Source organism: Microtus pennsylvanicus, chromosome 20 (genome assembly GCF_037038515.1).
Source record: "Microtus pennsylvanicus isolate mMicPen1 chromosome 20, mMicPen1.hap1, whole genome shotgun sequence".
Classification (NCBI taxonomy): Eukaryota; Metazoa; Chordata; class Mammalia; order Rodentia; family Cricetidae; genus Microtus; species Microtus pennsylvanicus.
In genome coordinates this window covers 31,926,785-32,070,963 of record NC_134598.1, presented here as the reverse complement: position 1 = coordinate 32,070,963, position 144,179 = coordinate 31,926,785, and positions in this window count along the sequence as shown.

Genomic DNA, 144,179 nt, shown 5'->3' with positions numbered 1-144,179 from the left:
GGGTTGGTGAAGATCGTCTCCCAATCCGTAGGTTGCCTTTTTGTCTTAATGAGAGTGTCCTTTTATTCCCCACATTATAACACATTATAAAATTTTGAAAGAGTATGGATGATAATAGATGTGCTGATTATGCATTTTATGTGTAAAAATTGCGAAAAGCATACACACTATCTATACACTATTCCTTCTGTAAATTTAGTCACAAAGCCACAACAATCAGAAAAAGTTTTTTGACAGAGCAAGTTTTTGGTCACCACTTCAGAGGACCAGACAATTTCTGCTTTTAGTATTCCTCAGTTCATCAAATCTAAAGTTTCAGAAAATTACTGAATGACACTCTAATCAATGATCAGATCAATTTAACCAGAGTAGTGTTTTCTCATTTTGCAATGAATATAAATTACAGAATACATATGCTAAATCTTTATGTAGACATAACCACGTGGAAAATAGTTAAAAAACACAATGAAAGAGGATGTTTAATCTATTCAAAGGAGTGTTTTATGGAAGTAAAATGCCACATTTAGATACAGAAACAAATATATTAAAGAGGCATTTTTTTTGAATTTTTTTTTAATTTATTTATTTATTAAAGATTTCTGTCTCTTCCCCGCCACCGCCTCCCATTTCCCTCCCCCTCCCCCAATTAAGTCTCCCCCCAGCCCGAAAAGCAATCAGGGTTCCCTGTCCTGTGGGAAGTCCAAGGAACCCCCACCTCCATCCAGGTCTAGTAAGTTGAGCATCCAAACTGCCTAGGCTCCCACAAAGCCAGTGTGTGCAGTAGGATCAGAAACCCATTGCCATTGTTCTTGAGTTCTCAGTAGTCCTCCTTGTCCTCTCTGTTCAGAGAGTCCGGTTTTCTCCCAGGCTTTTCCAGACCCAGGCCAGCTGGCCTTGGTGAGTTCCCAATAGAAAATCCCCATTGTCTCAGTGTGTGGGTGCACCCCTCGCGGTCCTGAGTTCCATGCTCGTGCTCTCTCTCCTTCTGCTCCTGATTTGGACCTTGAGATTTCAGTCCTGTGCTCCAATTTGGGTCTCTGTCTCTGTCTCCTTTCATCGCTTGCTGAAGGTTAATATTCAGGAGGATGCCTATATGTTTTTCTTTGGGTTCTCCTTATTTAGCTTGAAGTTCTAGCAATAGCAATAAGACAACATAAAGGGATCAAGGGGATTCGTATCGGAAAAGAAGAAGTTAAGCTCTCGTTATTTGCAGATGATATGATAGTATACATAAGCGACCCCAAAAACTCTACCAAAGAACTCCTACAGCTGATAAACACCTTTAGTAATGTGGCAGGATACAAGATCAACTTCAAAAAATCAGTGGCCTTCCTATACACTAAGGATAAGGAAACAGAGAGGGAAATTAGAGAAGCATCACCTTTCACGATAGCCACAAATAGCATAAAATATCTTGGGGTAACTCTGACCAAGGATGTGAAAGATCTATTTGACAAGAACTTTAAGTCTTTGAAGAAAGAAATTGAAGAGGACACCAGAAAATGGAAAGATCTTCCTTGCTCCTGGATTGGGAGGATCAACATAGTAAAAATGGCAATTCTACCAAAAGCAATCTATAGATTCAATGCAATCCCCATCAAAATCCCATCAAAATTCTTCACAGATCTGGAGAAGACAATAATCAACTTTATATGGAAAAACAAAAAACCCAGGATAGCCAAAACAATCTTATACAACAAAGGATCGTCTGGAGGCATTACCATCCCTGACTTCAAACTCTACTACAGAGCTACAGTATTGAAAACAGCTTGGTATTGGCACAAAAACAGAGAAGTCGACCAATGGAATCGAATAGAAGACCCTGACATTAACCCACAAACCTATGAACACCTGATTTTCGATAAAGGAGCTAAAAGTATACAATGGAAAAAAGAGAGCATCTTTAACAAATTGTGCTGGCAAAACTGGATGTCAACCTGTAGAAGAATGAAAATAGATCCATATCTATCACCATGCACAAAACTCAAGTCCAAATGGATTAAAGACCTCAATATCAGTTTGAACACAGTGAACCTGATAGAAGAGAAAGTGGGAAGTACTCTACAACACATGGGCACAGGAGACCACTTCTTACGTATAACCCCAGCAGCACAGACATTAAGGACCTCATTGAATAAATGGTACCTCCTGAGACTGAGAAGCTTCTGTAAAGCAAAGGACACTGTCACTAAGACACAAAGGCAACCCACCAACTGGGAGAAGATCTTCACCAACCCCGCAACTGACAAAGGTCTGATCTCCAAAATATATAAAGAACTCAAGAAACTAGACCGTAAAAGGCTAATCAACCCAGTTATAAAATGGGGCATTGAGCTGAACAGAGAATTCTCAACAGAAGAACTTCAAATGGCCAAAAGACACTTAAGGTCATGCTCAACTTCCTTAGCGATCAGGGAAATGCAAATCAAGACAACTTTAAGATACCATCTTACACCTGTCAGAATGGCTAAAATCAAAAATACCAATGATAGCCTTTGTTGGAGAGGTTGTGGAGAAAGGGGTACACTCATCCATTGCTGGTGGGAATGCAAACTTGTGCAACCACTTTGGAAGGCAGTATGGCGGTTTCTCAGGAAATTCGGGATCAACTTACCCCTGGACCCAGCAATACCACTCTTGGGAATATACCCAAGAGAGGCCTTATCATACAACAAAAGTATATGCTCTACAATGTTCATAGCAGCATTGTTTGTGATAGCCAGAACCTGGAAACAACCTAGATGCCCTTCAATGGAAGAATGGATGAAGAAAGTATGGAATTTATACATATTAGAGTACTACTCAGCAATAAAAAACAAGGACTTCATGAATTTTGCATACAAATGGATGGAAATAGAAAACACTATCCTGAGTGAGGTAAGCCAGACCCAAAAAGAGGAACATGGGATGTACTCACTCATATTTGGTTTCTAGTCATAAACCAAGGACATTGAGCTAAATTAAAGAGGCATTTTATGGACATTTATTGAACGTTATCAACATACAAAATTCATATATTTTTCCAGTTTTGAGTCTATCATTTGTAATTTATTTTGCACTATTTACAGCCATTAATTGGGGCTATATGGACATGAATGGTTAATGATGCTAATCATATTTTATTAGGTATTTCTGAGACTTGTAGTAGAGTATAAATTTAAATATTTTACATATTTATTTATTATGGAATTTAATCTGTAACTAGGAATTTGGGAAAATATTATTATGTGAACATTCCTTTTGTTATATAATTAATTTTGAAACATTTCCCAGTGTTTAAAGAAATGCTACCTTAGGAATCAAATCTGTAACTTTTGTTAATAACCAGTTAAACCATTTCCTTTTATGCATTATATTTTAGAGGACATACTTTGCAATTTTTTAGCTATTTTTCCTGATTCTAGAGCTTAAGCTTTAATACTTAAGTATATTGTCACTTTACTGTGCAATTACACATGTGTGTGGTCTTGTGCATTTATTTATCCTATTTTGTATTACCATCTGTTAAAAATTACTCCTTTAGTATGATACAGAAATGCAAAAATAAATATCGCATTAAATCTTAAAAAAAAACATATGGAAGCGTCCTCTCATTCTTTCCTTTCCAAATTCCTGAAACACAGCAGGTGCCATATGCACAAGGAAAGTCAATTTCTTTCCATCTTCTGCTTTTCAGAATCTCTGGGAACGTGGTCAGCTTCTCTTTCCCTCAGATATTCACTCTGTGTATCAACACTTCAGGTTCCGTTCTTAGTGGCACAGGGGGGCTTAGAGTTCAGAGTCCTGTTTAGAAGGGAGTGTTAGATGAGTGAGAAAAAAAATCATTACAAAAATATTATAGTAATTTTGAAATCCTCACAAATGTGCAAGTTATCTGGAAGTAAGAGTAAAAGTTTCTGTGCATACCCATGGCCTGCTAAGAGAGAGCCATATCTCTGGGATAAAAACCCCGAAGGGACGGACATACGCTGTGATCTGAGTATGCCTCAGCTATGGATTGATTTACTAAATATGTTGCAATTAATAATGGTTGAGGATGCTTCTCCACTGGCCCGCGAGTTGGTTTATTTGACTCAGAGCACCTGCCTTTTAGTGTACTTCATTAAGAAGCTTCCCTTACCTACTTAAAGGTTCTAGCTTTCAATATTCAAACAGATGTGTCTTAATTGGCGTCTGTGTCAGATGCATGGTTCCCGTGTGAAAATCTGTTAGGATCCTGGAGAGGGGTAGACTTTCCAGTTATACTTAGTGGAAGAATTTTCTCCATGTGACAGAAGGTGACCAATACCCCAGGCAGCAAGTTAGCAGTAAAGACAAATGAAGTAGAGTGTCAGTAAAATAAACGGATAGATAATGTGGAGTTAGGGCTTCATCCCAGTGATATGGGAGTCACTGAGCAAGTGACATGTCCTGAGTCATACTTTCCAATACTTCTGTCTTTCTCTTTCAGGGAAATGTTGATCCAAGACCCAGTTTTACAGGACCTAGGGGTCATACCAAGGAGGAAGAATGATCTGAGATAGATTCTCTGGGTCATCTTGCATGATACAGTATCTACAAGATGGTCATCAAATGTATTCACAGCATGTTGTGTGCTTGTTCTTGGGGGTGTCGGTGTACATTGGCCATTCTGAGAAATCCCTCAGTGTAGAAGTTTGGAGTCAGTAAGTAGTTTCCAATCTTATTTGACTTAACAGAATCCTTAAGTATCCCAGGGAATGAAACCCTGATATCTTTGACACTTGAGTGCCATTGGTATGTGGAGGAAGACACCTGACATTGAACTCTGCTCTCTATTTATGTCCACATATGAGCATACCACACATACCCACAGTTTTTTTTTAAAAAAAATCTTATAATTACGTCATATTTTCTTTTCTCCTTTCTCCCTCCAACCTTTCCCAGTAGAAGAAGAGTTAGCCAATAAGAAGCTAGAGCTAATGGGCCAAGCAGTGATTTAATTAATACAATTTCTGAGTGATTATTTCAGGTCTAAGCTACCTGGGCAGCCGAGAACCAACAAGAGGCCCTCCTCTAAGAGTTGCTTACCATCAATATATGTGTACCACTATTGTTTCCTTAGGGAGACCATACACCTGCAGGGATTTTACACTGTGATAATCATTGTTTTAGCTTGTAGGTATCCTAATGGAAGAAGACCGTGGGTTGTGTCCTTCCCTTGGAAGTTTTCATGGCATCTTTTGGCCCCATGAAGGCAAGTCAGCATGAGGAAGATTTCCATTTAGAGACAGCTGGGATCCTCTAGGTCCTGTGTCCAAAATATGCAGTGTCTCCAGCTATCATTCTTCTTCTTATACATTTGTACTGAGTTCAAAGTCTGTCCACTGAACATCTTTGCTGGATGAACCTTCTAGAAGTAGTTTTTATGATCCATGTTGGAAAACATTTCATAATGGACACCTTGCATTAGGTGTCCTCTGCTGCAAAGCCTAATTTGAAGATGGAGGTAAGAGTTGCATCCTTTACTACAGAGATTTCTGGGAATGTAAATTGGTGGTGACAGAAAACCAGTCTAGGAGTCTGCTAACATTAACTTGAGTCCCAGAGTCTTGTCTCTGACCTGCAGCCACAATCTCTATGTCACTCTTTTGTTGAGAGACTTGATCAAATGCTTTTGACCCTGACTTGTGGGATTCTGTGTGGGCAGACCTCTCTTACTGCTCTGTCCTCTCTTCCCCCACACCATGCAATATTTTCAGTTCTATAAATACCTTTTCCCTTTTCTCTCCAATGGACCACATTAGTTTTTCTCTAAACATTTTGTCTTTTGTCTTTCCTGTACTAAACTCCATTCTCCTAAGCATCTCAATTCTGCACTATCTCCTCCGGGAGGCCTTTCCTGTTTGTTGGAGTTTTTTAGTTGTAAATGGTAGAAACCGAATCTGGCTTATTAAGCTGCAAAGGATATTACATGCTTCATAAAATTTTGGAGGATGCTGGTTAATCAAGCTCAAGGCTCACTTCCAGGGATTGGGCCCCAAAGCCACTACTGAAGAACCCATCCAATGAGGGACCTGCAACAGCCGATGTCACCTAGCCTTGGGTTCTAGCTATGGACTACAGCCAGGAGGCTGATTGACTAGAGCTGAGGTTGCCACCAGTATTGACATACAGCCTGAGCCAAGAATAGGCTTTCCCATCCACTGCAGTGGCAGAAACTGGGTACAAAGAAGGCCAAATGGTTCCACGTGGAGCCTTTGAATTTAGCTCCCTTAGTTCTAAAGCAATGTATCTCATCTACAAGTCTGAATGGCATAGATTATGAAATAAGTCTATGTTCCAACTGCAAACAAGGCACATTTTCTGGCTCTACAGTGAAGAGATAGGATGTATAAGTCTGGACATTTCCTGTTGCTTCATAAGTGGGTTCAAAGATTATGGGATACTACATACTAGTCATCATTTGTTACCTCAGTCCACTGGAGTCCCCATCTTATCATTTTACCCATCCTCAAGGAAAAGTTGGCTCTTTGTGTTTTGTGATTCACCAGGACTGTTTGAAGAAACAATTATTATTTTTTTTGGTATTCAAAGAATTTTTTTAAAATTATTTATTAAAGATTTCTGCCTCCTCCCTATTAAGTAGCAATGAACACCTTTGTATTTACAATTGTATCCCTAGCCTCTAGCTCCATACACAGTATATCAAATAAAGTTATTTCTTGAGGGAATAAAATTGATTCAGTTAATCTAGATTTCATAAAGATGCCATGATATCCAAGGAAGTTCTGTCCCATGTCCTCTACTTTTTGTCTTAGATTCTGTCTCAATCCTAGACTTGCCTTAGTCTATCAACTTGCAATAAATTCTATCATTAAAGCTAGGAAACTATTTTGTGTTCTACCTCTTTTACTGGGCTCAGTCCTGCAACCTGACAAGTGTTTATGAACTCTGCATTCATTGGAAGCTCTAATGGATTAGAATCCATTCCCAATAGGAGAATGACTTGGGAAGGGTCAACACACCTTCCTCCACATGCCAAGCTTCATAGCATTTTTGCCTCCTGAGTGCTGCTTTTGTTGTTAGCTTTTCTTATAAGTGTCTTTCAAGTGCTGATGTGCCTCACACACATGAGCAGGCTTGATCATTTGCTCCTATAGCTCTAGGTCTTTGGGTTCTAATTTCTCCCTTTTCTTACTAGCCCAGCAAGGGGTGGGCTTAGCATTGTTCAAGATCAAATAAGTGTTGGGTGCATAGAAATGGACAAGGCTGTGGGACAATGCTCTTGTATACTGAAAAGATTTGTCACTTTTATTGGTTGAATGAAACACTGATTGGCCAGTAGCCAGGCAGAAATTATAGGTGGGGTGATCAGACTAGGAGAATTCTATGAAGAGGAAAAGAGAGACACAGTTGGAAGCCAGACACAGAGAGAGCAAGATGAAAATGCCTTACTGAGAAAGGCCACGCCACATGGCTAAACATAGTTAGTAATTATGGGTTAATTTCAGTCATAAGAGCTAGTTAGTGATAAGCCTGAGCAATAGGCCAAGCAGTTTATAATTAATATAAGCCTCTGTGTGTTTATTTGGGAATGAATGGCTGTAGGACCCAGTGGGACAGAAACTTCTCTCTGTAGGACAATGCTTCATTAAAGACTGTAGCAATTTGTTTCACTGAATTTGCATTATGGGTGGAATATGAAAAAATTTCAAGTTAGCAATAAAAAAGTCTGATCTTTAATTTACACATGAAATTATAGAGAGAGCTAGTACTGAGAGTGAGCAAAGTGGAGTAAAAGATAATCCCACAGAATTCACATGGACTGGGAAAGTCATGGGAAAATATCAGGCGATATGTAAACCAACAGGCTGAGCTATTTCACAGGAAGTAAAGTACATAAAATACAAAGGAAATAAATGATTGAGTGAAGTCATAGGGAGGTGAAGAGCATGAAATAAAGGCTAGAAAGGAAGTTTTGATTTAGAAAGAACAGGGAATAGAATCTACACAAGAGAGAGCATGAACAGGAAGAAAAGACCCAAGAGAGAATGAGGTTGGGCAGTGTTCTGTGGAACATCATGGCTGATATGTTCATGCATTTAGACGTTGTCCTGTTAGTTCTGAGGCTGAGATATATATGAGTCCTCAGAGAGAATGGGGAAGATGAGAATGAACATCTGTAAAGGATGAAGAAATGTTATTTAGGGATGAGGAGAGCATCAGGCTAACAGCAGAGACATTTAAATTTATATGGTGTCTGCTGTCGCTACCGTCATGTGAAAGAAGAGTGAATTATTTAGACTTCGAATTCTTCTGAAATTAAGTATTATTTGAGATGTGGTGGCAGTTTAAAAATAGAAAAACATGCCACGCTTAATAACATCTACCAGATTAATTTCCAATGACTCACATCCCAAACTTCCTCAGGAAAAGCTTAAGTGTGATATTTCTCAAAATAGCAGAGCTGAAAGAGCTGGTACTAATTGAGTGTCTATGGAACACTGGACACCCCAGGTGCTTCACACACGTCAGCCTGCTGAACCTCCACACAATTCCCAAGAGGCAGGGCCTAACACCACCAGTCACCAGGATAAAATTAAAGAAAATAAGGCTTAGATGCATATTTATTCAGTGTCAAGCATCTAGTCAGAGGAAAAGAAGAGATTTCAACTGAGGCTTGCCACTTCTCAGTGACTTTCAGGAAGCCCTGAAGATCATTTTATAGATTCCAATTTTCAATAATTGTTATTTCGGTCCTTATTTATTTATTTAGGTTTTTTATTGCTTAAAATGTTTGAAGATATAACCTTAGTCCTCTAGGACTCAGAATTTAGGGATAAGAGACAAATGAGGGAAAAGAAGAGAAAAGAGAATTTTGGAATAATTTAATGATAAGCCATTTGATAACTTTACTCGGCTCTAGAATATTCCAGAGGTTCTCAAGGATCAATGTGATTCATAATGGGAAATGAACACAGTAATACTAGAAACTGAAACCTCTGTTGGGTTTCTTTGGCCTGGTTTTATGTGTAGACCCCAAGAGACTCTCATTTAGTCTCATTTCACAATATTTCTCCTTGGCCCATCAAAAGTAGCAATATACTGGAGATCAACTCACAGAAGCCATGATCAAAAGCCCAAAGTCTGATGCCAACACTTCTGAAAGGGTATCAGTCACATTAATATACAAAATCAACTGCATTTTTCTTGGACAGCAATAAGCATATGTAAGAATCTAACAATTACCATCTCCATTAGCTTTCAAAAGCATAAATTTGTAAGAATTCTTTTATCAAAGACACAAAAGATATAAGATATACAGGGCATCTTTAAAAACTACTCCACAGCTGAAGTGTAAATTGTCTTCAAAAATTGACTTTCATTAATAACAATGTTGTCAGAGTGTTACCTACCTTCAAGTTGATTTATTGGATTCCCTGTTAAAGTCTAGCCATTTTAAAGGATAGAAACGAACATTCTTATCTCAATATTTATATAATAATGCAAAGAACCTAGTATAGTCAAGATCAAAGGCAGGACTGGATGTGGTAGTCCATGCCTATAATCTTAGCACTGGGAAAGCAGTGGCAAAAGGACCAAGAGTTCAAGGTCAGCCTAGGCTACATAGTGAGTTCTAGGTTAAACTGGGTGAGAAAGAGAGAGAGAAAGAGAGAGAGATTCCCTAAAGAAACCAAACCAGAATCAAATCAAATGAAGTCTAAGTAAAAAAAGTTGGAGTTTTATTCTACCAAACCCTAAAACATATAAAATACATTAATATTTTTGATTGATACAGTGTAGTTCAGTAGGAGTGTTGGAATTATTGGCTATTCTCAAGGGAAAAAAAATCTTGCCAAAGGATTACCACCTAAAATTTAATAGCAATATGCCCTAAACCTAAAAGGAGAAACAAGGTGCCTGTAATTATTTTTAGTTTTGAGTCACAATTATTTATTTGTGTGCTACCAGAGGTGGGTAGATATGCACCGAAGGCCACATGGCACACATGGAGGCCAGAGGACAATGTGTGGGCGTGGACCTGCTCCTTCCATCATATGGGTCCTGGAGATTAAACTTGGGTCCTAGGGTTTGGCATCAAGGGTCTCTATTGGCTGAGAGACCTCACAGCCGTGTGTATTTACAAAAGGATACTTGTAAGAATCTCTCTTGACTGTAGGGAAATATTTATGAAATAAGAGGCAAAAAAAAAAGCATTAGCAATAAATGAAACCTGTACTTTGCCAAGTTTGGCAAACTTCAGTTCAACCATTAAAAATATAAAAAAGCCTGCCAGACTGGGATTAAAGTGTTCACAGTGTTCTTTTTCTGATAAATCACTTATATCGAGAGCTAAGAACTTTATAAATCAAAATACAATCAAAATTGGGCAATCGTTTTCCAGCTTGATAAAAGAATCTCTTAGAGTTGAAATTTCCTGTTTAACATATGAAAAGGTGTTTAGTGTCATTGATCATCGGGGAGATGGCAGGTAATACCAACCATAGCGAGGCACCACTGTCTGGAATGGCTGCAAGGAAAACAAAATTGCCATCAGCAAACGCTAGTGAGCTCGTGGGGCAGAGTGTGCCACGCGTGGCGAAGAGCTGCGAAACTGTAGTAACACTGGGGTACTTGCCTGTTCTCGGGGATGGTAAACACGTGCCAGTTCAGGGCCCCCAAAACTGGTGGACATATCTACAAAAGCCTGGTCAGAGGATATTCTCAGCAGCTTCTTCATAGCTTTATTAATATAAATAAGACCTTATGCCACACAAAACATTAATTCAAACTGCACTAAAGACTTAAGAATGGCACCAAATGTATAACTTGAAGAATATCAGTTTAGGCAACGGTTGCCTCGATATGCCAAAGAAAATAATCACACAAAAGAAAAAAAAAGCAAATACAACTTAATAATCAAATCTTAAAGTCTTTTTGGCTTTGAAGGAGTTTACCAAGAAACAGAAAGAACTGTCTTTACAGAATAGAACATTAGCAAATCATGGATTGATCCGATAGGGACTGACTATCCATAATATGTCAAGAGCTCTTATAATTCAACAACAGAAAACAAAAGTTTAAAATGGACAAACAATTGGGCTAGGTATTCTCTACGGAAGATATAAAAGTGCTAGTGTGTACATAAATCGTGTTATCTTCAGTACTCATCACTGGAGAGAGAGAGACGTAGCAAACACGGGAAAGGGGCAGAAAAATTGGAACTCTCAGATGCCGGTAGCACGAATATAAAATAGTTCTGTCCCCTTGTGAAATAGAGGATCTCAGATGGGATGAGCCTGGATGGGCTAAGGAGTGAGAAAGAGGCCGGTGTAGCAAGAACCAAGTGGGTGGTTGGAATGTTAACACAGACAGATCAAAGAGAGCATTAGCTTTAGAGCAGCAAGGTTCTCATCTCAAGACTCACGGCTGCTCCGCTGATCCATCCCTAGTCCCCACCTACAGACTCCACCAGGCTGTGGAACCTCAGTCCCGGATCAATGCTTATACGAGTCAGGTGAGTCAGATTGCTTCTCATCACCTGCCCACATTGTGGAGGATTCCTGGGAAGAGAGCCAAGCTAAGTGCTTACTTACTTGGACAGAGTCCCATGACCACAGTGGTACCCCGCAAATGAGGTGGGCAGGGAGAGTCAGGAGAGCCTTCATCAGTGTGACGTAAGTACCTGAAATCTATCTTCCATTACGTCTCTTGGACTGCAAAGCTTAAAATATTTACTACCTTGCTGCACTAGTTAATATGGTCGACTTTACAGAAACTAGACTAGCCTAGGGCACAGATCTCCAGGCATAAATATGAGGAACTTTCTAGACAGGAAAACCGAGGTGGGAAGACTACCCTAAATGTGAGAGGCACCATTCCATGGGCATGGGTAAAAAGAAAGCCCACTGGGGACCAGCTTTCATCGCTTTTGGCTCCGTGCCTGAGAAGACAGGATGCCCAATCTCCTCGGGTTGCTGCCGCCAGAACTTCCCAGCCAAGGTGGGTTGTACTTTCAAACTGTCAGTCAAAATGAACTCTTTCCCCTCTTAGCTCACTTGTGTTGGGGATTTGGTCCCAGCAGTGAGATTATAACTGATGCATCTGCCAAATCTTGATCTAACGAAGTCACCAAGAATCACAATGAAGCTGTGTTTGAGTGAACGAGTAAGGTATGACAGAGCGCCTTCAATAATTAGTGAAAGCAGATTAAGAATAAACCCCAAATTATGAAAAAGAGCAGAGAGAGAAAAGCTCGGTGTCTGCCCATCCCCCTTCATGTCACAGTTTTCAATACTTTCAGAAATCTTGGAATGACCTAGGGGTGTCAGAGGTTATCGCCAAGAATAAAATAGGGTTTCAACATGCTTCTAAAAGTTATTGCCTTGCCATTATCATTATGGAGGTATAAATGGTTATTGTGCTGAAGGAGAATTTAATAGACACTTGAAAACTGTAAAAAGTTTAAGCACATAATCAATAGTGTGCCATCAACGTGGAGCTTTCGCAGGTTTAATACAGTTCTGAGACCAGCTTCTCCTACGAAGCTATTCTAAGTGTCCTTGGCTTCAACTCTAACGTCTTGTTCAGAAGTAAACTTTTCATGCAAATTATTCATTGCCTGAAGAAACTGGGTTCACAGGATGCTAAAATTAGAACCACCATCCACAGGATTGTTGTTGAATATTTCAAACAACTGATGCTCGCCTCCAACGCCGTCATGACAAGGGACAGGAGATGACCAAAAAATAATTTTTAATAGATGGCTATTTTTTTCTGAGCCACTTTTACTTTGAAAATGATCTCCAAGGGCAGAGACTTGTCAGGGTCAGGCTGCATGAACTGGCGAGGAACAGTGACATTCAGTCCGAAATACCAATTCATCCTTCTTTGACAATGTGACCTTAGATGAGTTACTATCCTCCTTTGAAGCGAAGTGTCCCAAAGCTTACAATGAAGATAATTTACTAATACATGCTGGGTCATTGGAGCGAGCAGGCATCATGTGTACCAAGGTTCTCAGCACTATGTCTGATTTGCTGAGGCTCGGACTCCATTCTTCTGGGGCTTTGCCTATTGTGGGTCCAATTGCAGATTCATGACAAAGAAATCTATTAAAATGTCTCAGATGGAAACTATGGATTGTCTAATCAATAAAGTAGCAATAGTAAACTATTCCTTATAAGAAGCATTCAAAACGGTGTAGAGAGAAACTTGACTCTTTGCCCTCATCTATTCTTTGTAATAGGTCAATGAAACAAAATTCCAAGAAAGAGCACCAGTATCTAATTTACGTTGCAGAGGTAACATTCTTCTTCAAAGTGTTGAAATGCTTTCAGAACAATGTTCTCATCTCTCCTCTAGATAAATAGATTGAACTAGAAGGCCAATAATTCGTGACTATGTGTAGAGAGATTGATCATATTTATTGAAACGTTCAGATCTCTGTAAGTATGTCTATAACACTCTTAAGATTCATGAGGTTCCAAGGGAGCTCTGTGCTGGCTTGAGTAAGGGTGGCCCCTATAGGCTCATGTATTTGAATATTTAGTCACTGGGGAGAGGCACTATTTGAAAGAATTAGAAGGATTAGTAGGTCTGGTCTTGTCGGACCTAGCGTAGCTTTGCTGGAGAAACTATGTCACCGGTGGTAGACATTGGGGTTTTAAAGCCCATGCCAGGCCCAATGCCTGTCTCTCCCCTTCTGCCTATGGATCAGGATGTAGCCCTCAGCTACTTTTCCAGTGCCATGTGTCATTGTATTACCATGCTCCCCACCATAGTGATGACAGACCAAGCCTCTGAAACTGTAAGCCAGCCCCCAATTTAATGCTTTCTTTGATCAGAGTTGCCTTGGTCATGGTGCCTCTTCACAGCAATAGAATAGTCACTAAGACAAGCTGTGCTTCTGTTTGCTACAGCATTGTTAACTTTCTCTAAAAGCTGGTCTTTCACTGAAGGGCCATTAGTCATGAAGTAAAGCTTTTATTATCTAAGATTTCTGCATACTTTGATAATGAGCTGAGAACGGCAAATGCCCATGGAAATATGATTTCTTATGGAGGCAGACTTCCTACCTGCTTTGTTCAGTCTCAGAGGTTAGCTTCACAATTCTTTTCACTCCATGTGTGGAACTTGGGAGTCCACACATTAACGATGGTGGCATTAAAAGATGGAAGAGCTAGATCTCTAAGGCATCACTGAGAGAACAGCCACCCAACAAGGACCAAATCATTTTCTATTTTGTTGAGACAAATATTGGGGATGGTTTGTCAAAGCATCTAGCAGTAATCACCATGATTAATATTCTTGCTATTTTTCTATCGTACAAATAAAAATTTACCTAGTTCTCATAGCTACGTTGTAACCTTTCTTTTACCATTTTATACAGATAAGGAAACTGAGGCATCGAGCCTCAGTTTGTAATTTCCCAAAGTTATACCACGGAAAATGGCAGAGCTGGGAGTTGAAGGCTGGCTGACTGGCTCCAAACTTTTGTCCTTGAGTCGATTAGATCTCTCCAAATTTCCACTGAGCACATGTCCTTGCACAAAGCCAGGCTGTAGGGATGCAGGGCAGATAAACACACATCAGTCTCAATTTTAAGACATTCACAGCACAACTGTGGAGATAATCTTATAACTGAACTTAGTGGCTCCATGTATGTATGATTGCAAATTATGTATCACGTATGTTTCCGTGGAAGATGGCCATTCATAAAAAAAAGGCAATAAAGGGTAAGTCAGGACAGAGACACCGGGAGGAAACTACTTGATTCAGGGAAAGCAGGGATGATTGTCATAGGAGAAAGTGGTCCATGGCTTCTGAGGGCCGCGTATGCTCTGTCAGCATCGGATCAATTCTGGGGACTCTTTAGGGATGCCCCGTTTTTCCTCAGGTATGCAAACTCAGGAGCCTTCGTCCCTCTGACTTGAGTCTCTTCTTTGTTCTGCTGAAGTGATAATCACGGTTTGGTTCTTTTAGGAGCAGGGAAGGACAACAATTAAAAACACATCAATTACTGTAAAATAAACTTGACAGTCAATATCCCTTATGATCCATAAATCCTCGAAACTATTGACTCGCTAACAAGTGAATAATTCTCAGGGATCAATGATGACAATAATGCGTTGCTATATTTAGAAGCATCAAAATAAACATGCAGGCACTAGGGTCAAATCCATTCCTCAAATTCACAGGGGAAATTCTCAGGAAGTCCTTGTACAAAGATAAAGAAAAAAAGTGGAAAAATAATCCAGCCTTACTTGAAATGAACTGTTTTTTTTTTTAAAAGAATTCTAGAATCGTGTCGTTGGTTTCAAGGCTTTATGGTATTTTGTGCAATCCTGATATTAGCTGAGGGAGAAAATGAGGATGAGTCAGTATGGCAACAGAGGCCGTCCTGTAAGTTGTTTGTGCAGGAGCTGTATAACCTTTCACAGCCCCTGACTTCCGCGTGGTTATTGCAGCAATTATTTTCATTTCTGGGTTTGGCTATTTTTCTTTTTGCTACATATTATGGTAGCATTTGGGATTTCTATCTCTGAAGAGGATAGCGCTTTAACATTCCTTTTGTAGTAGTGCTATGCTGAAATGTTGTCTGACTGTATGCAGCATGCATGCCTCCACTGTCACTCCGAAAGAGCAACAGGACTGGAAGCTACTGCAGGGGCATGGTTTCCTAGGCACCGGATCAGGGCATAAATACCCAGGTACAGCTTAGATGTGTGTTTGCTTCTTAATGGCACTGGGTTTCTTCAAGTCAGGCGTGAGTCAAGAAATGACTGCCGGGGGATATGTATGGGAGTGGCGGCGTTACAAAATTTAATTATGACAGAATGCATGACACCGAGATTAAAAATGCCGTGCCGTGTAGCATTACATCTTGGCAAGCAAGTGTGTATGTGTTGGGGGGTGTAGAGGATGGGCTTCAGAGCTCAGCATAGCAGGCTTTCCATTTGTGCAAAACCGGACTTAGTCCTAGGAATTGGTTCCCGTTGTGGGATTCCTCTCTGTATGCTGCGAATATCATTGGTTAATAAAGGAACTGTTTTGGGCCTCCAGCAGAGCTATAGGGGAACAGAGCTAGGAGGGGAAAACTGAATGGAATGCTGGGAGAAAGGAGGTGGAGTCAAGGAGAAGCCATGTAGCTCTGCCAAAGACGGATGCCGGAACTTTAGCTGGTAAACCACAGCCATGTGGCCATACACAGATTAATAAAGATGGATTAAATTAAGATGTAAGCGTTAGCCAATAAGAAGCTAGAGCTAATGGGCCAAGTAGTGATTTAAATAACACAGTTTCTATGTAATTATTTGGGGACTAAGGGGCCAGGAACTAACTAGCAGCCTTCCTTGCAACAGGTTCCCCCATAACCTAGGTTGCCTTAAAACTCCCGACCCTCCTGCTTCTACCTCCTAAATTCTGGAATAAAGGGTATGTGTCAGCAAGTCTGGTTCAAGCTTTCTGCCACGGGAACTCTTTGTTAAAGAACTCTAAGTTGAGCCAGCCATTTTTTCCTAACTCAGACACAGGAAACACAGTTTGCTAGGATCTTTTAGGAAAGCAAGCGTCTCCGCCATTCCAAACGACAGCTTCTCAATCCATTATCTTACCGCTGCTGGTCATACTGTTTAATAGCCGCCGACATCTGTACTTCAAGTCCTTTGCAACGTCCTTTTGGCTTAGTGCAAACCACCTATGAAATGTACTGGCCAGTGCTTAATGGGATAGTCAATTCACCTCCTCATTCTGACATCTAGAGGTTTCCGTTTTAGTGTTTATAAAAATGACGGTGATAAATCATGTCTAGTCTCAGGCCCATTTCACTTCCTATTAGAGGCTGGGCCAGGTCTTGTTGGACCCGCGTTCAATCTGCTACCACATAATAGAAACCTTGGGCATCTGAAGGAGCAAGGCAGCCTCTGTTTTTCTGGTGTTAATAAACGGAAAACGAGTGGATCCTCTTTGCACACACGTCAGGGTGGACGCTTCCCTTGCAGATCCTGTACGTGCCTGGAAAGAAGGTGGTTTATGTTTCCATTGAGAAGTGGCAAAGCTGACGTGATACCACAGCCGTGGCATTGGAAAGTTACTGGATGACAATCCTGAATGTCTATTTTTTTATGGAGCCATGAAATGCACATTTAAAAAAATGGTATATTAAAGAAATGCATCTTGCTTATTAAGTCCAGAGCAGGTGCGAATAATAGGCTCAGCACTTTCAAGGTTTCTCTAAGTTAATATTCCTTCCTTTATATGGAGGCATCATTAATATTAAGTAACTTCTCTAAAGGCACAGGTTTACTAAGTGGTGTATATGGCTTTGAGTTCAGGGGAGTAAGATTCCCTAGATCGAGTTATTTTTTTTACTTCTCCAAGGCACTTCAACCACAAAAACCTGTAGAACTGGCTTTGCATTGGAAACTTCTCTATCTGCCCCAAGTTTTTCTTTCCTGCATGGCTCTATTTTGTTTTTTTCATTGTTAAACAACTTGGTAATTTATGGTGCATGGGAGACAACGGCAGACAGATTTCTAAATTCAAGCTCAGCCACATGCTAAGTGTCTGACCTCAATCAAACATCTCAGAAACCTGATGCCTTGGTTTTCTTCTCTGTGAAGTAGGAATAATGATATCTATTTGACGGGGTGGAGGTGGCGAGTATTTAAATAGATGCAGTCCTTTCAGAATAGTGGTTGGTGGATTGTTGAACAAGGGGCAAATGTTCTCCTTGGCATATTAAGTAGATGTTTACCTGGTGACACCGCAGTTACTCCAATTGATGCTAATGAATCGAACCAGAAAATTAGAATGTCTCCTTCTTCAAGGATCGGGGGAAAGGAATGGCTGGGAAGGGCTTTCTTCCCACACATAACTACTAGCAATTTTAGTGGATGTTGCAGAGTTACTGAGGCAACATGCAAGGGAAATAGGTCTGTAAAAAGTTGAAAATATAAATGCATACCTTTCCTTTCTCCAGCTCAAAACACTTAGGCATTTTGAAAATAAAATTAGAGTGTTTCATAGAGACTTCTTTTCTTTCACTCTTTTTTCTAAAGTCATGTGATAAGTGGAATAAGCCCTAAACTCTAACATAGAATAACTTAAAATGTTAGCCCAAATGATATACATGCCATCGAGTAACATTTTTCTGAAAACGCTGATATTACTATATAATGCCAAAGTGGAGGAACTTCTGAAAACGCAAGAGATATATGGCAAGCATTTCGTGATCAAATATTACAGTCCTCTGGCTGAAACCTCTCAAGTTGGATTTTTATCTGGCTAATAAGAACAAATGGAATCAAACAGACATCAGCCTGCAGATAGCCTTGCTAATTTCTCTTACTCTGTAGCAACTGTAAAAATGCAGAAAATACTAAAAAAATTTAACCGCAGGTTTTTTTTTTTAAGTTTAAATCATGCAAGAGATTGTGCCCAATGGAAACCATTGCACCATCCATCAACAGCACCAAGCGGTCTGCCCTTGAATCTCAGAATCTCTATGACCCCCAGAAGAATACTTCTTTGCATTGTCCTGTAACAGCACAATGGGACAGTCTGGGAGGTGAGGAAAGGACAGCAATGGCTTCCAGGTATCCACGACTGTCGTTTCAAGTCCAGCACAATAGTCTAGAGTAGATACTGATGCTTTAGTCACCTTCCTTGTTAAGTGTTCATAGACAACATGCAAGCGGTGTCTTATTGGGTAGCAGGCTCTCATCCCAGTGACAATGTTTCTTAAAATACCTGAGTGGATTAAATTTTACGTATGCATTTGAACCTTTCATCAGTGACTTCTAAAGATCTTCAGCCTTGAAGACAGAACAGAGCAGGACTCAAATCAAGTTTGCTGACTCTCAGCTCACTGCTTTCCCGCCATGAGAACCTGAAATGAGAGCTCTTTAATAAGAGCATGCGTGCTGGGTCCCACGTGAGAAAACGACAGACAGACAGACAGACAGACAGAAACAGACAGAAGCTTAGCCTGAGTAGCTTAAGCTCTGGGCGGATGGGATTCAGCATCTGCTGTCTGAATAGATGAACCATACCGGGATGAATCAATGTCTACTTCTGTGTCTAGGAGAAGGTGAAAACACCCCTACAGGACACAGATGGCCCTCACGCTCTGCACCTGTGGTAACAGGACTCTGTCCCAAGACTCCATGACCCACATAAAGTGCCTATGACGGGTCCTGGCATGGTAACACGAATCAGGTACCACCATCCTTACTTTACATGTAGTGGATCTATTTATCTTTATTTTATGTGTGTGGGTGTTTTGCCTGTATGCCTGTCTGTGTACCGCATGCATGCAGTGCTCACAGAGATCACAAGAGGGCAGCAGAGCTCCTGGAACTGGAGTTACAGATGGTTGGGAGCCACCCTGTGGGTACTGGGAACTCAATCCAGGTCCTCTGTAAGAGCCGTTGGTTCTCTTAACCACGGAGCCATCTCTTCAGCCTGCATCCTGAAAAGTATTATTTAACAAACACCTATATAGTGCTTAATATGTGCTCCACAGATGGAAACTAATTTTGTTAAATTAGTTTATTAGTAAATTTGTTAAATTAGCTTAAATTAAGTTAAATTAATGTTAGCATCCATTTTTATAAAGGGGCAATAAAGTGTCCCCAGTCAGAATTGCTAAGAAGAATAATTCAATTCAATGTTAAGAAAACCCTTAAGCCATACTGCTTCCTCATGTCGCTTCTCCTATGGAAGAAGGAATTAAATATCCTTAAAATCTTACCACACAGAGGTTAGTGAGGCTTTTATATTCATTTACTTTCTCTCTTTGGTGATATCTTATTCCAAAGACAGTGATTTAATTAATTAGCTTACTTCTTCATTTTTGAAACAGGTTTCATGAATCCCAGGCCAGCCCTGACCTTCTTATGTAGCTGAGAATGAAACCTGAACTCTTGATCTTTCTGCCTCTACCTCCCAAGTCATCAGGACCAGTTTATGAAGGGCTAAGAACAAACCAGGGGCTTTGGGCTTGCAGGGCAAGCTCTCTACCAACTGAGCTACATCCCCGGCCCATGTATCATTTCTCCTTTGATTATTTTCATAGTGAGAACTCTATGGTGTGCTTTCTAGTAGGCAAAGCACAAGAAGTCCTGGCATTTGCTCCTCCTTGTCCAGATGTTTTTGCGATGTTCCACATGGACTTCTCAGTTTGATCTTCGTAGTAGCCCTAGCAAGTGGATGTTATTTCTCTCACCTCACAGTCGAAATGAAAATCTCTTCAAAAAGTACAATTCTTTTAGGCGTATCACTCAAAATTAACCACGTAGCAGAGATTAACAGCAATTTAGAAGCAATAAGAACCCTTAAATTGGCTTTGGGTAATTTTAAAGATTAAAAAAATAAACATATCTCAGGTTATAAACCTAAGGCTGGAGCTACAAGCCTCTTAATCCCGGTTCAGTGCTCTCGAGTTCACTCCATACTTCATTGTCCACCCGCTCCCCACATTTGCATAATATTTTAAATCAGCACTTGGTTTAATTGGTTCATTTCTGGCCATTCATCAGCCCTTTGTGGTAAAAATGACAGCGAGTCAATGTTTCTGAACAGATTTGCTGCTTAGCATCTTGCCTCGCAAGGCGCACAACTGTCTATTTGTCTGCAAGAGATTTCATAACCCTGCTGATCCTCATGGCTGCTTCCACCTCCGTGAAATCGCTCAAGACTTCGACACATTTCTCTGGTGGGACCCACTTCGTTAGGCAGAGGGAACTTAGCCTGGTGCTGAACGAATTGGATTTGGGAAGACATTCCCTAATACAGCGCGAGTTAATGGAGACTTAAACAAAATAAAGACAATACAACGTGCCTGAGCGCCGATAATGCGAAGAGAAAGAGTTAGAAATTTGCCAGATATAGTAGAGAGGCTACAGCAGGAAATCACACAGGGATATCTCACTGGGAAGGCTGAGGAGGCAGAAAAGGCATTTTAAAAATAATAACCATATGGTCATTGAAAACAGTCACCGAGAGAAAAAAATAACAGGAATAATAAATCTCACTTATATTGAGGGGCGGTGGTGTGTTAGGTAAACCTTTTACTGCTAAGCCTCCATCTGTCTTTCCTACTTTAACCTTGCTAATGACCTTACACATACAGCTCATGGAAGGACGCTGAACATTCATGTGACGGAGACCATATGTAATTTACAGACACAGTTTTTAAAGGACACTTTTTTTTTCACTTCTCTCCTCCAGAATCTATGCTATATGAGGGTAGAGTCCTTTTTTTTTTCTGATTTGCTCACAGTTGTGTTTTGAAGTGACTAGGGCCCAGCATAGTTTTCTAATTAAGACACTCTCAGAATATAAGTTGGTCACTTAAGGGGCTAAAGTGGGTCAAGCCATGTGGTTTTTATTTGCTTCCTAGAGTAAGATATGGTATGGTTATCAGGCTTTTGAATCAAAATTATCTATTTACTAAAAGCAACAATGAGGCTAGTAGAGAAGGGGGGGAAGCTTAACCAGGATGAGTTATCCAGACAGACCAAACCGTCAGAGCATCTATGAACCCCTACTGTGTAGGTCCTGTTAGTGAGGCAGACAGAGTGGGGTAGAGGGAGGTCAGTAACCGCGGGGGTCAGTGACCATTGCATCACAGAGGCACGGGGCAGTGACGCACTCACAATGTGCAGTCGTGTGAAATGACAGCCCTGCTTAAAATCACTTCTATGCAGATAATAAGGATAATGGGGGAAATCGCCCTCTTTCCTCTCGCTGTTTCCATAATTTAAGATAATAGTAATTGCGTGCAAAGCATTTCGGAAGGCTGCTTATTGCCCTTCTCCCAAATGGGATTCTTCTACTTTCTGACCTGTAGGGCTTATCTAAGTGGACACAGATGATGACCTGTGGTGGAAACCATGATGGAATGGTTCATGAATCAGCTCAGGCCCTTGGTCCTTGAACTTACATAAGTAGGAATCTGGAGATTTTTCTACTGAGGTATAAAGTCATGGTGAATACCGCGAGTCCACAGGAGACAGCTCACACTAAGAATTGGACAGGTATACCATGGTCTTTGACCAACGATCAAGGACAAAACTTGACTGTGACTATATGAAATTTCATCACCTTTTTTCCTTGACTATATAATTTAATGACCTTAACAGTGAAATAAATTTAAATTCATATGTAAATACCTACTTATAGTAGACTACAAGAGCAAACAAAACAGAATAAAGTAAATGTTAATCTCAATAGGTAAACAAATATGGTTGAAAAAATTCAGCAGCTACTCATGAACTTGGTTAAAGATGACAACAAACTAGAAATTATAAAAACCGTTATTGACCTTATAAAATATATATACCAAAAAAATCCTGCAAATAGCTTCATATTTGCTGATGGAAGACTCTCTGTAAGATGGAAGATTCCCTGTAAGATAGAGATTACAAAGAAAACTAATGTTGTATTCATATTGAGAAAAACCTTAGTCTACAGAATCTTAGCCAAATATCTTAGTGTGTTTCTCTAGTGGTGTAATAAACACGATGACCAAAAGTATGTTGGAGAACAAAAGATTCTTTTGGTTTATACTTCCAGACAACAAGCCATTACTGAGGGAATGAGGGCAGGAACTCAAGGCAGGAACCTGGAAGAAGGAACTGGAGCAGGGCCCATGGAGGAGTGCTGCTTGCTGGCTTGTTTACCATGGCTTAGTCAGCTCTCTTTCTTATAGAGCCCAGGGCCACCCTCCCAGAAGTAGCACTGCCTCATATGACAGTAAACAATCAAGAAAATGCTCCAGAGACATGACCACAGACAAGTTTCATGGAGGCAGTTCCTCAGTCAAGATTTGCTCTCCCACATGGGTGATGGAAACTATGACATAAAAACTTTGTGATTATAGGATACAAGGTCAATATAAAAAAAATAAGTTCTGTTTCAGCATGCTAGCAACATGGAACTAGAAATTAAAATGTGATGTGATTCATACTAACAGAACTAACACAAAGTGCTTCTTAGGTTTGGTAAAATATGTGTCAAATACGCACATTGAAAGTATAAAACTTTGTTAAAGGGATATAAAGATCTAAATAGACATTCTGTGGATGGGAAGAATGAGGAGCTCAAAATCAGTCCCTGATACCACCCGGTGTCAAGGTACCACATGAGGACTCGAGACAGAATAGATTCAGCGTAAGTCCCAAAACAGACCTGAAGGTATATTAGTCTCAAAAAATAGAAATAAGATAAACAATAAATTTGATAACCCTTATTTCATTAATATTATAAAATTTTTCCTTCAATAGACACTGTTAGAAAAATGAAGCACCAACCTGCAGAACAGGAGAGTTTGGGAAAAAATTTGTAATTTCTAAAATAGAAGGTACGTGAAGGAAGCTATAGAAGAAAATTGTGAGCCAAGCGATTAGATTCACTTGAAAATTGAATGATTCTACAAAATATAGTCACTAAAGCAGACCAGCAGTGCTGAGGGTCTGGCTGCAGAACACAGAACATTCCTGAGTGTGCTAGATAGGGCCAAGGTTTTCACTGCACGACTCTACGTATGTTGTCAAATTCTTAAAAGATACCAAGCAGAGGATTTATAATGGGGGATTTTAATTGGCTGTGCACCACATCTCCATAAAATGATTCAAGGAAGCAAATGAAAAACATTTCCATCCAGTGAAAGATGCATTGTTCTTTAAAGAAAAAAAATGAAACAAAAATCAAAAGCAGCTTTGTGGTTATCATTTTATTTAGTACTTACAATAGATCAATGATCGTCATAAAGTACATAAGTATGATAAGTGTTGTGTGATCCAGAGGTTATATCCATACTGGCTGATGAGGGATGCACTGGTGATGGCCATCTTTTATTGAGTGTGTGTGTGTGTGTAATTTAAAGACTTATGCACATGTATGCCTCTCGCGGTTAGGAAAAAAACAAGTCCTACCCAAATAAACATACTAAATTTTATCCCTCTAAGGTACTGAAATGAAGGGTAATGCACAGAGATGCTCCTTTCCTTTGCTAACGATAGCCACACAATACCTGCAAAATTATATATTTCCTCAATCTAAAAAAGAATCTATTAAAATTTAGGGAAGAAAAAATAAGCGCTAAATCTACCTTTATCTAAAGGGCTTCTCTTTCCAACGTTACCATGACAGGTCGTGATTTTGCATCTACAAGGTTCTTCGGATCCGTTCATATTAATTGCTGCTCTGCGTGGCTGCCTCTCACTGCCTGTAAGCCACTAGCTATTCATCTTTGACGATGGGACCATTCCTTTGTCTGGACTTTGTCAAGCACCCGTCACATATTACTCATTGGCCAAGCTGGGCAGCAGTTTTCAGTGTGTACCGAGCCTCGGTGTTTCTCAATTGCTGGATTACACTCAGGCACAGTATTCCACATGGGCAGAAGACGGGAGGAAGCGTGGAAGAGATATACCATTCTTTACCCTCTAACAGATCCCTAAAGAGTGTGCTATCTGTCCACTCATGATCCAGTTTAAAGTCGAATTTGGCTCTCAAATGTATGTGTGTGAAAAAAAAAAAGGATTTGAGAAATGAAAAATTACATAAAACGTTTAACTTAAATTGTTTTTAAAAGGAAGCCATGTGTTCTATAGCTGCTGCTCACTGCTGTTATTACACCACTAAGACTAAAATGTAAGTGCACAGAGACTCACAGTAGCCCCGGGTATGGAGTGGTGAAGAGGAGACTCCATTTAAAACCACATGGAAGGTGGGGGCTGTCCTCTGATTTCCGGTAACTTGTGCTTGAAAGCACACACACACACACACAAACACACACACACACACACACACACACAGAGAGAGAGAGAGAGAGAGAGAGAGAGAGAGAGAGAGAGAGAGAGAGTTAGTTTAAGTATAGGCTGGAAAACTCTCTTGCTTCTGTAGTGCATGCTCCTCTGTTGCTATCTTAGACTTTACTCTTCTCTCCATTAATCTCTATGTATCTAACTATCCATATCTGTAAATCGGCATCACCCAAAGTGTCTTCCTCATAGACGTCCATAAAAGGTTAGTGAATTAACACTTGTGAAGTCCCTCAAAGTGGTCTTGGCCCCCGAGAAGTACCTGATGGAGAGAACCTGTGCTCCGTGGGCTAGAAGGCCAGCTGTATGTGCTTTCTCCACTAGCAAGCCTCTTGGAAAGCCTGCCAAGCAGGAGGATCTTGCAGCCAAGTGCGCGTCTGCTAGGCTGCGCCTTGCGATTTTTACTCCCGTCCTTGTGATCAGAGGTGCCCATACCAGACACACAGAGCAGAGAAAAACTTCTAAATGAAAATGTTCAGAAGAAAATGTAAACGCGTCTGCCCCATGCCAAATTTCTTCATTCTAGGATTCCAGGGCTGGGACTTTGTCACAGATTTGAGCAATGGTGTTATAAAACAGAGTGACAGGGCTGTGAATTGCAACACTACATCAAGCTGGGGTCCTAATCTGTTAGACTTTTCTTTTCCTTTTTTGCTTTTGCTTTTTTTTTTTTTTGCCCCAGATGCCTAGTATTTCTGGAGACGTACTTACATTAAACTTGGGATGTCTGTTTCCCAGGGGAACTGAGTTCCTGGAGTTTAAATCAGTCAGGATGTTGCTGTGTTGGGGTAAGCGAATCCTGACATTTAAGAAGGAGTAGGGAGAGAGCCCAGGAAGGAACATGCGCATTTCTCTCTGCTCTGCTCCCTTCGGAATCTGCCTGCAGTGGCGTCACACAAGCCCGCCTCAGCTTTCCCAGTACATTGTGAGCATTCGGAGGAAAGAAACTTCCAGGCCTTGTGTGTTTTCTAGCAATAAATGGCAATGGTGGGCTTGTGTAGTCAACTAGTAAAGATGGATTTCATGATTGAAAGAAGAGTGTATTCTACACTTAAGAAATACCTAGGGGTGTAACATTGGGGGCCAGGCCTGCTTGTTGTTGGGGGTTTTTGTCCCGCCCCCACAAACTGTTTAGCCTCAAAGAAAATCACACATAGGTCTCCATAAATAATAAGCTAAGGCCAAAGGAGCTCCCTCAACATAGGGGCACGCATCTCTCTCCATCATCTTCCAAGGAGGGAGGACGCTTCACTGAGCACCATTTTGGGGGAATGTGTCTCCCCCGCACAAGTCTGCCATTCCTCTCACCTTCTGCATTTGGCTTACCAAGGATGAGAATCCACATTCATAATGCCTTAGAACCCAGAGACAACGGGAGAAGGGGTTTACTGTTAAATTTATCAGAATTCTGTTGAAAAATCATTGTTTGATAAGGGACTACGGAAACTTCATTGAAACATAACTGTAAATATCGTGAAGAAAAGAGCTGTAACGTGTTGGGCAGGACGTAGAGACCACATGGTATTCTGTGGTATAACTGTGATGTCTGTCTTAAAAGCCAGAAATCAGGGCCCAAGTGCCCAAGGGCCAGGGTTGAGCCTCCATGTGCTACTTAGGTTTTAATCCATTTTGTTACATACTTTATGACTCAATGGATTTGAGCTTGACTTCCTTAGCTCTAAAATGGAGCTAATAAAAACAGTTGCTTATAAAAGTCAGGACCAGGCTGAGGAGATGAGCTGTAAAAGCTTTGACCCCATCCTTAGAACCCACAGGGTGGAAAGGGAGAATTGATTCCTGTGAGTTCTCTATCATTTTTGCACACATGCAATGATGTATGTATGACATATGCACATACACACACTTAACACTGCCCTACAGAGAGAAAGAGACAGAGACAGAGAGATACAGAGAGAGAGACAGAGAGAAGACAGAGAATAAATATTCTTAAAAAGGTAAATATCACCCAGGTCATATGTAGGAAACCACTGTAAATCAGAAGGCTCTCATGTGGGCTTTCCCTCTGTGTGCTGGGAATATCATTGCTTAATAAAGGAACTGCTTTGGGCCTATAGCAGAGCTATAGGGGAACAGAGCTAGGCGGGGAAAACTAAACAAAATGTTGGGAGAAAGGAGGCAGAGTCTTGTCTCTTCCATTGTAGATATAACTCACTCTACATAGTTGCTAATGTTGGATGTTTTAGTAAGAAAGAGTTGTTTTAGACGCTAGATATGCTAAGTCTAAATACCCAGTCCCCTCCCAACCCTAACATGAGAGGATTTGCTGCCCACCCTCAGGGATTAGATGTTGAAGGAGTGACTTTTATTTTGAATCAAAATGGTGCTGAAAATAGAATCCATTTCTTCCTGGGAACTATTAATGCAAGTCTCTTTTCCTACCTTGAAAACACAGTGATCACTGAGTTTTGTGTTCTGGTGAACCTCACCCTCCTTAGCTTCAGAGGAATAAAGATGTGGGGAGTGGCTGGTAAGGTTGGGTGTTTGAGGCATCAACAATGATAGCTAGGAACAGGCTTTCATTGTGTGGAGATCATAAATGTGCTTCCGCTGTATCTTTCCTTCCATGAATTAAAAAAAAAAGTGACTGGATATCAGAATCTAAGGGGTGAGGAAAACAGAGCTTGGGTGGAAACATCTATCGCCACCATTGTGATAAGTTACTTCTGGCAGGTAGACATGGCTGATTGATCATGGCTTCAAAACGACCTCCTTCTTGCCTGAAAACTTAACCTTCAGAGTTTGGCAGCAACAAAGATGGACTTTGTGCTTCTCATAGTATAGTCAGAGTAATTCAGAGAGGAGAATTACAGATCTCACCCCTTTGTGCTGGTAACGCAACTGATTTAGAAACCTGTTTGCAGAAAACCATTTTAACCGCATTATGGTCCAAAATTGGACACCCGTTTGGAGACAGGAGGAAATTTGATCCCTTTGTCAATGACAGGAGAGGGTTCATTGCCCACACAATAGACGCTTGTACGAGGTAGGTGATTCCTCAAAATTTCTCAGAAGTTATAAAGCAAACAGAATCAACTCCCGGGTAATGTAATTGTGAGGAAACTCCAGGCCGTGTGCAGTGCAGACCTCTGCCTTCAGCAAAGGGACTGACTTGACCATCACAAAAATACACCTTTTCTCTGATAGTTCTAATTAGAGAGCTTCCAATAGTGTGCAGGTCAATTCCTCTCCTACCACGGGGCTACAGAAAGTCTTCAGAGGTTGACCATACCAACTCTCAGAGGGGATACCCACTTGTCTTCACACAGTTGAAGCCTGGTTTCTTTTCGTGTATCCTCAGTATGGAAAAGACAACTAATCTTTTTTATATTACAAATCCCTTTGACCAGAAGGCAATTCTGAAAGCGGCTTCATTATTTTATCTCTTTTTTTTTCATGTTGAGAAGTCTTAAATTCTGTAGGCTTTCTTCTCATGGGTCCTGCGCTCTTCCTCATAATTCACTGTTATTAGCTGGAGCTTCTCTACAGTCTTTGGTTGGGCCTAACCAAAGACAACCGTGATGAATGAGTCTCCACAATGAATATAAGCATGGCTAGCCCACAAGGCTCTCTGTCTAAGTAGATTGCGTAGGCCTGGAGCTCCCTACATCATTAAACTTGCTCATTATCCTTGTCTCCCAAAGCAACCTCTGTTGCAACGCATAAGGAAGCAAACTGGAAGGAAACATGCAGTTCCCAGGATCTGTGTTGAGTAACTGGCTAAGGAGAAAGGAATGGTTCCTTTCCAAAATTAGTAACACAAAGCTAGCATGTAAGAGGGAATTGTGTTTGCCAAAGTAGGATGCTGAGTAGGCTGGAGCAGAGAACTCTTCGTATTAGATTGTGGAATGAAGGCTTTCTAAGACTAGATGCTGGGGTGTGGTAAAAGTGGGTTCTCCTTTTTTAGGCTTTCAATCAGAGTTGACTATGATATCCAAGCCTTCTTATGCTTCCTTATATAAGCCCAGTGATGCTGAAGCAGATCTCAATGATACTGGGGACATTCAGTGTTTACCTAATATATACCTTTGAGGACAATCTTATTTGTCACAGGCAAAATCATCACCTTCTCTAGAGTTGCCAAGATGATAAATTTCCTGGCTGAGAGGCTGATGACTCTCTTGTCGAGGTCTCCAGTAAACCCAAGAGACAGCCAGAATTTATCTTTCCCTTGATTTCCAAACATCTCACTCCAAAGAGTTGACTTTGGTCTTTTAAGTCAGCAGTTTCAGGATGTGAAGGAGGACCTGCAAATGACATTGGCAAGTAGAGAGTGACCTTGAGCCTCAAGCCCACTGAGTTTGCATCTCTTTAATAGCCGATACTGCGTGAGGTTAGTAGTTAGTATTGGGGACTCCTCTGATTTTGTGTATGAGCCCAGATTCACCCATTCAGTAGGTGTTTGACCTTCAGCAAACAGAGGCATCCTAGTTTTTATTCTTCCTGTCTTCCAGGTGGAGGGTATAGGAAAATCTATTTTCTATGGTTGTGATAGGTTAGATAACAAGGGGCTTCAGTCTGATGCCTACTGCCATCTAAAGAAACAGCTCTTTCTTCAGAGGAATAGAAGACATAGCTTATTCTGAAGCCACTATAAGTGACCATGACCTGGAAGCATATATTCAGATTTCCCCAAGTACAATGTTCTAATAAAAGAGAAGACTCATGGAGTCTAAACTAACATAGCAAAGGGAGTTATAAATCAAGGCATTTTAAGAATACATTGGTGGAACAATCAGAGAGGCAAATTATAGCATGTTGGGGGACTGATGACAGTTTTTGGGTTGCTTGTAACTAGTGGTTAAGTTAATAAATTCTTAAGAGTTTTTTTTTCCTATTAATCAAAGGCTGTTCGACACAGAGGTGCAAAAGGAAGGGCAATTTAGGAGGCCAAAACTAGTCCAAGATTAATGCATAATTAGACTCTGGACCTGCAAGAGTCCAACCTTGCCCCATCCCTGCAGTTGTAATCAGTCAACTAGTCTTTCCTTACGAAGCTTCACTCTAGGAATTCTCATCCATACCAGAATATGGTAAGTGCCCTAAATAATGAAGTTTGTGACACTAACACATTCAAAAAAATGCCTCAAGGAAATGATGCAATCTTACAGCAATGCTTCTCATTCCTGACTGCTGGACATGGCTCTTAAAAGTAACCTAGAACGCAGCAATACAAATCTCACAGCAACAGACAGACAATGGCTCAGAGCTGGATTTCTGAACCAGGCCAGTATCTGGTATTAAAGTTTCCCTGCAGTTATATTGGAGTCTTATTACTGAATATTGCTTTGAAAACAGAAGCTAAGACCATTGTCCTCAAAGCACCGCAGGCATTGATGACTGGTCCAAATGTTCTCACGTTCTGATAGAATCATTCTTTTGATGACTTGAGGGAACGGGTTGATCCTTCTGTTAACTAATGCTTTGTTTTTCTTCATTTTTCAAATAGATATCAATGGAAAACAAGTTCAAATTTCGCTGTGGTTATGGATCTAATTCTCTGTAGATGAAGGCCTTATAATTACGAGTGATGACCGGAAAAATAAGTAATGTTGAATTTAATTGCACACATCAAAAGAGGGCCTCGTGGAATGAAAAGCAAGGAGTAAGGTGAACCATTACATGGCTGAGTTAAAGATAAATATGTAAAAATTGGACATGGCTTTACATTCTTACTATAAATTTTCCGTTAACTCAAAAAAATTCATATTCATATTTTTATTTTTTTTAAATTTTGTGTACTTAAACAAGTCCAAGCTGCAAAAATGACATCTGTGTTTGTATAAGACAACAGACATCATTTGAATTTATTAATATAAAGCATTTTACACCTACCAGAGATTCAAATAACCATTGCAGTAAGCAGATGGGAAATATAATAAATAATCTGTCTTTCAATGACATTTATATTTTTTTCTCACTCAGCAATGGGAGCCTAAATAGGCAAATGGACTTTTTTATAGTTATATTCCCAGGAAACCTTCCTAGAAATGGCTCTTACCAGAAACTCGTTTTAAACGTGGTGGATTGGATATCATCTAACCAAGTGATCTGCATTTTATGATGCCAAAGTTTTAAGCTTTTCGAGAGAAAAATACTTTATTTACAAGGGTGTCCAAATATAAATAAAAACCTAAAGCGTTTTCTGAAATGGAAAACATTTTAGTAAAAACTGCTTCAACCTAAAGGCATTTAAATGTGTTTTTTTTTTTTTTGCTTCCAAACACTTATTCTAATATGCAAAGAAAATATCTAAGAAGAGAAAAATAAAGACATTTAAAGTTTTCAGCTTGAAGGAGAGAAAGAGCTCTGGTTCTCAGGTCTGTGGAATGGGGTGTTTTGAGGCCATATCGTGAGCTGACAGTGGCTGGAAGGAGGAGGACATGAGAGACTCTCTGAAGGTCTGGGTCATCGTAGTGGAACAGCATCCAACATTAAGCAGTTAACTCCATCCCTCCATCCTTCCCTACCTAGATCCTGCTGACTTCCAGATTTAACTCCATTAAAATTAAACCCATTCCCAGAACAAAGGCACAGCCATTCTGCCACTTCTGAAACACAGGCTCTCTTCTGGGTCTGTTTTGGGCTCTTTACCTGCTGTTGATTACAGTCTCAGCCATGGCTCCCTCCTCTCCCCTGGACTGAGCTTTGGAGGAGCACAGAACAAGAAAGGAAGTAGCTTTTCCTTCATACCTGGGCCTTTAGATGTAAAAGTGTGGGACTGTGAGACTCGCCTCACTGGGCCATCTGGGACTTGCTGTGTTCTTTGATGCCTGAGACTTCCAGAAGCTGTTGGGACCCCCTGCTAGTTATTTGCACTGATGTGGATCTGGTGGTATGTGTTCTTGTGTAACCTGTTGGCTACTTGTGTCTTGAAACGGTGAATCATGTCACACAGAATTGTCATTATTTGCTAAGAGGAGAGAATGAGCTAGAAACAGCCTACTCTTGAGTTCTTCTTGACTTGTTATTATCCAACATTGACCTTTGACTTATCAAACAATTGTTGGTACTCAGTCACTTAAGTTGTTAATTTATTCCATTTTCAAAGCTATGTAACATGTATTTATCTTGTGAGGTCTGGAAGTGGGGCAGGAAACACGCTCCAGGGAAGTCACAGTATTATTGTCTATACAAATGGCACAACCTAAGAACTTGCAGTACCTTTGTTCTTACTGTGGTATAGGAGAAAGACAGTAAATTGCTCTACAAACAAAAAAGAAAATATTTGAAGAAGTGGCTCAGCAATTAAGAACACTTAGTTTCCTTGCAGAGGACCTGAGTTCAAATCCCAGCACCCAAGACAGAAGGGTTACAACTACCTGTAACTCCAACTCTTGGGGAAATAGCAATCTCTCTGGTCTCTACAGGTATTAGGCATTGGGAATAAAGTGGCTCACAGACGTACGTGCAGATAAAACATCCACACACTTAAAATAAAATAAAATTTGAAAAACAGTAGAAAGAAGTAATTGTAGACTTCTGTACCAGAGAATAGAAAAATAGCCTTTTGTGTCTTCATCTTCTTCACAAACACTTTAAAATTTAAGATTATAAAGAGGCTATGAAACTAAGAAAGGTGGTCCACATTGGTAATTCAGCTCTTAAGATGCAGCAGCATAAAAATCAGGAGTCCAAAGTCTCCATCGCTATATATCAAATTTGAGGACAGCCTGGGCTACATGAACCCTTCTCTCAAACAAACACCCAAAAGAAAAGAGTTTCTCAAGTTATAGGGAAGTGTGCGTTGGAACTAAAGCACTGTTTAGTACTCGTGAGGTTTTTAACATGGGCTAGAGAGGCTATAAGAGTTTGAAATCTTTCTGTGAGATCTTTCAAGATGCGACAGATTTTTTTCCCCCTAAGTGGGTGTGAGCTGCTCAAATCTATTCCCACTCTCTTCAGATTCTTCTGGCTCAATCTGCTGTTTGACAAAGTCTATGAATTCCTCCAAAATGAGTGCCTGGGGATGGTTATTTAAAATGTAAATCTTCCTAATTTTTATATGTATGATGGCCCAACCAAAAGTTGCTACCTTGTCCAGATCTTTCTGATCCCACTAAAGTCTGTCCCAATGAAAAGAAATACTAGGAAAGGATTGTCAGATGATTTGCATTGTATAGATTTTGCGGGGCACATTCCGTGAATACAGTTCTTTCAGTACCTGTGACCCTCTCCCCTCACCCCAGGGTCCATAGACAAGTCCATGTGAACAGTTATCACCAAGAGCCTGGGACAATATACTGTCCTGGGACCTTGAGTGTCAGATTCAATGACTTAGCCAGAATGTGCAGACAGTCAGGATCCACATACAGCCTTGTTTCATCCAGCAATCGTGTAGACAGTTGTATATGAGTTCTCAAGATGTTACTTATTCAAAGTAGGAGGCTGTCTATGTTTGATTGGGCTTTGTTATGGTTTTGGTCCCTTTAAGAGACAAGCCACACCCATTCCCCTCCCCATCCGCTGAGGCAGGCTGATCTTCAGCTTCCGGCCTGAGCTCGCTTTCTTTTCCATCTTCCTCTCAGAGAGGCAGAGAGGCAGCTTTGCTTCTGCCTCTCTCCCCACTTCTCTGCTTCCCCCTTCTCTGTCTCTTTCTCCTCTTCTCTCTCTCTCCCTCTCTCGCTATCCCCCCTTCACCCCTCCTCCTCCATAACCCCCTGAATAAACATTCAACCTCACCCTGCATGTCGTGTCTATCCATGTTTCTGTCTTCTGTCCGCCGGCCATGTGTCTCCCTGCCTGGGACCAGCCATTGCTAGGGGACCAGCAGCTGTCTCTGCCTGGGGCCCACTGCCTGCTGCCACATGGCCCGCCACCACTGCTCTGAGACCAGCAGCCATCTCTGCCTGGGACTGGCTGCTCCCAGGGCCCGCTGTCTGCTGCCACATGGCCCGCCACCACCGCTCAGGCCACCACTCTGGGACCGGCAGCCATTTCTGCCTGGGACTGGCTGCTCCCAGAGCCCGCTGCCTGCCACCACATGGCCCACTACCACCATTTGGGACCTACAGCATTTCTGCTGCCTACTGCCGCGGGGGATCTTGGAGCATTTTTAAAAAAAGAATAACAGGCTTCCCTTTGGGAAGTGCAATGCAGACACTGTACAGATCAAACACTTGGTTTTTGTCTTGTCTGGTCCTTTCTCCTTTCAAGATGATGCTATGAACTTCACATAGCCGCCCTTGGGTGGCAGGGATTATGAATCCTTGAATCCTTCTTTTGGAGATGATTTTTTTTTCTAAATGGGGATAGATTAAAAAAAAAAGAGAGAAAAAGAAAAAAAAGAAAGAGGCAAAGTAGATGTTGGAGAAGCATCTTTTTCTACCAGAAAGTTATGAATCAAGAGAATTTCCCAGGACTCTGATGGAGACGTGATTGGAGCTGGTCTTGTGGAAACTGTTGTAAGCTTCCAGTGGTCATGGAAAACAGAAACAAAAAAGGCACACAATAACTTGATAAATTCATGTTGGGAATGAGGACTTTGGAGTTTGAAATAAGACTTTACCATTTAGTTATCAAGCTATTTAACCTTCGTATGCTTCAAGTTTTTACAGGTAAATTGAAGCGTTCCTGGTGTTTAGTCACAGGCTTGGGGTGAAGACTGAAAACTATAATGTGCATAGACACTTCAAGCAGCATAATAACAGAGTATTATGTAAAATAACCACTTTACTTAGTGGTTATACCAAAGTGCATTTGGTGAAGGAGGACTTGCAGATAGCAACGAAAAGCGGAGTGTTTATGATGACCCATAAAACATGGACAAAACACCAAGATAATCTCATTGTAAAGGGGACTTGCTGCATCATTTTAATTTAATGAAAGTAAAACTGTCCATTAAATTATTTGTGGAATGTTTTATGAGTTCACATAAGTTCACTGTCTGTGTTTATCCATTAGGACTATGCTGGTAGAACTACATATCATAATTTGCATGTATTTTGAAGTCTAGAGGCTTGTTCAGATATATATCACATAGGCTTATCACAGAGGATTTGGGGATCTGTCGGGGACCAGCCTCGACAAAAATACCTCTCGCCAGGGTAGAGACATGGGGATTTAGAAATATAGTAAAGAATATGAAGATATGGAGAAACATATAGGATAGTATCAGGAGGGAATTCCAGTGAATATTGAAAATTTGCCCCATATTTAATTTCCAACTGTTTAAAATACCCCTGACTCCAAAAGGTAGGAGTAAGACAAAAGGCCGCATTAACATGATACAAGGAAATGAACACACCAATTGAATGTCATGGGCTACGTTCATAGTTACACATTCTGTTGCTAGAACAAAACAAGTCAAGTTGTGCTCACCCCTAGATGAAAACATTCTGAAGCAAACCACTCCCTGGGTGGAATCCCAAGTTATCTCCATAAAGGGAACTGGAATCCCTTTATGTGGGATCCTTAGACTTTTGTTTGAGGTAGGAACAGGTCTGCTTCTCTGTTCCTGAGTTCAAGATCTGGCAATTAGCCACACCTGTTGACAATAACCTTTTGAGGTAGAGAGGCACAATAACCTTGAAGGAACCAGAGGGAAGTCCCAGCTCTCAGACTTTTGCTCTACACGGGAACAGGCTCACATTTTTGGGCCTTTGCCAGGGCAGTTAAAACGTGAAGCAAATAGTCACATTTTATACAGTCAAGAGGAGGGGCCTTTGATGGGGTGCATGCCTGCTGAGGCTCAGCTGGCTTTCTCCTCTCTCACTCAGAAAAAAAATGAGGCCACCCATAGGACACAAGTCTACTCATCCCAACAGATGTAGTCAAGATAATCTTCCACAAATGTGTCCACAAGCTAACCTGACATAGACCATCCTTAACTACCTCCCTTCTCAGGTGATCCTAGATCGTGTCAAAGAGATGCATCACATGACCCAGCAAATGAGGTTATACAGATGTAGAATAGAATTGAAAGATTGGGGGCAAATTTAGAACAGATGTGCTAACTAGGTCACTTATATTTCCTTATGCCACAGTCTTGATGAAATATATTTAAAAGCACTCCTACACGCTTAGTTACCTAATAGAAATTTTCATTTTCAATTGTTTTTCGGCATCAACTAAAAAATATTTTGAGTTCCCAGTGAAGTCCGGCTCTCAAGCAAGCGTCTTTAAAAATATAAACCATCGCCTAACTTCTATGACAACCAACTTATTATGTTCCTTTCTATTTCCTGTGAAGCTTGAAATGACACCTACCCAAATCATTGCCAACTTTAACACTAATTTAAGCTCTTCTGACTCTCCTACATAGTTCTAGCCTTAATCTATCATTGAAAATGGAAAATGTCATAAGCCGAGATAGTAAGTCATACAGACCAAAATTTTGGTAGGCAAATATTCCAATTTGATTGGATTTTAATCAAGGCTTTTCCTCTGTGCTAATATACCCCTCCATTCTTCTTGACCAACCCTGGTTTGCAATCCCTCAACAGTCGCAGTGTCTCTTTTAGTTGAGACAACAAAATTAATTCAAGTCAACACTGTTTACGGAGTATTTATTCACAATTCCCACTCTCGAGCACTTTGGTGACGGACCCTAAAGAAGGGGTCCTGGCAGGCACAATTACAGTTCCACAGCAGAGCCGCTGAAGCCATGACGAGGTGGCATCGGATGTCTGGGTACAGAGTTGTCCTCTTCTCTTAAAACGAAAAACAGCACGGAGACACAAGACACATTTAATCAATTGTTTTGTCCTCTCTTACTCTGATACCATGAACAGCATGATGACCTCAGGTTTGTGTGTGTGGAGAGGGTGGGTGATTCCAGGTTTATAACTGTTCGGGTCCTTCCAGGTTGCTATCACAAAAGTCTATAATGTGGGTGTAACACATTCCTCAGAGTTACAGAAGCTGGCAAGTCCAAAGTCAAGGTGCTGACGGATTCAGTAGCTAGTGAAGGCTTTCTGGATTGTAGGTTCTGTTTCCATGGAGTCTTCACCCAGCAAGAGGAAATGGCAGCTCCTTGTGGTCTCTTTCATGGGTACACACCTCCATGCACAAGGGCATCCCCTTCATGGCCCAGTCACCCCCAAGGCTCCATCTCCTAAGGATGTCCCTTTGCAGACTTTGCAGGACAGGATTTTAGCACAGCGATGCAGGCTATCCACCATTCTGAGGATGCTGTTTTAACATGAGGGGGTCAGATCTCTGGAAAATTATATTTTAGTCATCTTTTGCATTCATCCAGTACCAAGCCTACCACATGGGACATGGTGGGCCTTTGTGAAATCAATAAAAGAATAGATAAATAAAAACTAACCATTTCAAAGTCTTGACTACAAAGCGTTAAAGGAAAAAGATTTACCAGTGTTGACTTTGCACGCCCCCCACATACACACCCTGCCCCCACACTGTCACTATGTGTCTTGAGTTCTCAGGGCTCTTGCTGAGTTTTATTTAGCATCATACCAAATCAAAAGAAATTAGATGTTCATGCCTTTCCTCGCTTCCTGGGGTTCAACCTTCCTTTTGCCTGAGTCCTTCCTGGCTCTCACAGCAAGGCGGTCCCTAAAAGTGCTGTAGTCTCACCATGGGGGACCAACATTTACACAGCTACTCTGGACCCCTCACTTCTTCGCCAGCTTACTTTGCCTTTTTGTTTAATTATTATTTTTTCTAAAGCTGCATGCAACTGTTGAGCTCTACACAAACTCAGCTTGGAGACAGGTGGGTGCTCATTCTGTCTTGGTTTTCCAGCAGTGTGACATTTGCACTGTACGAGGAAAGGACCTTGAAACCACTCCTTCAAAGCCCAGCCACGGAGGCCTGGCAATTAAGTCCCTCACTTGTCTCCTCATACTGGCTCAGACTGACTCAGTGACCGGGGCGTTGACTTAGGTTTGACAGGCTCTGAAACTTCATTCTCATCGATCTTGTGGACCAGACACAAATACAGGACAAACGGACATTGTGTCATATGGCAGAAGGGGGGTTTGTTGCTCATCAGGAGAACCTCACAGGAACCAGGAGCTGGGGTGGCTCTGATGAATGCCTGCTCTGCCTCACGCTGCCTGTGGCTGATCACATGCCGTGGGCTAGGGTCGGCCTTCCTCTCAGCTTTGTAGCTATCTGGGTAAAGCCAAGTTTTGTCTCTGGGAGCAACAGAAGCTTCCTTACCTAAGGTGTTTATATGTTGGAGATCTGAAGCAATGGCCACCAGAGCCCCTCAAGTCAGTGGCTTCTGGGTCCTTGGTCCCCTGAGTGGGGGAATGAATTTGGCAGACAATTGGGGAGGGTGAGTTTTAGAAAGTAAGTTATTGTAGGTTCATAGATTAGTGCTTAAGAGAGGAAGCACAGGCCTGTATAGCAGGAATGGTTTCAGAAGATGCGCTATCATCAAGCTTCCAGTCTGGGGTCATTTTTATAGGGCTTAAAGTGGATGCTGGAGTGAGGCATAGGCAGGAGGAGGAGCCCAACAGTCCAGTTGACACAAATCTGGGTGTCTAGATGCCCCTTCTTAGAAGGATATATGTGTGTTCATTTAGAGGGGAGAGAAGTAGCAAAAATACAGCCCTTTCTCCTGGCATCCCTGGTCTCTGGCCAGTTCAGAACCAAAGGCATTTTGGCCTAAACATCCTTGGTGACTCTGGTCATTTCAATGGACAGAAGTCAAATAGGGCCGGGGTCACGTCTGGGTTTTAGCTAAGGAAAAACTATTCACTTTGAGGCTCTCCTACCCTGAAAACTGTTTGACCCGTTTCAGTTTCTCGTCCTCAGTAGATCAGCTGCGAAGAGCATCTGTTGCGGCCACCATTTGGTCAAGCATTGACTCTACACCTGCCAGATGATTAGGCTGGGGCCCAAGCACCGTTGCTATGGCAGCAAGCAAAGCCAGCAGGTTTAGCTGGTCCCGAGTTTCTCCCGAGAAATTCTCCCGGTGGGTGGGTGGGTGACTGGGGAAAGGACACGGGGATGACCAAGTGGACACACAGCCGTCTGTCTGTCCTTCCCGCTGAAGCTCTGCTGGAAGAGGACGTGTGTGGAGGAGGTGCAGGACTATGTTAAGAACTGCGATTCACCCTGTGTAAAGTACTGGAAGTCGACCGAGGTCTTTGTTGATCTTGGTGAAAGGGTTTGCTGTCCAGTGGCTTCTACTGTGCCATAAAGGGCAGAGCAGAAAAGCCCCAAGCAACACCTGTTTCTCCTCCCTGGTGATTTCACTTGGGCTTTCTGGCCCTGCTGTTTCTAATAGCAGAGTGTATTTGGCACCCGAGGGTGTGATTGCCAAGACCCTGTAATAAAGACCTGCATGCTAGGCTCTCATTTTCTATCTGCTTACCTTAGTCACAGCTTGACACCATGTGAGACACAGGATTAGAAGTGTCACTGGGAGGGTTTCTGTTTGTTTCTGGTGCTGTATACTTGTCCTAAGCTTAGGGGAGAAAGAAAAAAAAACCCCAAAACTTTGTAGGCAAACTCTGGCAACTTCTTACTGATTCATGATAAGAAAAGGAAGAGAGAGCACAGGGTTAATTCTCCTGTTTGTGACATTGATGGGGAAAATTTTGACAGGTGGATCTCTACAGTATAAGTCGTATTTGAGAGATCACTAATCACACATGAAATAAGCAGAAAGTTCAAGATAAAGTGGAGTGGTTAGCAGCTAGTTACAGATTAGCAGGCTTAAGGTAGTTGAAGATGGGTCCCTCCCTCGAAAGTTGATTCTAGTATCACCTGCTCTGTTCTACAACATACTTTGTGTGTGTGTGTGTGTGTGTGTCATATGCCAGCGCACATGTGCACATGTTTGTGCATACATGGGTGTAAGAGGTACCTATAAGTATGTGAAGGTCAGAGGTCAATGTCAGGTGTCTTTCTCTGTGGCTATTGCCTTCTTTATCGTGACGGTGCTTACTCACTGAACTTAGAGCTCACAGATTCAGCATTACTAACTGCCCAAAGACCAGGGATACTGTTGCCACCACCAGAATTACAAGTGCCAGGTACCACTACATGAATGCTGGGAATCCAAAACCAGGTCTTCACGTTTACAGGGCAAGCCCTGTACCAACTGAGCCACCCTCTCGGCTCTAAATACAGATTTTAAGGAAGGGAAGGACTGACTGCCATTGTCCTTCCTTAAAAGCAGATAGCACTGTGATTTGCCTTCCTCCGCCCCCCCCCCCCCACAGGGTTTCTCTGTAGTTTTTGAGCCTGTCCTGGGAACTAGCTCTGTAAACCAGGTTGGCCTTGAACTCACAGAGATCCTCCTGCCACTGCCTCACAAATGCTGGGATTAAAGGCGTGCGCCACCGCTACCACCACCTGGCTGATTTTGCCTTCTTAAAGTTTTAAAATACCATTTGAAATAATAGCTACAGAACACACAAAAAAAGGAGGAAGTGGGGTAACAGGGCTTTGTTGAGGTCCATTAAGCAGGAGCTATTTTCTCTTGGTAACGGCTGGCTATTTTTATAGAGTTGTTTTTTTGTGATTTTTCTCTGTAATCTTTTTTATTAAATAAGTTTTGGTTTAAAAACTAAAGGTGGGTAGGTGGGAGGGGAAGTGGGAAGGGTCCTGAATTGTCTGTCTGCTCTGAGGTGGAGGCGGGATTTTCTGAACTACCAGGAAGATTTGAAATAGAGGTGTCCTGCCTGCAGCCCACAGGCTGGGTATGACATCACCCAAAGTAAACACATGTGTGTCTCACAGCCAGCAGGTCACAGTCCAGACGTCTCCGATTTAATGTGTAGTTCAAGACAATCCTTCCACTGTGGCTCAGAAAAGCCAGAAGATTGGGCACTCCAATAAAGGAGGCTTTCTGGTAAAGAACAAAGACACGTGGTTGTCCCTTCCCTATAGATCCAAATGGATCCTGTCAATCATGTGGACAGGAAAACGCTCCTCAGGAGAGCCATCTGTTCTGGTACTTTCACGTAAGGCATAGAGTTGTAACCTGTTGTAGGACTGAGAAAAAATACAGCAGGCTTCCGTGGAAGCCCAAACACTGGCTTTGTCAGAAGAGCATTATCACTTCCAAAACAGAGTTCTCCCTCCCCCACCTTCTGCAGAATCTAGGATGCTTGCTTTGGGGACCTGATGCTAAATCAGCTATATTGCCATCACAGAGCGGCCATGGCTGCTAGACGAGTTAATAGGAGTGAAAAACTAAAGAAGAGGGGTACTCTATTTTTCTCTGGAACCCCTTCTAGCTGTTCAGAAGCTCTGTGTCCCCCACCTCCATCTTTTGCTATGATAAACTTCTTTTTAACACTCACCCTCTGTGGCCTGTGAATTTCCTTCTAATACATGAGGCAAGAACCTGGAATCCACACGCTCAGGGACATAGAGTCCCTAGACCCCAACTCCCTAAGAAAGGAGATCCAGCCTTCTCAAAGACACCCTTCTATCCCCATATAGGCAGCAGTCTGGGCCAGGACCTACAAAATTCAGTTGGGTTTTAGTGGAAACAGAGACTCAGTTTTTCAGCCGGTGAAAATACTGCGCAGAAGGAAATACATTGGCTGTTTCGGCAAATATTTGGCTGCAGGGAAATAAGGGTATAAAGCCAGAGTTCTGAAATAGACAATTAAAGGGGTAAAGTTTGTGAAGGGTTACTCTTCCTAAGTCTTCCTCTCAGCAAAATAAATCCTGGAGAGCTTTGGAGACACCGGGGAAGCCAGAACTCAGGGACAGCAAGAAGACTAGCTCCCTGGGACAGCAATGAGATGTCACTCAAAATGCTGATCTGCTTTATCCCTTCTTAAGGAACTGGTGGGCAGCATATCAAAGAGAGAGAGAGAGAGAGAGAGAGAGAGATCTGAGGAAGAGGTTCTAGCTGGGATAAATAAAAACAACTTGTAACTTGGAAGAGGTTTAAATGAGGCGTATTTAATCATAGGCAGGGTATAATCATAGGTCAGCAATGTAAATAAATACTTGATGTGGGAACACTGTGATTTAGAAGCATAATGTTTAGTACTTTAGCTTGACCCAATAAAAGCACAGTGCTAGCAGACCCTGACAGTTGGTGGAGAAGCTTAGAGTATTAAAGGAAATGATCGTTATTACACCTCTTGAAATCTTAAAAAATTAAAATAAAATGCCAGATGCCACCCATAGGTGCAGCAGGGCACAAAATAGAGTCTACCACATATAAGCAACACATTATCAGATTAAGTAAGTGTTTTTCTTCTAGACATACTTTTGGAGGGGGGGTGTGTACAGCGATTGTCCTGGAAGGAAGAGCGAGGCCCGCAGGGCTCATGGAGCGCATAAAAGTTTGAAGGGTCTCTTTTCCAAGGTTACAGCAGCAGTGAGCAGTGGCTGGCGTGGGTGGCTCTTTGGCCGAGTTGTCTTAGGTCAGAGCAGGCGCTCTAGGGAGGCAGTTTTGGGGATCCCTCCCCTACTTGGGCGTGGACTTCCTGGTGCTTCTGTGAGTAACCCTCAGTGTGCTCCAGTACCAGCCCCAAACTGGTTCATTCTCCATGCCAGATTTAGCCTTGTTTTGGTTCATCTTTGGTGCTCTGTCATGGCTATATGTTGGTGTTCTTGGGAATAGTCATGACATAACAATGTTAGAAAACAGCTCCCAAGGGTCCCCGTGATGGCCCCGCCCCACCTGTGGCACCACTTGACCCGAGTTTGGTATTTCCTTCCCATGTGGTGGAAGGAGAGAATTGATGCCTACAAATTGTCCTCTGACATCCCATACCCTCCTTGGCATGGGTACCAGGTGCCCCCCATAAATGCAATTAAGAATTTAATTTAAATTTTTTGGGAAAGCAAATAGTGTATATACATTGTTTCTGAGGTGAATACTCAAGTTTACTGACCTTTAAATACACTATTATCATTTTAGGGCTTTGAAAACCCACCTACAGCTCAATGCTTGGCTGAAATGCAGACCAGGCTCAGTGATGTGCCCCACACAGCTTTCAGTACACAACACTTAAGCTTTCTATGCTTAACGATGGAGAGACATAAAGGCAGGCCAAAATCCGAAATTAAAAACAAATTTGTTGGATTGTTTTTAGAAAATTACCTATGAATGTAAACTCCCAAGCAATTCCTGAATATGTATGCTACAAACATGATTGCAATTTAAAAGCCATCATACATTCCCATTAATCCGTAATGGCTTTATAATCTGTATTAATTGCAGCATCGCAATGCGGCGAAATGAGATTGTTCTCCACCGGTTACTAATTGGGCAATCTCTCTGAAAGCTTCTCCTCACATTTCATATTTATTCTTCCCAAATATTCCTTTTAGATTTGTTCTACACAACTTATTAATTTCTAGGGCAGCATGTAATTTCCTTATTTATTATGTTTACTGTTTGTTATCTGTCTCTGACTAAAATTTAAACTTCATGAGCCACTGTTTTCTGGATGTGCCTGCTAAGCAGTGTTCATGAGGACTGCCTGCTCTGTATTCAGATCTCATACAACACCCATCGAAGAAGTAGGTTCATATGCACAAATTGTCCCATACAAACTCTGAATGCATTCCTCCAATTTAATGAGCAAAGGAGATTTCTTCTTAGCAAAGTAACAAAAGTGGGAGACAAATGTCCTTGGCAATGTGTGGGCATGGTAGGAGTAGTGGGAACATTCAAAGTATAGACACCCTCCTCCTAATCAAGCCATTCAAGGGGATCCCTGACTCCATCACGGGGTAATAGGGGTGAGAGAGTTATCCTCATTGACTTGGGAGAGCACAGGGCTGAGGGCAGGAGACATGTGGAATAAAACAGCACGAGCAATTACGGAGGGAAAAAGGAGTGCTATCTCCAAAAGGCGAATCTTTTCTAATCCCTGGAACCTGGCTGTTTGCTGCCTTCGTGGGAGAGAGCTTTTGGAGATGTGGTTAAGCTATGGGTCCCATGTGGGGCGGAACTTTTCTAGACAACGTCTGAGTTATCTAAGGTTATTGTCAGGGTTTTTTTTTTTTTTATCAGAGAGAGGGTAAAGTTGCTGCATCACTGACTTTGAAGATGAAGCCAAACTATACAGATATTCAAACTAGCCAAACAATACAGATAGTGCCAGAACTGGATGAGGTAAGAGAAGAGTTTTCCCACTGGTCCTCAAGAGTCTTCAAAAAAACCCTACTTTTAGTCTTTTGATCTTCATAACTACAATACAGTAGTTATGTAGTGTTTGGAAGTACTGAGGACATAGCAGTTTGATTTGGTGACCATTACAGATAGTCAAGCCTTAGAAATGAATTTCTGGTAATTATAAATATCACCTTGACACATATATTTTCAATTCAGTGGCTGGTCTATTATCTAAACAATCCAAGGTCTTTCAAACCATTCCTAGGAGAAATAAAAGGCAAACATCTAGAACACACCATAAAACAAGGTGTCTTTTCTATTGGCATATTCAAATATACGGTGGGTCCCGTGAGCCACTAAATAATTGACAAGTGTTATCCTTTTCAAGCTTCTCAATGTAAATGAGATTCCAGTACTCTGCTAGAATGTTATGGCACTCAGCAGATTTCTATATCTTTATACACAAACCTGCTAAGATTAGATAAATAAAACTCAGGGCTGGAGATACAGCTTGGTAGAACAACTTGCCCACCATGTGTGACTCCTGAGTGTGGTCCCCAGCACCACCAAACAAACAAACAAAATGAGAAGGGATCTTACATTATAAATTCTGTATAACCTCATCAAGCTCATCAGACAAAGTTGATAGATTTAATCATTTGAAATTACTGGTCATTGCAGACTCATTTTTACAGCATGCACTTCCCTTTGGGAATCCAGAATGAGAAGGTCTTGTTGCCTATTTGTCCTCAGAGTTCAGATCCTGTAATGTTTTCTTCTTTCAAGGCTGACTTTTCAGCACGAGAGCACAGCTACCCAGCAACCTGCCTTCCTTGGGAATACAAAAATAGCACCACTTCCTTACTATGTTTCAATTTCATAATAAAACAATTTCAAGCTGACCCGGGCCACGTGACTCACTAATGTCCCATCATCATCCACAATGGAGATGGCAGTGTTCAGGGTCAGTCTTTCCTTCAACTGGAAAATTTGCAGACGAATGTTGGTTTTATGTGAATGCTTACTCATCCCAGTCGAGCAGATAGCATGTAACTAACGCTGGCTGAAAGGCAGGATGAAAGGCAATACCCAGAAATGACTCGCATTTCCTGATCTCAGGATTGTGGGCAGGTGCATCACCAGCTTTGCTTGCTGGTATTTCACAGATAATGGAAACATTGCAAATTCCCAAGCCATTGACCAGCTGGACATTTAAATTATGCCAGTCTTGTCTCCCACCATAGAAGAGTTCACTTTCAGAGTCAGCAGACCCAGGAGAGCCAGGAAATACACTCACAAATGTCTCCATCCCAGATGAGAAGCTCGAACAATGCCGCCATTACTGTTCTCAAAACCCACACATGAGACCTTCTTGTTCCTGGGGCTCTCAGTATTTGCTCTCTGATACTGAAATATTTGTTTACAGCTTGTTTTTTCCTATAATCTCATAGATTTCAAAGCTTAGTGATCATGTTGGAAAAATTTTCTCCCATCCCTTGCAACAATGTGAAGTAGATAGCACCAAAGCCATTTTACAGCTATGGAATGAAGGCTCGTGGAAGTCAGCATTTGGCTGACCCCTATAAAACTAACACATTTAAGAAGCAGAATGGACGTTTAGTCAGAGAACTTTTCTCACTCCATATGGCCTTCACGGTATTAGTACAAAAGAAATAATTGATGGTTAACTTTAAAAATTGCCTGCACTACCTTTAAAATGGCAATGAATGTTGCATATGGAAGACTCAATGTTCAAGCGCTTTCATTAATTTTTTTCTTAACCTGTAAAAATTTAGAGAATCCACAGCTTAGGATTGTCTTACTGAAGACCAATATTTCTGTAATTTTTTTGCACAAGTCTGATATAATTTCTTTTCAGTAGAAAAGAACTGGGAAAAAATAGGACCTGGTCATGCAGAGAGGTGCCAGTTGATACAAGTCGGAAAGAAAAATAGGGCATAGCCATTCCTCTGTTCCAGTCAAACCAGAGGCTCTCACCCTTCCTACACACCTGCAAGGGTTTCTAGGTTTCCCCCATCCAGGAAGGGACCAGACTGACAGGAAGGCAGAGCCTCTCCAAGAAGGATTCTACTCTCAAGACATTCACTGCTCCGTGGTCAGCATCTTGAATTTCTTAATTATCTTATCATTAGATTTCTGTTTCTGTGTGAATTCTGAAGACAACAGAGCTTACTCTGGGAACTTGCAGACAGATTTTTCTGCCTCTGAGGAGATCTTGAGCACAGGCCTCCTACCCTGGGAATAATGGATGGTTGGGGCAGCTCTGATACAGATGTTGGGATTGTCAAGAGTACAGATTATACATCATGCGATGAATTTCACTAGGATGCCTGTGAATTGTGCCCTTTTATTATGGGCATCTCCATAATGTGTGCAATATGAAGTATAATAGCAAAGGGAATAAAGACCATACAGGTGTAGAGAGAGTATAGAAAAGAGACAAAACATTTTGTTAGAAGTTTTGTTTGTTTTGCTTTTTTATTTTTTGATTAAGACAGGATCTCATGAAGCTCAAGTTGGCTTCAAGTTTTTCTGTATAGCTGAGGGTGATCTTAAGCCTCCGATCTTCTATCTGCTCCCTGAGAGCTCAGATGGCAGACGTGGGGCACCAAGCTTCTCTCAACTCCCACACACCTTTCATTAGAGAACTCAGCCTTTAAATTTTATACTGGGCCCAAGAAACAATACAGTTCTTGCTGAGGATAGTATCAATCTTTGGGAGGAACAATCTGACAACTACGATTTGAAGAATGTCTCCGTTTTAAACTTGCCAGCCCACATATTTAGGTAAGAACTGTCAACATGCCCACCAATTCTCATTAGTTTTCAGGGAACTTTTACAATAAGTTATTGCATTTCTCAACTTCTCATTGTTCATAGCTGACCAATAAAGTCTGGGTTCAAGTATAGCTTGGCTGTAAGAAGTCTTATGGTCATCCCCAGCTTCAGTTTTTATTCAAACATTGCCCAGGTTCAAAGGATCTAGCAAGGACTACAAAAAAATGTTCTGTAGAAGTTGCAATCAACTCACAATGGGAAGATACATTGTAACAATAGCATCACTTAGTGTAGGAAGATACAGTGTAACCATAGCATTACTTAGTTTACAAAGATACAGTGTAACAATAGCATTACTTAGTGTAGGAAGATACAGTGTAACCATTGCATCACTTTGTTTACAAAGATACAGTGTAACAATAGCATCACTTAGTTTACAAAGATACAGTGTAACAATAGCATCACTTAGTGTAGGAAGATACAGTGTAACCATTGCATCACTTAGTGTAGGAAGATACAGTGTAACAATAGCATCACTTAGTTTACAAAGATACAGTGTAACAATAGCATCACTTAGTGTAGGAAGATACAGTGTAACCATTGCATCACTTAGTGTAGGAAGATACAGTGTAACAATAGCATCACTTAGTGTAGGAAGATACAGTGTAACCATTGCATCACTTAGTTTACAAAGATACAGTGTAACAATAGCATCACTTAGTTTACAAAGATACAGTTTAACAATAGCATCACTTAGTTTACAAAGATACAGTGTAACAATAGCATCACTTAGTGTAGGAAGATACAGTGTAACCATTGCATCACTTAGTTTACAAAGATACAGTGTAACAATAGCATCACTTAGTTTACAAAGATACAGTGTAACAATAGCATCACTTAGTGTAGGAAGATACAGTGTAACCATTGCATCACTTAGTGTAGGAAGATACAGTGTAACCATTGCATCACTTAGTGTAGGAAGATACATTGTAACCATACCATCACTTAGTGTACATTGGGGCCAAGCAACCCAATTAATATTTCCAAAATAGGCATCTTTCTTATGTGGAATCTGCAAACTACAAGTCTATAGCCAAGTTTGGTGAACATTGCTTCTTGAAATAAAGTTTTATTAAGATGATAGTGCCTTGCATTTGTTTATGAATTATCCATGGCTGCCTTCACAATGCAAAGATAGAGTTGGATACAAACTGTATGGCTCATAAACCTTTGTTGTTATTCTCTTTATAGAAGCATTTCATGCCTGCTTTCTGTGTGACCTAAGAGGGGGTTGCACCGATTTTCAGGAAATGGTCCCATGGGCACTAGGCTTGTTATGGAGCTTGTCAGATATTAGGAAGATTGAATGACATTAAGACTTGACCCCCCCTCTTTTGAACTTGACTTTCACATTTATGATTTAAAACTATGTTTATAGACCATCTAACATGTACTATGCTTTTAATAAACATGGAATATGAAAGGTACAAAATGTCATTGTTCTACCCTAAAGGAGTTTCAACGTTTTTGTTTTAAACTATCTTTTCTAATCTATATCTGACAAATCCATTTCTCACTCTCTCCCCTCCTCCTGCTTCCTCCACCTTTCCCCTCTCCCTCCCATCCCCCATCTCACCCTCATCCACTCCTCAAAGAGGGCAAGGATTCCCATGGGGAGTCAACAAAGTCTAGCACGTTGCTTTGAGGCAGGACCAAGGCTCTCCCCATTATATCTAGGCTGAGCAAGGTATCCCTCCAGAGAGAATGGAATCCAAAAAGCCAGTACAAGCAGTAGGGATAAATCCTGGTCTCACTGCCAGTGGCCCCACAGTCTGCCCCAGCCATACAACTGTCACCCACATTCAGAGGGCCTAGTTTGGTCCTATGCTGGCTCCCTGCTGTCAGACTGGAGTTGGAAGGCTTCCATTAGCCAATCACCAATTAATAAAACTAGGAACTGATACCATGAGACTTTGGCTACTGGTTAAAAGAATGGGATCTGGCCCTGGGTGAAGACTCAATATTCTAATTCCTACTATACAGAATATGGTTCATATGATTATGATCAAGCTGGTGGGCTTCTAGTGAGGAACAAACACACACAATTGTTCACTCTCTTAAGAGTTAATACAAATGGGCCTGTCAATCACTTGGAGAAGAAAATGGCACTTAGCTGTCTGCTTGAGAGACTTGGAAAAACAGTTATAAGGCAAAGCCAGAGAGATTCCTCAGTAATTAAGAGCAGCCCCTGTTCTTGTGGAGAACTTAGTTGGATTTAGTTCCGAGAACCCAGATGTTGGTTATAACTGCATTTAACACAGGCTCCAGGGGATCTGATGCTGCCTTGTGGCCTCTGCTGGTACCAAGCAGGCATGTGTCTCTCACACACATACATGCAGTCAAAATGTTCAGACACATAAACCAAAATAAATCTTATAAATTAGTATAAAGCATCCCTAAAAAATGTTATTGGCACAATGGACTCTTTGGCCATTGTCCACTCTTATCCCCTGAGGGTGTTCCACTCTGCTCCTTAATAAATCCTGTCTTCCACATTGTGTTCTTATCTGAATTCCTTTGTGGAGTTCACGAGGACAAGGGAGGCAATGGGGAATATCTCAAGAGACCCCAGAGGCCAATAAGCCTAAACAGAATGCAGTATCCAAGAGGCTAAAATCTGATGCAGAGTTTTTGTAAATTTGCAATATTGAGAAAGCTAAAAATAGTAAGTGCTATATAGTTCAGTGTCCGCGAAGAAGAAAGCTCTTATGGAGACTGTGCCTATTTATGGAACTTGTGAGAACTGTCCTCTAGGATAAAGACAGCCAGAAAAAGTCTGGGCTTCACCAAGACTGATACCTGATTTGAGGTCAGCACTAAGCTGTGATTAGACAAGATATTTAACTTTTACTCCACAGAGCAGAAGAAGCATGAGTCTCCTCCAAAGGGAGCGACTCAGAGCCCTGTAATTTTTCTTGTAAAGAATCCAGTATTCAGCAAATAGTCACCAGCATTTCCCAGATCCAACCCTGAATGAGGAAAACCCAAGACAATTTCCAATAGCAGAAATGACCAGCAGTTAATCCACACACGGGTACTATGAGATCACAGGTTTTAAGATTAATCTGATTAATGCATTAAACATTCCAAAGATGTACTTATTTTATGTATTTGAGTGTTCGCTTGCATTTATATATGTGCTGAGGTCAGAGAAGAGGGGGGTTGGATGCCCTGGAATTAAAGTTACAAATGGTTATGAGCAACCCTGTGGGTGTAGTGAATAGAACCCTGTCTTCTCGAAGAGCAGCAAGTGCTCTTAACTGCTGGTCCATCTCTGCAGGCCCACGATGAACGCAATTTTAATAAATGATGATAAGAAACTTCACCAGAAATATGTCAGTTCTTAAAAATTCACATGAAAATATGAAGTCCAGTAGTTAATATTATAGAATAATGACAATTAGGAACTTACTCTATAAGTCTCAAAACTGTAGACCCATAAAATGAGAGAATTATTCAATAGAAAGTATTTAAATTCATTTAAAAACTTTTAAGTGTTGGCCCTTGAGCAAAACAGAGCAGCCTCAGAGAGACCCTATATAAACACAATAAACAACGGTCAACAATATGGCAATGTGATCTAAACTAGTACTTACCATGAAAATGGCAACCAACCCTTCAATGCTTATACAATGCATAGTATCCATACAGATGGCAAAGACAAAACAAGGGAAATTTGGCCTACTTATTCACTAGCTCTACCAGGAGAGTTTCAGCATGTCTATCTCTGGCAGTGCATCCATGGCATCTCCCTGACTCTGCCCTTCTTTCTCCCAGCATTCAGTCCAGTCCTCCCTGCCTACCTAAGTTCTGCCCTACCAACAGGCCAAGGCATTTTCTTTATTCTTTAATGGTAATCACAGCACACAGAGGGGACTCCCACATCACATCCACATGTAAGGCTGGAGCAAATGAGTTTCCTCTTGTCACTCAAGGGAATAGAGAAAGGCGTGACCTCTGCTGAAGACTGGCTACAAATCCTGAACCTGAGCATGTGCACACCGAGCAATCCCACTGGCAGGTACATAGAGACAATAGTCACACACATGTGCACTGAAATAACAGCAAGAGGGCTGCACAAAAGCACCATTTGACACACGCCAAATGTCTCTCCCTGGTCGATAGACATATATAAAAATGGTGGTAAAATCATGGAAGAATTGACAAGAGTCAATGATCCCTACATTTCCTTGCCCAGCCGTGTGCTTCCTCATAGAATCCAGTTTTAGTAAGAGCCCCGCTATATGCCTTTAAAAAACCTCTTCCTTAACATCTGGTCTACCTGAATATCTACCCAAGCTTCTTCCCCACACCACCCTCCACCATGGGTCTGACCTGTAACAAGAGTCCTGCAGGATTAGTTTACCTGCAATCTCCACCACTTCCTTGGCTGTAAATCTCCAATTGTCTATGTTGTATTCAAAATCGAGACTGATATTCCGCCTCCCTGGAATATAGCTGTCTCTGAGCTGTCTCCCATTATAGCTGTCTCTGAGCCTATTGTTATAGCCTGAATGAGCGCTTCCTTACCAGGCTTTCATAAACATTGCATAATTTTTCTTCAACAAACTCTAACAGTAACAAAAGAAAACAATGAAAAGGAACAGATTTCCACCGTGTGCAAAGATGGGCACGAATCTGTTGAGTGAAAAAAGCACACCCTAAAGGTCATTTATTGTGTGATTTTACGTACGTATATAAACCTTGAAAGTAGGCAAAATTACTCTGTGGAAGACAAATTAGAAAATATGTATTTTTAAGAGGTAGAGATAGTTGATGGGTGGTCAAGGGGGCTTGTGGCAGGATTGCAGGAGAAGAGGTGGCCTCTAACATTCTGTTCTTGGGTCTAGGTCACATCAAATGGCAGTGTTTAAAATGTGTCAATTATAATTTATATAGTTATCTCCATATATGTGAGCTTTACAATGAAACATTTCCTTCCAAAAAAGAAAAGAACCCCCAAACAGATAGGTTCTAAGAGTCCAATTATATGGAAAAATATCAAACACACTGAGATTTCAAAATGTCAGCCATGCGCTGATATTTTCCTTTGCTTATTATGTGGTCAGACCTTAGACAGAAGCTGGAGAGCTGTCACCCTCCAATCCTGATAGCAGAAATTGCCAGTGGAGACATTGTGGGGTTTAAAATGTACCCGTGTTTAGACTCAAGCATTTCCATGGCTATGAGTTCATTTTAGGGCCACACATGGGGGAGTAAGCATCTTTCTGCTAGGATGTTAGTACTGTTTTTTTTTTTCCTAATAAGGTCAAAATGGAAAGAACGAAACACCTACTGAAAGGAGAGGGGTTCAAAAGGTGACAGTATCTTCCCACGATGCAATGTTACATAATCAGTAAAATCCTCCCTGGGATCTGCATTCAATAATGTGGAATGCAGGTGCTTTTAGACTGGCATCAGAGTATGGTTGTATTAAACAATTTAACACACGCATATTGAGAAAGAACAATAATATTTGTCTATAAGTCATAAGAACTTATTTTTATTTTTTCCAGTAGGCTCTGTAAGACCTCACACAACTTTTATAGCAACAAGGAAAAGACTAAGGTATTGTCAATTTAAGGGGGAAAGCCTCTAGTACCAAGTGTACTGAAGCATGAGACAGAAAATGGCTACATTTGGTTTTAATATTCTTTTCCATTTGAAGCCCTCCCAAGAGTTGATGAGGAGAGAAAGCTTCAGGTAGATTTGTCTTATGGTGACAATATTGAGGGTAGGGAATGGAGTAAAGAAAACCATTTATTTCTCAGCTTTTTTTAAAACTGCTGTCCAGTACTGCTGGGTCACTCATCAGCTGTGTGATGGTGTTGGGCATAGCTCCTTTGTTCCACGTTATTTCAATCTAGAAAGTATAGCTAACAACGCCTTTTTCATTTCTATTCCGCAGCAGTGGAGAAGTTGTAAGCTGTGTGCAATCAAGACTCGTCAGTCTCATTCATTGCTAACCCTGCCTTCTTCTGCTCTGAACACTTCCTGGAATAGACTAGAAGCTTGGTGGAGATGCGTTGATTGGGTAAGTGACTGATCAAATGCAATTGCCTTAAAACCCAGAAGTGCCAGAAGTTCAGGTCCTTGATTATATGGTCATGATTGATGCTGATTATGTTGACATAAAATGATCATTTGGGTAACATAGAGTCAGTCTGGGTTGCGAAATACTCTGTATCATCCAATCCCAGGCATTTCCTTTACTTTGTATACATTGTCAGGATACTCAGAATTCTAAATGACTTGAGACGCTGAGGGAAAGTCCAGGGCTCCTCGCAATGTTTACTAGTAAAGCTATACACCTGTAAAAATTTAAAACCAAGTTCTCTGCCTGAATTTGCTCCTAGATAAATGAAAGAACAGCATTCTCTTCCCAGGGAAATCCACCGACAGAAATTAGTATGGGAGGCGATAAACTGACTTTTGTGGATAGCAGTAAGTTTCTGTGAAATAAGACCTCAATCTTTCCATGAAAACATGGGACATGCGTCTAGTCGCAGTTCAGCTTCACACAGAAACGGCTGAGAATGGAAAGCATGCTAGCCATCTATTCTAATTAAAACTGAAATTGAAGTCTGGGTTCTAATGAAGAGAGGCTTAGTGCTGCTCCTTCAGGGAGTGTTCAGAAGCTGTGAGGAGAAACTCACAAGGGCGGAAAGAGATTTCACACAGACTTTCGCTTTCCCAATATCTGATTTGAACATGACATTCATGTTTCAGAGAAGCATACCCTTCCTTGATGGAAGCCAATCATTATCCTTTTGACATGGGCATTCTTAAAAATATCCTACACCCCAGTAAAGCAAACCCAGCTGTGTCATTGTGGATATGTTGGCATTATCCCTCTGACACTGTGTGTCGGGGAAGAGAGGAGACAGCTCAGTCCTACCAGACGATGGATTCATTATTACCTATCCTGAGCCAGCTAGGTAGCTCAGACAGATGAGCTCTGTGTCAAAGGTTCTGTCTGCTTGAGAAAAACATCAGGTTCCTGAGGAATAATACAGGAAGAATAAGCTCAAAACTTTCTAGCAAAATCTTATTGGCGAACTTTAAAAATTAGCTCTCAGCGTTCATTGACTGTGCAGTGTCCACTTAGGAGCTGTTTGTTAACCACTGTGTATGTGTGCTCACCCCTACAAAGTGCCTAAAGAGATCAGTTACTCAAAGCACAGGCAAAGAAATGAAATGTACGCAATAGAGACATTCCAAAGGGAAATTGTCAACATGGTTGGAATAAGGATGCCCACCACAGACTCATAGGTTTGCCCGCTTGGTCCCCAGTTGGTAGAACTGTTTGGGAAGGATTAGGAGGTGTGGTCCTGTGGGAGGAGGTGTCACTGGGGGTGGCCTTTGAAGTTTCAAAAGACTCCAACATTCTGAGTGTCTCTCTGCTTTGTGTTTGAATCTCGGTACATAAGCTTCCTGCTTGTGGATGACAGTTGCTGATCCAGGGCCTCCTGCCGTGTTCCCCTCCATGACCATGACAGACTCTTAGCCCTTGAGGACTGCAAGCCCCAATAAACACTTCCTTCTATAACTTGCATTAGTCACGGTGTTTTATCACCGCAATAGAAAAATAACTAAAGTGGCTTTTTATTAAACACATCCTTGTCATAAACAAATATAAATATAGGGATTAATTTTTCAATCCCGTAAGTGTTGGAAAATGTATATTCACGCTACTTTAACAATACGTGATCTCAAGAGGTTATCTGAATCTACACTCAACTGTTTCATTAAACCACAAACTGCACTGGTGGCTGACACATGATACCATACATGTATCATCTTTCAGTTCCTATTCTACTTCTTCGTATTTGGTTTCCTGCATTCATTGGGGAAATGGTTCCAAATTCTTTCTTAGTTGAGGACAAAGGTATTTTATCCATAGGAAAGGACCTGAAGGCAGAAGTAGTTCTAGGGCGGTAATAATACAATAGAGCATCTCTCCCCAGCTGTGAGCATGCCCGAGCACTATGAGGATACCCCAGAGGAAGACTAGCAATTGTTGCGGGATGCTGTGAGTGGCAGGTAGCATGCGAGAAGGCTCAGAACACATCTGTCCCAATCACTCTAGAGTTTGCAGCCGCTCTGCTCTCCTTGAACTTGTCTTGGTTACTATACAAAAGAAGGGGCTAGAAGAGGACTATTCCCAGAAACTCTTGCAGGAGGAGAATGCTGGACGGGGGTGGAGTGGGGGTGGGGGGTGTGGCGGCAGCAGAGGAAATAACAAGGGCACATCTGACATAGACTGCCACCGGAGTCTGATTAAAATGTACCAAAATTGCAATTTTTTTTCTTCTCTATTTAACCATAAGACAGTCAGTGCTGCTTACTGTCAAATGCTGTTAATGAAGGTGTCAGGCTTGTCAGCTTCATTGAATACCAACTTTACAAAGAAACCAGTACAGCAGCTACCTCCACCTCTCCACCACCGAACCCATCAAAGCTTGCGCAGACTTCCAGCCGCGCTGCATCTTTGAAGAAAGTCCCTGTGGCTTCCGGAGCCTGCACCATCAGAACAATTCAGCATGCTAGGTGGACTAGACAAGCTGGGAAATTGTTTAGGGAGGACTTCCTCTTTGAGTTGTAGTCCTCTGTAAGAAGAATCCTCATCACGCGGGACTCATAGTAGTTTTTGAGGCATACCAAAGCTCGTGTCATGGGAGCTCCCAGTAGAGCAAGACGCCACTATTTCTCCATGTTCCTTCGCTCATTCCTTTATTATCTCATTTAAGGAACAATTGTCTACCTTCATGTTGTAGGTGGTAAAAGTTAGTCCTCAGGATGATTCTCATGAGCTAGAAAGACTTAAGCATGCACAGCTAACATCCAGGGTGAAAATAAGTCAGTAATACAAGGAGGGTAAAGTAGTGTGGGCTGCGTTGTCTGGTGAAAATATCAGAGAGTCTGAGCCTAAGGTGGCTTCTGAACCAGGTTTTCAAGAATGAATATCCTGTGAATACAGGGTACTTGCTGAGATGTCTGGGCGTTTCCAACCTTCACACAGCTGGGACCTTGGTTTTGAGTTTGAGATTAGTCATACTTCTTGAGGATAATATCTTCCGTGCATACTCGGTGAACCTCTCCTTTCTATGTCGGCACCCTCTCCTTTGTCTTCAGAAATCCTTGCCTTCCACTGAGATTTCTGTTTGGCCACTGACTTCACTCATTAGAATAAACACAACCCAGAGGAGAGGAGAGATTTTGTTCTGTACAGTAATGAGTATTCTTCTGTAAATGTGTATAGTTCATATCGGGGAAAAATCTTTGTTATTTGAAAGACTGTCAAATTGACATTTCCCGGGAAGCTATGAAATGAAGCTGCTCTAGGTATAATGCCAGAAAGATTTTTCTAGATGTTTCTGGGCAAATAGTTTTGTCAGTAAATAAACGTTTAGGTATCACTGAATGCCAAAGCGGTACAAGGGCTGTTGATTATGATTAAAAGCCAATGCAAAGAAATACAAAGAAATTTAAGACCAAAGCAAGAAATCGGGTTGGTTCATGTAGCTCAATGAAAGGGAAGAATTGATACATCCAGTTGCTTTAAAAACACAAAGCAGACATTGCCTGGCCTTCTCTACTTCTGCTCCACCAGGAGCTTCTATCTCAGGTTGGAAGCCCTTCATGTAGCCATGCTGTCTTTTCCTCTCACAATGCCATAAAAATGGGATTTTTTTTCCTTATAGGTATAAGTCCTGAGGGAGACTGAACCAGGTTGGGTTATGTGTCCACCTGATTTTGGAAAGGTGAAACACTCTGATTCTGGGCCACATGCCTTCCTGAACTTGAACACTGAACTGTATTATTATGGATGGCTATATCAATTTCCTTGAAAACAGAGACGTCCAAAGCCACACTAAACAGAGCAGGTGAAGACTGACTGGCGAAGACTCCAGAGGCTTTGGCCACAAAAGGAGGCCTCAGTTTATCACTGGAGAAAAGATGACTGTGGTCACCTGGGTCACTTCACTATATCACTATCTTGCCACAGGGCTTGAATTAATTAACTAAAACTTAACACTGAAAAATTTCAATGAGATTAAGGTTTTGCTGGAGTAACAATAACTGAGAGCTGGAAACCCTTCTGGTGCCGTAAACATACATTCTATCTGAGTCAGGCCACAAACCAGCTGCAGTGTGGGGACATTTTTCTTCCTCAGTTTCTGGAAACTTTCAACATTGTAAATTCCAGTTTCCTGTGAAACAAATCTTATTCTTATATAAATTTATGATCAAATTGAAGAAAGCCTCTCTATGATAAATGGTCCACACCTGCTGGGCACAGGCTTTTCCTTTCTCATTTTTCCACGTTTCTTATCCCAGTTTCTTTCTCTCTTGTGAACCCATCTGTCAATAGGGCTTGACCTTCACAAACAGGTAGACATTGGGTAGAATGGACCTGACGGGTATCCCTGGAGAGGCTTCCAATAAAAGGCCATATCAGAGTATGATTTTTCCGAAGATCAGTATAGTCTCCACGGGAAAGTGGGCTTTGGAATAAAGAGCGGTGGTTTCTGAGCATCTTCAGTGAGCATCTTGCTATATTCTCCTCTTGGCACGCAATCTTTTCCTGCAAATGCTATTGTGTCCAAGATATCAACAAAATATCATGTGCAAAATGACTTATAATATCCAGGATCTTAATCCTTACAACCCCAGGGCCTGGGAAGTCAAGAACAAGGTTCTTAGAGGTATAGACTCTCATAAGGGACCACTTGCTAATTCAGAGTGTCATTTTGTTAAAAGCTCACACAGCATCAGGGACAAGAACTCCCTGAAGTCCCACTTATAAAGACATTAATTGTGCTAATGGAGCCAGGCTCCATTCCTATGATCTGGGGATCTCCCAGAAGCCCCACCTCCTAATATCATCACATGGGGCACTAAGATTCCAGTGTGAGTGTCGGGGAGGGGGGCGTGAACATGCAGACCATGGGGCAGTTTCTGTGACTTAACTCTAATAACCAATCATCTTAGGGATAAGAGTTCAATTCAGCTCAATTCACCCAGCAAGGAAGATACAGAACTTGAATCAAGGGTGCCGGATTCCAGATCCCTTGTGTGTTCCGAAGCACCTCACAGGTTCTGTGGGTCAACATCATCTCCTCTCCAGTCTAAATCATTCTTTCCATTCCAGATCCACCCTCAGGATTCTAGCGTAGGCCTTCCACTGTCTCCCTCTTGGACCGCAGGGGCCAGTTTTTAATTGGCTGAGCCTGTTTTACCCTCCCTGATTACCTCCTTTACTTTGCCCAGTGAACATTCTCAATACACATTTCACGTGCGCTGTCTGCCTGCTTTAAGCCCTCAGTGCTCAGTGCCTGGTCTCTGATATGATCCAACTCTTACCTTATCCACGCACCTCACCAACGGTGCTTTTCATTCCTGTCTACACAATCTGATGGTTTTTCCTGGGTCTTCAATTACTACATGCTTGCTTGTGTCTACCTGTCTCTATCCTTGCTGTTTCCTCTCCTCCTGTTCCCCCCCACACACAATCGCTCTTTCATCAAAGACTGTGAGTTCAAGGGGGTAGACATCACAGCGACCTTTCCCACCGCTGATTGCTCAGTTATTCATGCAGAATCTAACTGTAATAGGTGCCCACATTGCATTTGCTAAATATTAGGTTAATTCAAGGATGCTACCTGCTTGTGAGTCTCCCTGGATAGAGCTAATGTATACACCCACACATACATACATAGCAATTATGCAAAAATGTATTACCAAGTGGCTTGTCCTGTTACTGAGTCACAAAGGTTTTTTTTTGTGAATAATGGAAAGGGGGGGCATAAGCTAAATTAGTCATTCATGTCAAACAAGCAACCAACAGCAAAAAAGGGGTCCATGGTATGTGTAAGTCTTCACCATGTATTGGAAGCATGAAAAATCTCATTTCTCCTACATGCAACAGTCTTCATAGGGATGTGGGACTTGTAACAGTTCAGCAAACTAGGAAGCACTGTGGTAGCTGGCTTAGAAAGTCAGAGCAAGGAGGTACCACTGCTGGCTGACATGGTGAGGAGGTGTGGACAGGAGAGATGGATCCTGAAGGGTTGCTAGCACTCTGAATCAGAAGGAAGTGGGGAAGATATTCTAATGAAGAAAGTAGGAAGAGCATCCAGTGTGAGGCGTAGGCATGAAGTCTGTGGTGTGAAGGATGCTGTGGAGAGGCTAGGGGGCAGGGTAGACAGCTTGGCGGTGGTTTGATTTGAGTTCAATTGAGACTTTTGCATATTATCTATGGGGCAAATTGACATTTCCCCCTGGAAGTGACATATAGCATTATTTTAGAGAAAAGTACCAATTTTCCTTAGCATTTCCAAAAGGCCTAGGAGCTTTCTGTTTTATTGCTATTACAATTTGTATGTACTTTCAGTACAGCAGGCGATGATCGCTGCACAAATTTTGATTTACGATTTGTACTTCCCAACAGAGTAAAACTTTCCTGAGTGAGGTAAGATGCAGCTTTATTCCATATCTCTAGTGTCCACCACGTAGTGAGCATGCAGTAAATATTTATTGAGTGGTTAATGAAATGAATGAGTGAACAAATGAATAAATGAAATCAACCAATCACTTGAGTGCCAAGGGATAATATGAACAGGAGAGAAGAGAGATCACGGGGTCCATGACAATAGGCCAGGCATGGTAGAACACACGCTTCCAGTAACTACAGGCACTAATGCTGGAGATGTGGGGACACATTGACAGTTCTGTAACTAGAGGCGGATGGAGGGCAGAGGATGGATGAGGAGTACAAACCAGTTGCTAGGTGACAAGAACCTGCTGCAGATGGGAATGAGACACTGAAAGGTGGAAAAGATGCTGAACTTCTTTTCAGGCACGCCGACTTCATGGTACCTTCAGTGAGGTTGCTGGAAACACTGAAGAAAAGTCAGAGTCTAGGAGAGTCATTCAAATCAGAGCCTGTCAAAGAGAAAGCTTTTTAATAGCAATTGTTTGGAACCCATATTAAGATTTTATATCAAAATAACCAAGGACGTATCGTGTAACCATTATGTGCTAAAAGAAGATATCTAAAAAAAAACCCTTCTTAATATAAACTTCAATAAAATGTGCTGAAGATTGGATCCTAAATGCCACCTCTTCCCCTGCAGTTAGGACTCTGGGAGATGCTGGCTGTAGTTTTCCTATGTGACTCTTGAGAGTTGCCTATAGGAATTATAAACATGCTTCAAATAGCAGTGAGGAGCCCTGATTCTATTATAGAACTGTTAAAAAGATAATTTGATAGCTGCTCTACATTTTCTGAAATTGCTTCATCTCTTAGGATGGGACTCCAGTTTTGGAGCTACGTATAGACACGAGAGGACAGGGAGTTCCTATTTGTGAAACGTGGAGATGAATAACATCCCACTCGCTCCATCCTTTATGGCCATCAAGTTCCTTTACTTTCCAATATTGTTTTCAATTATGTACTTAAGTGACAGCTTTATTTTATAATTCAGAGCAGCTTGTTGGAATATATATATATATATATATATATATATATATATATATATATATATATTCATTCCAATCATCACTTAACTACATCAGAGTCAAAGGAAGTAAATCTTCCCCCCCCCACTCTAGTCCACTTAACTTGCAAATCTCTGCTAACTGCAGAGACCTTGTGCATGCAAGAAGAGGTTTTTTTTTTTTTATTTCATCGATTGGACCCCATAATGGCTCTTTGCACACTGGTTTCAAAAGCAGCAGTACAGTATGTTGAATGGAATCTTGTCAGCTCACATCCTCTCTGTACTTCAGTCCTGGTTTGCCAGTTGCATGCCCTGCAGCTCCTCCTTGGCCCTGGATACAGCAGCTCCAGGTGGAGCATTTGGCGCCCACCAGCCGAGCAAACAGCTGGATTCCTAGGCAGCCCTTTTGGTTGGTGAGCCACTGTATAACCTCAAGTGGCTCAGAAGTACAGAATTATGGGCTCCCAGGGGCTCTACAGCCTGCTTTTGTGTTTCAACCTCATGTAGTGTTTGAGCCATAAAGAGATGATGTTCCCCCCATTTTTAAACCGCAAAACAATGTGCTTGGCTCCGGCTTGCCTGAGTTTTGTGGGTTTCTCTTTTCCCTGCCCCTGCTGATCCCTCTTGGCTTTCAACCAAACTTTAGCCATAAGACTCCCACCAGAGTCCTTAAAGAGGAAAGCTTTCCAGCATGACCACGCTGTATTAATAAATGAAACCCAACCTTTTAAAAATTACACTGTCAGAGAAACCCATTAGGTTGTAAAAGAGTTGAAGTAAACATTAGATTTTAATATCTACTGCTGCTTAGATTTTTTCTGAACGGGGAAAAAAAAATCCCCAGTGTGCACTTATAACTTCATTACTCCGCTGAAAGGTTGTGAAAGGCTATTTAAAGGTTTTCAATTTTGTTCAAGTCCAGAGGTTATTACAGCTGGAAAGACTACAACTCCTCATATGACAAGGAATGAAAGGAATGAGATTTATGCTCCCATCTTCCCTGCGGTTTAATCCAGGTCTATTAGATGCGGCGCTAAAAATTAGGGCAGGGTGAAAACTTTTTTAGAGGTTTGATGAAAAGTGGTATTCAGACGCTGGAGAGCATGCCGTCAAGACTCAGGTGCCTTGCCTCTCAGAGCGGTGGTCCGAAGGTATTTCAAGATGGGCCACTGTTTGAAACCTCTCAGAAAACTGAAAAACTTAGTGCAGAAGCTATAATGCCAACCCTAAATGCCAGCTTTCAAGATGAGACCTTTAATTAAAACTCACCCAACCAAAGACCTTGGTGGATATATTCTATCTCAGTGGTCTTTTTAAGTACTAATATTTTTAAAACAGAAGAAATTTATGACATATTTTTTTTCTAATCTCACGATATTAGATATTATCTAAACCAAGAACTATTAGACATTTAGGTGCCCTAATTACCCCACTATTACCTCAAATACCCTCTTATTTTCTGCCTGCATTGAAGATTGAGTTACATCATATAAAATCGTTAGGCATATGGTCTATCCATCTCCACTCCCCATCTCCTATTCCACCCTCTTTATTATAATAACCTATATATGCACGTGTATGTGTCATATCTATCATATCTCATATCTGTTCTCATTCTATCGTAAGCCTATGAAATATGCCTAGTACTATGTATTATACTAGGAAGTCGGTAGAGGATGGGGCGGCTAAGAATTCCTAAGTTTAAAACTATGGTGTGAGAGGGAATAAAGAATCTTTCTTAGAAGTAAACGTTCAAATTCAAAGTGGAAACAGAAACCAAGGAATAAAACTCCCACATGGCAAAGACAAGCCCAAAACTCAGCCAACAGACATGTTATTACCCTAACCCTAGGTGCTATGATGCCAGTGTAAAAACACAATCAACAACAGCCAGGGCAATATGTCTCCATATTGGTAGGAGCTATTCTACCACAGCAGACTCTGACTATTCCAACATAGCTGCAGCACAAGAAAAAGACCTTAAAACCGACTATCTCAAGATGATAGAAGTTATTAAAGAGGAAATGAATAAATCCCTTAAGGAAATCCAGGAAAACACAAACAGTTTGAAGAAATTAATAAATCCCTCAAAGAAAGCAAAAAAAAAAAAAAAAACAGAAACAGTTGAAGGAAATGAAAAAAAAGAACTGTTCAAGACCTGAAAATGGAAATAAAAGCAATGAATAAAACACAAACTGAGGGAATTCTGGAAATGAACTACTTAGGAATGTGAATGAGCAGTGTAGAGGCAAGTTCCGTCAACAGAATGCAAGAGATAGAAGAGTCTTGTTGGGGGAGACTGCTTGTTCATTTCCTGGCTGCCCAGGCCCTAAATAATCTTCCAGAAACTATATTAATTAAATCACTGCTTGGCCAATAACTTAAGTGCATTGCTGGTTAGCTCATATCTTAAATTAACCCATTTCTATTAATGTGTGTATTATCACCATCATATGTACCCTCCCAGACCTTCCCTCCATACTTTCCATAAGCCATGCTCCTACCCCCGCCCATTTCTCTCAACTTCATAGCCTCTTCTTTGTTTTAAATAGACCACAGAGTCCTATTAGTGTTTTCCATATGTAGGGCAACATACCTTCTAAAGAAAACCAAGTTTCCCACCCTCAACAACCATCACCTGTGTTCACAATCAAGTATTCTTAGCAGCCTGACCAGTTCTGAGGCTCTGCATTAACCACTGCTCACTCCAAAAAGCTTCTTGGACCAAGGTTGAGAGCAGCCCAAGTGCATGTGTATAAACATATTTGTTTTAGAAGACAGCATGACAGCATAATCGTTTAACAAAACAACAGTAAAAGGTTACCCTAGTGCCTGTACCTCCTCCAGCCATGTTTATATTACCAAGCATAAATTCTCTCCTGTGGACCTGGCCCCAAATCAAATAAGAATGTGGCTGGTTACCCACATACCAGCCGTGCAACTCTTGCACAAGCAGACAGGCACACCTTGCCTGAGAGGTTGGAGTTGAAATGTGCAGCCTTCAGCACCGGGTCAGAACATGGATGTCTTTTCTCTCACAACAGCCTGAGTAGCATCTTTTGGCATCGTGAAATCAAGCGAGTAAGGAGACATTTCCTGGTGGGTTCCAGCTTGATTTGTCTGTGTCCTGCAAAGTCAAGTATGCAGTGTGTTCGGGATTAGGAACCTACCATCTAGTTATGATGGGAAACCAAAAGGAACGACAATCTTTGCATGCTTTTGGATGCATGGAGGGGGATCTCCTGCATCAATATAACTTGTGGAGAGATTTGTCATGCTTGGCACTGAGATTTTCATTTAATAACCAGGTCCTCTGGGACCAGTATTGTGGACCCATGAAGAGTCCTCCTAGTGGATGGATTTTGCATTATTATGAAGATTCTGATACTATAAACAATGCTGTGGTGAACATTTTTGAATGTTTTTCTAAGATAATGCATACGAAATGCTTAGCAAACATTGGCCCAAATATTACTGGCATTTTCAAATGTGGAACTAATAAGGAAAGAATACATATGGGTGGGGTGGGATGGGGGTAAGGGGAGATGGGGAGAGAAAAGGGAGAAGGGGAGGATGGGGGAAACTTGGGGAAAAAGGATGATTGGAATAAAGGAAGGTTGGAGAGGGGAGCATGGAAGCACAATTCTTAGTTAAGGGAGCCACCTTAGGGTTGGCAAGAGACTTGAACCTAGAGTGGCTCCCAGGAGCCCAAGGCCATATCCCCAGTTAGTTCCTTGGGCAGCTGAGGATAGGGAACCTGAAATGACCCTATCCTATAGTAATACTGACGAATATCTTGCATATCACCATAGAACCTTCATCTGGTGATGGATGGAGATAGAGACAGAAAACAATATTACTGATTTATTGATTTTAGAGTTCTTTAAAACATGACATCATTGGATCACCACCCATAGCAAACATTATCACAAAAACAACCCTGCAAATCTGCTAAGGAAACACACCTGCCATAGTTTCTATTTACATTTATTTGAGTATAAATGGTGCCAAGTACTAATTCAGTATGCAGGGACATTTCTGGACTTCATCTTCTGCCTGTAGTTTCTCAAGGACTCCGAAAACCTCATGAGAGGACCAGGACTTCATGCACGTGGAAACAAGGACAATCATTTTCAGAGCTGCAAAACCGTGGCAGTAGCGCCCCAAAAAAATCGACCACCTCAGGAAGCCACCCTTAGCTCTTTGCTTAGCAGCTCCATACACTTATGGTGGTGTTCACATTTGGCTCTAAGGGGATGCTGATAACCATAATAACGTGATAAAAAATAATAGCTGCTATTTACTTGCTGCCTTTTGTGTACCCGTGTTATCCAGGCGGCTCCAGGATTATTTTAATTAATCCTCTCAACACTGTAAGACAAGTCGTCTAATCTCTGAACTATAGCTTGAAGTTTTAGAGGCCTAATTACTCATCATTCCTCCTTCCTAATTCTATCCACTGGAGAATAAATGCAGCACAACTCACCTATAATAGGATTTCCTGATGGCTTTAAGGCCACATCTGGGATTTACCGTGTGATTTATCTGAGTGCTTATAACCCTACGCATATAAAATATAAATCTGATTACTTGCATTCTGCATATACATAACTGCACAATTGGTTTTTAAAATGTTCGCGCTATTATTGAAACTGCTTCATAAAGGGAGATGATTTAATGAGTAGCCTCTTTGGGACATTTCTCATAGTGATATAATGATATAGGCTATAGAATAGCGTCGTTAGGGATGGGAAGTCACTACAGTTTGTCTGAGAAGTTTTTCTTCACTTTTGAAGAAAAAGAGTTTTAAGCGAAGAAAGACTCAAAATTATGTAAACCAAGAAGCATAAACAATAAACAAAAATGGGCCGGAAATGCCAGCTTTGATTGTGGGTCACTCATCAGCTTGATTCATCTTTCTGTTAAAGAGTATGCCTTGGCTACTGCTGGCAGTTACAAATAAGATATATACTTGAAGCGTGTCCTCATGGAGAAAAAAAATAAATACAAATAAGCCATAAATCCCTTTCTAATTTAAAAAAGCAAGAACTGTCTTTATGGAAAAATATAGTGAAAGTCATGAAGCCACAGAGAAGACAGCTCCAAGGACTTGGTGTTGGTGATGTTTAAACAGCCTGTCTTACGTGAGAGAAGGGGTGGAGGGAAGCAGAAGAGAGTGTGGACGGCTTGAGGGGATGAAACACCAACGTGGTTGTGATCCATGTAAGGTTGAGATTAAAATGGACAGGTAAAAAGAAGATAAACTGAGTAAGTCCCTGAAGGAGTTAACATTTAAAGAAAAACTTTATCCTAATAAGAATGAAAAAGTCATGATTTTTTTAGTTTTCCTTTAATTCTTTTAAGAGAGGACTAACATGATACTATTTACACGTGGCTATATTTGTCCACTGCAAAGTGAAGGACCAGATGGAGGAAAAAAGATGGAGAGAGGCCAGTTAGGAGATAAGAAAGTAAAGAGATAGCAAATTATCATTGAAAGACATTTGTAAAAGAGACACTTATGTCATGGGAAACTGGGAGGGCCAGGATGCCATCAAACGGGCTTGTAGATCAAAGGGGCGGAAGTTTGGGCCAGGGTTTATTCGTGATGTAAGCATCCTTACATTTAAGGCATAGAAAAGAATTGCCTAAGTTGGATACAAAGCTAAGAGACATAAAATGACATAGGATTAAAATGCGAAGAAAGTAATGTGCAAAAGATAAATAAATGGAGACACTTTGCTCAGCCTAGATATAGTAGGGAGGGCCTTGGTCCTTCCTCAAAGCAATGTGCCTTACCCTCTCTGAGGAGTGGATGTGGGGGGTGGGTTGAGAGGGAAGGTGGAGGGGATGGGAGGAAGAGAGGGAGTGGGAACTGGGATTGGTATGTATAGTGAAAAAAGATAGTTTTTGTTTTTAATAAAAAGAATAAGCCTCTGTGTGTGATTTATTTGGGAGCTGGGTGGCAGGTCCCTCTGCTCCCTGTTTCCTTTGGGTGTATCTTGCCCTTCTCCCTTCTTATTGCTGCTCTGTTTTGTCACCTGTTCATCAAGGTTCTGAACTGCTCCACCATGCCCTCCCTGTCACATGGAGTAAAACTTCTGAAACCATGAGCAAAATTAAATGGTTTCTGGAGGTACTTGGTCACAGAGATGAGAGCTGTAGACAACACAGCACAGGAACAAAATCAAAGACCAGAAAACTAATAATCTTTAAATAGATGCAAAAGATAGCTTTTGCTAACATTAACATAATTTTATGATATTAAAAATCTCTGTAATAAATTAGATATAGGGGGAACATAGCTTAGTATACTGAAAACTGCATTTGACAAACATCCTTCGGGAACTGTTTTATTAAGGTTCAGAACAAGGCATTGGCTCTAACTTTCACCCACTTTTACTCAACGTAGTCCTAGCCAGAAAAGCATAAATGATATTCAAATTATGAAGGGGGAAGCAGAATTGTTCCTGTTTGTAGGTAACCCATATTCATGTTTATAGAAAAAGCTAGAGTCAGTGAAAAATCTATTGCTGATAATAAATAAGTTCAACAAAGTAGCTTGCCTCTGTACTAATTATAACCTATCTAAAAATGAAATCAAGAAATTGAGAGAATTCCATTTAAATGCTACAAAGGCAGCTAAGAAAAAAATAATCTAGGATGAAAGATTTCTGTTCTGGAGAACAGAAAACACGGATGAAAGAGGTAAAGGAGACATAAGTAAGTGGAAAGAGAACCCATTGTCTTGGCTACCTTTCTCATCATGGTGACAAAGTGTCAACAGAGGCCGAGGGAGGAGTGCCCATCATAGCAGGGGAGGTGCAGCAGGTGGAGAATAAACCAGGCTACATCACCTCTTCCCTGATTGCATGCATAACCAAGGAGCTGAGAGAGATGGATGCTGATGCTCTACTCCTTTCTCCTTCCCATTTAGCCTGAGACCTCAGGTCATGTGATAGCGCTGCCCACATTCAGGGTGGGTCTTCTCACCTGAGGCAAAGCTCTCTGGAAATACTCTCATACACACACACACACACACACACACACACACACACACACACACACACACACAGGTTCAGAGGTTAGTCTCCTAAGTGACTCCAGATCCCATTGAGTTACAGTCAAGATTAACCATCACACTTACGTTCCTGGATTAGAATAGTCAAAATAGCCATTAGTACCTGATGTGAGCTATATATCCAGTGCAACCCTACTCAGATATCAATGCTATTCTTTATAGAGATAGAAAAACGTGTAAACTTTGTGCAGAGCCATAAGCAAACCCTTAACTAATCTTGAGCAAAATGAAGAAAGCTAAAGGCATCATACTTTCTGACTTCAAAATATATCTCAAAGTTGTAATAATTAAATCAGTAAAACACCGGTGTAAAAACTGATACCCAGACCATGGAAAGAACAGGAAAGGCATGGAATAATTTATAGTCAACTTATTTTTGACCAAGAAGGTAAGAATACATAATGAGGAAAGGACACATTTTTCAATAAATCTTGGCAAGAAAATTGGATGCCCACATAAATAAAAATAGGCTGGCTGTCTTCCACAAGCTACAAACATCAGCCCAAATGTCAGACCCGAAGCAATCAAACTACTAGACAGAAATATGTGGGAAGAGTTTTAAGACCTCGCTATCGGCAAAGGTTTCTTTGAAACCACTGCACAAACAGTAAGAGAAAAATTAAACAAACAAACTATTACATAAAACTAAACTTCTGCACCATAAAGAATACAGTTAGCAAAGCTACATACTGTAATTTAAAGGATGGGAAATAGTCTAAAATGATGTCTGGCAAGGAATCAGCCTTCAGAACTTAAAAATACTTTAAATAATTTAGAAAATAAGACAAAACAGAAGCCCCTCGCAAATCATCCAGTTTAAAAAGTGAGGTGCATACCTCAGTGGGCAGGCCTTAAAGAAAGATGTAAAAATGAACAGTAAGCAAGCTAACAGTGCCCGCCAATGCTACTCGTCAAGATGTAGAACACAAGGAGACAAAGCCTCCGTGCCTACTACTAAAAAGACAACAAGAAGACGACCGAAAGAGTACAGGGAAAGGAAAACTGATGTAGGAAATGGAATTTTTCCCTGACTTCTGGAGAATAGAGGATTCCAGAGAAGCATAATAAAACTATCATATATTTCAGCAATCCCACTGCCCAAAGGAAATGAAGCCAGCACATCAGAGATATACACACTTTTATCCTTATTGCAGCTGTGTTCACGCTAGACAGGATATGAACCAACTTTAATTATCACCAGTAGAAGAATGGGTAATACCAATGTGTTGCATACATTCAATGGAATACTATAAATCCCTGAAAGACGAAATCTCTTCATATTCAACAACATAGGTAGTCCCAGAGGATGCTCTGACCAAGCGAAATATACCAGGCACAGAAACCGCAAGCGCTACATGATCTTATCTGCGGAATTTCCAAAAGTTCATCCCATTAAGGTAAAGAGTTGTTCCCGGAGGCAAGGGAGAGGAGAAAACAATGGGAATGAGGAGAGCTTGGTCAAGGTGGTACAGTCAGATGGGAGAGAGAACTCTAGGTGTTCTATGTAGCTAACAGTGGTGTGCTGTGGAACTCCAGTTAGAAGAACAGATATTAAATGGATACATCATAAAAACATCGTGAATTTAAAGTGGTATGTCAATCACCCTGATTAGAACATTGCCCAATGAGTAAATGAAACAAAACCTCTATGGTACACCACAAATGTGTACAATTATGCATGCCAGTCAAAATGCAAAAATGTAAAGATCCACCGTACATCTTACTTCTGGTTGTAGCACGTTGGAAGCATCTCTTCCAAAAGTCCTTCCTGGAACCCCAAAGCCCTCATTCTATCAGATGAAAAACATGCAGTGAGGCTAAAGGAAAGGAGCTAGAAGAGGAGTAGGGAGAAGTGGAAGAGTGGAAGGAAGAGAAGAGGGAGAAACAGCAACAGAACTGTGAAGTCATCATCATTTGCACGTGGAGCAAGTTGAACTTTAAGAATAATCTAAAATGTCTGTGAGGAGTCACAGACCCAGAGTCCCAAAGGCATGAGGAGGGTCAATGTGAGTTCCTCAGCACTGACTGTTAGGAAACGATACTATCACAGACCCACAGGGTGTCCAATCGTTAATACAACAAAAGTGCCCTTCCCCACAAACTCTGCTCCTGAAATATGCCATCCTTCCTCATGACACAGTATCAGGGGACCAAGCCTTCAGGATGTAAGCTTCTGGGGAGCATAATCCAAAGCACCGCAAGCCCTTGATGATTTGAATGCTGAAAAAAAATGACTTTCTAATACATAGGGGGTAGGGTGCTAGAAAATTGTCAAGCTACTTGGAGAGCAGAAAACGTATGTTTTTATTTTTTAAGAAGAAAAAGGGCAGGTTGCTAGTCAAACTGGATAAGCTTGACTATGTAATGAAAACTTTAAAATCTAACACAGGAACCGTAAATAATACTGCTAGAACATCCAAGCTGATGAGAACCAAGTGAAAAGAGATTTGCAATGTTTATTTCCAAAGGTTCGAAACCAAGGCACGTGAGGAGCCAAATTGGTTTTTGTGACTTTCTACTGGGACCCAGCCACTCTGTGGGGCTTTAACGCTATGCCAGAAAAGTTTATTTCTCATGAGAGAGCTATGACCAATAAGACCTAAATTATTGCCGGGCGGTGGTGGCGCACGCCTTTAATCCCAGCACTCGGGAGGCAGAGGCAGGCGGATCTCTGGGAGTTTGAGGCCAGCCTGGTCTACAAGAGCTAGTTCTGTGATTGGTACCAAAGCTACAGAGAAACCCTGTCTCGAAAAACCAAAAAAAAAAAAAGTGCCAACTCCACTTACAGCCATTCAGGACACACATTTATTCAATTACCATTATTGGAGTGTCCATAGTATTGGAGGCTGAAAGTTTTCTTCCTATAATCTTTCTATATTCTTGTTTATCAGTTTCACTTAGCAATAATTCCACAAAGGTTTGTCAAATATATGTGCTGCAGGTGCAAAGTACATAAATAGTTCACTGTCCTACAGCTGGATTTAAAAAAAAAAATAACCTGCCCTTACAACACATAAGTAGTAATTGAGTGCAAGCCCGGCACTTTAACATACACCAATCCATGCAACTGCTCTATACATTCTAATCTCCAAATGCCATTCTCGCTTTTTAGAAATAGCAGGGCTGGGAATTGAGCCAACGTCCCCAAGCTCAGTGCTCGGTCATTGTAGCGCAATCTTGTTTCCTGTGATGGAATTCTTAGGCAGCTCAAAAAAAAAATTGAACAGAAAACAGGTAACAGAGGAAATCATGTTGTGCGATAAATACTTTCAAGGTATGGAAAATTTTGGAGGAACAGTGGCAGGGAGGTATAGCTCTGTCTTGAAAGATCATTCGTGGAATATAAGATCTGAAGTGAAGTCTTAACGATGGGCAGCAAGGTGCCCAATGGGAGGAAAACAAGGTTTCTTACCTAAGAAGAGACGGGACCTGTAACGCTATGGGGGTAACGCATGGCTTGTAGAAGGGAGAATGAAGCCGGTAGAGACCTCGCCATTGGGTGTATGTGGAAGTGAAGGAAGCCACAAAAGGAATCAACGGCCAAGAGTTTAAACCACAGTCATACGTTCCAAAATAACGGCGATTCATGGCTTGCGAGGAACTTTTCCTTGCAACAAGAACAAGAGTCATTTGGCAGAGACATATTGACATTTCTGAGAAAGCATGAATTCTGAGATAGATAATAGGAAGGATAATCTAGCTGAGACTGTTCAGAAACCCGACGTCTGAGAAAGCTTTCTGCTCTGTGGCATGGAATGTTTTGTTAGCAGCAATTTGACATGATCTGATGTGTTTTCTTGTAGGATATTTTACTCTTTTGGCTTTTTTTGAGGGGTCCACCATTCAGCTCCCAAATGAATCACACGGAGGCTTCTTATTACTTATACCCGGCCTTAGTGTGACTTGATTCTTGCCAGCTCTTCTTTCCTTAAATTATCCCAACTACCTTTTGCCTCTGGGCTTTTATCTTTCTCTATTCCTGTATACCCTACTTTAGTTCTTTCTCCATGGCTTGCTGTGTAGCTGGGTGACTGGTCCCTGATGTCCTTCTCTCCTTGTTCTCTTGCTCCTCTTTCTTCTTGTTTCTCCTTCTGTTTATCCTCTCTGCCTACCAGCCCCACCTGTCCTTGCTCCTGCCTCACTACTGACCATTCAGCTCTTTATTAGGACCATCAGGTGTTTTAGACAGGCACAGTAACACAGCTTCACAGAGTTAAACAAATACAGCATAAACAAAAGTTACACAACTGAAAATAATAATTTCCCAACTCTGTTCCAACAGCATGACCAGGATACCAAGGGAAATTACTCTGAGGACTAAGCCTATGGTACGCAGTTTTTTGCAGACAAAAGATGAAAAGATCTAAAAGAAGACATGAAATAGACCTTCCTTTGTGTGTTCCTGGGATGTGGCATGTTCTGCTTGCATGGTCACGAACATCTGGGGACATTCTCTAGGCAAGGGCATGCAATCTACTATATGTATTCCTTTCTCATAAAGCTAGGTGACATCTGGACCCCTCTCATGGGTCAGTTTTTACCCACTGTTTCATAACTGCTGATCTAAATAGAAAGCAGAAGAAACTACCGTGCCAATGCCATCCACAAAGCCACAGAGTTCTCAGCAGCAGCTTCTCTACGGTGGCCGAAGAGTCTCCAGTTATCAATCAGGCAGGCTGCAGAGCCACATGGCAGAGCACAGCTCTTCCGTGGGGGAAGACACACATCTCTCCCAGGAGAAGCAGCAAGATGGAAGGGATGACCAGTGAATCATTCATACTTTGCTGTCGGCATGGCCTTTCCCCCTGGGTCCTTTGCGATTAGGGACATAGCTGATGAGAAGCATCACTGGTTTGAATTACCACTGCATAGGAAGTTATGAGTTAATAAGATTACTCATTTCTGCTGCTTTAGCAACTGAATACTATAATCATGTTCCACGGGTGGGAGAGAAGAGAACGGGTGCAGAAAGAAGAGAAGGCAGTGAAATAAAATAACTGGTGTATGGAGAGGAAGAAGGAATTTTGGAGAGAAGCTGTCAACTTACCTAGTTTTGAATAGGTCTGATTTTATTAACTAAGTAAGTCATTATTTTTAGTGTAGCTCAGAAAATCTTTGATGATGATGATGGTGGTGATTTTTCAGTAGTTTTTCATATAGCCGAGGATGGCTTTGAACTGCTGACCTTCCTCCCTTTGGCTCCCCAGCCTGGTATTGCAGGCAAGCACTGCCATGCCTTGTCCATCTCAGATTTTATATCTATTATGTCGCCCATCTGTGCCATGAGTAACCCTGATAACATTCCTAGCAGATGACCACATTCCTTCACCCCAAACATTTCCAGGAATCCCATCTCTTGGTTCCCGACGGCAATCTGTTCCTGGTAAGGCTAGGATTGCAATTCTGCAGTTGGAGCTCAAATCTGCGTGTTCCCAAAGCCAATCAATGATACTCTCTTTCACCTTATGTGATGCCCATTGCCCACTTGTGCCTACATTTTACTCAAGGGCTGGCAGAGTGTGAAAGCTTTAAGTGGGGGATCTCTGTTTGGACCCCTCATAAGATAGGATGTTGCTAATTTCCTCTGGCTCCTTGTATTTGATTTTGTCTCACAACAGATATGGAATCCCTTGTTTTGACAGCTCATTACAGAAATGGCTGCAGCTCCGTCGTCAGCTCGTAGAATCCCAATTATAAATTTTTCTCTTAATAACACTGTACTTTTGTCTAATTCGGAATGCTTTTATCTGGTTTTCATGAATACTGCTATGAAAAAAAAGCAGCTATGGCTTCACCTTATGGATTTTCTATTATCAGAATGATAGCCATAAAATTACAGATCCATGATCCTCTAATAAGTAGGTGTTCCCTGCTGTGTGATAGAAATACGAAATGCCCTCTTCCCAAATAGGCACACTCAACCTTTGTCTTGAGAAACCTATGAAGGAACTCCAGTAGCTGGGCCTCAACCTGAGGAAGAAACCTTCACTCTAGAGGAAAATATCTCAACTCTTTCATTTCAGAACACCCATCCATATTCTGCATGCTACTTCAAGCGCTGGTCCGCTCACTGAACAGGTGGGTCCTTTTCTAGTCAACTCAGAGAATCTGCATTCTCAGGTCTGGGCATAATTTCCACTTCTAATTGTCTGCCTTTTGAACTGTCACAGCTCCTGTCAGAGGTGCCTGGGACAATCCACATCCCAGAGGAATTGCCCTTAAAGCTCCCTTCCTCTGGACTCTCTGAGCCTCCCTTTATCCTGTCTTATTTTCCAAGCAGTGGTCTGTGTGCTGATCTCATCTTGTGACTCAGAAATACCCAGTCTGCATCATGTTCCTTCTTCTATTGCGTTTCCTTCTTGGGTACTTTTCTCATCTCCAGCATGTCACTGTGCCTTGTATGCACAATAAGAACTCTATCAACAAGAGAGGCATTTGTTTTAATAACTATCTACTTAGATTTCACAAACCCCAAGGAAGGACAGAGGGGCTCCAGGTAACTTACATCTCTTTATGAATTTGTTTTAAATGTGTTCCTACATCCATGTACTTGATGCCTTAACATCTACCTTACAGGTACATGTTAGATGAACTTTGTTCTGGAAATCAATAAAATGCCAAGGGCATCTTGTTTGCATCTTCTTGAAAGGGAATTCTCTTCCTAGGGGCATGGTTTTCAAACACACCCCAAGTGATCCAAAGTCTTCAAAGTGAACCAACTCTTTTTCAGTGACCAGTAGCTGAACTAGTGTAAACCTGCTCTAATAACCCCAACGTTGGGTGCAGACAACCAGGGACAGCCCTCCTGGGTTTAGGAACGTGCTGAAATTGGGTCTTAAGCTTAGAAATCCTGAGTTTCTACCGTGACATTTTATTCTCACAGAAGCCTCCATGAAGGGCCTTAGCTACCATAACAAACCTGGACTGGTGTCCTCATATGCTCTGTCAACTGATCGTCATGAAAAGAGTCTCCCCTGCAGCTCAGCTTACCTATTGGTTATCCAGTAAATGGCAGCCCTAAATCCGTACATATGAGGAATATTATTCGACTGAGTAGGTTGTACTTATATATTTAGAAATGTAACAATTAATGATAAAAGAGGGAATGGAGTCACAAAAAATAAAGGAGAAGTATATGGGAGGGTTGAGATGAAGGAAAAGGAAGGGGGAAGTGATGCGATTATAATATCAACATGAGAAATAATATTAAAAACTGTTATGGATAATACTCATATAGAGCCAACACTGAGAACCACTGGAAGAGAGGCTTCCTAGTCAAAGTAGACCACATGGGCCAAAAGCACTTGACGGTACTACCTAAGAAACCAATGTCCTGGAGTCAACAAGGAAGATCCAGTTGGTGTTTGTCTATGCTACATCGTGGGTAGTTGAAACAGAAGGGTAGAATTACAACTGGCCAATTCCTTCTTACCTCTGGATCAAGATCTAGGTGCTAAATATTAGCAGCACACCACCAAGGAGGAGCTGCCTAGAAATTTAGCATTTCAATCCCCCCCAAGATCTTCTTGCTGTATCCATGTAGTCCATGGAAGATGGTAGAAATACAAGACAGGACAAGAACCAAAGAATAAACAAAGGCCAGCATACTTCCCACCACAAATACACTCTGGATCTTACTTCCTCAACATGTGAGGACACTATCCACTCACGAGGACAGAGCCCTGTGATCTAACCGTCTCCTTTAGGCCTTCCCTCCCAACACCAGAACACTGGGGATTAAGTTCCTAACACGTAAGCTTCACGGAAAAGTAGGAGTCAGGGCAACCACCAAGGTCATAGTCCACTCGCCAAGGGATCAATGACCCTGCAGAGGCAGACACCAGGGCTTCATCTGTGACCCTGTGCACACAGTAGGGGCTCAGCAGATGCTCATTAAATATGTAGGTTGCTTCACATTCATCTGCAAACCTGCTAAAAGTGGAGTTATCTCTAATGACATGTATCTGGGACAAATGTGGGGGGAAACCTCAGTAATAGGTATAAATGACAGAAAGGAGTGCTTTTCTGGCTATGATCTCTGGCTAAGTACTTAGGAATAACGGGAAATTAAAGGCTATCGCTGCTTGTTTTGTTGAATAATACATCGGCAAACTAGAAAACTGCATGTCTATTTTATTTACCAGCACAAATGCCCATTTGCTCACAGACATAGTTGTTTGCAAGCAAATCTTGTTCCCATGCAAAACAAATGTAAATTTGGCATTAAACAAGTGCCAATTATTTCCTGAATGTGGAAGGGAGAGGACGGGCGATTTAGCAGACAGAGGATCTGGATGAGGAAGCAGAGAAGGCGGCCTAGCTCAGCTGCACAGGGCTTTTTCATCATTCGGAGGGAATGTTTAATCCGCTTAATTGGGTGGGCACTCACTGGCGGTGCGCGGAGGCCCAGCGTTCCATGTCATTTTCTTTCCCGGGGAGATGGCTGCCGTGACCTTCGACGGTCTCCTCCACGGGCTGCTGGAAAATAGGAAGCTAATTTGGGTTTGTTCTCATGTTTCTTTCATGCGGTGGAGAGAATTCGTTTGATAAGCCCAATGTCAGTTTTTATTGTGAGGCCTGATTACTGTGATTAATTTTAATACTACTAGTTACCATTTATTAGGGGCCTCCGAGGTGCCAGGCAGGATGCTGCTTTGGGTTTTGTGTCTCTGGCTGAAGTTTAACCCTCGCCACAGGCTTGGGAGTGATGCTCCCTGGGCCTTTTGTGTAGAGCAGGAAACAGGCTCACAGCAAGTGAGTTTAGACACAAACGGACACCCCGGGCCTCTGGTTCCATTCTAGCCTTAGGCAGACACTTTCCCTTTCTTCTGTAGCCGCCCCCGCCCACCGGCCCCATATCTGCCTCATCCTCTGAGCACTCCAGACACGTGTATGCTACAAAACATGCAACAACGACAACAAAAAAATACACAGCTTTTTCTCTCTCTTTTTTTTCTAGGCATGTATTCAGTGATGTGTAGAGTACCGATTGGGTTCTAGGTAACCCAGCAGGCTCTGACTATTCGGCAGTCAACAAGAGAGTGGGACCTGGCCTCACGCAGCTCTCCCAAATTACCTGTTATACACCCAGTGCCGTTCTGAAATCTGAAGGAATGAATAGAATTGGGCTGAGCATCTACACGCGGGTGTTCACGAACACCTGGAGCTCTGTAGCTAATCTCCATGGAAATAATGGTAGTATTCACTGAGCGTGTGTTAGAGGTGGGACTTTGCTAAGTTCCGTGCAGATATTAACGGAACCAGAGGCACTGGGTTTCTTCTCTCGGTTTAGTAAAAGAAGGAAAGCACCAGAGAAGTGAATTGCGTCAAGCAAATGCTTACCGCGAACGGGAGTTATGACGTGAAGAAGAAAGCAAATCTCAAGCTAAGGCACCTTGTATCGGGAGGAATCTCTTTCGAGGAAATTCAGCAAACCTTTCAGGGGCAAAGATGACTGCTGATGACTTCCTTTTAGGAGCAGAGAGTTGAACTTCACCAAAATGCCCTGTCAGCCGTCATAATGTGGGCGCTAGAAACTGAACCCTGTCGCCCTGGAACAGCAGTCTGTGCTCTTCACTGCCGAGCCATCTCCTCACTGGTTTGGTCAACCATTCCCCTACCCCATTTACGCTTTTGTTTTGTTTCTTCAGTAGTCTCGACTCTTTTTTTTTTCATTTTTTTATTTCCTCATAGGTAAACATTCTCACCGATGTATAAACCAAACACACCAACGGCATCCAAAACTCAGGAAGTACAAAGGATGGAAACTCGGGAGCCAGGGTAAGATAGTTCCTTTCCTCTGTTTAATTACAGGCTTTCCAAGGTAATAGGAGGGAAGGGGAGGGGAGCGATTGTAGACCACCCTCCTATTGAGGTTTGTATTCTTGCCAATGGCTCTTCGATCAGATGTGAAGTGAACATTACCTTGGTACCCTTAGTGCAAGATCATTCCAATCTAACAGTATCTTTGATATGATCCCACGGACAACCAAGGAAAAGCAAATGAAGGCAGAGGAGAAGGGAAGGATGCTGTGTTTCTGGAACTGGGTAGGTCTTTTAATTTTATTAGGAGGGCAATGTAGCAAAATGGGAAAATTTTAATGACATGCACGGACTTGTCTGAAAAAAAAAACAGAATAAAAAATTGCAAGTACAGTAAGATAAGCCCAAGGCTAAGGGCACGTTTGACCTCTGACAGTGGCAGCAGCCTTAGAAGGAGGTGTCTTTTGTAAATCATTTGAATTGATCGCTTCCCCCAGCTTCCTCACATGCTTTTACTTTGCCTGTTTATCTAAGCTTGATGTATTTTTATATCTGAATGACCTTAATGCTGTTTGGAAGGAAAGTAGGGTATAAATAAACAAATTAAAATATGGCTTTTTGCGTCTCATATTTTCTTTCTTACGCTGCTCTCCCAACTTTGCGCATTTCTCTCTTATCAGCGTAGGCTCTTATCTGTTTGGGTCTGAAGATGCTTTTTTTTTTTTTTTGACAGAAAGCAAATGATAAGGAGTTGAGGGGTAAAGAAATACTTAAATTCCTTGCCTATGTCATGCAACTTTAGTTGAATTCATAGTTCGGGAAAGAGCTAGCAGTTCAAAAGAAGCAAATGCTAGAGGGACTAGCTCAATCCCTGTGTTCTGAGAACAAAGGGCAATGAGCCAGAAGTTGAGTGGGGCTAAATGCATAGGTTAGGGTAGGAACTGCAAAATTAGGTCAGATTGCCAGGTCATGCACAGTGAAAATACATTCATCCTGAAGAGGGGCTAGGGAGAGGCTGAGATGTTCTGGAACATACCACAGCATGTGTATACAGTTCCCTTTACCACAGAAATTCTTCTTCCTCCTTTCCCAGCCTTCCTGTACCCAGCATGCTCCTGGGCTCCCTTTTCTATTGACTATGACTTCCCTCACTCCCTGTAACTTCCATAGGTTTCACAAGATTCTTCCTTCGGCTTGCCTTGCCTTGTGTTTTGGTTTTTTTATGCAAGGTCTAATGTAGCCCAGGCTAGTCCCGTACTCTTCACATAGCTATAATGGACCTTGAGCTCCTGATCCTTCTGCACCCACCTTCCAGCACTGGGCTCATAGGCATGCCCTATCGTGTTTAACCTTTCTCAGCCAGCTTCAGGAGATTGGGCAGCGAGGAGCCCCTTGTGTAGCGGACCTGAGGTCTGAAAGACTTCCAGCGGCAGAAGTTGGGCTTTCTCAGGATAGAGTGAGACTTCTAAGTGGCATCCATGTTAGTTTTGTCTCTTCCCTGCCCCTGTGGGCAGCACATGAAAGCACAGAAAAGGGGTGCGTTTCATCCCCAAACTGGCCCGCAGCGGTTTCTATGAAACGGTTGTCATTTTTCAACAAATGTGCTCAGCGTCCCTTTTAATGTTAATGCGATTATTATGCAGAGGAGACACTTTTCAAGTCTACAGATAATTTTCTTTTTTCTTTTAAGCATCAAAAAGAACTAGTTTCTTAAATATATTTTAAGGCATACCGCCCACGAGGCTTTCCTTAGAAATGCTCCCCGCTTTGTGTTCCAACCCCAGATGGAAACATCAAGAAGCTTTGTTCATTCATTCATTCATTCATTCATTCATTCATTCATTCATGCATTCACCTAAAAGAACTGTACAGTGAAAAATATGATTTTCTGGACACTGTATTGATTCATTTATAGCTTATTGAAAGTTAAGAAGCCATTTTGTGTCAGTTGCCATTACAGATTTGAAGGATCAAAGGACCACCCTAGGGCCTGGGAATCAGGCTCAATGATAAAGCGGTTGCCTCCAGTGAATGAAGCCCTGTGTTCGATGCCCTAGCATGACACACAGGACTGCCCTCACAGAAGGTCATAGGGAAAAGAATAAAGGATACAAGGGAGGTTTAAACGTGAAGGTGGCGAGTGATTCCCCACAGTGGGGAAAGGATTCATGGGGTGGTTCTGGCATGGTTTGATATTGACTTCGCTTCTTCCACCTCTGAGCAGCAAGGTTTCTAACAGCAGAAAGGAAGAGCAAAGCTCCAAGGACAGATTAGCCACAAGCCCACTAGAATATTAAAGTCATTTACCAAAGTATGGTAAACTAGGAGATGGAGAACACAGGGTGAGAGCGTGGCAGAATCTATCCCTAGGTTTGATTACAGATGCACGTTTTCTGGGAAGTAAGTCTACTTTACCAGGAGGAGACTTTACTGCCTAGGACAGTTTCCATATAGTAGGGAGCCACAGATAAGAGGAGAAAAGAGATGAACAGAATGGCGAGTCAGGCTGGCATCTGGGGACCATTCGACTATAGGATCAGCCACCACCCTACAGAGCATCTTCTGAGGATCATACTGCTCCAACTGTCTTCTGATTGGTGAAAGCAATCTAACTGCTCCTTCCCGAGGATGGTGAGCAACTTTATCCACAAAGAAATGTTCTTAACACATTTGTATATATCTCCATGGAGAGTGCAGCAGAGATCTAAATTTTCAGGTCCGGTGTAATTCTTTTCTTTTTTTTAAAATTAGATTAAAAAAAAAAGACAACCAAGTTCCCACTCCCTCCCCTCCTCCCATTCCCTCCACACACCCTCCCACCCCACCCCCATCTAATCCTTAGAAAGGGTAAGGCACATTGCCTTGTGGAAAGTCCATGGCCCTCCCTACTATATCTAGGCTGAGCAAGGTATACATCCAAAGAGAATAGAATTCCAAAAAGCCAGTACATGCAGTAGGGATAAATCCCAGTGCCACTGCCAGTGGCCCCTCAGTCTGCCCCAGCCATACAACTGTCAACCACATTCAGAGGGACTAGTTTGGTCCTATGCTTGTTCCTTCCCTGTCCGGCTGGAGTTGGTGAGCTCCCATTAGCTCAGGTAAACTGTTTCAGTGGGTGAACCCTTCATGGTCTTCTCACTCCTTACACTTTTCAACTGGACCTTGGGAGCTCAGTCCAGTGCTTCAATGTGGTTCTCTGCCTCTGTTTCCATCAGTTGTTACACAAAGGTTCTATAGTGATATTTAAGAAAATCATCAGTCTGACTACAGGGCAAGGCCAGTTCGGGCACCTTCTCCTCTATTGCTTAGGGTCTTAGCTGGGGTCATCCTTGTAGATTTCTGGGAATTTTTCTAGAGCTAGGTATCTTGCTAACCCCATAATGGCTCCCTCAATCAAGATATCTCTTTACTTGCTCTCATATCTGTCCTTCCTCCATCTCGGCTATCCCATTCCCTTAACTTCTCCTCAACCCTCCCCTTCTCCTCTCCTCTTTCCCTTCTACCCCCACCCCTGTGCTTCCAATTTTGTCAGGTGATCTTGTCTGTTTCCAGTTTCCAGGTGGGTCGATACATTTTTGGGGGGATTCACCTTATTATTTAGCTTCTCTAAGATCATGAACTATACGTGCAATGTCTTTTGTTTATAGTATCTACTTATGAATGAGTACATACCATATTCATTTTTTTGAGCCTTGGTTACCTCACTCAAGATAGTGTTTTCTAATTCCATCCATTTGCATGCAAAATGTCATTTTTTTTACCACTGAATAGTATTCTAATGTGTAAATGTGCCACACTTTCTTTATCCATTCTTCAGCTGAGGGTCATCTAGGTTGTTTCCAGGTTCTGGCTATTGCAAATAATGCTGCTATGAACATAATTGAACAAATGCTTTTGTAGTATGATTGGGCATCTCTTGGGTATATTCCCAAGCATGATATTGCTGGATCCTGAGGTAGGTTGATTCATAATTTTTTGAGAAACCACCATACTAATTTCCAAAGTGGTTGTGCAAGTTTGCATTCCCACCATCAATGGATGAGTGTTCCCTTACTCCACATCCTTTCCAACATAAGCTATCATTAGTGTTTGATCTTAGCCATTCTGACAGGTATAAGATAGTATCTCAGAGTTGTTTTGATTTGTATTTCCCTGATAGCTAAGGAAGTTGAACATTTCTTTAAGTATCTTTTGGCCATTTGAAATTCTTTTGTTGAGAATTCTTTGTTTAGTTCAGTACCCCATTTTTTAATGGGTTTTTTAGAATTTTGATGTCTAATTTTTCGAGTTCTTTATATATTTTGGAGATCAGTCCTTTGTCTGATGTGGGGTTAGTGAAGATCTTTTCCCATTCAGTAGGCCTCCTTTTTGTTTTATTGACTATGTCCTTTGCTTTACAGAAGCTTCTCAGTTTTAGGAGGTCCCATTTATTTATTGTTGCTCTCAGTGTCTGTGCTACTGGGGTTACATTTAGGAAGTGGTCTCCTGTGTCCATGCATTAAAGACTACTTCCCACTTTCTCTTCTATCAGGGTCAGTGTGGTTGGATTTATATTGAGGTCTTTAATTCATTTGGATTTGAGTTTTGTTTATGGCAATAGATATGGATCTATTTTCATTCTTCTACGTGTTTACATTCAGTTATGCCAAGCACCCTTTGTTTAAGATGCTTTCTGTTTTCCATTGTGTAATTTTATCTTCTTTGTCAAAAATCAGATGTTCATAGGTGTGTGGATTAATATCTGGTTCTTCAATTCAATTCCAATGGTCAATGTGACAGAGGCAAATCTTGACCCCATGGCTTTGGCAAAACTTTTATCCTCACCCATCTTCCCAGAAGAACAGGAGGAGACCTTGATGCTTCAGTGACATTTTTGGGTTTTTTTTGTTTATTTGTTTTTAAATACTCTTCCAGGTACATATTGGAACTCAGCGTTTCTATCAATTTTTATTACTTTCAAAGTCTAGTGTTTCTTAAACTTCCCTCAACTTGCTTCTTCTGGAATATTTTAGATTTCCCACTATATGGTCCTTCATTTTTTCCTCCCTTTTGAGATTGGAAGAATATTCCTTTATGGCGGCTCTCCTAATTTGATATCTCTTTCTTGAAAAACTGGGACAACCCTTCCCTCTGCGTGGCACGTTTAGGATAATTCCTTGAGGAGGAAACTGTCGCTATTCCCACTTTGCATGTGAAGCGCTTGAGACTTGTTTTGCAAGGCCAGTGCCTGTGTTAGCATCCGTCTGAGTCCTGTATCACCCGTCCCTATCTGTGCTTCTGTTTTTCAATAAAATTGAATCTGATCATGAAGTATCTTGGAGAAATTTCTAAAAATGACCATACAACTAAAAATCCCTCATCCTTACATAGTGTTCACACCATGCCATACACAGTTAGTTCTTTTTTTTTAAGATTTATATATTTATTATGTACACAGTGTTCAGCCTCCATGCCTGCAGGCCAGAAGAGGGCACCAGATCTCCTTACAGATGGTTATAAGCCACCATGTGGTTGCTGGGAATTGAACCTAGGACCTCCTGAAGAGCAGTCAGTGCTCTTAACCTCTGAGCCATCTCTCCAGCCCCACAGTTAGTTCTTAAGCTACATGTATATTAAACTCTTCAAGGAGCTCTAAGAAATAGGTTCAATTAAGAAAGTGAAGCAATTCATATTTCTCTGCAGGCAACAAGAAACTCCGAGCTATTGATAAGAGAGAGTTTGGTGGGGGAGCATGACAATGTTCGACTATACTAAAAAGATGAATTCCAGGTCCGGAGAGATGGCTCAGCAGTTAAGAGTGCTTGCTGCTCTCCCACAAATCCTAGTTTAGTTCTCAGTACCCATGCTATGCAGTTCACATGGGCATCTGTGCTCATGTGTATATAACCACACACAGACACAAGTCTCTCACTATACCACGAAGGATGATATAGACTCAAATTGCCAAAGCCCTAATTAAAATCTGTGTTAGATTGGTTGCTTGTTCATTACGCTGCTGCAGTAGGTTATATGGGAAGAGCCAGAGAGGGATGAGACAGTGTTGTTGGGAGTCCAATGTAGCCAGCCAGGCAAGTAAGAGCATATACACATAGTTAATACATATTCCAGTCATTTGGGGAATAGATTGAAGGGATTATATGGTGCATGGAAACACATCACTAGGCTGTTGGGGACGGCATAGACTCAGATGGTCAAGTCCCTAATTCAGGTTAAGACTAAGTGATCTGAGGTAGGAACCCCTGTAGACCAAATGTTACATAACCATCCAAACACAAGGGTGGCTGGATGAAGGCGGTGGGAAGCCAAGTGTGGCTGTTTTTGAGATTCTTTGCAAGGGAGACAATATAAGCAGTGTGTTTGTTTAGCTGCATTCTCAAATTTGGGTATTTAGCCTCTCACTCTGGCTCTGTGCCCTGTGAGTCTTAATTAACAGAGTTCTCCTGGGTAAGCCGTTACCCTGCCAGGAGCTACCCTGGCCTCTGCTGCTTTCCACAGATGATGCTTGCCGCTTTGCCCTCTTTTGCCTGAAGCCCAATCTGGACGAGGGAAGAATATTCAGGCTGCTGGCTCTGTGGCCACTCCACGGTTGCTAGTCCATGACACGACAACACTCTTCCCCTTCTGCCAGGCACCAGCTGCTGCATGCTGGGAAAATAAGAAGGGAAACATGGTCTTGGCTGAGTTTTTCAGCTCCTTGGCAGCCCCGAACTCACATATATTTTGACACCTACCACACCCTGATTATCTTACCTATACTTCTCTGACTAATACCAATGGGCTGCAACTAGTATTAGTTCTGGTAAGTGTAGCTTTTCATGGTGGATTATTATTATTCTTGACACTTACAAGGCTGTCTTATTTGAAAGTTAGCAAATGTTTATTGTATGGCCACTAGAATTATTCCAGAATCACATGGGATGCTGCAGATATAAGGCTGAATGACATATATTTTAATGCTAAGGAACTCTTAGACTGGTTGAGGAATAGAGGAAGAAATTAAGGTACATAATGGCGTACCTAGCAGTGGGGCACAAGAGAGATGGTGGAAGTGGAGGGTAGGGATGTACCATGAATGGCCAATAGTGGTTGACCAATATTGGGTCCTCAATGATGAGGAAGTATTGTTTATATAAGATCATAGTGGCACCGAGGGACAAAGCTTATAGAATGAAAGGGTCTGTTTTTTGGAATCATAGACAGTGCTTTGAGTTTGGACTTCAGCAAACCATTTCACGAGTCTACAATACAGAGTAGAGATGATAGGAATAGGGGATGTTGAGAGATGATGCTGGAGAGAGAATTTCTAGTTTAGTTTCCAATGCTGGGATAAGCATCCTAACGGAATGCACTCTGGAAGGAAAGGGTTTATTTTGTCTTACACCTCCACATCACACTCCATCACTGAGGGACATCAGGGCAAGAACTCAAGGCAGAAACTGGCACAGAGACCATGGAGGAATGCTGCTTCCTGGTTTCTTTTCCATGGCTTTCTCTGCTCACTTTGTAGTACAACCCAAGATCACCCACCTCGGGGTGGCACCATACACAGTGAACTAGACCTCTCATATCAACTATTAATCAAGAAAATTTCCCACAAACTTGCCTACAGGGTGGTTTGATGGAGGCAGTTTCTCAATTGGAGCTCCCTCTTCCCAGATGGCTCTAACTTATAATCAAGTAGCTCAAGGAACAAAGATGTGAGTCATCAGAACCTTCAATATCATAATTCTTGAGCTTTGAACGGATCTACAAGATGACAGAAAGGTAATATAATATAAGGTAAAATGTGCTATATTGGCCCCTTAGATATGACACTTTAGATTAGATCTAAAGACCTAGAGACAGATGAAGGAACTCTGTTGGGAGACTTCTGCAGCCAGCCAGCCAGCCAGGCAAGATACATGGAAGATGCAAAAGACACCGTGAGAGTCAAAAAGGAAACTCATTAATTGGTTTATCAGAAAGTAAATTTAATGAGATTCGATAACAGAGTTTAACACAAAAAAAATTGATGACAATGATTTTCTAGGCATTTGACCCATTCTGAAAACAAGTTCTACAAAATATACCCCATCACATTGTCACATTGTCTCCCAAGATACCATGATTACTTTCCCTCAAATTCTTTGTCTTGAGGTTTCTTTTATACTAAAGTTCTCTAATAATATTTAGTAAATCCTTAAACCCTGAAGGAGGTCTGTCATTGGTAAAAACCAAGCAGCTTGATGGGTGTTTGTGGATGATCTATGGTTGCTAGAGTCTTTCTAGCCATCACCCCCTGAAGGAAACCCTTCAATCTGAAGCCTTTGGAAAGCATATCTGGTCCCCCTATGATGTGGGAGTGTCATATATCAATCTGTTGGTTTCATTGGTTAAACAATAAAGAAACTGCTTGGCCCTCATAGGTTAAAACATAGGTGGGAGGAGTAAACAGAACAGAATGTTGGGAGAAAGAAGCTGAGTCAGGGAGTCACCATGATTCTCCCACTCCAGGCAGACGCAGGTTAAGATCATTCCTGGTAAGCCAGCTCGTGGGCTACACAGATGATTAGAAATGGGCTAAATTAATATGTGAGAATTAGCCTAGAAGAGGCTAGATAGAAATGGGCCAAGCAGTGTTTAAATGAATACAGTTTGTGTGTAATTATTTCGGGTAAAGCTAGCTGTGCATGCGGCCGGGTGCCGGGGACGCAGCCCGCCGCTCCTATTACAACACCCCTAGAAGAGATTGTGTGGTTTCTCCTTTGTAGTGAGAAGAAGTGGTTCCAAAAGCTTGGTAACTCTTCTCTCCAGTAAGACATCTACTAATTAACTTGATAATTGTTTAGCATCATTTTTCCCCTCAATTAAAATTTTGCTTAATCTTATTTTGACATCTGTGAAGCCACAACTATTATTCATTCCCAGCAGCCTCTGCTCGCTCTATGTCGTTTCTCCTGAGAGTCTATCCTAACCATTTGTTCATTTTGATCACTGTCTATTAACTCAAGGACTTATTGAGTCTCAGGCAAGTGCTGTCCCTGGTCTAGTGTCTGAGCCTATGCAGGGATTAGGGACAAAGTAGAAAAACACAGGTTCCTTACCTGTGGTGAGAGAAAACAGAAATGAGTAACTGAAGAAATCAATGAGCCAGATAACTTTAGAGACAGAAATGCTCCACAGAAAATAAACAGGATGAGTATAATTGGAGAGGAGAAGGTGGAGAAATTGAGATGAACAACATGAGTCAGGAATGGGCAGACATGGACAAATGGTGGATTCGGGATAGTACATTTTGGCCAGATGTCCTAAGTAAGGGCCGTCTTGGTCTTGCCCAGTGTAGATGAATGGGCCCTTATGTCTGTAGTCTGTTTTATAGCCCCTTGACTTATTTTATTGTCTACTTTGCCGTATTTGCACTCTGGGGTTTCCTGGCTAATTGGATTATTTGCATACATATTGTTTCTTGCGAAAATTCTACACCCCTTGAGGGCAAGGGTCTATCCCATACTTCATCTGTCCTCTTCACAGCTCTAGCACAATGCTCGAAGCACTACTAGGTGCTCAATAAATTCTTACTAAGTTCAATTGAATTTGCAGTAATAGGATTGTTTTTCATAACATAAAGAGTGAACCAAAGCAATATCCACTAAACAACTCAGTGACACCATTAAGAAAGATTTTTTTTAAAAAAGACAAGTTTCCCCACAAAAAATTGAAGCATGTACTTTCATGGCTGTCATTTTAATGGCTGTCATTCCCAAAAGTTCTTAAACAGACATCTTGTGTTGAGGAAGTCATCTGCAGTGACAGCTGTCCAGTTTTCAGAGAGAAAACTTTGTGATGCCATTTGCAGCTGAAAAAGAAGAGCAAAAATAAAGGGAAAATGCATCCAATTGCCAGGAGGATAGGGTAGGGAAAGGGTACCATGGGCAGAGAAAGAGGAAAGTCCCAGACTACTGAACAAAAGGGCACATTGAGAGAGACTGAACTTGAACATTGAGTAGGAAAGGAAACCAGACAGAGTGAACTCAAGACAAAAGGAGTTACTGAACTAAGGTGGCCAGATCAGGACAGGATGAAAATGGATAGGAGGAGGACTGTGGTTATACTGGAAGGAGGAAGGTCTGGGAACCAGAGGGTCATGCTGGGTGATGTGGATGGGAGCCTGATTGCAGTAACAGCATCTTTCTTCCTGCATCCTCTGTTGTCTCCTAGATGCACATTCTGCCTAGATGAGCTCATGCTTTGCTATTTTTTATTTTGTGTATTCTCTTGGCATATCTCTCTGTTATAAGGATCTTTGTGGCTATGACCCCTGCTGTCATGGTAACATCTAAAAGTATATTATCATTTCAAAGTGGTCCACCTTCACAGTCATGGTCTTAAAATTTCCTCTTCCTGATTCCACTGCTTTTCCCTTCAGTTATTTAGCAAGTCATTGTACCTTTGCCATCCATTTCCCCCCTAATCATTACAAAAATAATTAAAGATCCCAGTATAGATCAGGTGCCACTTTGGAATCTGAGAATACAGTGGTGAAATAGACATTGTTTCTTCCTGCAAGAGAAATGTACTCAGTGATTAGAAAAGGAAAGTGATTCTAACTAAATAAATGCTCTTTATGAAAGAAAGAAAATAAAGAAAGAAAAAAGGGGGAAGGAAAGGAAGGAAAAAAGAAAGATCATAAGAGAAGGTAGAACAGTATGTTGAGCTACCATTTTCTTAATTTTCAAATTGAATTCACTGCAGGGCAGAGTATGGGGAAACAAGACTGGTGGGAATGGAAATTGGTACAATCCGTATGGAGAAAAAAAAACTGTATGTCTAAAGCCATTGAATAGTAGAGACAATGTCTAGAATGAGAGTGTAGTAAAACAGAGCGCAGCAGGTAGTTATCTTAGTCAGTGTTTTATTGCTGTGAAGAGACACCATGGCCAAGGCAACTTTAGAACGCATTTACTTGGAGACTCGCTTACAGTTTCAGAGGTTTAGTCCATTATCATCGCCGATAGGAGCATGGCAGCCGGCGTGACCCTGGAGCAGTAGCTGAGAGCTACATCCTCATTTGCAGAGAGCACAAGACAGTGGGGCTGAGCTTGGTGTGGGCTTTTGAAACTTCAGAGTCCATCTCCAGTGACAGGCTTCCTCCAACAAGGCCACACTTCCTAATCCTTCTAATCCTTTCAAACAGTTCTACTCCCTGGGGACTAATCCTTCAAATGCATTAGACTATGGGAGCCGTTCTTATTCAGACCACCATGGTAGTCAAACACCATGTTGGCCTGGATCGAACAATCCTAAATCTCTAACTATCAAACTTTGTTTCGTGTTGTCCTTTTCCTCCACTGATGATGTCGACCCTACCCATTGTCCTCCTTTGCCTGGTTTCTTTCCCTCCCTCTTCAATTTTGAGATCACAAGCATTTCCTTGTGCTGTTTACCCTTCCCTTGATACAACTTTCTCCCCTATAATGATTCATTATTTAATCATATGTCCTACTTGTACAACACAATACACACACACACACTACACACTGCACATATATACACACACATATGCACATGCAAACATATGTACACACACCACATAACATGCGCACATACATCAAACAATGCATACACAGGCCAGCACACACATATACACACATGCATACATACAAGAGACTATGAACACCACCTCACACACCACACATAAAACATACACCACACACATTACACACACACCACACAATCCATACACACACACAAACATGCAAGTATATGCACACACGACAGACACATACTGTTGGAACCATTTGGAGTCCTGGCCTCCATCTGCTCTTCCCTGCTAGAGATCTTTCCTTTCCTTCTGATTTGAGTTACTGAAAGCTGTGTCAAAGTTGTTTACCAGCTCTGCTTCACCAGCACGTGTTGCCTTGGCCTTGAGGATCAGAGGATAAGGTTTTCACCTGTTGGCCCACTTGACTGTTGGGTATATAAGCCTCCATGGTGCTATTAAATAAAGGGCTTCTTACCAGAGACTAAAGGTCCATGTCTCTATCTCTCTGTCTGTGTGTCTTTGTGTGTTTCAACCTCCAGCCCCTTGCCTGAAGCTCACAAACTCTATGGTAGCGCATAGAGAACAGACAGGCGTTGTGCACTGCCACATACATATGCACAATACACACCATATACACACAAAATACTCTTGTATTATGCATACATACCACATAAGGACAAACACATATACACATTGTCTTAGTCACTGTTCTATTGCTATGAAGAGACATCTGAACCAAGGCAGCTGTTATAAAGGAAAGCATTTAATTAATCTTCAGAGGCTTGCTCTATCATCATCATGGTGAGGAGTGTGTCTCAAAGGACATAGTGTATGCATGTATACATAGCACTGGGGCAGTAGCTGAGAGCTACATTCAGATCCTTGGGCAGAGAGAGAAAAACTCTGGACTTAGCATGGGCTTTTGAAACCTCAAAACTGATAATAGGACCACATCTACTAATCCTTCTAATCCTTTGACCACTCCCTGGAGACTAAGTGTTCAAATATATCAGCCTCCGAGTGCAAATGTTAGTCTAATCACTCACGCACAGAATATATACACACACCGACACACATGCATGCAATCCCAATACATACCCCACCCATATAAACATGTGTGCACACACACACATACACATCACATATATCTAAACATTGCCCTGCATTTCCAATAAATATGATTTCTCAAGCTCCTCTTCAGCTTGAATATCCACTCTGTATCTTTTCAGGTATCAATTAAAATTTCTTGACAAGGAATGCAAAGTTACTTCGGCAGCGTTTCTGTTTGTGTACCTGGGAAAGCATTGAATATCATTCTACTTCTTTATCTGAAGTTGGGGGTCAAAATAGAAGTAACTTCATGGGTCTCTGCATTCCTTGGGGCCATTCCCGCAACTTCCATGGAAAGGAAAATGATGGCAGGAAGTGTTCTGGAAAACAGTTTGCTACAATTGCCATCTGTTTCCTATGGGACAGGTTGTTAAGTTTTTATTTATTTATTATATATACAGTGCTGTCTGCACGTATGCCTGCAGACCAGAAGCAGGGGCCACATCTCATTACAGATGGTTATAAACTGAGCCATTGTATGGTGGCTGAGAATGGAACTCAGGACTTCTGGAAGAGCAGTCAGTGCTCTTAACCTCTGAGCCACCTCTCTAGCCCCTATGTGACAGTTTTAATGAGCACTTAAAGTTCTCTCAGCAATATTTCTTCTTTGGCTCTGGGTTTATGAGCTTTGTGTGGATAACAAATCAATAGTTTCAGGTCTCAGCTTTGGGCTAGAGTGTAATTCAGATAGTCTTAAGGCTGTCCCCACTTCTGTCTGGGGTGATCCTTCATCTAGCGTATACACAGATGCTATAGTTTGTTCCCGGATGTACAGAATAGGTAGCCACATCAACTTGATTATGTCGTACAAGGTTGCCATTGCCCAACTTTCTGCAGCTGCTCCATCTCTAACTTTATTATGATGACAGTGACATGGGCAAGGCATTGGGAATATCTTCCTGTTGCCATATATCAAAAAGCTAAGGTTGTCACTAGAGCAAGCTATAAAGAATTGCATACAGTCAACAACCGTATGAATCTGGAATAGGACCCTTCTTCAATTAAGTCTCAGATGAAGCTGTAACTCACTACCACCTTGGCCATCTAAGACTCTAGAGAATATCTAACCAAACATGCCCCAAATTCGACCTATAGAAGATGGTAGGTAGCAAGCATGTGTTGCTCTAAGGCTTCTCAAGTTCTCCCAGGGCTGCTATGGAGTAATAGATGCCTAGTACCTGATGTGGAGGTTTCTAATCCCCCCCAGTGGCCTTGCCTTTAATATGTAGTGCCTGCTTGCTTGTGTGCCTCTCCTCTGGCTTTGAAGACAGACAGTAATCACCAGATTTCTCTCCACATCCTGAGAGCCTTCCACAACATAACGCAAACACCGCAGGACTTTATTGGTGTTTGGTCAGGTTTATTGAATACATTTTTCTCCTACAATACTTCTGAATGCTCTGTACCAATGTGATTAAAATGTTGATTGGGTTCCGGAGGACAGAGGTTGTTTTTCAAATGTCTGAAAATGTAACGGATCAGAGCAGGGGAGAAACAGCAACAGCTTGGTGATGTGCACACCTTAAACTGGTTTTTCAATGGAGTTCCTTTGATTAATGAGGTCCTTCATCTGTCCGGTCACTAGGGAAAAATCTAAAGAGATCTGTTTCCTATGATGGCCTAATTTCAAAAGCATGGATTCCTCATTATGAATAATCAAACATCACTCAGAATAAAAGGGCAAACTTGAAACGACAAACCTTGAACTTTTAAGGCCTTATTATTTAAGTGAAGGAAAAAACCTTGTAATAAAAACCAACGCCTTGGTTTTGCTCGGATCATTCTATACTTCCAAAAGCAGCATTGTTCTTAGGCCAACTTCCGGTCAACTAATCCATTTGGAAAATCTCATGGTTGAGAACATTCTAATCATCATTTTTTTGTTGTCGTTATTGTTGTTTTGAGAAAAAGCTTTTTTGTATCTTTGGAGCCTGTCCTGGAACTAGCTCTTGTAGACCAGGCTGGCCTCGAACTCACAGAGATCCATCTGCCTCTGCTTCCTGAGTGTTGGGATTAAAGGTGTGCACCACCACCGCCCGGCTCATTTAAATTTCTTTAAGTGTGATAAAGCCAAGTATTATGCTGCTTTGTTTTAGTTGTTAGGAGGGCATTTCCCACAAGATTGCAACATAAATTTCAGGAAGAAACCACCTGTGGTTTAGCATGTTTATTTTCTTCATTGGGTGAGGAATAAATATTTGCTGATGTGAATTAAGTGCCGTGTGCCCTGAGCACGATGCACCGATAATAACTCATTGAGGTCTTCAAAGTTAAACAATGACGGTTTGGCCACCTTTCCAAACATTGCAAGCTGTGTCATTTCAAAGCTGCTTCTGCTGTTTCCTAGGGACAAAGGTTCCCACAGGACTAAAAGGGTCTGAGGTCAGACTAAGGGCACTGCGACTGCTTCATGATGTACTGGAGATTTCAGGAATAGAAAATGCAGAGACAAGAAATTAAGACTGGAAGAAAAGAGAAAACTAAACAAACAAAATACTAGTTTGTTGAAATATCTATATAGAAACAATTGATAATAGTTTTTACAGAGGTAATTCACAACCAGAAAATTTGACAAATATTTTCATATCAGTAATGAAAAGTATAAGAATACTAAGTAGGGGTATTCAAGACTTCTATGGAGAAAATCCTGGAACTTGAGTAAAAGAGAGGGAATGTGCTCTCGATAAAGGAAGACATGTTTTATGCATGTGTAACCTCAACAAAATCTTATCTCTTTGAGAAATGTAATGAGCATTCTAAAATATATGTGGAAAAATAAATCTTATAGTAATTGAAGACATTAAGTTAAATTAAAATGATTGACTTAAAACTGTTAAATTTATCTACGATTAAAATCATAGTTAAGAGTTAAGGACACCTAAGAGGTGTCAGGGAAACTATAAGGTGCAATAACATCTCCATGAAGGGTGAAAAGAGATTTCACTTTGGTTTGCATGGTCATAGTCAACATCCGTGTAGGAATTTAATCCCCATCCAGCAGTGCTGGTAGGTGATGAGGCAATATGTGGGACAGAAGAGAAGATCAGTACTGGATAAATGTACTGAGGGAACTGACCTTTGACCTCTTTTGCTTCTTTGATCTAAGTAAGGACAATATACTCTTCCCTCTGGAGGATGCAACCCTCATGGGACACAGAGTGGACCTGTACCTGGATCAAGATCCTTCCCAGCTTCTGGAACTCTGAAGACACTGTGTAAATGATAAACACCCAACAGAGAACCCCATGGTTACACACCATAAGGTAAGTCTGCTCTTTTGGTAAATATGGCCATTTTTTTTTTAAAGACAGGATCTCACTGTGTAACCTTGAATCCTCAATTTTTAAATTCCAACTTCCCAAGTTCAGGGATAGCAGGTGTTTACCACCATGCCTGGCAAGTTCTGCTCTTTCACCCTGCTTCTCAGGATGGTTAAGAAACACCAAATGTGATGATGATTATAAAACAGCCTGGCACATCGTAAGTGCAAAGCATTAGCCTATATAGTTATTACTACCTCATTATAGAGTGGAATTAGAAAGTGATTTATTGCCTTCTCTGCATTCCCATTATGGAAGTCTCTACGTATACAGAGCTCCTGAAATGTAATCATTGGATTTAGGAGAATTAATTTTTGCCAGATTTATGTTCCATGGGAAATTGTGGGTTCTGAAAGTTTTAATATTTGTGGTGTTCAGCCAATTTGCTTAGTTCAGAATGGCCATCAGCGGTCATCAATCTCCCCCAGGAAGGAACTGGGGAAGCAACATCTCCTTCTGCCGGTTGTCTCACTACAAGCTGATTGTTGACCTTGATTCCTTACCAAAGCCATCAGGGTACATTAATCATTTCTCGACAGACTGCGTCTTCAATTATTCATTTCGTTATTCTTTAGAAAAAAAAGAGTTCTTGGGAAGATACAAATAATATATTCCTATTTTCGTTTCTTGTTTTATTATATTTGTTTTTAGCTATATCATAATAAAGCAATTGAAAACAAGACAGGAACTGGAAGCAAGCTGAGTCCCAGTTATTAACCCCATCCTGATGGTGACCATATCTTTGAATCATCATATCTAAGGAGAAATGTTGAATATTGACGATCTAAAAAGTAAATTAGAAATAGCAAGTTAGTGCCTTAAAAATCTGTATCTGTTTGTGCTTTATGGATTATGTTCGGATCATGTGAAGGGGCAATGAAAAGATTTAGAAGATTATTGTAGTAATCGTAGAAGAGAATATCTGCTGTCCCTTTAACGTGTGATAAGGAAAAAGACATGTTATGTGTTGCCTTATGGCAGCTCAGGGTTCCACAGTGAGAGCAGTGCCTGGTATAATACTATATGAACTCAAATCATGCCAAATCATGCACTTGTCCACGTTACCATCCTGCCTTTTCGTTCTTGCTTTGATGGCAAAGGTTCCTTGAGTGTGTTCCTTTGGGATCTCTGTATCATTGTATACAGAACGAAGACCAGGCAAAATCAAACCATATGTCTGTAGATTACCTGATTCCAGATGAAAAGAGGAAAATGCTATGTCTATATGTTCGATGTATTTCCTGAGATCCAAATGTGATTTTTTTCCAGCTGTTACCGTCTCGCAGAAGATGATATTCCCTACTGAGCAAATGTACTTCCATTCCGTTCCCATTGAGATGATTTGCTGGTTCTGATCAACTCCAGGTCTGGAGTCTGGCAGAGAATCATTAGGATGATTGCCCTGATTTCAGGCTGTGCCCAGTCTAGGGATGCTCAATTCTAAGCCATTGTCCTGAGCATCATTCTTACCTCTGACTTATGCACCAAATCAGTGGTTCTTAGCCCACTGTCCCCTATAATTGCATACTTGAAACATATTCGTCCCCATTACTGTCATAGAATGTCAATGTTGTAATCTGTTTGTAATTAGGACCACTATAAAAATCCATCTTTTCTTTATCTCTTCCTCCACGAGCTCTATAGAAGAATAAATCCTGGCCCACAAACAGATATCAATTTAGATCGAATTCCCCGGTGTGACATGTATTAGCTTGTCACTGAAGACAAAATTTGTACTTATTTAAAGATGTACCACTTCTCCAAGGTTTTCAAACCTGCAGTAAAGAAAAATGCATGCTTATTTAAGCCTTGGAAACAAAAAAAATCACTTTGTGAAACCTAATCTACTCAAACAATGAAGAGTCATGAAATGAATCTGCCATACGCCGAGAGTGGCATGCCTAGGAGAATAATGAGTTCGATTTTGACGAGCTTGAATCAAAGTCCATTGACATTGTAACTTATTTATGGCTGGTTTATGCGCAAAATGGTGTGCATAAACCATTTTGCATATGAACATGGTGTGAAAGGACGATGAAGCAGAAGGATGCAACTTCATGCACCTTTCTGTTATTATGTGTGGTGGTGGTAGTGGTGTGTGAGTGTGAGAAAGAGAGAGAGAGTGTATGTGTGTGTACATGTGTGAATATGTGCATGTATGTGTGCATGTGTGTGTGTGCACGCCCACACTTAACTAAAGGGTTTTAGTATGTAACCTTGTTTGCCTGGAACACACTAAGTAGATAGACCAGGCTGGCCTTGAACACACAGAGATCTGCCTGCCTCTGCCTTCCGAGTGATGGAATTAAAGTTGTGTGCTGCCACATTCAGCTTCACCCCTTATCTTTATTTTCCCACTCAAAAGTTTACACTTCCTCCCCTCCTCCCAATCCCCTCCCGCTCCCCTACTCACCCTCCTCTCTCCACCTCCCTGCTTGAGAGAGGTCAGGGAACCCTGCCCTGTGGGAAGTCCAAGGCCCTCCCCCCTACATCCAGGCCTAGGAAGCTGTGCATCCATATAGACTAGGGTCCCAAAAAGCCAGAACCTGCCATAAAAACAAGTCCCAGTGCCTTTATCAATGGCTTCTGAGTCAGCCCCCATTGTCAGCCACAATCACAGAGTCCGGTTTGATTGCATGCTCATTCAGACCCGGTCCAGCTGGATTTGGTGAGCTCCCATTAGATCAGGCACACTGCCTCAGCTGGTGGACCAACCCCTCGCGGTCCTGACTTCCTTGCTCATCTTCTCCCTCCTTCTGCTCTTCAACTGGACCTTGGGAGCTCAGTTCGTTGCTCTGCTGAGGATCTCTGTCTCTATCTCCATCCAAAGATTCTGTGGTGATATTCGAGATAGCCATCAGTGTGATAGTGGGGCAAGAACAGTTCAGGCACCCTCTCCTCCCTTATCTTTAAAGATAGGCTCATACCCTTTTATGGCCTGGAGCTCACTGTGCAGACTAGACTGGTCCCTAGTTTACAAGCATCTGTCTGTCTCTTCCTCTTGGCTCCACCTTCTCTCGAATTGCTTGAACGAGGCTGGCCAGTGAGCTCCTGGGATCTACTTGTCTCCATCCACAGGTGCGCCCCTGAGCCTGGCTTTAATGGGGTTACTGGGGATCCAGACTCAGGCTCTCATGCTTGAGAAGCCAGCACTAAGCATTTCCCCAGTCCTAAAAGCTTATTTTAATAAAGAATCCCGACTTACTGTCTTGAGGGCATTCGGGCCATTAGGAAAAAAAACAAAAAAATTAATGTTTTCAGTTCGGATTAGGAAACTTCTTTGGCTGGCTATCTTTCAGGATGCCTGTTAGGAAAATAGATGTCACAACCGCTGCTTCTCAGCAGCATTGGCCTCCTTCTTACTCTGCCAGAATGGACCCATCTGGAATAGGAACAGGAAAGACATGTGCTACTGAGCACAGAGTGTTCATTTTCAACACACTGTATTTTCTTGCTTTTAAAGTTCATATACTCTGACAACTGGCTTTTAAGTTGTTAAATCACAGTTTGAAGCCACCCTAAAGCAGGAGTTGTCTTCTTAGGGTCAAAGGTTCCTAGCACAGAGTGAAATTTACCGTTGGATGAGAGAGATTGTGCGCTGTATACCCAAGCACCGTGAAATGTAATTAACTCTTCTCTTGGGGAGAAAAACAAAACAATAAACAAAAAAACAAAACTAATTAGAAAACCAAAAGATCTCCTGACCACAGGCTTCGTGGAGCTAATTATCGAAAGAAAGAAAACATAATATGAATGTTAGCAATATCCATTTAGACAAGGCATCTTAAAGTGACACACCACAATTATAAAAATTCAGCTCATGCCAGATTTCTGAATTATATTAGCTGAAACTAACTGAGAGAGAAGCATTCATTAAATAGTTCATAAGCCAATTCTCAAAAGCCTGGTCTTAGCGGAGAACAGCTCTTTCTTCAGGTGTGTAATTTGATTTCTTTATTATTGGAGTTCACAGGAGAAGTTAGGAATGCTTGTAGGAGGCAATGCCTATAGTTTCCTATGTATTCTGAATCTTGTATTTACAGGTAAAACGAATTCACTCGGAGCCAGAGAGACAGCTCACCAGAGGAGTTAGGTTCAGGTCGGGAATTAGACTTGAGAGGCAACGGAGATGGGGGGGATGGGTGGAAATGAGGTACTGCGAAAGATGTGATTGACCATGAGCAGTGAAGACAAGGAAGGTACCAAGATTTCGGATGTCATCCTCACATGTGAACATGAGAGATAAAGTCCCCTACCACCGGCAGAGCCGTGGGGTATTTGAGATAGGCTTGTGTCAGTGCTGAGACACCTGGAGTGATAACTTCAGAAGTATTGGTGGATTCAGAAGAAATAGCTGATGTTCTTGCTATAATATAGAGAACAAAGACATAGGTGCATGCAATTATCAGGGCGTTTGGGTCTAATCTGCTCTTTTGTTACTTGACAAATACTTATTTGCCTTCATTAAAATTTCTTTTTTTGTATCACTGTGACAGTATCGACAAGCTGACCAATGACAAGTGAAAATCCTAAAGAAGTGTGTGTGTGTGAAAGCGTTACGTAGAATACTAAATGAAAAATAAGCTTTATTAAAATACTGCAAATACATTCTATCTTAAACTTTCAAATGAGCTTCAAATAGGTGTTGGAGGAGGCTGCTTATTCGTCCTGGCCTCCCAGAACTGAAATAATCACACAGAAATGGTATTAATTAAATCAGTGCTTGTTCCATCAGCTCTAGCTTTTTATTGGCTAACTCTTACCCATTTCTATTAATCTGTGTATTGCCATGTGAGAGTGGCTTACTGGCAAAGTTTTGGTCGATCTGACTCTGGCAGCAGCTCCATGGCTTCTCTCTGACTCCACCCTTAGTTCTCCCAGCATACAGCCTACCTTTCCCTGCCTAGTTCTGTTCTTCCCTACAGTAGGCTCAAAGCAGTTCTTTATTCATTAACCAATAAAAACAACGCACAGACAGAAGGACCTCCCACACCAAATAGGAACATCCTAACATGGCAACATAAAAAGGGAAACTTTCTATCAGCAAGCAGCCAGAATTTTCTGCCTTGTTCTACCACAAGACGGTTGCTTAATACCTTACATTGTCAAATAAAACATTCGCTGAAACAAAAAAAAATGATAGTAATTAGCATCATTTTTAGACATGGCAAAAATGTTTTGAGAGATCCTCTGTGAGACTATCATAAAATAATTTAATAATAACCATGAATAAGGTGTTCTGAGTTAGTTGTGTAATGTGCACGTCTTTCTATTTACTTTATTAAAGTTTTTTTTTTTTTTTTTTTGCTTTTTCGAGACAGGGTTTCTCTGTGGCTTTGGAGCCTGTCCTGGAACTAGCTCTGTAGACCAGGCTGGTCTCGAACTCACAGAGATCCTCCTGCCTCTGCCTGCCGAGTGCTGGGATTAAAGGCATGCACCACCATCGCCCGGCTACTTTATTAAAGTTTTAACTTAATGTGCCTTCCAATCTCTTGACCTTTTTCTACAACAAGGTAAAAATTAAATTTTAAGTGGAAAACCTGCCCTATGACCACAAATTATAATTATCGGCATAAGAGATGATGGGTATTTGTGTATGTGTGTGGGTGTGCATGTGTGTTGTGTGTGTTTGAGCTACACAGAGCAGGATGAATAATTTCAGATGGAAGAGGTCTTAAAGGGAACATAATTCTATGCTGGACCGAGTCTTTATGACTATAACGCCACTAACTAATCACCCTGTGTGCTGAAAGACATTGCTGAGATCCACTATGGGAAATAAAACCTGGTCCTGAAGCATACTCTCCATGCTGTGGAGACTTAATTATTAAATATATTGTCCACAGCAAGAAAGAAAACATTATGGATAATGATGCTTTTGCAGGGTCCAAGTGTGAAGGCGGGAAATATGTGATCAGCAACTCCTTTCACGAGGAGACAATCACCTGCTTCCGTTTCCTTCAGGGCCATCCTTTCCCGAAAACTCTGAAAATGAGTACATTCTTACTGTGTGAAATTGAAAAAGTACAAGAGACTATTACCAAGAATCCCTGCTCTTTACTATTCTACTGCGAAAAATCCCGAGCACTTTAAAAAGTATTTTCAAAGAAATGTCCCTATGTTTTTAGGAAATAAAATTGTGCTCGTAACCTCCTGTCTTCCTCCCTTCCTGTCTTCATGGTGTATTGAACAACTTCCCCCCACAGTGCCACGTTCCTCTCATTATCCCTTTGGTAGTTAATTCCCTCAGAAGATCCATGAGAATTTCTCTAAACATACTAATTTATGTATATATAGTTAGCATTGTCCTATAGGCTATGCTTGTCATGCACGGCGATAACCTTAACCATCTGTTTAAATCTTCTTACCCTTGTAGCGTTCTGAACTCTGTGACTCAGAGACTATGATGGTTTCTTCTTCTTGAGGGTATTCACTTCTTGCTCTGCAGGTTAGAACTCTTTTCCTCTCATAACTTCTTATGGGTCATTGTTAGGAGGTAGGAGAAGCTATGGACCAGTCTTTGATCAGCAAGCTTCTTAGCAAATTGTCTTACTAACTGAATCCATTGGGGTTTTTGGGGGGAGGGGAAAGTGTGTCATAAGCAATGATGAATGATTTCACTCTCAGGTATTTTTAGCTTATATGCTTTTCTTGACTTATTGAATCATTGATTCCAATACAGGAAAACCTGTTATCACAGCTAGAATTTAGTATTATTCTGAGAGTTGTAAATTCTAGTTGTGATAACAGGTTTTCCTGTATTGGAATGAATAATAATTCTAATCCTGCCTATGTCTCACGGATGGTGGGGATTTTTGCCTCCCATCTCTGTACAGCTCGTCTTTAGTTTACTACATCCCTTCTGCATTGAATGTATAAGAAGTTGCATATTTAAATAAAGAAAAGCCATTAGATTTTACAACAAGATCAGTTTTTCTCCAGATGCTCACACTTTATATTTGATCTAAAATAAGAAGAATTAAAAAAAATTCTAAAACCATATTAAAAGTTATATCCAGGTCCTAACATAAGAAATGTCACAAATGTGACCACCCCTTTCTCTGCTGCACTGGAGTGTAACCATTCACCAGCTAAGTGAGGAGTGTGTGTTTGTGGTTTGGCCATGGATTCTCTTTTCTATTGGTATCCACTCGCTAACCTCATGCTGCCAATGGCTGCAAATGCATGAGCAGATGGTCATGCAACTCATGCAGATTTTTCTGCCCTGTTTTCCTTCCAGGAAGGCAGCCTTGAATATGGTTTAGAAAAGTATCCACAAAGGCTTTCGTCTTGAAAGCGTGATTGGCATTCTTTAGTGTTATTGGGGGAGTGGAGGCAACATGCAGTTAGGACTGGGTTCTGGGACCATTCTTTTCTCTTCTGGTGGGCTGGCTTTTCATGAGGCAAAGTATTTCTTCCACTGGCATTCAGAGCTGCAGGCTCAAAAGCAAGAGAGTCAACCAGGAATGAAGACAAACCTTACCTTCCCTTTTCCATGACTCACATACCCCAGGTATTTTGTTCCACGAACGGACATCGGCATGCCTTATTATATTAACTCTGCATATCCATATGAATATTAGGAGCAGCTTATTGACTTTCTTTTCACACACACACATAAATATTGCCTTTTCAGAAGGAGTGAAAAAGCTATTACAGACATGCAAAGATACTTAAGATAGTTAATATAATAGATAACTATTAGCAGTTGTGTATCATCATATTATATTCTGAAGAGAAAGGTGGCCAAGAACTATGTGCCCAAGTTTTTAGCATGTTTATCTTTGGTAGCAATATTTACTCTTTATGATACTATTCCACAATCTTTGAATTTTATAATCACCTGCTCTCTTGTTGCAGTGTGAGAAAATTTTATGACATAAAGTAGCAACCAAGATGGATTATTGCAGGTCTTTCTGGATTGTTTATTCTTGTATTTCAATCATCCTGAGCTCCTTTTTCTCCTTACTGCCTTGTCTCGGGGTACATACCTGCTCTTGTTTTGCTGTGGAGTAGAGATGAAAATAATTCCTTTTGTCCTTTGATCTTTAAAGACAATTATATCACAACTCTTTCAACCTTTCCTTTTGAATAGTTACTATTTCATTAATTCAAAGAAAATGGTAAAATAACATTTTAAATAACCATGAGACTCAACTAATTAATGTGGTTTAGACACTATAGTCTCCTTTCCTCTCAGACATGAGCTGGAATAGCAAATGCCCTTAGCTGTAAGGTTACTTTCCTTATTAATTTTGATTTTTTTTGAGCAACATTGGCTCAAATTTAGTGGTAAGTGGAGAGTAGGCAGAAAATTCTCTTCCTCTGGGAACACTTAAATTCCTGAACACACGGGCTCTAAAATATATCCTGAAATGTATAGATACTAAGCAATACAGAGAGAGAGAGAAAGAGGGAGAGAGAGAGAGAGAAGAGAGAGAGAGAGAGAGAGAGAGAGAGAGAGAGAGAGAGAGAGAGAGAGAGAGAATTTGGGACTAAGCATATAATCAAATTAATATAATAATGTTGTCTATCATGAATGACACTCTGGGTTTGATTCCCCAGAACCACATAACCTGGGTATAATGGCACATACCTGTCTGTAATCTCCGTGCTTAGGAGGTAGAGGCAGGTAGACCAGAAGTTCAGCATCATCTACAGTTGCATAGTCTGAGCTTAAAAACCTCTGTCTGAATGGAAAAGTGAATGAACAAACAAAGAAAATAAACTTACAAGTCATGACTACTATTTTTGATGGCCAATTTTGATAATCAGCTCCACTGGATTGAGAAAGGCCTATGAGATTGGTGAAGGGCATCTGTGTTTATGTGTGTGGAGGGAGGTTTATGAGGATGCTTCCAAAGAGGAGTGGCTAAGACAGGGAGAGCCATTCTAAATGTGGTTGCACCATCCACTCACAGCCAGAACTTAAACAACACACAAGTCTCTTGCTCAAAGGAGGGCAGCTTCCTAGTATGCAACACCGTCTCCAAACGTTCTACACTGGATTCCAGCCAAGACTGCAGCAGGTCAGGACAGAGGGCTTTGTGTAGCAGCTGTTCTAGAATAGGATCCAGGAAACACAGATCTACAAGATATACTCCCTCATTACAAGGGGGCAGAGCAGAGGGGCTGGACATAATGTAAACGGAAGGAGAAAGCCAGGCTGCCCAGCCGCTCTGTTGCTGTTTCCTGGTTACTCTGCTCTGCCCTATCAGGACCTGACTGCTAACACAGGGATGCATCCGAACTGCATCCCAATATCACTCCTTTCTCCATTGAGTTACTTTGCTTGGTTATTTTTGTCTCAGAAATGAAAAAGCTTGAGTATTACAGCATACGTCCCCATGTGTAGATAAACATTATAAAGTTTTATGTGTGCATCTCCTGAAGTCCCAGTTCTAGTTGGCCCATTTGGGTGGCATGACCACGGCTTGGTGTCTTCTCACTCAGCATGCCAAGAGACCCTCTTGCATTCACAACAGACCCTGCATTTTTTTCATCTTTTTTATTCAGCATAGAAAAAAATCTGATCATGCTTATTAAAGAATAACTGCTGCTAGGCTTCAGGTAAATATTTATGAGGGCAGAATCTTAAGCTGTGTCTTGTTGGGAAAGGAAGCACTCTCTCTTGCTTGGTTTCTCCCATGGGAATTCAGGAAGCACTTTTCTCCCCTTGTTTTCTATTCTAATTTGTAGAGATGCAAATCTCATTAATATTTAAATTTAAATATTAAAAGAAGCAAAATTTCAAACACATAGTCTTTGATGCCGGGTTTCTCCTTTTAGATCTGTGCTTGCTGGTTGCTTTGTCAATATTGTTCCTTGACAAAACCATCAGTCTTGACCAGAAATCTCCAGCATAAATTCACACAGGCTCCTGGGGGATGGTGTTGCACAAACAGGAGGGAACAACTGAGATGGAGGCCAATACTTTGAATGAGAAATTTTGGTCCAAGTTGTGAAGAGCACAGGCATGCATTAGCTGCAGTCTGTCCTTTTGGGAACACCATAGAATGTCCCTTACACAAATTAGCACAGGTATGATGTCTATCACTAGGGGATGTCATCTTCTGGGACTCTATTCTACAATCTATAATTTGTCATTGATTGGCAATGTCAGTACTTAGTACATAGCTTAGATTCCAAGGACCTCTTAAAAGTCAACAGAAGATGTTATGGTGGTACCCACGGGTAAGGGAACAAGAATCCATTTCCTAAGATAAGAAGATGGTGGAGCAGGTAAGGAGTGGAGGCTTAGGGTGAGAGAGTTTGATAAAAGGAATAAGTTCAGAACTGGGCATGGTGCAGATTACCTGTAAATCCAGCACTCGGAAGGCATGGGCAGGAAGATTGAGAGTTTGAAGCCAGCCAGAGTTCCTGGGCAAGTTCCAGGCCAAGCCAGGACTGCCAATGAGATCCTGTCTAGTAAAAGGCAAGTTTGCCTGGCAGTAGTAACATAAGTCTTTAATCCCAGCACTCTGGAGGCAGAGGCCTCCGTGAGTTCCAAACCAGCCTGGTCTGTAGAGCAAGTTCCAGGAGAGCCAGGGCAATAGTTACACAGAGAAACCCTGTCTCAAACAAACAAACAAACAAACAAACAAAAATCAGAAAAGGCAAGTTTGAATGACTTAGTTTATAAGTTACATTTTAAAATGCAGTTCAACATTTAAATACAATTGAGAAGCTTGAATCTCCTCTGATATTCTTTTCCATTGCAAGATAAGGCAAGGGGATGAAGAGAAGAAAATTTCCTTGCGTGCTCTAAAAGAGAAACTCACCATCAAAAAAAATTCTAAGGGGCTTTAAAACTAAAGTATAGAATGCTACACAGACATAAAATAAGTGAACCAACCCTTAATTTCATCATCAAAGAGTATGTTCCTGGGAAAACACTGTTTCAAATAATATTGGGGGCACGGTTAAGCATTAGCTAGTGTAGGGGAAAAAAGGAACAGGTGTTCCAGGAAGAAAATGTTCCAGCCATTTCCACGGGGATTTGTAGAGTGGATGCACAGTCTTACGGAGGTGTGGGCATCCCACTGGGCTTGATAATACTGTGACTCAGAGTGTCTTCCCCGACAAATGGTAAACTTGGGAAAGAGCTCTGTGTCCTAGCTCCAGCACCCAGCAGTGCCCGTAAATAACATCCTCACTGTGTAGGTTAAGTGACGATATAAAATGTTTTTCTTCTCTCCGATGGCTGTGAGAATGTTCATTATTTCTGTGGTATTAGATCTGAATTTTAGTTACCTGTCTATTAGTAGACAATAGGGCTTGAGCTTTGTTCTCCTGACCAAGATGGTTGAGGGTCCCAAAGGTATGGTTAATGATAACAGCACATCAGTTAGTATAATTTCCTACCCATTTATCACATTTCCATTACAAATTAGACCTCCAATACAGTATCCATGAATAAAACAGGCTAATTTTAATTAATTAACATTTTGAAAGTATTACACACTTCCAGAGAAACTTTGAAATATGAAAATATAGAACGATACAAATCCATTTTGAAAATGGGTATTGGTCTTATTGACCATTGTCTTAAGGATTCATATAAAGCAATCTATGAGTAAATAAATTCAAACGTATACATGTACAGTAACATGCAGACATATAAACAAAGAGAGAAATACACATATATACAGACACACAGAGAAACACACACACACCACGAGGAAACCTACACAGATACATTTGAAGTAAATTGGGATTTTAGAGTTTTAGAGAATCAAACTTTTCTGAGGAAAATTCCTCTTTAGTAGAAAACAAAAGCCAAAACTTAAACCAAAACAACAACAACAAAAACCCAAACCAAAACACCTAAATTCACACTCAACAGAAACACTAGACTGTCTTGCTAGTAGTCCTTCTGGCTCTTTGACTCTGTTCTCTTTTCTCTCAGCAAAACAGAAAAGTGATGTGGACCATGTGATTCACTGGTTCACATGGAAGCCTCGGGATAATGTTTGTCCTTTCAAGTATAGGCTTCTCACCAGTTTGAAAGAGATGAAAGGAAGGAAGGAAGGAAGGAAGGAAGGAAGGAAGGAAGGAAGGAAGAGGGAGAGAGGGAGGGAGGGACGGACAGAAGGAGGAGGGAGGGAGGGAGGGAGCAACGGAGGGAGGGAGGGAGGAAGGAAGGAAGGAAGGAAGGAAGGAAGAAAGGAAGGAAGAAAGGGAGGGAGGGAGGGAGGGAGTGACATGACATGTGTCTAGCTTGTTTTCTGTTGTGATAAATTACCCTGAGTATTTACCCTCACAATTCCAGGTTACAGTTCGCCATTATATAGACATCAAGGCCATAGGAACTGGAAGCAGCTAGTCACATTGTTACATCCGTATTCCAAAGCAGAAAGCAATGAATTGACACTGTCTTTCAGTGCTCAGGTCCTCTCTCCTCTTTAACCTGTGAAACAGTGCTGCCCATTAAAGAGGGGTCTCTCCACATGGAGTAACTAAATTGCAATAAAGAATCCCTCATTGAAACCCCATTCCTAGCCGGCTCTACATGGCATCAGCTTGTTGGCAATTATAGAACAACCATTACAAGGTACCCTCCTCTCTCTCTCTCTCTCTCTCTCTCTCTCTCTCTCTCTCTCTCTCTCTCTCTCTCTGTGTGTGTGTGTCTTTCTGTTATTTTGTCTGTTTTTTGTTGTTGTTTTGTTTTGTGTTTCAAGTCAGGGTTTCCCTGTGTAGCCCTGGCTGTCCTGGAACTGACTCTGTAGACCAGGCTGGCCTCCAACTCAGAGATCAACCTACTTCTCTCTCCTGAGTGCTAGAATTAAAGGTGTGTACCACTACCACCCAGCTTCTCTTTTGAAACCAAGAATACATTTAAGCAAGATATAATAGGAATTTTAATGGCCTCTTGGCTTCTTCAGAAGTCACTTTTTAAATTTGCTTGTTTGAAATCTGTATTCCCCAACCGCTTCTACTTAGAATTCCAAGAGACAGTGGGGTTACATAGATAGGCACTATTAAAGAGAGCTAAATAAACCAGATTTTAAAAACTGTAATTTCAGTTTTTTTTCAACGTGAGTGAGGTGCCTTACTGACGGTTGGCCTTACTCTTCCTCCTTCGTGAGTGTCCAGTGCTAAGCACTATTTCTAGCACATAGTAGACAGTGTATAAAGGCTTGTTAAATGAGAGTGCAGGCTGGATACAAAAGACATCATTGCAATTTCTTTGTAGGTCAATTACAATATAATCAGATTTTTAGACAAGATGCTCTGCAAAGACCAACAATCGGGGATATTAACCAGCCTTATTATTTGGGACTGATGGCCTATCTGCTATCCCTTTGACGGCTCCTAAGCCACAGCTCTAGTGCTTCTGTTTGATAATGAAATGTTACATCTTCTAGACAGTATGCCAGACATGAAGTGGGCTGTTTAAAAATAACTTCCAAGCAGCCTCACTAAATGAGCACGCTGTCCAATGAAGACTAAATGAAATGTTTAGTTTTCGGGTTAAAATTATTAGCTCCGAGTGTGCCCTGTTTTTATTGTCTGTAAAGCATTTATATGCCTATAAGTCCACTCACTGATTTAAACTGCAAGGTTTATGAGACTAAGATAAAATAAGTAGGATAAATAGCTGTTTCTCATCTGTTGTCTTCTCCTTGAAACATGCTATTTAATTCTTCAGTCAGACTAGATGAAATGCCTCTACTTGGATAAGCAGAAAATTGGATCTAAGGAAAAATGCCAAATACTGTTATACTTGAGGAATGTGTATGCACTCAAGTAGTATACAAGATGTGTACACACACACACACAAACACACACACACAAGTGTGAATATAGCACATGATGGAAGAAGGGAGAGAGGGAGGGATGGAGGGATAAAGGGGAGACACAACAGAATGTGCACTTCCTGCTTATCTAGTATGGCCTGATTTTAATCTCATAAAAATCCTCACTTGTATAAAATGAATATACAGGGTTTGGCAGGAGGGGAAACTAAAGTTTTGAGGGTATAGATTATTTGTCTATGCACACCTAGTGGGGAAGCAGAGGGTCCTCTCTTTAATGCTGCAGACGGCTTCGCTTCTCCACTCCAGAACACTGTCATCCACAGTCCTTACGGGCAGCACAGCCTTCTGGACACAGTCATCACTGACACCCCTCACTGGACAGAGTGTAGGAAGGAGGACTCCCCCTAGAGCTAGCTAATGCCATGCCAACGTGGACGGAATGACTTCACTTTCCACTCTACTTGTAAACTTCAAATACATCTTTGCTCCGTGGCATGCTGAGGGAAAAGCTGGAATGAAAAAGCTACTTTTGCCCAGGAGAGCTTGGCGTCCTTCCCACTGATGGGCTGGTTGTGAGAGTGCTTGGGCCTCTTCCTTATCTAGCCCATCTCTCTTATTCTACAGGATTTTCAATGTGGGTTTTTTTTTTCCTGATATTCCAAACAACTCAAGATACTTTTGAAAAGATTAAGCCACTTGACAGAGATAGAAGTAAATAGAAACAACTCTGTGCAGATGCCATGTCTCAAAGATGCATTTCCTTCAGTTGAAGCAATGGAGGAATATATATATCCATAACCCTACCATTGTCACACCAGATATGACATTCAGGGAGCATTTCTCTCATTCATTTTCTGGTGTACTTTTCTCTCCCCCCTCTACTTCATCACATCCTCTCTGCACACTTTGTACTTTATTAAAAAAAAGCATAGGTTCCTTAGGCATCTTGATATTAAGCTTTTATAAGCATAATGATACAGGAATCGTGATATTAGGCATGACAGTATTGGGTTTGCTTTGCTTTAGTCTGCAAATTTGGATCTGTGCTGAGCAGAAGAATTTTCACAGTGCCGACCAGTGAGGCTTCGTTATCTCTGTGGCCCTCAACTAAGGGAGAAATTATGCGTGTTTACTACATGGCACAATAAAACATCAACAGAGGGGGTTAGACATGTCAGTCTTGGAGCTGAAGGCTTCTTGGGGAGCCCAGCTGAGGGCACACAATTCTTCATCGGGTAATGAAAGTCACAGAGTAAATTGTAAACCAACTTATCTACATAGGCTAAGATCCATCTTTAAAAAAAAAAAAAAGAAATAGCAACTAATAAAGAGAGACTTTGAATCTTGGCACTGTCAATGGGAAGCATGCATATGAGATAGGCGAACTTGAACAAAGAATCCATAATGGATGAGAACAGAGACTTTTCTATTTTTGATTAATAAATATTGCTCCCCCTTTCTCAGTGAGGACAAATTGGAAGTGTATAGCATAACCTAATGTACATAGAATGGACCATTTTTTGGTATGTTTCCTGATGTTGTACATTCATATCAGTCTAAATAATTTTATTTACAATGATAAAGACCCAAGCTAATGCCTCCTTGGTGGTCTTTCATATTGAGATGTGTAATAATTGACCTTCATAGACTATTTCAGTTTGACTGTAGAGTTCTGGAGAAGGCAGCAATCAGGCGGTTAGCAGAGCATACTGCCTTGTCTGGAGGTGTGCAACCTGCAGCTTCCAAACACCGACTCATCTGCAGTGCTCATTAATCTCTTGTTGTTTAGTGAAGCCAGAGCACACAATGACAAATCGTTCATTCTCTTTTCTTACTTAACTCATCTAGCCTCTCCATCTGCCTCCAAAAGGCTTGGAATTATCTCACACATTTTGCAGAGACATAAGTAGGCAGAGTAAAGTAAAATGACTTGCTTAGAGGCACAGTGAATTCTTTGGAAAAGGAAAAAACAGATATGGGATGACATTCTTCCCCTCGGGGCTAATTTTCTCTTGTTCTCCTCCTTGAGCTAATATCCCGGAATCCGATCACCTCTCATCCTTGTCTTGGCAACAACTCCTTATGTAAGCTCTGCAGATTCAGAACCTCAACAAGAAAAAGGCCAGGGCATTTATAGCTGTGACCCACACGATTTAAAGCTAGCTGGAAGGCTGGCAAAACACAGTGTCATGCTGAAGTTATTTCCAGAACAGCAGGCGTCTCTTCAAGCAAACCAGCTCAAAGGGTGTCAAACTTACCAACCTCTGTTCTCCAGCATGGTTCTTTTAAGACTGAGCAAATGGTAGGGAAAATAATTTAATCTTCTCATAGATCCAGATTAATTAACCAGCAAGTATTTATCGCTTGCCATGAGTCAGACTATAAAAGAGACCTCATCAGTGCCTGAAATCTGCAGTTGAATTTTATGGCTTTGAAACCTAACTTTGTTAATTTATTGGCTGAGAGACTTTAGGCAACTTACTTAGTTTCCCCATGCTGTGCCTCAGTTTCCTCAACAAAAAAAATGTTGGTAACTGTAAGACACACATCGTTGGACTATCAGTATAATTAATTGAGTTAATTCACATAATGTGTTGTCGGAGGCAGCTCCATTCCATTTCCCGTTGCCTTGACCAGAAATAATCACACTGAAACTATATGATTGGCAAAACTGCTTAGTCAATAGCTTAAGCATGTTTCTATCTAGCCCTTAAGTCTTAAATTAATCCATTTCTATCTATTATTTTATATTTTACCATGAGGCTTGTGGCCTACTGGCAAGGTTCCAACTGGTGGCTCGTGTCTTTCTTCTTTGGCCACGGAGGCTACATGGCTTCCCCTGACTCTGCCTCCTCTCTCCTCCTCTCTCTGCGTGGAACTCCCAACTTTCCTTACTCTGCTAAGCCCCTGGCCTAAACAGCTTTTTTTCATCAACCAATAAACGTAGAAGGACTTCCCACAATCCAGTGCTAATCAAGCACGTGTTTCTTACTAAGGGGTCGTAAATACTAGCTCCTTTTATCACATAGCCAGCACCTAGTACAGAGTTGGCACCTTGTCAGTCTGAGCTAGGAATATGAGCTCTCAAGAAGCTTTCGTTCAAATGGGAGATATGAAAGACAAATAAGACAAGAGCGACCGTATGCTACGAAAAGCACACATACAAAGGTACTTGTTCTACACAAGAATAAATCAAATGTGCCATTCTCAGAGATGCCTGTGTGGACAGACAAAGTTCCAAAGGACCAACAGGTGACCATGGGAAGGTCCATTGCCCATCTGGAGGATCAGTGTTCAACAAATGTTCATGGAGCATTCTAGAAACTGTAGTCAATGTTGGACTCATTTGATATCAGGCTTAAGCTAAAAGCTTGAATGGAAATTGTTGGAATACAGCTATGATATTCTAATGCCAACGTGTAGGAAGGAAGGTCTATCCTGAGTGGTTCATGAACTTATGTTTGGTGAAAAGTCTGTAAGATTCTTCCAAAGAGGTGAGATTAGAGGAGGGGTAAGACATGCCCAACGACACTCCAATTCTATTAGTTATTTAAATATATTGTATTGTGTTTAGATATATTGTATTCAAACATATCACATTAGTTACTTAAAACAATGGAAATGAATTAAAAATAAGAGAAAGCAACAGGCAAGACTGTGGACTTGAAGAATTCTTGTATTCTTGTATGTCACATGGAAAATTGTGGGCATTAGCTGAATTTAGGGCCAGGGAAGAAATGAATTTTTCTAAATGAATGAGCCAAATCATCATTGTGAAATCTCTTAATTCAATATATCGAGTGAGCAGTGATTGGAAAGAAAAAAAATGGCTTGAATGGATAATAAACACAAAATATCATCATGGCTCCGTATTCTGGAAGTTTCTACAGGAATCAACATTTTCCTGTTTTCAGAAAGACACAAAAAGATAGCCTGGGGCAGAATGGCTAATGGGAAAGGAAAATCCAACTTTTTTTTAAGTAGGAAGGAATATTTCACTTAAGACTATTATATGGACAAAGATTATTGCAATCAGGGAAAGAGATTAAACTCAGTTCCAAACATAGTGATGGCATCTATAAATTTATAGACAGAGTGTGGAGTCTAAAATTAAAAATTAAAAAATACCAAGAGGAGATATTAGGAATAGAATGATGATTGCTATGTTGCCTAACAGGATTCTTGCTAAAGGTAGGCCATGGGCTTAGATACAAAGGGTAAAGGGTGAGGAACTTGACCATGAAAGAAGAGGTGGTTCTCCTTCAATAGTTTAGCAGGAATTTCTTGCTAAAGGAAGACCAGATCTAGTCTGCTTGAGAAATAGAGCCGGAGGAGTCTAACCAAATTGGATCAAAAGGGAGTCTTTACAGGGCTATGTCCGCAGAAAGTGTTTGATAGTTTAACTCTACAAAGCCATGGTCTTCCCTAATAAAACGGTATGTCCTTAGGTTTCAAGGTCATCTCCTGAGCATCTCAAAACAGGAGACTTCTAAAAAGCTGCATAAGCAATCGGCACGCTAGGGAGCTTGAGAAGAAATCTGTACCCAACATCTCTGGTCCCTGTAGCCACCCCTCATTCTGCTTCTTCCTGTAGCACTGTGTATAATATCAGTCAAAGGTGGTGCGCTAGCTTATTTTGTGTCCTGCTTATTTTGATCATCCTAATGTGTCTATTTCTTTGATATCTCAAGCAAAGAGGTTTTACAGTGGTATCCTTCCTTATGCATTTAAAGATTATTTGGCTCATCCTTTTGTAAACACATACTGGGTGGTTATTATTTGCTCCACCTCATGTCAAGGAATAGGCCCGGAAGAATCATTCCTGGCCAGGACTGGTCAGATCAAGGCATGGCATTGAAAGCTTCCTAAAGCTGAGCACAGGGCATTAGTTTAAAACCATGGGGCTAGGGACAGAGTCAGGTTCCTACTGGGACCACAGAGAGACAGGAGCAGACAGAGCCTTTAGCCTTCATTCTGTGTTTCCACAGAGAAACAGCTGTGTTTTTAGGCAATTAGAAAGGGATTTTTTTTCCCTATCATTTACATTCTGCTGTACCCAAAGTAAGTAGTTCCTCCACAGGTAGGAGAAACTGCTTCGAGGGCAGTAAGAGGTTAGCTATATATACTTTCTGTTCTTAGAGGCTCAAGGCTCTTCCAAAAAGGCATTAATGGAGGCCTACCACCCCACTATTTCTGCTTCCCCATGTGACCTCCCACCCTGAGAGTCTGTCTAGGCAGAAATAGAGTTACTATGAATAGACCAGTGTTTCCAACACCATAACAGTCTCAGTCAAGAGCCTAGGGGATGCTAGCCTCTGTCTCCTCCTCTTTACATCCACGTCCAAGGAGAAGCAGCCTCCAGATAGTTCAAGGAAATGGATCTGAAAGAAGCCAAGGTCAGACTGCTGCCCATAATCACCCACAGTGCCAGCCTCTGACACCTAAATTTGTACCAAAGACACCAGACAACAAGGCTTCCTGTCATTTGTCTCCTCTTGAGAGGTGCTACTCACAAGTTGAATTTAACTTCTGCCATTTGTCCGAATGCTAAGAATTATTGATGCATCATCTATGTGTATGGAGAAAATGCCTTTTGCTTTAGGGCAGGGAGGTGGGGGCCCTACTGATTTTAAGGACAGGCAGGCTATATTCACAATAGCACTGATTCTGAACTTTTCCAGCGTGGGGAAAATAAGTTTAGAGTCTTAAAATGGGACTCCGCGATGGTAGTTCACTGTAAAAAATCATGTCTGATGATTATCAAGTGTGCGATTTCTCTGCACTAAAAGCCTTCTGAATCGGGTCCATTTCTGAATAGAGATTGCAACTCTCTCTCAACCATCTCTGCTCTGCTGGAGATGGGATCCTCAAGTACACTTTCCGGTCTTTTTAGATGCCTTATTGCATTTGCTTCTCAAATGCCATTCCTTTCATGAAAGCCTAGGTGATAAAGGGTAGCAAATATAACCCCAGGTTTCAGCCATGAAAATGCAAGCAGGGGGACAGGTTTCTACAGGGAAAGCTTCAGCATCCTTTCAGGGAAGGCCGACTCCTACTGGGATACTAATGAGAAGGCAATGCCAGCTATCAAAGGGAAAGGATGGCCAAGAATAGGATAAGTAGAAAAATGAAAGGACGCAGGGAGCATTGGGATTTCTGAGCTATTGAAAGGCAAAGCTGTCCTGTGCATGTCTTTTATCCCATTCACTCTCTTGGTGTTGTTTGTGTGTGGATAAGCTGATGACAGCTGGCTTGACTGGAGCCAGAAAGAGGAGGCTCTAACACAAGGAAGTCCGTGTTTATACCGATGAACTTATAGATAGTCGCCCCCCAGTTAAGAAAAGGAAGGGCTGCTGACCGTGAGGGTTAATTCACCAGTAGAGGGATGCCCTTAGAAAAGTCCAATCTGGGATTGCCACAGTCCAGATTTACATAGTGGAAGCTAAGATCCTGAGTGTCCTGGAGAGTGCTGCTGGTTATCAACACACTATAGCCAAAAGGATTTGCACATGGGTCAATTTCTAATAAGAAAAATAAGAACACTTCTCACAGTTGACGAAAGACAATGTAGTACTTCGCCGACATCATATGCTTGTTGATAAGGATAGACTCCGCGAGGACAGGAAAGCCAGTATCAGTCCTGAATTGGACTAAAGTCAAGACATGGATTGAGCAAAGTATGTATGAAAAAGCCACGATGAAACCATGATACTGTCTTCCAGCTTTAGAGAGTAGAAAGAAACAAAGGAAAAAGAAAGTCAGTTCAAGAAACAGCCAGACTTGGAAGAGTCAAGCCAGCTGGAGTCCTAATTGCCTGATATCCTGGAAACACTCCTGGAGAGATGCAATCTAAGCCAGAACAAGATCTAAAGACTTCTGGCAAAGCTGGGAGAATGGTGTCTGAGAGGAGTTCTGGGAGCGTCGAGTTGCTGGTCCTGTGTGTCAACCGAAGGAACAAGATGCCATGGCTCTCAGGAGTGGGGGACCCTGAGAGGTACAAAGATGAAGGATGCTTGCTGCTTGGGTAAAGGTATAAAGTCAGCTGTTAGACTGGAGCCCAAAGTCCGAACCAAAGAGTGGTTGCAAAAGTAAAGGAGATGGCTTAGTTGGTAAAGTCCCTGCTACTTGAGTGAGGAGAATAACCAGGGGGCTTTGCACATGCTAGGCAAACACTCTTCCAACTAAATTACAATCCCATTGGGCAAAAAATACTGCCCCTCCATTTTCAGATAAAAGAAATTGAATGGCTTGTCCTGAAATGTACAGTTATCTTTTCAAATCACAGCTGAATACAGAATCCCCCCACTCCTTGAGGTTAGGTTTTGCTGTCTAGTCCAGGCTCGCCTCAGCCTCCTAACTGGGAGAGCAAAGGCCCGAGGCCACCTCACTTGGCTTAGAAACTTATCGTTACCCTCAATAGAGTCTTGAAGTTGAACCCTGTTATAGTCTCCTGTTTCTAACACTTCAGTCTTTCTTCCTTACAAGCCACATTCATATAAGGCAATTTAATAGATAGCATTAGGAAATGTTTATTCATCCTCTACACATTGGGAAGGAAGTGGAAACTAAAGGCTGGACTTTCCCAGCCTCTCCCTGTGGAAAGCGGCAATAGGCTCTGCCTTATACTCCTTGCAGGCCTTCTAATGGGTCCCTGAGGCCTCATAAGAATCCATGATCTCAACTTGCTATGGAGAACTAATTCAGCACCAGCAGTCATTGGAATGAACATAACATAAACCCGCCTTTTGAGAGTTACTTCCGTAGTTTAAGATAATAGGAGGTGGGCACCTCAGGAGCGGAAGAGGTGAGATTTGCATACCATTGAAAGCAAGGCTTCTCTTGCATTTTCTTCATGCTCAAACAATGCCAGTCCTTTGGGGACTCTAGGAACCCATATATTTGATTCAGTTTTGACTTTTTGAAGAGTTAACATAATTAAGAATGAAAAGGATCCAAACTGGGATTATTATGGTATGATGGTACTTTGTGATAGGTGATTTGGCTGGAGAAGGATGGTGACGATTGTATTGCCTTCTCCTCTCTCCCTCCTCCTCTCCCTCCTCTTTCCTCTTGTCTTCATTCTACTCTTCCTCTTTTTCCTCCTCCCCACTCTTCCTCTTCGTCTCCTCCTGTCAGACACAGCTGAGTCTTTGACCTATATTTGATACTCCTTGTAATATATTCTTTCTGTTCACCAATATTCTCGGAAATAGCTCCTTCTAAAAAACAAAAACATAGAAACATAAAGCAAAGCATTTCTTTCTCTCTTTATTTTCTATTCTTTCTTTCTTTTTTAATATTCAAGAAGCTGGTGAAAGCCCAACTTTCTTTTACATCTATGAAATTGAAAGGCTGGGTGTTCAGAGGGATTATGGAGAGTCTACGAGTCAAACAACACCCCCTGCTAAAAGCCTTATCTGGAGCAAGCCCCCCTTTCCTCCCTAAGTCTCTGGTGGTTTGCTGGGGCTCAGGACAGGCAGTAAAGGTTTCATGTGGCCCTATTTATCATCCAGAAGCATCTTCAAAATGCCAAACTTTATTTATCGATCTTCTCATTCTCCGTTATCTCCAACAAGCCACAGGAAAAGTAATACATTTTGTATGGATTAAACCTTGTAACGCTACATAACATACCCCGAGAGATAACTCAATCTCGCCTTGTCTTCTTATTATCTAAACAGACGTGCCTTTCTTTAAGCCATCAACCGAGGTCATAGCCCAAATGCCCTTGTGGAATATTCATTAATCAAATAACTAATTTGAAATGGACCATCAAGGCATTATCCATTTGCCCATCCTTCTTCCCACATCACTTTAAATGCTTTGTGGGAATAATGATTAGGCTAATGTTTAATTAATTGTGAAATTGTGAATTAAGGCTAAGTTAAAAGATAAATCATTTTTTTTTAGTGCATGGGAGAGAAAGCTACAGCCCTTGATCACACTGGTTTTGTTGAAGACTCTTAGCAAATTTTCCTTTATTTCCACAACACAGCTCCATCCAAGTTCAAGATCCACCTTCACGGTCCCAATCTTATTTGTCTGTTTATTCTTGGTGGGTTACAAATTCACCACATTAGAGCTATCAGCTCTTGAACACACATACAGATCTAGACATGCCTTGCTCTTTTCGACAGTTTTTTCAAGAAGGCCGAGGTGTGTTGTTGTATTATTTCTCTTCCTCAAATTATTGAGCCTGGCTCAAGACCTTGTCATCTAGTTGAATTTTGTTTCTGAAATATATGGCTCAAATTTGTTCAAATCCTTTGAAACCACCAAGATTCCCAAAGACCCTCCCACCTAAGATCCAAAAATCTAACCCTGAGACTCAACAAGTTTCCCAAAGCCCCCTCCTTTTAAGTCCATTTTGAATACTTCCCTGCCCCTAGAGCTTGAGACAAGAATGATTTTTTTTGTTGTTGTTGTTTTGAGACAGGGTTTCTCTGTAGCTTTGGAGCCTGTCCTGGAGCTAGCTCTTATAGACCAGGCTGGCCTCAAACTCACAGAGATCCACCTCCCTCTGCCTCCCAAGTGCTGGGATTAAAGGCGTGCGCCACCACTGCCCAGTCACAAGAATGATTTTTCACAGTAGCTTCCACTAAAATGATCATCTTAAAGAAATGGATCTCTGAGAACAACTGTCTTAGACAATTAAAATTTAAAAAAAATGTACAAACGAGAAACGGGAAGGACACTTATTAACAGTTTTGCCCTAGGTGTGGGGGGCAAGGGCACAGATGTACTCCACCCTCATGTGTTTGGTCGGCCAGACTTTCAGTATTTCCTTTCCTTTTTATTGTATGGGAACTGATAAAATCCTGGAGAGGAGGAGACAGAGGTTTCAATACACCACCTAAGAACAGACCTCCACTTGAACCCTGGTGAGGGAGCGGTAGGCTCCCCTTAACTACTTCCAGATAGTTCCCACAGGAGTGCCTTGGGTGGGTTAGATGCCCCTGGAGTGGATGAGGTGATGCCCAGCAGAGATGTCACCAAGGAAATTTGGCTGAAGCCCACTTATTGCTAACTTGGTGTAATGACTGTTGTGGATAAACAAATCAAACTCAAATCCACAGGTCAATGGCTCTGAAGAATGCCCAGCTGATTTTCCTGTTTAAAAGCACACTAAAGCTTTTCAAGCAAATTAGAGGCTTTCAAGGAGATCAGCTGCAAGGGCTAACAAGTGGGTCTTGCATTTTTGAATACTCGGGATAATGGCGGGAAGGTCCCCAAGTCACAGGTATTAAGGAGGAACTGCTAGTTCCTCTCACTTCACAGTGACACATCCCTTAGCAATCAGTATTTCAACTAATAATTCCTCTCAGTAGAACGGGGTTTTCTTAAAACACGTCAAACACAATAAAAGTCAATTAAAAGCCAAGACCACTTTCCCTTAAGAATGCCAGTATTCAGTGAAGTGACTAGGGATTTTCCTGCTTCTCAGGTCTAGGGCATCTAATGAATATTTAGTTGATTGATAAGTGAGCATTTGATGTAGCACATGGTATAGCATTTGCTTAGCATGCCTGAAGTCCTCAGTCCAACCCTTAACACTGACCCAAAACAAACACAAACAAACAAAAACCTAAAAACAACAACAAAAAATAATGTTTGATAGTGGGCTTCCTAGATTATTGGATGTGATGAATCAATAAAATCTCTTTCCTCTCCCAAAACACGGAAAACCGACACGGGGCTGCCAACGTTGTCAGGTGCCAAGTAGACTGGCCAAAAGCAAAATGCAACAAAATGAAATTACTTGCTACTGTGACTATGATTTAATGAAATGATAGCCAAACAAATGCCAAAGAAGTAGACAAGACAGGAAAAGGCAGCCAGCCTGGGAACTGAATTAAAAGTTCTTCTTGTTCCATATGGCGATGGTATACACCTGTAAATCCCATCCCTTGGGAGACTGAGGGTCTACGCTATTCTCATTTTTCTAATCTCATGGACGATGGATATGAACCCAGCCCCACACAGATAATCCACAGTCAGAACTGGCCCGTGACTGACGCTGATCTGACTTGAGGGAGATTCTGTATCCAGACAGTGGAGGGGAGTGTCCTTGCTACCTAGAAGGGGGTGAAGAGCATCCTTTCAAACCTTATGTTCACCTGGAACCCAATGATAAAGTAGGGCTTTGGAACGAAATCCTTGTAGACACACCTGAGCTGGGGATTTCAATAGCAATCATCTTAGATTTGAGATGATTCACCTGTCCCATGCTTAGTAGTATCCATATTATAGGAAAAAAAGTCACTTTAAGTGTAGATACATATAGGAGAAGCAAGGGATGGTGATGTGAATTTTCAGGGAGGGGTGAATGCAGTCAAATTCTAAGAAATGCCACAGATTCCCAGCTGTAATTGAGGAGAGAGTTGCACAGTTGATCCTTTCTCAGAGGGTCCAGACAAACCCAGCACAACAAACGCCTGGACTTTAGATTTCTGGCGTCCTGAAACCCTTTCATGAGACACTATATGCTATTATTTTAAGCAACCTTGTTTGTAGTGACATGCTACAGCAATCTTGGTACATAAATAACCTAGGTTTGCTGAGGGTGCCATTTTGCCAAGCAAAGAGAATTTCCCCTTTAGCAGCAGAAAAGAGAGCATCTGAATGCATCCCAATGTTAAGTCCTTGGATGCATTCAGTTTGAGAATAAACTGGACCTCTGGATTTCAGAGTATGTGATTCATAAATTCCATCCCATGAATTCCCTCTTGTATAAACACATGTGAGCTGAGTTTTCTTTCACAGATAGCTGAAAGACTTCTGATAAAGACATTGCTTAGGGCTGAGAAAATCATATTCGTCTTTTAAGCACGGCTATCGCGTCCTTTTCTCTACAAACCCTTCCCCGTAGTCTCTCCAGCCCGAAAGGCTAGCTTCTTCATCTAAGTTTCTAGGCTCTATTCCCTTCCCACACATGATTTTATTATGCTCTTCTTATCTTTCCTCGGAGACCTTTGGCTATTGAAAGCAAGCATCCATTTTTTGTAGGCTTTGCTTTACGATACAGCTCAGCCCTATTTACATAGCAGGTGCTTGGTACACATTTGATGAATGTAAAAGTGAAGGAATAAAGAATGGGCATTCAGCATTTGTGTAGAGAACAGAAAGGAAAAAAAAAAACGGCTGTTGTGATATGGGCTCCCCTCATGTTCCTAAGCGTACCAAACACACAAATCCCCAAGCCACTCACCTACAAATTGTTCTGTGAAGGAAGTCAGCCAGACTAGGACTGCTGTGAGCTGCCATTGGGTCAGTTCCTCTGCCAGCAGAAGGGCACTTGCTACTTCACGTCTGAAGGGTCTATCATATCGCTCTTTCCTGGGCAAAACCTTTCAATGACTTCTTGCTGCTCTCAGGAAAATTCCAAACTTGTGCTTAAGGCTTAGAAGATCCAGTGAGACTTGGCTAAAGCTCAGGTTTTTAATCTTATCTTTCCTGTCTCCCCTGACCTGGAACCTATGCTGTAGGTTACAGAAGCTCAGTGACCATTTCACTACCACCCCCATGTGTGTGTGTCTTGTGTGTCCTTCTCTCTTTCTCCCTTCCTCCCTCCTTCTTTCCCTACGTCCCTTCCCTTTCTCTCCCTTCCCCTCTCTTCCCTTCACTCCCTCCTCTAGGCTTTTCGGAAACTTTCACCTCCCAAACCGTTCTCTATCTCACTCTTGCTGGTGTCCTTAGTGCTTTTCTTTCTTTCTTTTTTTTATTGAGAAAAGGAAAAACAAGTATCCGCCTCCTCCCAGCCTCCCATTTCCCTCATCCCTCCTCCCACCCTTCTCCCCCTCCTCCCACCCTTCTCCCCCTCCCCCCACTCCTCTCCCCCTCCCTCTCCAGTCCAAAGAGCAGTCAGGGTTCCCTGCCCTGTGGAAAGTCCAAGGTCCTCCCGCCTCCGTCCATATCTAGGAAGGTGAACATCCAAACTGGCTAGGCGCCCACAAAGCCAGGACATGAAGTAGGATCAAAACCCCGTGCCATTGTCCTTGGCTTCTCAGCAGCCCTCATTGTTCGCCATGTTCAGAGAGTCTGGTTTTATCCCATGCTTTTTCAGTCACAGTCCAGCTGGCCTTGGTGAGCTCCCAATAGATCAGCCCCACTGTCTCCGTGGGTGGGCGCACCCCTCATGGTCCTGACTAGTGCTTTTCTTATATATTTCCTTCATGGACTCTTTCATCCTGCCAGTGTTCCCAGGAATGTGCTTCCTGGTGTTTCTCTACCCCTGCAGCATAGCCTTTGTCATAGTACAATGGAATTACCCATGTATGGGACAACCTCCTTCTTTGTGTTCTTTGAACCTTGTCTACTTGGTTTTTGTATATGTGTTGCTTTTATTGGTTAATAAATAAAGCTTTTTCAGCCAGTAGCTTAGTAGAGTAAATTCATGTGGGAAAACTGAGCAGAGATATATAGAGAGAGTTGGCAGAGTCAAGGAGATGCCACGTAGTGGACAAAGGAGAAAGATGCCAGAACATTACTGGTAAGTCAGAGCCTCATGGCAATACAGATTAATAGAAATGGGTTAATTTAAGATGTAAAAGAGCTTGCTAGGAATATGCCGAGCTATTGGCCAAACAATGTTATAATTAGTATAGTTTCTGTGTGGATTATTCTAGTTTGGAGGGCTGGAAAACGAAAGTAGAGTCTCTGTCTACACTTGGACATTTGGATTTTATTTCTAGAACACATCACACAGGAGGGACACACATTTATCAAATGGTAAAAGAAAAGAGATGGAAAGTTACAAGGTGAATCTCAAAGACCAACTTGGGCTTATCCCTGTTCTTCTTTGCTCAATTTTCATTCTCAAGAAACAAGCAGGCCTTCCTACTGGGAGGAGAGAATAAAGAAGCAGAGTATATTGAGAGTGAGAGATTGCTCATTTCTAACATAATATTTCTGCTCCCATAACTGCCCATGAAAACAATACTGGACTCACTAAGTATATTTAGTAATTTTAAGGCTGTACAGAAATCATACACATACCCAGGACAAGACAGCACACACCAATTAAACAAGAGTAGGGCAGGGATAGAAGGCAAAGTCTGTGTATGGTAGACCAGAAGGAGCTCAGCTCTGAATTCTTGTCCTAATAGAAAAGCTGAGACTGTACTCCTACTTGAGGCCAGATACAAGTATGCAAAGAGTAGAGCTCCTGTTTTCTATGCAGAAATTTGGTTGCTGCTATAAGGCTCTTTAACCTCTGGTCTCCCCTATATAGAAGTCCAAGCCACCATGGAAGAGTCAGAAAGACCCCGCAAACTGTGCAAGGGTGGTTGAGTTTTCTATATATGAGCCTCTGAGCTGTATTTGACTGTGTTTATTACAACAACAAAGCTGAGTCTCTTTTAATTCAAATTGTCTGTGATCCTTTTCATCTTCGAGATCTGACATGGGGCTTGGTGTCCAGGAGATTTGAAGTAAGTATTTGATGAATGAATAAGAAAAGGGGTGAGTCAATGGATAGAAAACGAGGAACTATGAAGCCATGTTACCATGACCCTCATAAATCATAAAGCAGACTTGAAAGTAAAAGTAAAAACAAAAGATGAAATATATGTTTCTACACATTCATTACAGAGGCTTCTTGATACCTGCAGGAAAAGTATCTTGACCAAAAAGACTTAGCTAAAAACACAAGTATTGAAACTGAACCATTGCTTGTAAATCCAATTACGAGAAAGTCAAGAATGACTTTCTCAGGACTGTTTGATTCTCGAATATCTGTTAGCTGATGAGTGGCATCTAACACTCAGTTATGAATCCAAGAAAGGGTTTGCAATTTACTTGATCTAATAAAAGCCTCCAGAAGTAGTCACTCAGTTTGGGACTCATGTTCAGAATCTCTTTCGGTAGAACTCTATGAGTGAGTGATTTCAAATAGTTTGCAGAAGACCACAGCAATCATCATGTTATCATACTGAAGGCTTGCCTAGCATACTGATGTGAAATTAAACTAACTTTAATCCTTAGGTCATTTTGAAGATAATAAAGGTGGGATGCCTCATTGATGATGAGAACATTAGGAACAGATGCGTTGGAGCAGGCCAGACCGTGTAAGTGCTTTGCAATGAGATTAGTGCAAAGCAAGGGTATTTAAGGGTTACTTCCAGACATGCTATTGGGGAGAGACTGCTTGAGGAGATGATTCTTGCAAAAGAGTTGGGATCTCTTGATAGTGTCCTCCACACTTGGTGTCTTCTGCCTGTATTCTCATGAATCTCATTTTCCACTTGAATCACAATGACTCCATCTACTTCTCCATCTTTTTCTATTTTCAGAAGAGTCCATTGGTTATGTACTGCTGCATAACAACTTATCCTAAAACCTGATGGACTGAAATGTGTGTGTATGTATATGTATGTAAAAATGTATACATACATAATACACCAACACATACATATATATTTTTCTCATGGCTTCCACAGTTCAGGTATCTGGGTGCCACATCTTCTGATGTAGGAATCTCTCACAGGGTGTCATTGACATGAAAAGACCTGAGGAGTGGGAAAGATTGCTTTCAAGCTCAATTATGGGTAGCTGGCAGGACACAGCTCCTTACTGGCTACTGAACAGTTCTTTGAAGCCTCCTTTCCTAGAAACCGTGGAACATGGACCTGTTCTCAGAGGGGGCTCTGAATGAGAAGCTTTGCTTCATTGCTTCATTCCTTAGAGCAAGCAGGCAGAAAAGGCAGAGAGAGTACCAGAGCAAAAATTAAAAAAAAAACATAGCAAGATGTAATTCAGGGGCTTTTACAGTGTAATTTTAGAAATACCTCCCTAGTACTTGCACTATATTTTATTTATTAAAAGTGAGTCAGTTGGTGCAGTTTACACCCACATGAAGGGGATTTCATAGACAACAAATACCAGCAGATAGATATCACTGGAGGGCATCTAAGAAGCTTGCTTAGCATGAAGAGCAAACACACAGTAGGAGGAAATGGTTCACAAAATTTTGTGTCCTCTCTATGCTTTCTGTAGAAGAGGATGGATGTGTGATTAATGCACTTTCTTTGCTGTAGGGTATAGTTTGTATATTATTCAATGCCCCTCAAATGGCTTGGGCTCTGCAGCGACAGAGTTGGGAAGGGGTGGAGCTTAAGAGAAGATCTTTGGATCAGTGGGACTTGCTTCAGAGGAATTGAGATCTTCCTTGTGGGGCTGTGGTTAGTTTCTGCAGGAGTGTTTCTAGAAAAGCCCAAATTCAACCCCAGTATCTGTGCTTCCAGCTCGGTCTTACTAGGATGTCTGCAACTTCCTTTGTCACTTGCCGGGACAAAGTGCAGCTGAGCAAGCTCTCCCCAGAGCTGAGACAATGCTGGTACCCTATCCTTGAATCTACAAAACTGTGAGCATATCTCCTTTCTTTACAGTACTGTCAGACTCAAGTGTTTCATTATAGACAAACACACTTTATATTTTGGGACAAGATTTCTCTGAGTAACAACCCTGGATATTCTAGAACTCACTCTGTAGACCAGGCTAGTGTCAAACTCATAGAGACCCACCTACCTCTGCCTCCTGAGTGCTGGGATTAAATGCATGTGCCACTACCGCCCAGCCTAACACAAATGTTTCCGCCAATTAGCAGGCAGATTTTCTATTTTGCGGGTCATTTCTTTTGCTGTGTGGAAGTTTTTTTTGTTTTGTTTTGTTTTGTTTAATGGAGTCCTACTTATTTACTTCTGCCTAAACTTTTTGTATAATGTCAGAAAGGTATTGCCATGGCAAATCTCCTGAGTTTTCTTCTAGGGCTTTTATGGTCTAGTTTAAGTTGTTTTGTGCGTATAATAAAAGAGTCTAATTCTAGTTACTGTTATATAGATATCTAGTTTTCTCAGTATTGATTATTGATGAGACTATCCATTTCCTACATCTTTGTGGTGTTCTCTCATGAAAATTAGTTGGCCATACAAGTTTGTGTTTACTTCTGGGCTCCTATTGTATTCTTAGTAATTCCTCTATGGCTGTCAAGTAGAGGAAATGTAGTCAGGACCTTGTCCAAATATCTGTGCTCCTGTGCTTACTGTAGCATTTCTCCCTAAATCTAAGGTAAGTGAATAATCAAACATGTGTTAACATGTGTTAATATGTGCTAACAGCTGAGTAGGCAAAGAAAAGGGGACATATGTGCCTATATAAACACATGTCATCAACGCGTATTGAAATATTACTCAATCTCTGAAAAGAATAGGACTCTGCCTTTTGTGACACTGTGGGTGAACTTGGAGGACATTATGCTAAGTGGCATAAGCCAGACATAGAAATCAAAACACTGCATGATCTCATTTATAATAGAACCCTTAAAATAGAAGAGTGGAGTACCCAGAAATACAACAGAGCTGTAGCAAGTAAAGGAGAAGCAGAGGTGCAAACCAAGTGTTTCAAATTGACTGCTGTTTTAGACTGAATTGTGCCCCCCCCCAGTCTCATGTGTATAAGTCATCTTCTCTCCCAGGACCTCAGATAGTAACTGTCCAAATCCTCCTGTGCTCTGCTAGCCTGAAAAACAAGAATGGAGGAAGATGAGGAAAAGAGAAGGAGAGGGAGAAGGGGAGGAGGAGGAGGAGGAGGAGGAGGAGGAGAAAGAGGAGGAGGAGGAAGAGCAGAAAGAGGAGGAGGAGGAGGAGGAGGAGGAGGAGGAGGAGGAGGAGGAGGAGGAGGAGGAGGGGGAGATTAAGATAAACACAGAAGAAAGATCACGTGAAGGTGCCAGAGCACAATAACCATCTTAAATCACGGAGACAGAATCCTAGCACACATAGAATCTGGCCATCCTGATCTTGGGATACAAGCCTGTAGGAATCAATTTCTGCTGTTTCTGCCACTACTCAGTGTTGTTTGCTATAGTTGTTCCAGCGAAATTCAACACCCATGAGAAACAGTAATATTCCAGGGTGGTGGACCATATCTTATCTGTGGTCCCCACGACACTCTGGTAGAGTCTGGTTCTATTAGTTCAGGTGTCACAGAAAGCCTTTGGGATTTGGCAGCCAGGAAAGAACTCACCTTTAACTCGTAAAATTAGGCAAGCCCCATAACTTCACTATAAAGTAAGAGTAATGTTATGTAGCTCACGTGGCTGTTGAGGGGATTAATGAGCTAGCACAAAGATGCCTGCAACAGTCTCTGAAATATATCAAATCCTTACTCCATACATAGCTCAAACCTCAAGTCACGTGCTCAAGCAATTACTAAAGACATAGAAGCATGGCCCCCAGTTCGCTCCCTATGCCCACACAGTCCTGGAAAAAGATGAAAAAATTTTATCTGTCCTTCAGTGTGAACATTTTTTTAAAAAAATATGGTTCGTTGTGGTTGTTCTTCCTTATTATCATTTCATGTAAATGCCAACATCTCAAGAGAATTCCCAATGGCTTAGTTTCCAGTCTACTGTGAGTGCTATGGACTGAAGATGATACAGAAAAATTAATACTCGTTTATTAAATAAAAAATACGTCCAAAGGGATTGCAACTCAAGGCAGGCCCTGCTTACTGGGAGAGGTGGTGGGCAGTAGTAGCTTGCCCATATATTGTCATTCAATGACTGGCATCAAGGATGCAGCCTCAGCCTGAATTAAAGGGAGAATGGTTATAAAAACATGTCACTATCAAATCTCTTGTGTATTATATTGATTAGTCTGCATTAAGTCACCAATTTCAATTGCAGATGACTTTTCAAACACAGAAATTAACAGAGTCTATTGTCCACCAAATAACAAAATGCCTAGGTGAAAATATTTTGGGGATGCTTTGGCAGAAGATAAGAGGACTTAGGGAGGAAATTCTGTTATAAATTCTGAGAATGTGGTCATGGAAGGGATATTTCATTTCCTTTCCTCTTGACAACAAAACTGCAACTTAAAATTCCATTCAATAAGCTAAGAAATCCTGCTGTGAACAGAACTGGTCGTCTCCTGAATGATATATCGAAGCCTTAACCTACAGTCAGATTGTGTTTGGTGATAGGGCTTTTAGGAAGTAATTAAAGTTAAATGGGGTTAACAAGGATGAGGTTATCATCTGATGGAACTGGCTGCGGGGGATTCAACTTGACCTGACCTCAGCCATCTTGAGTCGTAACCCCCATGATTGCCCAAGAATCATACAGGCTTGTTTTCTTTATGCAATTTCTCGGCCTACTGTAACAGACAAAACTCTTGGAATGGTGGGCAGAGCTTCACAACTGGACCTGGTACAATTCTGCTTGCTTGGAGACAAGATGCAATAGAAAACAGTTTTTTTTTTTAGTTATCAGTATTCTCACGGAGAGACTTCATGGAAATCCCCCAGCAGATTACTGTAACTACGAGGAGCCAGAATGAGAGACTCTGAAGTAGTGGAAGGAACAAGGTGTCTATGGCAGGTATTGAGTATCAACAAATAACTGATACCTGAATATCACATTCAGGGAATATGCCTGGCATGCTAACGTCAGCATGAGATAAACCAAGAATAGGCCATGTTGGAGAAGAGTCCTGACTGCTAGCTAGGGTCCTCCCTATGGTCTTATTGGCAGGAGTCCCTTGGTGGCGCTGCTGCCCTTGATGACGCTCTGTCAAGAAGTCCTCAAGAAATTGCATTTCGCAGCAACCCTGGATTTCATCGTGATGGATTTACAGATTAATGCTGATGAATTTACAGTTAACTCTGATACTCTAAGACACTGGGAACTACAGCTTAGATTGTCTTACAATTTTTTCCAGGAACTGTGTGGAAGTGAGCACATTATCATGGGTGGTAGGAACCCTATTTCTCTGGCTCCCGGACCCCAGTGACTTCAGAATTCTTCCCTTCACTTCAAGCCCCCCTTCCAAGATATCCATTGATGTAAATGTGCTAGACATCACACATGCTCCGTACTTGCCCAAGACTCCTCATTCCTTCCATTAGCTCAGCGGCTGTCAGTCTGGATCCTCGTGATCATAGTATCAGCTGGCAGTTCTCATGAAGCCTCTTAGTGAGGATGCTGATAGCTTCAAAACTGTCCAGGTCCATCAGCTTCAAAACTGTTCAGGTCCATCTTGTCTCCAGGTACGTATGCTAAAGGTAATGTCGTTTTCCTCTCCTGTGGTTGGGCTTGGTTGATCTGCTCAGATAACTGTCTATTGAGTATCTTATCAACAACCCCCACTTCTTCTGACATAGAAGAGTATTCTTTCCCCTAGACAAACATAGCTCTCTTCCCAATTAACTCCAAAAAGACAACTCCCAATACCTTAAGCCCCTTGACATCTGATAGATTCATGAAAGACAGGTGAAAGAGGCATTGCCTTATAAATACTTTCCATGCCAAGCGTTCATTGGGAATATGCCTGGTTTTATCTTTTTACACTATTTGAAGACAGCTCCTTGTCTCTCCTTGCAAAAGTCTCAGCGCGTCTTATTTTAGAACTTATTTAAAACAATGCCTCTTTTTTCTGGTCTAACTGACCTCAAGAGTATTTCACTGTTTCCCCTTTCAAAAGAATTTTTGGTGTTCTTTTCCTTTTAGAGAATGCTAAGAAAAAATGATAAGAAAAAAAATTTCTGCAGTCCTTCATCCTGCATTTTAAAATGCAAGAAGAGAAAATCAGACAAAGTAGGTCAAGGCATTTCTGTAGTTAACAGACTAGGGCCTCTCCACATCTGCAAACACTAACGTTGATAGGCAATCAAAAGGATCGTGTCTTCCTTCAGTGTAAGAAAATGTTACCAAGAGGTTAGCACTCTGGCTTTTTCCTTGGCCAAGGAAACAGAGCCAATCCAATTCTACAATTTGATAACCTATGGCTTTATAGGTGGCCATTCTGTCTATTTAAATAAGCCTACTTTATTTCGCATTTGTTCAGACTGTGAATAACAAGTAGGCACATTCAACTCATTAACTCCAAGTGAAGTCTGTTTAAATGCAGTCTGTGATTCAGTATCTAAAGCCCTCAGGAATAGGAAGCAATATTTAAAATTGGATGGTCAGAGGGAACAAAATGGAGGAGAGCACGAGGGGGGATAATTCTTGAATTTGAGACTGGAGGTACCTGAGGGAAAACTTCAAGTCTCTGGTTTATTTTGAGACTGAAGAAGGTTATGAATATCCCCCATTATTCTGGAACATAATAGCACTCAGTTGGACAAATATAATAAAATGTGTAAGCAAAATTAAATGATGGAGCTATTATTCTTTCTAATAATAGAAATTCTAATATCCAGGATGCCTGCTACTTTCCTGCAATGAGAAAGGAAAACAGAAAAACCTCTTGAGCGACCCAACACTATCAATATCATAAACTCATTTTTAAAGTCACCCCACATCAGTGAGTGCTTTAAATAAATATCCGCATGCTAAAGAGGAGAGGCTGCTATTGGCTAATGGACAAAAGACATCGAGCTGAGGGGCACCACCATAAGGACTATGAGCTGACGTCTCTAATCTTTCATCTCCCAAATATTCAACTGGCTTTGTTAGCGTGTTCAAAACATCATGATTGTGCCTATACAAAAGCTAAATCGTTACCTGATGAAAATGTCTCCTATGTCTAATTTTCAAACCATCCTAAGGTCCTGCTCCTCTGGGATCTATGCTACTTGCTCCTTATGAAAAGGTTGGCCCTGTTATGTCTAACAACATGGAGCTCCAGTCCTCCAAGCTAAGGAACATTGGTTTGCAGTAACTGATCTACCATTTTGAAGGCACTAGCTGGTAAATTTAGCTAGGAAGCCTTTCATTTCCCATGAACCCCTGACTCTGACTTTGCACCCTACTGCTGTTTCCATTTTTTGCTTTTTAGAAAACACTTTTATTAATTCTTTGAGAATTTCATACAATATATTTTGATCATATGCATCCCAACTCCTCCTCTTATTCCTCCCAGATACCTCCCCCCCAACTTTGTGTTGTTGTTGTTGTTTTTAACAACTCGTAAGCTTCAAGTTGTGCTCTCTATTTCATGACTGATTTTGGTAACAGCCTTACTGAACATTACCCTTGAACTTGCCCCATGCCTCCTAGTAATTTCTAACTTACACTCAGATGTGTCTAAAGTGCTCCAGTTCTGTGCTTGGGCTTATTGGAACTTTAAGTCTACTAAATTTTCTTTTGGTTAAAAATAGCTCCCAATTAAATCTCTCTTCTCTTTCTCTCTCTCTCTCTCTCTCTCTCTCTCTCTCTCTCTCTCTCTTCATTCTAAAAGTTCCATTATTCTATATTATTAGAATGATTTACATGCTATGGTCCAGCTAGTCCTACAATGGCTGGCTGCAAACAGAATGTCCAAGAATTCAGTAGTTGCTCAGTCCATGAGGCTGGATAACTCAGCAGATCTTCAGTAGATGCTGAAACATTAAAGTAGTAGGCTGTAGAACCAACATATAAATGGAAATAGCTTTATATATTTATATACCACTAATGTGATCACACATGGGATTTAGAAAGCTAAATCCTGTCCAGGTAGATTTAATTTCCTGAGTCTGAGAGTTTTTGAATTTAGACATTCCCCTTTAAGAAAAGAAATTCAAAATTATAAATGGTTTCTTGATCATGAGAATGAATATTTATTCAGAATCAGCATAGAAACTACAACAAAAGACAAAAATCTTCAAAGCTTCCAAATATCACAAGCATCCCAAAAAGTAACAATGTATTAATGAATTTCATCATGTGTCTCTGTAACACTTTTGGCAACATCATCTCTGATTGCTTCTTCACATAATAAGAATTTTGAAGAGTAATTACTTCTAGAAAAACATAAAACCAGCAGTCTCTTACTGTTATTTGATTGACATGTTCTTTAATAGCAATGAGTTGGATTTTTTTTTTTACCGTTAACACTAATTGCAGTAACATCTCACAAGTTCTAGGAAATTGCTCTCCAGGTTCTTTCCCACCCATAATCCTGATGCACGTTTAGGTCCCGCACGTTTGAAAATTCTAATGAGCGCTATTTCTTTTTGCCATGATCACAGAAGTGAATGTTTCGAATATTTGTGATTGCAGGTTTCAGGCTCTAACCCACATATTCTTGACAGGAGAGAAGAGATTTATAGCCAACATGGATGAGAAGTGGGTTTTACCCACACATGCTTCTGGCTCAGTATGTGTTCAACCACAGTCTTTCCTCCAGGACCCACATACATCCTGTGACACAGGACATTGTGTCCTGACCGTATGACCTCTGACTTTGCACCTCAGGGCCATGGAGTAAGCTAGTGGGAGACTGAGAGAAGCAATACATGGAAGCTCTTTTATTTTTATATTTTTATTTTTAACAAGGAAGACCAGGAACACCTGAAGGATGCATGGCAGAGATGGGACCCAGAAACACATTCCAGTGAATGCATTCGTGTATGAATGACTGCACTTTCTTCCATTCATATTCCTCCAAATGCCTACAGTCACATCTACACGATCTGACTCAGAGGGAAAGACACCGTAGTGAGACTAGAGTTCAAAGAAAGGGTCCAAGGAAATCCTGGCTCAAATTGTAAGATTTTCATATCTATAGAACCTTAAAATAAGGCTTCTGTACTTGCAGGCTTCTAAAGCTTTCCTTCCAGGCAACCCAGCCCTTGTACCAGCCAGTGGTTTCCTCGGTGCCTATGCTAGAAGAGAAGTTAAGCTCTTCATAAAGGTTAATTGATGTTATTTGGTGTTTGGCTATTGTTGAGAATAATCATTGTCAAAGACTAAGTAACTAGATAGCTAAAGCAAAGTGAGATGTTTCTCTCCATACAGCAACTGTTAGGACTAGCACAAGACAGACAAGAAACATACAAAATGGTGTCAAGGAATTCCCATAACTCTTCTAGCTCTTTATTGAGGAGAAGTTGCATTTTACAATTAGACAAAAATATTAATTATTTGCTCACTACTGTGACACACTAAGAATACATGCACACATATATGACACAAAGTTTCTTAAAATGCTAATTTCTCACTGAGGTGGTAACAGGACTGTTATACGTGGAGCTTTGTGACATCCTGGACTACAATTGTACCTTTTCTGCTACTAAGGCAACTTTACTGGGCTTCTTTATAGCTTCAAGATGCTGAATGAATGCTCAACAGAAAAGACAGATCATGGTGAAAAGCTCAAATTTTCAGTCTCGTTCCATATCAACTAAGAAGACGGAAGTCCTTAGGAATTGAGTTTCTAAGAAACTACATATGTGTAATAAATCTCTGTACAAATCCCCAAATTCCACAGTTAGGACATCTCCTAGTATGGTGAATACATCCATATGTTGGAAGGGAAGTGCACTCTGAAGCCAGTCCGTGGCTGCTGATCATGGAAGCTTCTGTGCTTAGGATCCTTCTGGACTTCACCACATGTATCCTTGCATCTGACGGTTGATTTGTGCTATGTAGAGTAATAGTCTTGATATTGTTTTGATGGATTTAAGTGAAGCATTTCTGATTTATGAAGGTTGTTACTGCAAATTGCTGAATTTGAAGATCGGGCAATGGAAACCCTTGGCTTGTAATCAGCTTGGGCAGAAGTGATTACTCTGACACTCGGTACTTCTGACTGGCATCTGAAGTGGGGCTGGTCTTGTACAACTGAGCCCCTAAGGTGTGAGGCTTGCAGTTTAGGTAGTGAGTACCAGAACAAAATTAAATTCTCAAACTCCAAGCGGGTTACCCGGAAATGAATGCTGTGTGAAGAAAATGATCCCCTCACACCGAACATCAAAGCCACTGAGAGCAAAGAAATAGCTTTCCTTTAGATACAAGAATATTTTCTCACATATGTGCATGTGTGTGTACTTGGATGTGTATCATGTATGTGTGTATGCTACAATATGTATGTGTGTATACATGTGTATATGTATATATATTGTGCATGTTATATGTTATAATATGTATGTGTGTATGTATGTTTATTATGTGTACGTGTATATTTATGTATGTATATGTGTGTATGTGCATATATATTTGTGTATTTGCATTATAATTCAAAACTTAGTCATGTACAGCTGTCTGTAAACCCTTCAGGCTTATGAGTGAGCTGGTAGGACAGGAAAGGACAACGTGCAGTCTAAACTTTGTTGTCCCTGTCAGGATAATGAGCCCAATACAAGATCCCGTCTTATTAAGGCTGGTTTGTTGATTACAGTACGGGTAATAGAGGAGCATATTTCAAGCACGGAAACAATCACCTACGCTATGAAGAGCCCACTTAAATTACCGGAGAGTGTATCCTGAGCTGGAGGTCTTCCAGAAGCCATCCACTCTTCAGATGATTCAGAGGATCTGGACAAGTGATGACAGCAGATCGCAGAGGACAGTGGGGATGCTGGATGATTACATTAGGAGATGTCCTTATGAAGCATGAGCGTTGTTAAGATCACCAAGTCCAGATCTGGGCTCAGAATACATTAACACACACACACACACACACACACACACACAACCACAGAGTTTATTTTGACTGGAGTCTAGCGCATGTATTCATTTTTGTCTCTCAAATACACACCCTGCATTATTAAGGGAGACAGGCTTCTTTTATGCATCTGTCCATTTTTTTAACTGTATAGCTAAGATATTGTTGACAGAATGAAGGGATGATGAACGCAAAAGATGGATTGCATAATCTACTTTTATTTGGGATATACGCTGCACTAAAATGTAGTTTCTGTTCTTTTCTGTTTCTAGGAAAGGGAGCTGTGTCTGTAACTCAGTGGTAGAGCATTTGCCTGCTGTGCACAGTGTAATCCCTTCTATTAAAAAGTTCCAGAAAATGACACTGAGTCATGCTTAGAGACAACGCCAGCATTTAACTTTTTCCGTGAATATAATTCACGTGTCCAACAAGATTATTACGCTCTAAAGTCTTGTTCTTTATTTATATAAAGAATAAATATCATCTCGTTTATAACTTTGCATACTAACCATTCAACCATTTTTTCTATGCTATGTTTCAACTTCTTCATTTTCTTTCCCTGCCAAGAAAAACTCTATTTGACGTTTCCTCTAACGTCACTTTTAATCCTGTTTTGATGACTCCTCTCTCGCTTTAATCCCTCTTCAGTTTTTTTTTTAAATATTTATTTATTATGTATACAATATTCTGTCTGCGTGTATGCCTGCAGGCCAGAAGAGGGCACCAGACCTCATTACAGATGGTTGTGAGCCACCATGCGGTTGCTGGGAATTGAACCCAGGACCTTTGGAAGAGCAGGCAATGCTCTTAACCTCTGAGCCATCTGTCCAGCCCCCCCTCTTCAGTTTTGCATCTGAGCTGATTTCATCTTATATAAAAACATATTGTTATATATATGTGTGTGTGTGTGTGTGTGTGTGTGTGTGTGTGTGTGTGTGATTGTGCAGTAGAAACCCTAGCAGCCCTCAACACACACAGGAAAAGGGTGTTATTCTTTCATGCCATGAACATGTAGTTGTACCAGGCAGCAAAGTACAACATGGTGGCTCACTAGTGCCATGAATACTCTCGCTCTTTCTGCCAATCTTCCTTCTCTGGCCTCTGCAGCACGCGAGGTGCTTGTAACCCAGTGGCTGTAAGAAAGTCCCTGCATGTTCAAACTTGTATCCATGCTACCTATAGGAAGGTGTAGACAAGGATTAAAAAAATCATCTCATACTTGAAGTATAATCCCTATTCAGCAGTACATTTTTTAATCTCAACTATAATATATATATGTGTCGACAATGCTGGCTGCTTTTAACTGTTATTAGGCTAGATATTTTGAAAGGAATAATGTGTTAAAAGCACACGGTAAAGCTTATTCAGTACATTTTGTTAAAATTTCTTGAAACACAAACAAAAATGTATACGTCAAAGTGAAATGCAGGCTTGGCCCACCCACAGAATTTGTTGAGTTGCTCTTTTAAGTCTTCAGGGCCAACAGACCATGAGGAGTTAAAGATATTCCAGTTTCAAGGGACCACTCATGCTTCAGAGGCATGCTTTGATGTCACAAATGTTAGTCAGGGTTCTTTAAAGGAAAAGATCTGACAGAACAAACATATTTCATAAAAGGAAAGTATTGCCTGGGTTGGCAGTTCATCGGTGAGCTGTGTCCACATGGGAGAGACTGAGAGCCTGGCAGTTACTTAGTTCTCAAGACTGGATGCCCCAACAGTCCTGATCTGACAATATAGGCCTAGAGGATTTCTGGAAAACTGCCAAGTCTTCAGTCAAGAGTGGCAAGTTGAAGAAACTCAGCTCTGATGTCAGTGAAGGGTTATCAGCTACAGAGTAGGTGCACTTACCAGCAAGGGGGGAAGGCAGGCATGCAAAAACAGGGCCACATTCTCTTAGGCCTCTTTATATCTATCTGGGCCTGTGCTGGAGGATGCTGTCTGATCCTCATGAAAGTCTTTCTTTAGTTAATGCTTCCCAGAGTACTTGATGTGGGATTCACCTCTGTATGTTGTGAATATCATTGGTTAATAAAGGAACTGCTTTGGGCCTATAGCAAGCTATAGAGGAATAGAGCTAGGCAGGGGAAAACAAAACTGAATGCTGAGAGAAAGAAGGTCAGAGTCAGAGAGAAGTCATGGAGCCTCCCTGAAGCCAGATGGAACTTTAGCCAGTAAGCCACAGCCACATGGCAATGCACAGATTAATAGAAATGGGTTAAATTCATATGCAAAGGTTACCCAATAAGAAGCTAGAGCTAATGGGCCAAGCAGTGATTTAATTAATACAGATTCTGTGTGATTATTTCTGGGCTAAACTGCCAGGAACCAACAAGTGGCCCCCTCCTTATTACAAGTACTATTCCAGTTTCTCCCAGACTGGTATAGCATAGCTGACAACGGAAATTAACCATCACAATTCTTGGGCAGACTGTTGGAGAATGGGAGCTCATGGGGTGCAGGCTAGCTGTCCTAGCTAAAGCTACATTAATCTTTTAGCCTTAACTGACTCATTTCCAATCATAGGCATGAGTGTGAAGCAGCAAAGACTACAGCATATCCAGCTGAGCTCCATTTGATAGAGTGACCTGAAGAATCAGGAGAAAAACAGAAGGTTGTTTTAAGGATAAAATAATCTCTAGATTCTTTTTTTATGCATCAAAAGCTTACTAACATGCATGAGGTCCTCGGGGTTGCATCAGTCCGAGCACACTTCTGTGCGCAGTTCCTGCCACGCAGATGGCTGCATTTCTGCTCTCCATAAATATTTACATCCCGTTCTTTATCTACAGGAAGAAACTGATGTCATTAGCTCCTTTCTTTTAAAGTCCTTGAAATAATTTTTGAGACTATAACAGTAAGTTCCCTTTGCTTTGTCTTCCCATGCCCCACAGGGAAAATGAACTACCTAGTAAGTACAGTCAGCCTTCTTGCTGTTAGATGTGGGTGAACAAACCAAAGGTAAGCTCCATCAGATTTCGGAACACTGTTAATCAAACTCTAAAAAATTCTATGGATGCTGTCTGCTGGCTTGAGAGTTGGAGGGGGAAGTACCCTCATCCACCTTAGTGAGTGGGTGCAACATTCAGCACACCAACAGCCTCTCCAAGTGGCTCTGCAAGCTCTGGTAATCCTATTCTTGACATCCTGGGTTGTTGGGGTAAGGATATCAAGTTGCTTTGTTACCACACTCCTTGCTAATGCCACCTTGTGGGTTCTCTCCTGCCATAGGAGCATGGCATCCATTTTTTTATGCTGTTACCCTGCACTTTGAAGTAACGCAGTTCCAGCAAGTAGATTTGCAAAGTTTATCAGCGAAGAGCAAAATGGTTCTGCGCTAAAAGTGGGGAAGGCGTAGCGTGAAGGGTGTCTGTCAACTGTTTTCCAGAACCCAGGACTTGACACAGGAATGTAAGAAAACCATGCTGTACCATAGCTCAAAAGTTTTAACTCACGCAAGCATCTGTCACTTCAAGTTCAAGGCTACTTGGGGGACTCTAGCATCATGCAAAGAATATCAGCAAGGAGATGCCGTAGACACTGAGGGTACCCCTGGTAGGTGCTGCAGAGAGCAGCTGCCCCACAATGCCTGTTCTTATTTAACATCTTCATTCATAAGGCAGAATAGGGAACAGACAGCACATTGATGAGACTCACAGATGGTACTCATTCGGGAGATATTATGAATACTAGGGATATCAGGGAAGCGATACAAAAGGACCTGGAGAAGGAATAACAATGAGCCTTGACTTTGAAAATGCAAAGCAATGTGTCTGAGTATAAAAAAAGAAATCTTCAACATTTCAATAGAAGGGAGAAAACTGGAAGTCAATGTTGAAAGTGACATCAAGTTGGATAATGGAGTTAGATTTAAAAATAGCCCCTTTGAAATACAGTTGTGAAGTTAGCAGTATTTCTTCATTTGCCCAGATCTCTGAAGGCTGAATTCAATGTCCTTCCTTTGTGCTCTCTTATCCCTAATGTGTCATGTTGTTTTTCCAAATGCTAGTTGATTAAAAAAAAAAATCCTCTGTTGTCTGCTTCTTGATCAAAGGGGTTGGTTACATTCATTCTTGCAGACCTTGACCCCAGGTTACTGGCTGGCACATATGGGTCCCTGGATGGCTGTTGTGTTCTTCTACATTTCTTTACATATGGCGTTTTGGTGAAAGGACAGGGACAGAGGGAGAGCTCTGGAGAATGGTGCTGGAGTTTGGGTCTTGGGTACCACTCAACAGCTTACACATGTGTTAAAGTTCTGGTCCTTACAGTTGTGATATTTGAAGGTGTAGAAACTTTTGAGAGAAGTGTCCAGGTAGAAGGAAGGTTGTTAGGTCACTGGGGGTATGGTCTTGAAAGAGAATAAGAAATCCTGGGGTCATCTGTACATGTTTTTGTCTTTTGTTTTTGTTTGTTTGCTTTTCTTCCCAGGCGTTGAGTTTTGTTTAGCTATGCATAACTCCATAATAGCATGCTTTACCAGAGACTCTGATGTGGGAGTCCCCTCTGTGTGCTGTGATTGCCATTAATGAATAAAGAAACTGCCTTGGCCTGTTGATAGGGCATAACTTAGGTAGCCGGGGAAGACAGAACTGAATGCTGGGAGGAAGAAAGCAGAGTCAGAGACACTATGGAGCCTCCAGAGTCAGATATGCCGAATCTTTGCCGCTAAGCCACTACCACGTGGTGATATACAGATTAATAAAAATGGGTTAAATTAATATAAGAGTTTTCCAATAAGAAGCTAGAGCTAATGGGCCAAGCAGTGTTTTAATTAATATAATTTCTGTGTGATTATTCAAGTTCTGGGTAGCCAGGACAAACAAACAGCTCCTCCTCCTACAAGGCTCAAGATCAACAAAGGCATGAATCGCACAGACCAGAACCTTTAACCCTTTCTCTTTACTCAGGTATTTCATTATAACCATGAAAAGTTGATGAACATAGCTGATGATAACAATTGCTTTCAAATGCTATTTGAAGAGAGAAAAATTCAAAAGAGCTAAGGGGGTGCATTTCTGGCTATGCAAATAAAGTATTTGAAGATTATAAATTCTCTTTCTAATCTCTAGATATTTCTTTCAGTTTGAATATTACATTAGACATACAAGGCCATAGCATACAGTACAGGAAGGAAGCTTGCAATAACTATTCTCTGAGTGTGGCTTAGGGATTTCCATTTAAACCCAAAGCTCTTCTAGAGGGTACACAAGGTCAAAATATTTTCATAGTTATACCAAAATGTTATTGCCTCCTTTACCGCCATGCTCTCTTGAGTGTGCCATGGAAGTTTCTGGAGGCTAAATAACAGGTGTTGGTACCATTCAGTGACTAATAGAATGCTTTCTTTCCTCCATGATTTTGTGTTATCAATATTTTCAGTTTTAGATTTTTAGTACAGTAAATATAGCTATGAAGTAGACGAATGTTTGGGGGTTCCTACTAAATATTTAATACTGTTAAGCATTTCTTAGACAAAACAATTACGGATTCTTGGCAATCGTGGCTCTTGGAAAGCAACAGACATCAACTCCTAATTTTACTAATTTTGCAATTATTTTCATTTTGCAAGCTCCCAAGTGCTGGGCATCAGCATGAGGTTTGTCTTGTGTAGTTGTTGTGGGAATTAAACAAGACAACACGAGCAAAGCAGAGCCCCATGCCAGTGGCACAGACCAAATCCAAAAGGTTGTTTATCATCACTTTAAGGGAAGAAGAAGATACGGCTACTTCCAGGAGCACTCATAGGACCCTTCAGAAAATCCCAGTTTCCTTGACAGAACCTCATTTGTTCCCCCAAGGAGAACAGTGGCAAGAAGAAAGCATGGCTTTGATGCCGTCTCCTTGAAATTGGTGAGGATGGATGCTGCTATAGTCTTGGCTACAGGAAGCTGTGAGTTTATTCCTTCCAGACCTGTGCCCTCAGATCCTACATGCAGATCAGACGATGAAGCATCCTTGTTTCTCGCCTCTGGTGCTTAGGGCAGGAAAGGTCAGCAATTGTCATCAAGAAGAAAGCAAGTTCTCAGCAATGGCCTTTACCGGGGCAAATCTCTGCTAGTCACACAGCCTATGTGGTGGATGACCAAAGCCCGTGATTTCCTTTCTTATAAATGGTTGTTAGGGGTGGTGGCATTAAACCCAGCAACACAATATTCTCCTCTTCTCCATGCATTGATTTCTGGGAGTTGCCCTCCCATAGGCAACACAGTTTGTCCAGCACTAGTAAGTGGAAAACTATAGAAAACAATTTGTTTTAAATGTTATACTGGTCTGAGTAGCGTAATGAAAGATTACACTATCCTTTTTCATAATCCAACATGTTCTTTTTCAGCGTATTCATATGGTATACCCTACCCTCATGGTAGTAGTTGTCTCAGATGTCAGATTGATTCCACTAGATCTTCAGGGCTTGTACACAGTATTCAGTACAGTCCGAGGTTTCAGACATCCATTGAAAACATTGAAATGTGCCTTCTGTGGCCAGAGTTTAGAGTATTAACCAAATTAACAAAAAAAAAAAAAAAGCCATGGGGTAATCAGGTTTACATTTTTTTAAAATGTCCTAACTAGCATTTCTTTATGCGAAGTTCTGTAGCCTCAGGACTAGACACCTTGGTGCTTTCCTAAGTAAACCTTTATATAGCAATGACATGAATAAATAGGAACCCAGAAAATTCCCAAATGATTTTCCTGAGATTGTACAAATACAAGAAAATCATGTTCTTAACACAACCAACAAAGGCCTGATTATGTATGCAGAGTAGATAATATTTTGTCTTACAACTGTTTGTCGATGGGAAATCTGAATTTGGGGTTTAACTAATTCCCAAGCTTCTTATTAAGTAAGCAACACAGATAAGGTTCTGGTCCATGCTACCTAGGGGGACGTCACCACTTGGCCTTCAGGATGACTCAGGTTTTCGGGGTCATCTACTTTCCAGGAATGATAACTCAGGGAGGATTTCCAGTGGCGTCACTAATGCTAGCCCTGCTCATTCGCTTACACAGGTGTTTAGGGTCTACTGTTTGCTTACATGGTTGTGTACTACAAAAGTGCCTGAGCAGGAACTCATATCCCTAGAAAAAAAAAGGGGGACAGGACAGTGATATTTCACAAGCATCTCTAAGACAATATGCCGGAAAGACTCTTCAAAAATGCACCTCTGTTTTGTTATCATGGAAGTGATTACCAACATCCACTCATTTACATTTCGCTTTGAAGACCTTAAAATAGAAATGTCATTTTACCAGGGTGATACATTTGCTATTAAACACTATAGATGGGGGTTTCATATAAATGTAGATAATTTCTTATTGAGACCACAAAGGAAGAGGTACTTACAAAAAAACCCAGAGTGTCTTGGAAGTCCCAGTGTCTTAGAAGCCCAACACATGTTTGCTGAATGAGTAACTGTTGGCATATCCAACAAATAAAAACAGCAATTGATAAATAGCATTGTTTTATTGGGTCCCAAACTAAGACTTACACAGATTTTTCTATTTAAAGACTATATGGACACAGCGTGTTACACGATTGGCCATGAGGGCGGATATATCCAAGTACCCTTTTTAATATTCAATGTTGGTAAAAATTTTCAACCGCTCTCCTCCTTCACAGCACCAGTTTAGAGGGAATAATGTTGAAGCCTTGAAGTCCTGCATTCAATTTGTCTCATATAAAAACTATTCAAAGAAATCTGACAACAGTATTAGCTGTCTCCACCACGGCTTCACGGATCACTTAATGTGAGCCCGCTTTCAAGTCTGACTCTGAAAGTCCAGGTGCATCTTGGCTCTGAACCTTTTGAAGTCTGCCCATCCCTGTTTAATGTGATGATGTAACTTCTACGTTCAGGAGCCATTTGTGGGGCGGTGCAGGGACAACAGCAAGAAGCAAGAAAGATGAGCGGCTCTCGGGGGTCAAATTTATCTCATACACGCATTCATCTTGGGCAGGCACTGTTGTTTAAACTAAAAATAATCACAGCCCGTTCTTTGACATTCACCTGCTTAGTTACTCCTGCATAAAACATAAAACGGGAATGGAAATGAGGGCAAAGGTCAGCGGCGGCCATGGGGATTATTTTATTTCTAGGCTAGCGTCTCATTGTGTCTGTAGGAAAATTGTGCGTAAGTGTTGGGGGAGTGTGTTGATTTCCTAAGCTATAATTAATTTACTCGAGCTGTTGTTACTCAGAAAAGATTAGAATGCTGCCTCCTCGGCTAGCTCTCACAATGCAACCGGCTTACCACTTAATGCTTAGAAAAGACTCTGCCTTTCCCGGAAGCTCCCTGCCATTATGTAGGAGACCCAGCAGCTCCTTTTATTTCCTTGTCCTTTACCATATTCAAAATAGATATAAAGGTGAATGAATGGGCTTAATATATTCTCCTGCAACCCCAAATGAGTATGAACAATAATATCTGTCTTGGGGAGGAGACAAAAGAAAAAAATACTCACAAAAATAAAGGGGAGAGGAGTGAATGTTGAGGTAGGAGGGGGCAGAAAAAAGGCTGAAAAATAGAATTTACATAATGAGCAAAAGGAAGAGGTTAAAAGCCCTTTATTCTTAACAATGCCTGAAGGATTCAAGGAGACATTCGTCACAGTCACCGAATGTGAGAAACGCAGCCACGGGATAATTCTTTTTCTTTTCTCAAGAAACAAGCAAATACTCTTATTTTTATCCAAGGAGAAATCATTAACGGTAGAAAAGACTGGGGGAAAACTTCGGAAATTAAATTGTAAAATCCCAAAACAATTCATCTCTGAGTCATTGCACATGGAGAATGACTTATCAGGAAGTCACCCCGTGAGGAAGTCTCCAGACCCGGCTTGGTCTCTTCTTCCCACTCTTCAAGGGAGAAGCCACTGCCTACAAGATGACAGTGATCAAAACCTCTGTAGAATGGAAGCTGTTTGAAAAAATAGCCGTTCTGGTCAGGCTGACACCAGACAAAATGAAGCCGAGATGTCACAAGTAGCTGCTCTGGGGCCCTCTACCCTCTCAGAGGCTGGAGTGTCAAGGCTGTGGTTTTGACTCCCTAGGGCACGCCTTTCTTAGCTTCCCCCTGATGGACTCAAGAGCACCCCCTGTGTACGCCTGGAGTGTACTCCTCGCCTTCAAACCACCAGCACCTTCTTAAATAGGGATTCTAGAGAATTTTGCATTAGGCACTGGGCATCTTTTATTACCACATTCTAAAAAGTTATCTATTGAACAGTACTATGGACAGCTCCTTTGGCAGGGGAGGCTATGACCATAAGCGAATATACTGAAAAAAATCTTTGATTTTAGTTAAGGAAACAGATTATACTTGAAAACATGCTAAGTGAAGATGAGCGCCTTTTAAAGACTGGAGCAAGTCACAGCAGGTGGAGAGCAGAGGCAGAGCTGTGCACTGGGTGGCATTTGTCCAGATGCTCGGTTGTTGTAGGGAGATAAACGAGGCAAAGTTAATGGTATACACAGAGGCCCCATGACAATAATATACCTAGCTTGTTCACGCTGCAGAAGGAGTAAGTAGGGAATGGCATCAAAGGGGGATAGAGAACAAGAAGCAATGGCATAGAATCTTGGAGAGAAAGATTAAACGGGGTCTTATATCATAGCAGCACCCTTTCACATCTTCTGAGTGAGCAACACAAAAGTTTAAACAAATGGGCAATATGATTTACTTCTCACCTCGGTCACATTTGTGTGAAAGCCAGGCACTCCCTGGTGTACTATAAAGTGAGCTGGAACAGCCTGGTGAGCAAAAGGTCAAGCAATCAAGCAACAACAATGCCAGATACATATGACAAAGACGTTGATTCTGGTAAGCTTCCCAGCAACGCCAGCCCAGCAGAAGAGTTCTAAAGACCTTCTATTTCCTCAGTGTGTTGCAAATAGTGTGTTCTATTTCTTCGTGTGCTTGGCCTGATCTCACTGTTATCTTGTGCACTCACCAAGGGAGACCAAGGCCATGTTACTTTGAGAGAAACTGAGGCCATAACATTTAAGGAGTCACAAAACTGACTAGAGTTATTCATCCTCTGAATTCCATGAGTCCTGCTGTTTTATAGACAAGGAAAGTGAGGTATAAAGAGACAGCATGTTGTGCTCAAAATCCCAGAATGAAGCGTGAAGGACAAGGATTCATCCAGTCTGTTGGCACCAAAGCCATGATTCTTAAGGACACTTGATTGGTTTAAATCTCCTATAAATGACTTCGCTCTTAGAGTTTGGGTTATTTTGCTTTTTATGTGATTTCTCTCCACAGAGGAACAATTCTTTGGTTCCAGTTATCTTCCTTGGGAAACCATTTGCAATCTTCTGCCTACGCTATGTGAACTAACTGACTCTACCCCTACTTCCAGGTTTGAATATGAGCCCAATTCTGGCTAGTTCCTCTGTGTAAGAGTGATTGGCTCAGGGCTGAACAAATGACCCAAAAGACTGAAGAAGACTTAGCTTGAGGATTTCCTTTGGAAAGACAAGACCCTTGTTTCTATTGTGAAGCTACCTATAGGAGAAAGCTATTCAACCAATTCTATTTTCACCAATAGGAGGGAAAAGAGAATTTGACGATGGGGGAGCCCAAAGTTAGGTGTGGGACGAAACACAGACAGGAGCTACTGAATTGTTTTGGTCTCTAAATTCACCTCTGTGTCAAGCCAGTTTATCTTGAACTTTTGTATTACGTAGCTAGGACAGGTCTAAAGAATTATAAGTGAACTATTTAGAAAATTATAACAATGTAGTCATAGACAAGGCTTTCGTTTCCTAGGTTCAGTTCAGACCTCCTCCCTTGGCTGGTGTATGTGGTTGAGGTCACATTCAATGGAGAGAGGCCCTCACTTGTTAGAAGAGTTGGATCCAAATTCCACTTGGCAGGGAGTAGTGCGTAGTCCGTGAGCAGGTTACTCATTCCTTGAGCTTCATTTGCCCTCACTGCAAAACATGATTATGTGAGATCCATTATTGTCGGAAATGAACGAGCTGACATACACGAAACATTTATTAGAGTACCTGGCATATAGCTCAGTCAACATGGGCTGAGTGCCGGTCTGTACTGTGCCAGGAACAACTGCATGGCTGTACGGACCACGACACCAACAGGTCTCCTCGCTGTTAATTGTATGTGCTACCTTGTTTAAGGGTTTACAAGATACAAGAATATTTCTGTCTTATTTGTGAGATGACCAAAAAAAAAAAAGCCTCCACAAGTAAAGAAATTTACTCTATAGGCTCCCAGCTGGTAAATGGCAAGACTTATTGAATCAGAGTCTGGTGAGACATGAAACCCAGATTGTCACCTCTGCATTGAAATGTCCCCATAAATATAAAGTAGTTCTTATACATTAGAAAAAAAGATTATACGATTTAAGAAATTAAAAAGTTTTATTCTCTAAGGGACATTTCCAGGAAAGTCACATTTGCTCCCACTAAACTGAAAATCTGGAAAAGTGTGGAATATATTTAAAAAAAAACCTACAGCATTGACAGCCAAACATTAATTGAATAACCCTGAGGTAAACATTTTGCTGCACAATCTCCATTATCTTCCTAAAAGAAGAGGGACAAGCATGAGGAACCCACATTTGAAACAAAAACAAAAAACAACAACAACAAAAAAAAAAAACCAAAGCTACCTCTTTAACACCTTTATTCCCAGAAAATCTTTTGTTTGTGTCTTTATAGTTTGAGACAGTCTTACTTTGTTGCCCAGGCTGACCTGGAGCTCCCTGTGTAGCCCAGGCTGGGCTCAGATTCCTGGTCCTCCTGCCTTAGCTTCTTGAGTGTTGGATTTGCCACAGTGTGCCTCCATGCCTGGCATCCCAATTAATCTCAATATTTAAAGGGATCTCTTCAATAATTAAATCAGCCATTATGAGAAAGACATTACGATACAAGGGTTTTGCATTTGACATGGTTCTCCCGCTTAGCAGCCTTGAAGGTTTTCATGAAGGAAACGGTAATATATCGGCAGAGACTTCATTTATGTTGTGTGCTCATCAATATTTGATACTTTCACTTAGGAAGGCAAAGTGACCCATACATCATTCGCCTTGTGCAATT